Source organism: Scomber scombrus, chromosome 12 (genome assembly GCF_963691925.1).
Source record: "Scomber scombrus chromosome 12, fScoSco1.1, whole genome shotgun sequence".
Classification (NCBI taxonomy): Eukaryota; Metazoa; Chordata; class Actinopteri; order Scombriformes; family Scombridae; genus Scomber; species Scomber scombrus.
This window is the reverse complement of record NC_084981.1, coordinates 17,540,044-17,684,222: the sequence shown is the minus strand read 5'-3', so window position 1 is coordinate 17,684,222 and position 144,179 is coordinate 17,540,044. Positions and strand designations below refer to the sequence as shown.

The 144,179-nt window shown below is 38.0% G+C and overlaps 2 protein-coding genes across 2 annotated transcripts; one reads left to right on the top strand and one right to left on the bottom strand.

Annotated features, from left to right (window-relative positions):
- Nucleotides 1–34,093: 34,093 nt before the first annotated feature.
- On the top strand, nucleotides 34,094–75,551 carry LOC133991497 (VPS10 domain-containing receptor SorCS1-like). Its single transcript, XM_062429929.1, has 27 exons — nucleotides 34,094–34,813; nucleotides 49,090–49,157; nucleotides 49,812–49,911; nucleotides 50,141–50,299; nucleotides 52,465–52,538; nucleotides 55,040–55,104; nucleotides 55,706–55,824; nucleotides 56,165–56,254; nucleotides 57,182–57,361; nucleotides 59,180–59,326; nucleotides 60,855–60,957; nucleotides 61,270–61,346; nucleotides 61,990–62,081; nucleotides 62,220–62,327; nucleotides 63,064–63,181; nucleotides 63,332–63,465; nucleotides 64,486–64,599; nucleotides 64,879–65,050; nucleotides 65,344–65,530; nucleotides 66,338–66,471; nucleotides 66,580–66,703; nucleotides 68,213–68,325; nucleotides 69,231–69,365; nucleotides 72,133–72,232; nucleotides 72,547–72,655; nucleotides 73,690–73,844; nucleotides 75,493–75,551. The coding sequence occupies exons 1-27, from the start codon at nucleotides 34,094–34,096 to the stop codon at nucleotides 75,549–75,551; spliced, it is 3,756 nt and encodes a 1,251-aa protein (XP_062285913.1).
- A 4,982-nt stretch (nucleotides 75,552–80,533) lies between these two features.
- Nucleotides 80,534–125,071, bottom strand: sorcs3b (sortilin related VPS10 domain containing receptor 3b). The gene is made up of 27 exons (XM_062429908.1): nucleotides 124,292–125,071; nucleotides 106,972–107,039; nucleotides 103,458–103,557; nucleotides 103,137–103,295; nucleotides 102,883–102,956; nucleotides 101,991–102,055; nucleotides 101,276–101,394; nucleotides 99,416–99,505; nucleotides 98,970–99,149; nucleotides 98,344–98,490; nucleotides 97,533–97,635; nucleotides 97,043–97,119; nucleotides 96,827–96,918; nucleotides 95,957–96,064; nucleotides 95,554–95,671; nucleotides 95,235–95,368; nucleotides 94,565–94,678; nucleotides 93,783–93,954; nucleotides 89,009–89,195; nucleotides 88,568–88,701; nucleotides 88,066–88,189; nucleotides 87,659–87,771; nucleotides 87,237–87,371; nucleotides 86,602–86,701; nucleotides 85,567–85,672; nucleotides 85,289–85,449; nucleotides 80,534–80,598 (listed from the first exon to the last, which is right to left on the bottom strand). The coding sequence occupies exons 1-27, from the start codon at nucleotides 124,994–124,996 to the stop codon at nucleotides 80,534–80,536; spliced, it is 3,750 nt and encodes a 1,249-aa protein (XP_062285892.1). The 5' UTR covers nucleotides 124,997–125,071.
- Nucleotides 125,072–144,179: the final 19,108 nt, after the last annotated feature.

Sequence of the window (144,179 nt, the reverse complement as noted above, 5' to 3'; positions counted from 1 at the left end):
ATTTTAGTTTCTTAAAGTAGAGCTAATTTGCTGATCTGATTTAAATTGCTTTACTAATTTATTTTATTTTAATAAAATGCTGTTACTGCCTTAGTACATTGTGCAGTAGAGTGAAGAAAGGAAAGAATACAAACAAATATTAGATTGGATTTGGTTGGCAGGAACTCAATATTAGAAGACTCTAAGGATCAGGAGCACGAAAAATACAATCAGGACATATTTTTAACTGAACTCTGCAACTTTCCAACAAGAAATTTTCAGTTCAATCAGAGAATCAAGCTCAGCGGGGCCTTTAGCAGCATGTCCAGTGTTGTTTTTGGGAAGTTGTGAGCAAAACCAGACATTTCATTATTTTTCATGCCTCATTTCCCCCCATAATTCTGGGCTGCAATAACAGTAATTTCAAGACATTATCAGTCATTATTTGTATTATAACTGGATGACATCAAAAGTTCTAAGTGATGGTTTTTGGTTCATTGCTTATTATTATACTTAATGACTACCATTTTAAAGACAGCTTGCAATCCCAAAAACTGATATTTACATTTGATTGACATCTAGCTGCTGTAGTAATTATGACCAGCAGAAGTGATGCAATTCAGATGACGTCTATATTAGGTGACAGATCTCGATAATTGGAGGTGGTGAGTTGGGTGGATGGATAGATAGATAGATAGATGGCAGAAAGTGGACATACAGTAGCTGCAGGGGAACACTGTCACTTCCCATGTCATGTTGCCAACCACAAGTCATGACAGTTTTTTAAAATTTGTAACTACGATTGTGATGCGATGACGACGGAGGCTGCCCAACTTCAAGTAAGTAGTAGCTAACACCACATTTCAAGTTATCATTTTATTTCGTGTGTGTGGAACTTTTACATATTAATGAACATCTGTCGCATGAGTCCACACCTACTGGAAGCCTATCACCGCCTGGTAAATGTGTATTTTGCAGTTTTTACATCTCATGTTGGGTGCAACATTCTCACGCTGCCTGTTTTGCCATTAGTCATGCAGCTCTTCTAGGCTTCCCAAATGTTATCGGACCGAATGGATCAAATTCTGATTGTGAAATGAGTCATTTCACGGAGGTTGTGTGACATTCAAAACAATTTATCCAGTTTGACTGCTGCAACAGTAGATTGCCATTGGCGTAGGCTACTGGCCATCAGGCATACTGGGACAAATCCTGGTGGGCCAGTGGACCGTTGAAAAATATCAGTTTTTACCAGCCCTCCCTGGGTGCCTGTCATTCTGGGTGTGCATGAGAGCATGCTGCATGCCTGCGTCAGACAATCACAGCCAAGCAACCCCTTTTACTCACTGCTAGAATTCCAGCTCTAATCCAAACCATGATATTTCGCAAACCCTAATCAAATGTTTTTGTGTGTCAAAACCTAAACTACAGCATTATCACACCATAAAACGTAATTATTTTTAACAGTGATTTGTAATGGTTTTGGAAAGTTGCCGATAGAGGTGGCATATTAGAAAACATTCCCATGGGTCGTTCTTGAGTGCATGGTACGATCGACCTATTTGGTCATTTAATTATGAGGCCGTGGTGCGAAACAGTCTGTCTCTCTCTCTGGAATCTGCAGAATCTCCCATCTGCTGTTCCAGCTGACATGGGGGAAGACGATTATCTAAATTCAGCCTGCATTCTCAGGTACCACAAATGTCACCACAAAGTACTGCTGGACAAAAAATACAGTCTGCTTTTAACTATTGTTCCTGGGAACCCTGCAGAATGTTATCTCTTTTTTTTTTTTGCAGACTTCTTAAAAATGAGAGAAAGATTTATTGAGACAAGGCTGAACGTACTGGTAAAACTCAGAGCTGAACATTTACATTTTTATGATGATTAATTAGCAGCAAAAAACAACAACTTTGTCTGTACTGGCAGGGTTGCCATAGTAACCAATGCTTGTGTGAGGCAAAATTAGGATTGAAGAGTGAAAGGGTGCCAGATAACGTCCACTTTTGCAGACAAGAGGCTGATGTCTGCAATATGCATGAAAAAGAAAACCAAGTCTAGCACTTTAGTGAAATACAATGAGGAGAAGTTATGCCCTCAAAAGTGAATATAACACCAGTTACTCTGCTCCTTGAATGATTGTTCTGTCTTATAATTGGAGCACAAGGTAAAGGGTCGTTGTATCTCCTCATTAGCCAAAGACATTCTGTATCGAGATTGAAATCACCATTTCCCCTGCAACTATAGACATGTATGAAATATTGGCCATAACCCTTTCAGAGTTTAGCCAGCCCTCCCTAATATACATCTCTGGTAATTATACTTTGGCCACTGAGGGGCCTCTTTTTTTAATAAACTCAGTCACCCTTAAACCTGAGTACAAGCTAAATTGTGTGAAGCTGTTGAGATCAAGAGAGATAACTTCACAGTGACCACTGGGAAGCCTAATTTTTGTTTAATTATGTGTAATTATATTAAAAATGTCAAAATGTTTAAATATTTTGAAGCAATTGCAGTATTTTTCATACCCAAACAGCTGCACATTGTCTGGACCCCCACAACCTTGATGTAATCATGGATCACATTTCATATTTTTCTTCTTCAATGCTCTAAACATTCCCAGAAATCAAATGTTCCTGACGCTGTTGTCTGTGGGGATATTATCAGTCTGCAGATGATAGATGATAGAACTGAGTTGATATAATTTTGCTTGGGCATTTGGACCATTTGTATGGCTGTTCAGAGAACTATGTAAATGCCCAAACTGCTGAACTCCTATGAATGGTTAATTTCCAAACACAGGCAAAGGTTACTGAATACGGAGGGATGTAGGTGCTTCTGCACTACTGAAAACAAGATTTTCTCTACTCTATTCTTGTTTTTCAAGAATATTGTACGTTAAAATGCACATTTGCATTAGGCCCAACTTGCATTTAAAGCTTTTGCAACAACCTGACGAGGAAGGTTGGAGGGAAAAGTTATGTTGTTTCACAAAGTTTTTTTTTTTCTTTCCTACAAAACAATGCTATTGTTTTGACAATTTCACACAGAATATATGTCATCACAACTTGCTAAAAATGGTCCCGCCACACTCCCACAGCAGGGTGGGTGGCAACAACACAGCACACTTTGAACCTCAAACAATTTACATTGTTACAGTTGGAGTGGTGCCTTCACAGCTTTTGGGCGTAGAACTGCATCAGCACACGCACGTAATCATGCATGCATGCACACACACATAGACATACACTGCACTGGTGTGGTAAGAGACAGACTTTGTTTACCTAAGTGGAGGGGTTGGCTGTGGTCCCCACAGTTGTTTTCTTTGGATGGCCTCCATGTTGGATATCTAGTGGTTAGTGTGGGGTTCACTTTAACTGAGGCTGAGGTAGTGGTCTGGCTAACAAATCCTTGGTATGTTGTCACATTCAAATCAAGACTGTGGGAAAATGAAGTGGTGATAAACCGCTCACATTTATGCTAAAAGCTGACATTTACTACAAACATTAAAAAAAAAAAAAAAAAAAAAATCCAAATTCAGCTTTTGGGATTTTATTGAGTGCAATAAAAGAATGCCATTTGTTATGGCATTCATTCAGTGAGGAGGTGGCTGATGATAAAACTTAATCCAACGTAAAATTCACAAAATGAAAACTGTAAAAATGCAAGCTGGAACAGGAACAATCTATTGCTTGGGTGAAAGGGTTTGGGTCACGACCTGCCTTTTCTGTTTTATGGCTGTCTATAACTCACATCACCAGGCACACGTATTATGAAATCCGGTGCTGCCCCAACCCCACATCTAAAGTCAACAAATGCTTGTTGAGAGTAATGTTTCTAGAGGTTGACATTAATAGAAAGCAGCTGTTTGAAGCCTCTGCAGCTGGAGTTGATGGTGCAGCTGCAGACAGGCAGTTAAGCAATGATCTACTATAATGTTATATCTATTAAAAATAATGCACCATATACACCATTCATAAACCATTTATTTTTGATATTATATATTTGTAAATGCTTACAAGGAAAACAAAAAACAAACACATCAGAGCATGCTGCCAAGAAATACCATTCTTATGGATCATGAAGTGTCCTTTATCTGCTATCAGAATACTGACAATAATCTTGTACTCTCCAAAAGCCTCAAAGCCCACAGATCACAAAATTGCACCATACCACATAACTTATTTGCTTTTATCTTAACTCCAGTGTATGCCTGCTTTAATGGAGAAAAAAGGTTTTAAAAAAAGTATACAACTTACAGTGTTGGTGGGTTTCACACTTTTCCTGCAGGAGAATTCCCCTCGTTTTACTTCAAACTCCCACAGTTTCACCAGTTGCTAGATAGCTGTTTACATTATCACTTTGAAGAGGGTCATCTGGTTTTCCCTGAAGAGAGGCAACTGCTGCTTTGCCTCTGATCTCCTAAACTCCCTCGACTCCTCTGTGACAGCGGCTGCCTATTCTCACAGGAAAGCAAGGGAAACTTGTCAGAGGAGGTTTTAGAGACCAAGCTAGCATGCAGATGGGACTGGACTGGACTGAAAAAATGGGTGCGTGGGTACTTTGTCGCTCTTTCTGTAGTTCTGGCTAATTTCCCTAAATCACATGTGATTTAAAGCACTTCCATAATTGGATCTTTTGAAGATAACACTAAAGGTTTTATTAAGCAGAAATGACTCGCTACTTTTGTATCTAACTATGAATGGAGGAAATCTGCAGCAATCTCCTGCCAGTAGCTCTGTGAGGCATATTTTTCCTCTGCATATTGAGCAAGGCTCATGTTCTAAATTTTACTGTCGAGGAGGACATTGCACACAGGGAATGCTTGCCCGCTATCACCTCCTCCCACATACTCTCTTACAGTGAATGAGTAAGATATGATTCTCAGCCTCTTTACAGTGCCACCTGAATACATCAGGCGTCTGAAGAGTGCATGCTATTGCTGTGGAGAATGTAGAAATGATAATTACACACATTAGGTGGCGAGTTGCCATTTTGATTATAGTAACAAATGCACAATTATGATAAATGACATGACAGTGTGGTAGACAGTAAACCTGGCATGTCTATTATAGGTGGATCTGGTTGCAGTTTGTCTTTCACTGACAGCAAGAATCACCAAGAATATGAAATATGTTAATTTCTTATGCAGATTTCAGTTAGTAGAGTGGCCAAGACTGTGTTGTGATATTGCTCACATTTATGATCTTAATAAACATAGTATCCACTTAATGAAAGTCCCAATCTGCTCTGAGGGGGGAAACCAACAGGAAACTGTCCACTGATGATTTTATTTGAGTTGGCAGCAGCTGATGAGATAAATTTAGAGGTTTCTATTTTCCCACCCACTACGCTGTTGTTGTTGTCTTAGCACGGGCTGATAAAACATTCATTTCCTGAGCTTTCTGCAATCATGGAACCACACCCACAGGACGTCCCCAGTAAAAGAGCTCACCCAGGGAGGTCAAAGGTCATGGTCCAATGAAGACAAGTTATTAAAATAAACATTGAGATGGCGAGGCCTCAAAAACTTCCTCCATACTGCCATAACTTTGAGGAGTTATTGCCTTTCTTAAGCCATATACCTGTCAATACACACACACACACGTGCACGCACGCACGCACACACGCACACATGCACACACACACACACACAAACGCACACACACACACAAACGCACACACACACACAAACGCACACACACACACGCACACACACGCACACACACACACACACACACACACACACACACACACACACACACACACACACACACACACACACACACACACTCATAGGACTGAGAAAGTTTATGATATGATTGTCAAACAATATTCCTACACTACACTGCCATCTAGTGAGGACACAGCAAACATAATGACAATAAAAGACGTCCCCTCTCCTCCTGTCACAAACACTTTGGTGCTCTCTCTATCTCTTTCTCTCCATCTCTCTCTCTCTCTCTCTCTCTCTCTCTCTCTCTCTCTCTCTCTGTCTCTCTCTCTTTCTCTCTCTCTTTCTCTCTCTTCATCTTGCTCTCTTGATTGTATTCATTTTTGGACAGGTGGAACCAGCTATCTGGAAAATCAAGAAAATAAGAAGCTTGGGGCAGTGGAGGTAGGGAATGTCACTCTCTGGCTGGTAGCTGTGGAGCCAGAACTTCCTTGCCTCAGATTTGGGCAAAACAAATGTTTGTTTCAGTGAAGAGAACCTGTCAGATACTCTGTACTGTTGACATGCAGATTAGGATGTAACCACAGGTACACATTTCCATGACTGGATTCTATGGGATCAAGACTCTTGAACTGATTTCATAAAAATAAGACAGAAAATTACTTTTAAAAAACTGACCCATAATCACAAGCAATGTTATATATTCAAATACAGCATGAACCAACATATTGTAGTATTTCATGTGTAAATATTGACTCAATATATAAAGGATCTTCTTCAAGCCACATAAAAAAGTAGTGATATGATCACAAAAATTGGCTACAAGAAGACATCACACATCAGATAAGGGAACATGTCAGGTATGTTGACGTAAAAGATATGACAAAAATGACCATATAACCGTGCTGTGGTTTCATCTGACATAGACTAGTGCTTATATAAGTTCCATGAAACCTTGAAATGCATGTATGAAATGAATGAGAACACTCTTCAAGGAGTAATTAAGTAATTACTGGACTAATATTATTTTGCAGTAATAGGTCTAATGTCATTTGCTCAGTGTGATGAGCAAAAAAACAGAGAGCTGGAAGTATTTCTATGAGGTATTCATAACTCATGACAAAATGTAATGTCACAGACTTTTAACAGGCTGTGAGACTAAAGAGTAGTCAAAAGAGTCGTGCAAGAGACTTTTCAGCAAGAATTTTAAAGAGGGAAGCATTTGTACTAGTGATTGCGACTTGTCAGAAGCACTGGCATCAGACCTGAGCAGCACATCTCGAAGTGAAACCAATTACACATACCTCTGAAAGGCTGATATGTGTAGTGCATCAACTTATTAATCTAGCAGTGGGAGGATGATTATCTGATAGTTGAGGGTTTTGACAGAGATAGTGTGGGACAAATGAGGCGCCTCCTGTCAGGGAGAAATGGTGGAGATGAGGGTTCTGCTTCTCTCTTGAGCTTCTTTTATTTCAGCACCAGCAGTCTTTGACTCTGCTGCTGTTACTTAGCATGGAGCCCAACAGTTTGTAAATAAATTAAGGCTTCTCCCTCGGGGCTACATACTACGGCCTTTGTATTCAAGAGTCTTTGCAGCATGCCATTCTTGTGTTGCAGTCTTGTCATTTAAGCAATTGCCAAGATGTGTAATGTTGCTTTGGTCATTTACACCACCGGCTCCTTATACAGCATCTGTACTGAAACACCCAGATAGGATGAAAATGTTAATCGGACTCCCCTCATTGACTGACTGGAGTGCTCTTGGCTCCCTCCACCTCCTAACCAGAGTTCAGTTGCAGCATTGCTTGCCACACAGTGAAAGAAGAATGGCTCTGTTCTAAAAAGCAATGCCCAACTGGAGTTTCACTTAATGCTGGAAGAAGGATACAGTGCTGTCAGACCAAATTCCCAAGTACTTGAAGAGGCTGTCTCAGGCACAAAGCAATTATCTGCTGTTGTGGTTGTGATAGGGCCAACTGGGATGCGCTTTGTCCTTAATTATAGATAGATTTTGTTCTTTATTGATATTATCATAACTGATTCTCAGCCTTCATTGTCTATCATTTCTACTGTATATTATTTTTAATATATAGTAGAAATATATATTTAGAATATATATTTATTATTACATTGTCATATTATTATATTTTATATTATTCCAATATTTGGAAAAACTTTTAACTTATGTAATGGGATTCATTACCTTTGTTCCAGGTAATTTGCTTGACAACAGACAGCATCATTGAATTAATATTTTAATAGTAAAAGACTCACTCTTAAAATGACTCAAGGTAGCCTGATGGTTGTTGCAGATACAGTGTAATTTCATTCTGCAGTACCGTAATAAAGACAAAAATAGCCCCTATTTCATCATACAATTATGCCCTGTCATCTCAGACAATACCAATGAACTTAGACAGTTTCACTCAGGAGGACATGAGGCAATTTCCCTAACTCTACCACTCTCTGAATTGTTGTCTCTGAATTCTGTAAAAAGCTCTTAATTTCATCACCCACTTCACATCAGGAGCTGCCCTCAAACTCTCCTCATTTAAATGGAGACCCTACCTTCGCAATGCTTGCACATACACACACAGAGTCACACAAACACGGTCTCGTACATATATTACCCTCTACACTGCGCCTCAGATTGACAAAGCCAGCTAGTTTGAGGAGCCACAATATCTCCTGAGGTGACTCCGAACCTTAATTACCCCAGGAACAGAGGCATAGATGGATATCTGAGACAGTGTCTCACTGAGTGCTGCACTGCCTAAAAATTACTAATTACTACCTCTGCAAAGAATCAGTAGGGAAGGGGTAAAGAAAGGAAAGCAAACTTCATTATAAAATGAAAAGCATTAAAAGCATATCCCCTTCTGTGATCATCATCTCTTGTCCTGCAGTTCTTCAAACCTGGCTGATGCCCAGACTCACAGAGGCATTAGACTTAGTGGTATCAAACTGAGAGGTATTCAAAGACCTCAAAGCTTCGCCAACAATTACGCCCGTAGACATCATTTCTATCATGTCATTTATGAGTTAAATTGATTCTTCAACCCTGCTAACATAACTTTAGGATTTGGAATGAAGCCTCTATCTCCCTTAAATTCATAGTTATAGATTAAAAACAATAACTGTCTAATGGTGGAAATCCTACATCTGGAGCACTACCAAAATGCAATCAATTGTTCTTTGGCTCAAGGCCTACCTGCCCAGCTAATATCATGTAAATCCATTTGTACATTTGGAGATATCTGGTCGACAGATGAATATAATAACAAAGAGGCAAAGACTTAAGTGTTAGTGAATGTAATAATGAGCATATCTGAGATAAATGTTTAACACATGCTGAGAAACTGTCTACATTTTCTAGGTCAGTGGATGGGCTCTAACATTGGCTTTTAAAATATAATTATTTTCTAGTTATTTCTAGTAGAATAATAGGGGGATGTGTCATTAAAAGTTGCTTTCGCTTACTTTTAATGACTGAGATGATGATGTGGATGATCACTCCTCTGAGAGCTGTAATACTTTGATATGGCATATAAGTTAGCTGTAAAAGTGGTACAAGAACTTTTCTAATGTAAAAGAGTGTTAAAAAAGAAATTTAATGTTGGGATGTGTAAAGCAGATTTTCTCAGAAACTGTGTAATTTGTTACCTTTTTTTAAATTGTCCCCAGAGTGCTCAATACTTTGTTTGATCTTCCTGTTTTTTTTTCAAAGAAACAAAAGTATTTGTGATATGAAATACTACATTCTGTTATTCACATAACATGTCAGGTCATTTTTATTCATATCTGCCAGATCAAAAAAACATTTCAATGAGGTTTCAGTGGATGGAAAAATAATATTTTAGACTTCAGTGTCCTCTCAACACCTAAGCTTTGAATAACTACATATGTGCTTCTTAGAAGAGGTGTAACTGCAGAGGCAATTACTTAAAAATACTAAACTTTGTCTAGTTATTTTCTCTCCAAGATCCTTGGGGAGACTGTTCAGACTATTATTCAACATGTGTGCGTCAGCAGTGTCAACTCATACCTGAATTTGATCCCTAGGTGGCACTTGACTTGATGATCTGTGAATACTTTCAGGTTTTTCACAGTACAGGACAACATAATGTCACTGTAGCAGAACCATTCAGCTCTGGGCTACATTTTGTGAGAGGGGCACAGATATAAATGGCTAATCTAACCTACAGTGTTTTTTTCACAGAAGCATAATTATAGCAACAGTTTTCACTGCTAGGTGTTCAACTAGGACTATTAACCGTTGAGAAAATAAGAAATGTTTTGGAGGTACACGTGACTTTAGTCCCTTTCTGTGGTTCTAATTTAGATTAAGAGTCCATATCAGCTCTGTAAGGCTATACATAGACATGCTGATGCTTTATGATAAATGCCAATTGTCATCATGCTAACATTCTCACAATAACTATTCTGATAAGCTGATAGGAATGTCATCAGTTGCAGATATTTGGTCATAAACCAAAGTAAACTTTGATCTGATGATGGCTCTGGAAGAAAAGTTGGAGGAAGTTATAACAATTCATCCTGAGGGGGGCATGAATGTATGTACCACTTTTTATTGCAGCTCATTCAACAGTTACTGAGACATTTAATTAAAAAACAAAAAATATCGACCTATTGTTATGGTGGCACTAAAGGAAAAATCATGGGATCACCAAAGTGAATAAGATACACCTCCTGGGGACCATGAATATATGTTAAAAATGTTATGGCTTTCCATGAAATACTTCAGTCTGGACAAAAGTGATAGATTAACCAGCATAACAACACTCCCTATGGTGATGCCTCTAGTGTGGATAACAATCATGATTATTTGCATTTTTATTTGAGGATCCTCTATCAAACTGGAGTCTGGTGACATCAGGTTGCAACATTAGATGAGTCATTTTGAGATAAAACAGGGTTCTCCTCTGCTGGGTTTTTATGTTTTGACCAACAAAAGCTGCACTGCAGGAGAGGAGGTGCTGGGCCTTGGTAATCAAATTCAGTCAGACTTGTTTATGGCTGTTGCCCATGCAACTTTAAAGATGAAAGAAGAGAGGGAGTCACATACTTTTGAGGTAGAAAATAGGACCCTCAGTGCAGAATTGAGCAAGCTCAGTTTCCTTACTTCAAACTTCACTTAACTTTGGCCACATTTGACAGTTTAGGTTCCCGGATACAATTAATCTCTGGCAACACAAAGAAATGACACACTCAAGAGGAAATGAGAGAATAGACATAATGATTTTGTCCTTCGTTGAAAGGATTGTTACACCAAGTGTGAAACCCTTCAATATTCTGGAGATTTTCATTATTCACAAGGCAATTGTTGATGCAGCTGAATTTTCCATGACGTAATAGATTGCTTTTTCATACAAGATAAAGAGCTGGACATAAGGTTAAAATGTATTTTGAGGTATGGAGAGAGTCAAAACACAATGTGGACAAATTTATCTGGATGTATTATCAGACAATGCTCAATCATCTTTCAGAAAACTCTCTCTAGCCTCTGGGACATAGGCGACATATTGTGTTTTTGATATAGTTCAAGAAAACAACAGCAAAATCAGATCATTTATATGCCATTGTATCTCAGTATTTCAACATATAATGAAATCCTTTCAATGAAAACTAGGTCAATTTTAATAAGGCCATGTACAAGAATTAAAGGACTTCCTCATCAGGATTTACTTGTTCATGCTATTAGCATATCTTTAATAAGCTAGACTGCTGGCACAGGTGTCACTGGCGTCTTAACAGGCCTCTCTAAAAAGTCGATCAGATAGCTGCAGCTTATTCACAGTGCTGCTGGTAGTGTCTTCACTAAGACCAATAAAGTGAAACATATAATTCCACTTCTCATTTTTGAATTGATTTTGAAAAATATATGCTACGTTATGAACCGTCTTGGACAGACCTCCCGGAAAACTCTGCATCTTCCTTAGCCTTGGTGCAATTTGGTGTATTTATAGGGAATATGTCAATATGTTTTGAGATCTTAACTTATTAGCACGAGTCTTCAATATTTGACCTTCAGTCAAAATGTAAATTTAAAGTTAATAAAGTTAGCACTGATTATATGATTTACACTATGGATTATTTATTCCTTATAATGCCTGGATGCAAACCCAAATGTTCCTCGGGACAATTATAAAGTTGAATTGAAGTGAATTGGTATGATCTTTTCCCAGTGATATTGAGTTGTTTGGCACTGTGGATTATGTTTAATCAACATCTGAAAGCTTGTTTTTACAGACTGGGGTTCATTGTCATTGTGTGCTGCTCTATGTGTTGTGTGTAGTTTACCTGTGTATGGTCGGCCTCATGTTACAAACTCTCTTAAAATGGATCGAACCATACATTTACTTCAGCTTTTGTACACGGTCTCCTACTGCAATCTCCTTTGTTTTCCGACTGGAAAAGGTAAGATGTAAAAACCTGCGAAGATCTTTCCCGATAATTTACAATAATGAATGTAATAGACAGAAATGAAAGCCCTTTTGGCCCATAAAATATAGCCCAGGTACCCTGTGCTCTTGGTTGTCATACTCATTATCACAGGGGAACACGGTTAAATGAAAGAATTAAGGTCATGACTTCAGTATCTTGGTTCTGATTCATGTTGGCCTGCTGTCTTGGGATTTGAGCTGTGGCTCTTTGAAGACCAACTTCAATCATTTTAATGAGTTCATCATATCACTGCTGACTGAGATGTCCCTGATGTCACTGCAGCGTCCAGACTAAATATATTCCATTGTTGTAACCATTGATTTCCCCCCCCTCTGATACATTCATTTTTAATGAGGCGAGTCACCTCCTTGCTCCTCAGAGACAATCCAAAAATTACACACATACAGCTCTATAGGTTAAAGGTGAATAAAATCCCAAAAGAAAAACTGCACTCTTCACAATGTGCCCTAGTATCACCAAAACAATGCACTGCTCTCATGGAGATAATCATCATGTTTTTCCTTTATGTTTACTATTTTCTACAGTTGCAAGCTTGTCCCTCAACAGACATTATTGTGATGTGTATCAAGGTTAATGACAATAAATGACAAATCACTAAACAACAAAAAATATTTATTGATACATGTTTGAGTTATTTTGACAACACAAGTTGACTTAACTTCAAATGAAAAATGTAATGGAAAATGTAACTCTCTTCACAAATGTGCATGTGCAGTATTATTCAACCCCCAGCTTCAGTACTTTGTGGAGCATCCTTTAGCTTTTATAACTTTTAATAATCATTTTTTAAGTGCTGACAAGTTTCTTACTACTCTCGATCGAAATCTTTGCCCATTCTTCACGTGCAATAGCCTCCGGCTCACTGATGTTTGACAGCATCTGTGCTACAACTGCCTTCGTTAATAAATCCCACCAAAGATTTTCAATCTGATTTAAATCTGGTGACTGAGAAGGCCACGGCAGGATCTATTACTCAACAAAGCTTTGGTTGACTTGGAGGTGTGCTTGGGATCATTGTCTTGCTGGAAAGTCCAATGATCACTAAAGTTCAATTTCTCAACAGAAGGCATTACATTTCTCTTCAAAATGGCCTGGTATTTCTGGGAATCCATGATACCAAGTACACAGTCAAGATTGCCAGTCTCTGCCACAGAAAAACAGCCCAACATCATCAATGACCCACCTTTTTCTGGTCATAATCCTGGCCTTTTGCACACCAAACATACCACTGGTCCATATGTCCAAACAGTTTCAGTTTAGTTTCATTAGTCCATAGAACTGTCTCCCAAAACTCTGCCTATCCAGATTTCTCCTGGCATATTCTAGTTGACTTTTGATGTTCCTTGTGGTCAAGAGTGGAATGCGTCTTGGAATCTGGCCATGAATTCCTTGTTCATTCATTTTGCAGTAACACGGGGGGTTTTCTTACTTGTCCTGAGTTGCTAAGGGCCCCTTGATGAAATTTTGGGCTCTCTCCCACAGCCAGGCAGGTTTGCAGCTGTTCCATACGTTTTAAACGTCCTTATAATGCTCCCGATGGTGTCTCTTGGAATGTTACATTTTTGGGAAATCTTTTTATACCCAAGGCCCTTCAGGTACAATGAGATAATCTCCTCTCTCAGCTTTTGTGGAAGCTCCTTTGTCTAACCCATGATTGCAACTCACCTTGAATACCTTTATGGGTGGGGTTTATATATGCATCACATCTGGAGCAAATTAAGGATCATTATAGATTTCCCAAAGGCTTAATTATGTTTCAGCTCCACTTTAGGACATGAAAACTAACAGAAGGCTTTCAAAAACAACAATATTATATAGGGGTTGAATAATTGTGACATGGCTATCTTGACAAAATATACTGTTACACACAAATACTACATCATGCATTTTCTGTGTGGATTTTATGTATCACTTAACTCATAAAGAAGTCATCCAAAGCCAAATCTTGCTCTTTGAAAAAACTTTTAGTGATGAATCTTCACAATCATTGAGGAGTTGAATATTTCTGATTGAAACTGTACATTGTAGAACCAGACTGAAGGCATGAAAACTATGAAATAACACAAACAGAACTATTAGAAAAATGTGTTAAACAAACAAAAATATGTTTCATATTTTATATTCCCTTAAAAGTAGCCATTGTTTGCTTTGATGACAACTTTGCACACTATTGGCAATATCTCATTCAGCTTCATGTGTTAGTAATAATTCAACATGTGGACCCAAATGCAACAAATTGAGACATGTAAGACGTTTAAAAAGCTTTATTGCAAACCTTAGCTCTATTGATATGAATGAAAGATGGTTGCGGGGTGGAAAGGCAGGAGAGCACAAGGGGCTGAATGCAGGCTGAGCAGAGCAGCAGAGAGGGAGTGAACCTATGGCTGAGCAGGCAGGAGTAGAGCTTGAGATGGTGCTTGGAGGGGAGCAGAGCGGTGAGCAGGTAGACAGAGGGCTGGCTAGTGAGCGTGGCTGTAAAGGAGTCTTGGCAGGCATTCAGATGGCTGTTGAATGGAGTGAGCTGGCTGGCAATCGAGGAGGAGTTCTGGAGCACAAGGAGACACACAGACAGACACAGTGAGAATAATTGAAGAGCAATAACACGCTGGAACCACTATGGGTGAAGAAACAATCTGGCAAAGCCTGGAAGACGAGCCTTTTGCACACCGTTTTAACATTAAATAGCTATACTGGATATATATTGCATATATCTGTAATTACATTTTTCCAAGTCAAAGTGAACATTTCAGATATTGACAGTGACATTCTTTCTATCCACAATTGTCATTTCTGATATCAATCTCCCTTATACAAACATCACTTTTGCAATTCATGTGTATTAAGCTTTCAAATTCAGATATCCACAATTACATGTTTGACTAGTCAGAATGGCAATAGAGATATCTGCAATGACATTCTTACCAGCAGAAATTTTATTTCAAGATATCTAAAGCTTTATTTCTCCTCGTCAAAATTCAATTCATGATATCTTTAAATCTTTAAAAGTATGAGTGGCCATTTTGACATTCATATGTATTGCAGATATAAATAATTCAATTATTCCTAGTCAAAATGAACATTTCAGATATCCACTACGTCATTCTTCCTAGGACAATGACATCACTTTTGCCATTTATGTGTAATGGGCTTTCAATTTTGGATATCCACATTTACATTTTTGATATCTAGGATGAACATTCTGGATATCAGCAACATAATTCTTACCAGTAAATACTTCCATTTACTCCCATTCTCCCATTTCAGAATACAACAAGGGAGCTGCCTCTCTTGTGGTATTCCAGATTGTACCTGTTTAGTATCAAATACATCACCATAAAAAAATAAGAAAACTGTTTTGTCTGAACGATTCAAACCAATCATTCTCCTATGAAGATTCTCACGTGATCACATGATCTTGCAATTTTGCGAATCCAGCTGCCTTGCAAGGTAAGACAGTAATTGCCAGTGATAGACAGATGGCTCAGCCAATCACCAGTATTTTTGAAAGTGCCTGCCCCTTTTCAAAAAGTTTCCAAGGATGACCTCCTAGATGGTTCTGTGTAACAAACCATCTGGCGTGATATTTTTTTACCTGTTATTTTTGGTCAGAAGGTGTTAGATTTATTAAATTGTGGTCCTGATGATGACAATTGAGGAAACCAACTTCTCAGATGGTTTTATGTAAAAGACCATCTGGTGTGTTAGGTTAGCTAACATTTGCTAATTAGCACCAAACACAGAGTGCAACTGAGGCTGGTGGGAATATGATTATGTTTGCAGGTATGTTTGGTCAGAAACCAAAGTTGTTAGATTTATTAAATTTTGGACCCAATGATGTTTCTTGAGGAAACTATCTTCAGATGGTTCTGTGTAACAAACCATCTGGTGCGTCAGGTTAGCTAACATTTATTTATTGGCATCAAACACAGAATGCAATTGAGGCTGGTGGTAATATGATATTTTTTATTAATATGATATGAGGTATTTTTGGTCAGAAACCAAAGTGTTAGATTTATTACATTTTGGACCTGATGATGGCGCTTGAGGAAAAGTCAGAGGATAACCAAAGTTATTACAGTTCATGTTGAGAGGGACATAAATGTGTATATTGAAATTTCATGGTAATCCATCGAATAGTTCTCAAGGCATTTAAATGATTACCTCATGGTAGGAATCACCATATGGTGACCATGAATGTATAAAATCTCGCTCACTCTACTCAATCATTTTTGGGATATTTTGGGATACAGTAACAGTCAAAAATGTTAACATGCTTTCTTATTCAAGTGAATAAAAAGGTGTGTCCAAACTACTGATTGGTACTTTATGTTGGGACCAAAGTGGTGGACCAACTCACATTTAAAAAAAAATAAATGCATACATTGTTTGTATTCAATTCAATTCAATTCAATTCAATTCAATTGTATTTATTCCCCCATTTATTTGTCCATGAGCAAGCACTTGGTGACAATGGCAAGGGAAAATTCACATTTAATGGAAGGAATACTTGAGGAGAATCAGGCTCTAGATGGACGGCCATCTACCTTGAGTGGTTGGGTTGAAAGAGAAAGAGGGAGGGGGAGAGAAGAAATAAATACATAGAGAAGCAACAATAAGAACAATTATAACAAAAAAAATATGACTAATAATAATCATACAGTAGCAAGCATGGATGTCAAGCAGGATCACAGCAACACGGGGTCCACAACCACTATCCACAGAAGCATGTGATCTATAACCAGGCTGACAGACCTGTGAGACAAGAAAGCACAAAAACTCCAGGGAAGAAGTCATGTTTGTCACATGCATTAGTGGTACATGAATGCATACAGCTTGAGATGGTGAAGAGCTCAGTGCATCATGGGAAGTCTGTTGGCAGTCTGCCTATAGCAGCATAGCTCTGGGCTGGTCCAAAACAAGCCTAACTAACCAGCCCTAACTATAAACTTGATCAAAAAGGAATGTTTTAAACATAGACAGGGTGTCAACTTGAAGATGATTCCACAGCAAAAGGAGCCTGATTGCTGAGGGCTCTGCCCCTCAATTTAATTTTGGAGACTCATGAACCACAAGTAAACATGGATTTTGGGAGTGCAGTGTTCTAGTGGGGTAATAGGGTAGTATGAACGCTTTTATATATGATGGTGCCTGACCATTAAGGGCTTTGTACGTGAGGAGAAGGATTTTAAATTCTACACTTTACAGGGAGCCAGTGCATTGAACCTAAGATGGGAGAAATAAAACCTTTTTTCCTAGTTTTTGTCAGTACATGTGCCACTGCATTCTGGACCAGCTGCAGAGTCTTTAGAGATTTTTACAATATTATATGGATGAAAAAAGTCCATGAAATCTGTTTATGATGTTGTTGTGAAGGACATACCCTGAACAAAAATAACTCCCAGATTCCTTACAGTGGTGGAGGCCAGGTCAATGCCATCCAGAGTAGATATATCATTAGAAAATGTATTTCTAAGGTGTTTAGGGCAACACATAATAACTTCTGTTTTGTCTGAGTTTAGCAACAGAAAATTTCAGGTCACCCAGGTCTTTATATCTTTAAGGCATGCTTGGAGTTTAGTAAACTGATTGGTTTCATGTGGCTTTACTGATAGTTATGGTGTGGGTAACATCTGATTGTTTCTGAATAATATTACCCAAAGGAAACATATATAAAGTGAATAGTATTGACTCAGGCACTGAACCTTGTGGAACACCATATCTAATGTTTGAGTGCATAGAGGATTCATCGTTAACATAGACAAAGTGTTTGGTGAATCAAGAGTAGACTTTTTAAAAAGAGGTTTAAATACAGCTAGTTTAAAGGACTGTGGTACATAGTCTGTTACTAATGACAGATTGATCATATTTAGTAAAGAAGTGCTAAGAGTAAGACTTATTTAAGCAGCCTTGTTGGAGTGGGGTCTAAAAGACGGGTTGATGATTTCAGTGAAGAAATCAAGTTAGTTCAGGAAGGTCTGTTTGAGAAAATATATATCACGTTTTACAGCTGTTTCTAGGGTCCCCGTGTTTGGACATAAATCTGTGCCTGTTGAGGGCAGGAGGTGATGAATTTAGTATCTAATAGTTACACATTTATCATTAAAGAAGCTCATGAAGTCATCACTACAGAGAGCTATAGGAATACTTGGATCAAAATAGTTATGATCCTTTGTTAACCTGGCCAAAGTGCTGAAAAGGACCCTAAGACTGTTTTATTGATGAGTAATAAGAGGCTCTGGGATTACAGAGGTCCTTCCCATATATTTTAAAACTATCTTGCCAGATTTAGCGAGATTCTTCGACTTTGGTGGAACGCCAAATCCTTTCAACTTTTCACGATATTAGCTTTAATTTGCAGGTTTGGGAATTATACCATGGAGATAACCTCTTTTGTTTTATTATCTTGTTTTTTAAAGGGGCAACAGAGTCGAATGTCCTTCGCAGTGAGCCTGCAGCACCATCAAGAAGATGACCAATCAATTTGGGAGGGACTAAAGTTAGCCTAAGAGTCCTCTGTTGTATTGAGACATAACATTGAATTTAATGCTGATGGAATTGCTTCCTTAAATTCAGCTACAGCGCTATCAGATAGACATCTAGCAAAGACATTTTTGCCCAATAGCTTGTAGTCCAGTAATAGGAATTCAAAAGTTATTTAGTAATGGTCTGACAAAATTTTTGTAGAACAACTATTAAATGTTCAATTTCGATTCCATATCGAATATGTCAGAACAAAGGTTCTGATGGTGTGGTTAAAACAGTGATTGGGTTTATTTACTGTCTTGGAGAAGCCAATTGAGTATAATAAGATAAACACAGTGCTAAGACTATAATTATCAACATCCACATAAATATTAAAGTCACCAACTATAATTACTTTATATGTACTAAGTACTAGGTTTGATAAAAACTCTGAGAATTCAGATAAACATTCAGAATATGGGCCAGGAGGATGGTACACTAGAAAAAATGAACCGTTAAAGTTTTCTAGGTTTGGTGTTAAAGACTAAGAACAATTCTTTCTAATGCGTTTAGGTCTAGGGTTGATTATTAGGCTTGATGGCTGAAACTCCACCTCTTCAGCTTGTGTGTAGAAGAACGTAAGTATTAACATGACTGGGGGAGTGGATTCGTTCAGGCTAACATATTCTTCATGGCAAAGTCAGGTTTCAGCAAGACAAAATAAATCAATATTATAATCTGGTATTCATTTTTTATTAATATGTCTTTAGGTGACAGAGATATGATGTTTACGTGTCCACATTTTGCCCACATATTTTGTACTACTGCATTAGTGGTGGTGATCAGACCAGGTCTTCCCCAGAAAGTCCACCAATTGTCTGTAAAGCTCATGTCGTTTGCTGGACACCCCCTCGAAAGCCAGGGATTAAATGATGACATGTACCTATACATGTCATCACTGGTCAGACTACACAGGGGCCCAGTGAAAATTTTAGTGACCTCGGATTGGCGTAATCAAGAGTCATTTCTGCTTATCTTTAGCCAGCAGTTTAAATTTGATTCTATGTCACCTGCTCTGACTCCAGGAATACATATGGCTATGGCTGCCATACTTCACATTTCTAACCATGGAGCTGGCAATTATCAGTGTCGGTTTCTCAGCAGGTGTGTTGGTGAGTGGGGAGAACCTGTTAAGGAATGTGAACTGGTTGGTGGTGGCTGAGCTTTGACATAGGACTATGCTTCCTTCAGACAGTCACCCAGCCATCAACTTAATGTCTGCATAAATTGACCCCATACATGGTTGTGACCATGTATTATGACAGGCAGGTTTATGATAATGAAACATACCAATCATTATCAAATATGAATGTAATATAGGTTATTATAAAGATGATTCAGATTTATTGATGTTATCCATGCTTATATTGGATCAGACTCATGTAATAAAAGCATATTCACACACAGAGAAGTAAACTCACCTTGAGTTTGTAAAATGATCTTTAAACATAATTGAATTAACCTTGTCTTGTTCTTGTCTGTCATAACTTACAGTGAGTGACAGCTACTGTCACTGATCATTTTAAAAGAATTAATGTCTTACCTGCCTTTGAATGACTTAATCAAAACCTCCATGTGCCTGGAATCTAACAAACAATACATTCTAACTTTATCTCAATGCAATTAAACTATAATTAGGGCTCTAATTTTCAAAAATAATGAAATCAGAAACTCAAGAAGCGTCACTTTAGATTGATTTTTTTTAAATGTCTGGGCAGTATACTCAGCAACACTTTAATCATCAAAAGGGCAACATACTTTGACAGTGCCAATGATTTTGTTTGTGTGCCTTTTTTCTCTTCACAAAAGATCTGTTTGATATCACTGTAGAACAACCCAGACAGCATTTCTTTTTGTTGCTTAAGCACATCCATGTGAAAGTCATATTTTATTTATAACATCTGAAAAGTGTGCCACAGAGAAGAATCTGCTTCCTACGTCAGGCTTCTAAAAAACTGGATGGTGCTCATAAAAGTTTCAGCTCCTTTCAGAATGGAGACTTCAGACATGTTGTCTTTAATTATTTCATTTCATATTGAAAGTTTGAAAACATTCACTGCACATCTAAAAAGGGGAATATTTCTGGGTGCATGCGGAGGATGTCCCCGTCTGGACCTTCCATCTCCATTCATAAATCATAGAAGAAAGGTTGGCAATTCTCCAAGTTTCTCCCTGATTCAATTCAATTCTTGTTTGTGTCAGATGTAAGCTAACTTGTTACATGCTAGCTTTTCAAACCCCTCACACAGAGTGTAAATGTCAAACAAATGCCAGTCTTTTTCACTGCAGGGTCCAATGGCTACTTCAAAGTCACACTCTAAGTGCAACCTTCTTCCACAAAACTTGCTGCTAACAGGTCTCTGAAGGATTTCAGATTAAATTAGAGTCCTTTCAATTATGAAACCAAATGGAATTGGATGCAATATTTGTGAAACTGTTGTTTAGGCTGACACTAATATACCCAATGTTATGTCACACTGGCTCTGTAGAGTTTTAATGTCCACAAATGTATGGTCCATGAGATGTGTAGGAACATAACAACGCTGCAATTCATCATTAGGAAGAGTTTGCCCCAAAATTTGTAGCTTTGATGCCAGCAATATTTCCAATGCTGTCACATCAAAAATGTTCTGAGCAGCCACTGAACTCTGATTGTCTCCCTTGTGAGATGCTTGTACCTCATTTGTGACATGTTTTTTTTTATTTCAGTCACAACTAAGTGTAGGAATGAAGCTGTATAATGATGAGGTCATGCAGTTAAATAAGGTATCAGTGTCATCTGCTTAACACTGAATACTGATGCTTCCATTAATAGAGAGTCTATTGACGTCACAGTGCGACACCTCACACAGATTAATTTGAACATACATAAGGTTTGTGAATACATTTCTGATGGCCTTAGCAACTATCTCTTCTCTCACACCTCTGATAAAATTCATCCGAGGAGTCTGCAAGCCTTTGTGTGTGCTTTTCACAGAGGCAAATCTCAGAGGAGCAGCGGCACGTTGTGCTATGACAGTTGATCTTGGGACGTCGAAGTCTTGCACTCTTCTTTTTTTCTTCATCTTTCTTTTTTTTTCTTCCCTTGGCTACTGAGAATAGGCTGAGTCTTCCCAATTAGCAGATTTCTGAAGAAGTGTTGTGACAGTCAGGGAATACAATTTACAGTTGTTAAAGCTTATCTGAAGTCGCTGTCAGTGTCTAACAAAGATAATATTAAGCTTAATAATAATCCAGAAAACCGTATGAAGTAAAGTGTTGCGATGATTGATTGGACATGTTTTGATCAAAGGTGGTCTAATCCTTACAGCACATCTGTCCAAGCCGCTTAAACACCCCTCCTGAAATTGCTGTCTGCTGCCAGATAATGTAGACCAGTTGCAAATCACACCTGCCTATATTAAGCTGGTGGGGGACCTGCAGAGCTTAGCCAAAAGCAGGAAGAAAATTTACAATAGAGAGAGTGAGAAAAAGAAACAAGAGATTGGTGCAGTTGTTTCCAAGAAGTACTGTGACTCCATTTATTATTACCTAACAGGAGACAATGAACAATGCATGGATGAAAAATTGAATATTGAAATTTCACACATCTCACAAAGTTGTCTTATGGAGTGTCTTCATTAAAACTGTGTTCACTACTTGTAGCAAATATATTTTTTAAATTGCTTTATTATACCAGCAATTTCTCAACGTTTGTCAGAGAAAAAAACATTTTCTTCCACACACACCATGTCTGAATCAAATATGAAAGTGATCTCATCATACCTCCCAGGCCACGCTGTGGGGCAGCTGCTATAACATCTTACCAGTGGCATCGGAAGCAAAAAACTCTAAAGTATTGATTTCTAATGGTGGCTTTAATCTTGAATGACAGCTCTCTGTGAGTGCTATTATGTGAAAGCTGCTCCAATGAACTCCATTGATTAATTTGGGCCTTTGAAGTGGCAGCTGTAGGTCCAGTAAGTATATTTCTTTTAATACTGATACAGAGTCAATATGTGGCCTTTTCCACTATTGTCCTCAGCTTTTTTCTCCATTCAGAGCTCAGCGTGTCTTGGCAATGATGTAGCCAGATAAAACAGGTCTGTCAATGTAACACAGACTGACATGTCCTCAATAGTTACTTCAATTTCTATTTCGTCATGTGCCAAGTCACCTGCATGCTGCTGACTTCCTCTTATAGATTTGTGTTGCCAAAGAATTGTAAATGCGAGCATATATTAGTTAGAGTTTGGCAAAGCATGCTGCAGTGCAGACCAGCTCTTTCTAAGAGCTGGGAGTAGCAGCGAAGGGACTGACCTATATGAAACCAGCTGTGTTGTTTAGACCTTCAAGGCACAAAATTAAAACTTTCATAAGTGAAGATTGACAGCACAGTTTTTGTCTGTGCTTGGGGATTCTTGGGGAAGTGCTGCCAAATGCTGTACCTGCGTCCCTGAGCTGCAATGAAGGGTCAGTGTTGGAGGTGGCCACCTCAGCTCAGTGTAAAATGGCCAGTAAATCACAGGCAATACAAGACAGCGTGTGTGTGTGAGTGTGTGTGAGTGTGTGTATGTGTGTGTGTGTGTGTGTGTGTGTGTGTGTGTGTGTGTGTGTGCACACCAGAATATGTGTTCAATCTTTTACAGTCCATCCATCTACACAATGTATGCAGGATCAGCCAGGAGATTGTGCATTCAAGTATCAGGGCAGTCTTTGTGCACTGGTGAATGTTTATGTTTGCCAACATTTGCATGTGCATGTCTTTGTGCAGGTCACCCTGAAGCTGCTAGACCAGATGTGCAGGAGTCTGGATTGTGTGGAGTGTTGAGTGGCTCCCTCGCTGACTCTGCAGACTTGGAACAATGCACACAGGTCTCTCCAACTAATGAGCTCTCTATATAGAGAGCACATAGAGAGAGCCTCCACTCTGCCTACAGTTTCAATCAGGGCCTCCATATCTGGGGAGCAGAGCTTTTTATGCTTGTGTTGGCACTGGACCAAGGAACTTGATACAAAATGCAAATCAGCATTGAGCACCTGAGGTGGTTTCAGTTTGTTTGTGTCACAAGGTGGAGAGTGACAGGTTTGTTGGATCAGGATGGAGTACACTTAGGAATGCAGAGACAGCACAGTTATTTTTGCTTTAGACTTTCAAATAGATGTGGATTCATGGGTTTTGCTTCTACATGATTTTGTTACAAAGTACTTCCATTTTTGTTTCTGTGACTACAACCAAAAGTATATAAAACATTTTTTAAACAACTTCATAGATAAGTTGTGTGGATGAACATACTGGATCACAAAGACAAAAGTGAATCATCTGTTTTAAAGTTGCATGCTCGTTGTATTGGAAAGTGCTGCTCCCCAATAGGCTGTTAAAACCGTCTCAAACAAATATAGGTTACAGGGGCTTAGAGAGTGACGCAGCACCCCTTGAGGCAAGTGTCCAGACTTCTTACTGAGAAATGACTCTATATTATTCATTTCACCTCTAATGTCTTTGTTGTGCAACAGCGCTTAAAGCGGAATAGGACTTCTCTACCTTAACTCATGAGATGCCTAACTTTCAATTGGAAGCTGCCAAAACAATCAGATAAAGTTCACTCAGTGCATTTAAAAAATCTGAAAATAGATTTTTGTGTCAGCTGGAAATATATGATAAAAATTGCTATGGCAACCCTTTCTCATCATTATTAGATGCACCACAAGGGGAGGGGGATTTTTTTATCACTAACTATCTACCACCAACAGGAGAATGAAACACAGCACATGCTGAAATCTAGTCTTCCAAATACTGAATATGGCTCTAATGAGTCAGGAAATTGTTGGCTTTTAACCTAGGGTAAATATTTTTACCTGCCTTGTGTTTTTAACCTCAGGGGAGACAATACAAAACACCACACCAAATGTTTTTGGACTACTGGATACATTAAGACTCACCTAAGGTTGGTAATGATGAATTTTCTGCACAGCAGGCAGTTTGGAATGCAAATCCACTCTTATGCTACCAATCATAGCCTGGTAGCAATATCATAAAATATTCATTTTCACAGGAACCCTATTCTGTGGTGGTGCAAAATTCTCTGCCTCTGATGGAGAAGTACAAAGATAGACTCACATACCCTACAGTGTTCCTCTGCCATAACGCGTACCTGTCAGGGAAATTACAAAGACTCGTAAGCTTGTGTCAGATTTCAAACGCCTAACCTTTCTGTCTTAGGTTTGTGTTTCTCTGGCAGCGCTAAATATATGAGATGCCCTCTAGTATCTTACAAGCTTGCTGTTTTGATCTATGAGGTTATGATATAAGCTTTGGTTAATAATTGATGTCTGGAAGGATGTCTCTCTCCGACTCCTTCATACGACTCAAAAATGACATTCCTGAAAATAAGAGGGGTCTTCTGCAGGATGAAATATTTCACTTTGTGAATCACTGATGCTCTGTGTGGGAGTTCCCACCCCTCCTGGCTCCCTTGTTATTGTGCAAAGTTCAGTGTTTTTAAGTTTCCTGTGGCCTTTAGACTAGTAAAGGCTTTAGAAAGGCTGCGCTGACCTCATTAGTGGTTACTGGCTAGCACATGAAGCTAGTGATCTGTGTCCAGAAGTTTCTATCTGTATGCTAAACAACATAAATGACCTTCCCCTTTTCTCATATGTGTCTCTCCATGACTAATTAAGTTAGGGGAAAGGGGACTAGAATACAACTGCTTTGTGAGAAGAAACATGAAACACAGTATGTTGCTGCCAAGGGATACTACCAAAGAATGTGTGAGCCAGTTTAAAGAAGTTATCTGACATTTATGGGAATGCACTTCTCCGCTTACTTGCTGGGAATTAGATGAAAAGATCAACACCACTCTTATGTTTGGTCGGTAAATTTGAAGCTACCACCAGCAGCAAGATTGCTTAGCTTAGCATAAAGACTGGAAGCAGGAAGAAACAGCTGGCCTGGCTCTGTCCAGAGATAAAAAAAATGCAACTACCAGCACCTTAAGCCTAGAGTTCTCTAATTAACACAATATATCTCAAATGTTTAACTATTGAGCAAAAAGCGGACACCACACTAGATAGCATATCTATGGGATAGGATGTTCCGTATGTATGAATTCATATTTATAGGAAAAGTTCGATACCATCTGAAGGATGAGAAAATAGGCAAAGTTGCAGAAAATATGGGGAATACTGGTAGTATATGAAACAGATTTGTGATTTTATAGACAGATAGATGAGGATGTCTCAAAAGAAATTGGACTTAATGGGGAAAAAGCTCAACCATTATTTAACATCAAGTGAACCATTGCCATCTGATGAATATGTCAAACTCATAATTGTATTGATTATTGTTCAGTTATCAATAGCACAACAGACTGCAGCTTTTATGACTTTCTCTTATTTGCAAATTGAGGAAACAGTTTGCATGGGGACATTTATAATTTATAATTACAAGTCTGTGCATCATGGTTGTGGTTCTGTAGCTGTGGGTTGATGGAAAGTTGATATGAAGTGAAACTCCCACTGTGCAGAAAATTGTTTTACTCATTCAGCTGAAGGATGTTTTGGTTCATCCGGAATATCTCTTAAAAAAGGCCTCAGAATACTTTCCAAATGTTTATCCAGTTTATTGTAATGCTGAGTTTTCAATAATGCAATAATCTTAAATATGAGAATGTAAAAAAAAAAAGATTAATGATAAAAACCGAGTCCCCACACATGATCGTCATCACATAGCCTTTAATGATGGACTTCTAAAAGTTTTAATTACAAGCTACTTCAGGAGACGTTTTTTGGCAGGCTGTGCAAACATTTCAATATTTCTCTCAGATATTAATATTTACAGACAGGGGATCTTCAACTACAGGTTCAGTTTTTTTTCTCTTTTCCTCTTTTCAGGGATTCAAACACCTGAAGCCATTTCACAGGAATTAAATTTGTTAATCTAATAAAGAGATGAATCACCTTGCCATCATGTCCCAAGGTGTCCATTTTTATAGAGCACAATAAGACATGGGGCAATTTGCAAACTCTTCAATTACTTTTTCCTATTTGGGGCACTGAATAAAATATATATTTGTCAAATGACTTCATGCACTTATTCAGAGAAATCTATCAGCACTAACATATAATCTAGCTCTATTGTATAGGTTCACAAAAAAATTGTACACAAATTGTAACAATTGTAAGAACATTTCATCTCTGAGTATTGATGCATGTCGTATAGAAATAGGATATTAGGATGGGACATAACTCAGAATGATGAAGTGTGTCAACCGCTGGGATATTACAGACTATTTTATTTTAATAACAATTAAGGTTTTGGCTCAGACATCTGTAATAGGTTTATTTGTTTTTTCATATATTATTCACATAAAAGGTATCAACTATTTTAAACAGTGTTTGCAGAAAGCAAATATAATGACATTTAGTTTTTTAATATGGCCATATTATGCTAATATTGTGACATTTTTAATTTATTAGGGACTAGAAAATATTTAATTCACTCAAGAGAAATTTATTCAGGTTTACTTTTAATTATGTTCTCTGCAAACAAAATTCATCTATGCTTCATCCAATAATCCATTATATCATGTTTCTTGCTAGACTTTATCAAGATTTATTCCCCACTGAGCTTTTTTTAAAATATATTTATTTTTATAACATCATGTTGGCAGTCAAACACACAGACACCAACCAACACAACAAATGCGATACAATTTAATTAGTTTGTTTCTATATGATATACAGTAGCTTACCTAAAAATACCCAGAAGCTATAAATGGATCTGAGGGAGTCGGTTGGTAATGCCGGCAGATGTGACTGTTAACACAACTATCAATATCAGCAGCACCGATACTGTGAATAATCAATAACTTTAATATGGAACAATCATTGTTGTGCTATATTTGATCCTGTGCTAATGGCCTGTGCTTATTATAAAAAACCATAGAAATTATTTTATGTTTTAAAACAACAGTCAAGTGCCCATATGAACACTGAAAGAGGTTTTCCTCACTGTAATCATTCCTCCTGTTCACACTGACCTTTAGAAGATGTGCATACAATGTAAGCAATGAAGGACAAAATTCACAGTCCTCATTATGAGCCAAAATGTATTTAAAAAAAGCATATCTGAAGATAACATGAGGCTTCAACTGTCTGAGTTAGTCAAATAAAGTTGTTATCTTCCCCAATTCTTCCACAAGTCTTTTTAGCCCTTAGATGCATGACCTACCGATACCTACACTCTTCCATGAGTGGGGTCAAAAATGACCCCAATAAGAATGAATGCGTTTTATGCTGTAAACTTAAGAAATGTATTTAATTTTGGTTAAAGATGATGATTTTTATTATATTTTGGTCAACAAAAGAATTATTTCATGTTTGACAAGCTCATTTATCACTTTTTTATAACATTTTTATCCCAAAACAGCTTTTAAAAAGGTCAAAAACGGTTAACATCCAAAAAGTATCCCAATTAGATTCAATGCATTTAATGCAATATTATAACACAAGAATGATTTCATGTTTTCCATGCTATCACAACTTCAACATTCATTGTTTGTGTATCCGTCTGTCTGTCTATGCATGTACACACACGCGTCTTCTTTCTTCTCACTGTGAGCAGCTGTTACAAACTACTTGTTTCTGGCTGTGAGCACTGCACACAGGGTCACTGCATTTCCAGCAACTATTGGTGGCTTTGCACACATCTTACACCTCTTTCTCTTCTGTTGGCCCTGTCATAACCCTAACCATCATAGTGAGTCTCTGCTTCTCTACACAACAAATGCAGTAATGTTAGCTATCTTAGTTAGCTAGTGTTAGCTAACTAAAAAGTAATTTGATAATAAGAATAATAATAATAATAATAATAAAAATAGGTGTGATTTATATAGCACCTTTCACATATCCAAGGACACTTTACAATTTGATGATGATAACACAACACTATATCACACAAAAATCATGTATGTGGAAATTAAGTTCATATTTTATAACAGCATATATATTCTGAGGTATAAAAATGATGATAATACTTGTACTAATAATACATGTATGTTGCTGTGAAAAAATAATCTTTAGGGGTGGTGAGACTGCTGACATTAGATGTGTGGATCGACAGTAAATATACCTGACAGTCACAGTTGATAAAAATCAAAGGTTCCTCGGGTTAACCCTTGAAATTCCATAGAAAATGATTGGGGTCATTTTTGACCCCACGTATGGAAGAGTGTGGTACTGATACAAAAAATGCAATTACTTAAAAAATATAACAATTAGATACAAATCCAAATGGCCTCGTGTCAAAGACAACCTATTTGAGGAATACATGGAAGATTAAATGATAAAAATTTAAAATTACAAAGATATTGCAAAAAAACAACCGCTGGGGTCATTTTTGACCCCACTTATGCATCTAAGGGTTAATAAAAACATCTCTTTTCGTGTCTCAACTTAAGTTTTTTTTCCTGTTCAGCTGTGGTGGAAGTATAGTAACAAATAGAGGTTATTTGACAAATATTAAGATATTGACTTATTTTGACTCATTTGGATGGCTGAACCCTCAAATTAGCTTTTAAATACATTTTTGCACAGAAGGAAGCTGGTGGATTTTGTCCCCCATTACTTGTATTGACAGTGAAACATGAAGGTGGTCGATGTGAATAGGAGGATGAAAACATGTGTCAGTGTTCACATGAGGACCTGACTGTTGTTTTAGGACAGAGTTGAACAATTGTGAACCTGTACTCAAATGTACTTTGCTTTTACTTTACTTACTTGGCAAAAAAAGTCATGCAATGATAAACAAGGTAGGGAAGTGTGTCATCTATAAAAATATCACAGGAATACAGTATGTTTATTGGTTGCAAGCTGCTCTAATCTTATTTGTTCGTTACATGACCAGTAAACTTGCTTATACTTGTACTGTAAAGCATTAAAGGTACCTTTTGAAACAAATTTTACATAAAACAACCCAAATGCCCTAAATACATAATTTGATATATTTTACTATTATTCTGCTCATGGTTAAAAAATGTTCATACCTGGCACCCTAGGCAAAATTGAATTTCTTCTGATTTTATAAGCAGGACAGACCTTTAATGAGCTCAGACCTTTCACACTAATTTAATGGGTGAGCTAAGGTCATTGCATTTGGCTTCTTGACAGAAGTGTAGCTTGTGAAACCTTAATTTCTTACAATTTCTTAAAATGATGTGAAGAGTTTGCCCTTTTAAATGTGGATCAATAGGACTTTGCAATAGTATTAAGCGTCTGTTGTTGTTCTGACCTGCTCTGAGGCAAATTGTGAACGCTGAAGATTAAAGGTGCAATCTGTAATATTTAGTGTCATCTAGTGGAACAGACTCAGCAGAAATGTAATATAATATTAATAAATATATTGTTATTAGTCTATAATCACTTGAAAATAAGTATCATGTTTTCATTACTTTAGAATGAGCTCTTTATATCTACATAGTGAGCAGGTTCTCTTCCACAGAGCCAGCCAGGTTGCACCGCCATGTCTGTACAGTTGCCCAGAATGAACAAATCAAACCCTGGAGTTTCGCGGCCAACTCCACCCTTGTTCAGTTGATTGTAATCTGCAACCTCACACTGGATTGGAAGCACTTGTATGGGGAATCCAACCTCACAGATAGTTAAATATGTGCTGAATAAATTATGAATGAAAGGTCAGTGTATTAAAGCAACATAAAAAAAGGAACAACATTAATTGAAGCAGAAACTATATGAAGTATTTCAGTTACTTAGGTCTCTTTATAACATTTTATATCAAAAGTAGCATCATAGTTACCACTTAACAGACAACACAGCAGACTACAAACCTTATATCTATATGAAGGTGTAACAAAAGGATTTGTCATATCAAATGGATACAGTCTGCAGCATTTCACTTGGGTCAGAGTATTTAACCTGCTGCCTGTATTGCATTTCACCGTCTCTCTCAATAATATAATTGAAATGATTATTTGAAAAGGAGATTTTGTCTGTGGAAGCCTCAAAGGTGTGTTCAACACTAAATTGAGCTAAACTATTCCAGGGTCGGATTTAGTGATTTGAGCGCCACAGGCAAACTATGTCTTGTTTTATTTTCACCCTTTCTCTGGCTGGGAATGTTGATATTGGCAGTGGTAGAAGTACTCACATTTTTTTTATCAAGTAAAACTATTAAACCACACAGCAAAAATACTGTACAAGTAAAGACCTTGCATTCAAATTTTTAATTAAAAGTGAAGCATTACAGAGAAGTATTATCAGCACAGTGTACCTACATTTACTTAAGTTGTGTTCAAGGTGGAGTTTTTCATTTTCATATAATGCTGAATAGTTTAATGAATCATCATATTTTATTTGTTATATTTTGTGAGTAAAATCTGAATCTGCAATGTAACCAGTCAAGTAAATGTAGTAGTACAATGTCTTCCTCTGTAGTAAAAGGATACAGTATACATGTTAAGTGCTTTGTTATTTCGGGATACAATGAGTAAAAATTGTATTTTAATATTTAGATATTTCATATCTAAACATCATCATAAATCATAATCATCTCTAGATGTTTGGGGCCCTTTTAGTTGCCTGCCTTGCTGGTAAAGTGTGTCCCTGTACTGTTTAACTCTTTCTAACTCAGCAACACATATATGCATGAAGCCAAATTACACATCTTGCAAAGAAGTTACACACTTCTTTTCCTTTAATTTTTAATTTTTAAGAAAAACAAGAGGATTAGGTGTTTGAATACTGAAAAGAAAGAAGACTTTTCTGTGTCAACATTATGTGGCTTTTGTCATTCACATGTGGCTGCTGCCTCTACTCAATGCTAAGCCACATTGAAGGCAGATGTTAGCTTTTTAGTTGGAGCACAAGGGTGAGACAATGTACTGTGCATGACTAATGTCCTGAGTGTCTTTGGTCCTCTTTTTATTTTACTGTTGTGGGCATCAGAGTAATCAGGGCAGTTGTAAAAGTGAACAGACATCAGAGTGGAAAAGGAGTAATTTCAGACATATTTGGTGCTCTTTTCTTCTTACACTATTTAATTAAAAAAACACAGAACAATCCAACAACATTGAACACCATCTTCTTGTTCCTTTGTGTGCTTTTCACATTGTCTGCTCTCAAGTTTCCATCATAGAAGTATGAGCTCAGGGAGCATAAAACAGTTTGTATTCAGTCTGTGTGACAGGCGGCAAAGCAGCATTCTTGTCTGTCGAAAGACAATGATTCCGCTCAGCTGCCATGTTGTGCACACAAATGTGTTATACTACATCAGTCCTGAGATCTGTCACCTTGCACAGTGAAATGTAAAAAAGTAAAACAAATCCTCAATGGATAATTTATTTTGAATGCACACTTTATGTCCCAATTTCTACTTGTACTTCTCTGTGCCTACTGTTAATAAATAAATAAATAAATAAATAAATAAATAAATACATGAATAAATAAATAAATAAATACATACATATATATATATATATATATATATATATATATATATATATATATATATATATATATATATATATATAAATTATAACATGATTTCTAAACCCTTAGTTTAGTTTGCTGGAAAATCAATTACTGATTTAACACCAAGATAAATTTACAGTAGCCTATCAATAAAATCAAACATAGTATCTTCATCTGGTTTATTAATTGACTACTCATTTAGTCAAAACTGCAGCTATTCTGATAATTGGTTATTCATTACACAAATTTTTGTAAGAAAAAATGCATTCTCTGGTTCAAGATTTTTTTTGCTGTTAACTTCAATATCTTAAGGTTTTTCTATTGTTTTTCAGACAAAGCAAGCCATTTAAAAATGTCACCTTTGTTCCACCTTTGTGAAATTATTTTTATCACAGAAATATTACAAGAAAAGCAAGACAAACAAGGCATACACAAACAGCATGTGCATGACCATCCATGTCTAAACTACAGACAGGTTGGGCAAAAATCCATTATGATCACTCCATAATGTCATTGCAGATGTATCCCAGACAAAGTCACAGCAAGTAATACATGTAAAAAAAATGTTGTATTGGTGCCACACACATGCATTACTTAAAAAGTCTTCTGCATTTTAATAGCTGATGCTTTAGGTTTGCATTACAGTCAAGATTTGAGCTTTTTAGCCAGTGTTCCCCATGATTGAAATTCTCAGTCAGCCATCAATCTGCATTATAGACTGGTTTCCCCTTGTCTGGTGGGGGCTAACTGAAACAGATTGAGACAGCTCTTGCTCACTGCATCACTAATGGCTGCCAATGAAAGACGTCTCTGTGCAGTTGACCCGTGTGTGGAACAGGATCACGTCGCAGCTCAGAGCGATGGGGAGAACACAGCTCAATATAGGGAGTCTCTTCGGCATCAGTCAACAGTCAACAGCATCCTCATCCTATTGACTAAATGTTGCCCAGAAATAGAATCTAATCACAGGGTTTGGACAGGCACTAGTGCCCCTAATGGTTTACCATTAGCTGACTGGAACAAAGCCCAAAGTATAGAGAAATATAACAATATATTCCAGGGTGTCCGCATTGCATGGCAATAATGGGTTCTTGATTATTTAGTGCAGACACCTGCATTCTCTTATATACAACAGGAGAGACCAGAGAGGGTTGAGAGAGAAAATGATTGTATGCTCATCTCTGGTTTGAATCTTTCTCATTATTTTCTGTCAGACAATCCCTTATTAACCTGAGAAAAAGGGCACGGAAATCAGAGGATAACATTTGGGGGATATACATCTCCTCCACTCAGCTACATTGAATGGATAGTGCAGCTTTGGTTAAACAATTTTAAACCCATTTTGCAGCCAACACAACAGAGTCATTACCTGCATGGCATAATTGACAGGGAATGCAGGCAATCCTGTTAATTGATTACCTGGGCCTGCACTAATGGAAAATGTAAAGCCTCATTGTATCTTCCATAAAGCTACTGTCAGGAACATTTCCACAGAAAGACTACCAGAGTCTTCCCCAGGGACCCCAACATGAGAATACCGTTCAGACTGTTTTAATCTGAGTAATTTTCTATAAAATGATGATGCAGTCAAATGTTTCATAGAAGAAGTAAAATCTGGCACACTATTGATCAAAATCAGACTAAAGACCCTAAAGGAAGCAGGTGTGTCTAGAGTTAATACTTTAACTTAATGAAATGCACAAACAGTCGCTATTTTTTTCATCGGGGTTGAGATAAGGATGCGGGGGTTTGGTCCCCTCTCCCCTCTTGTGCAGGATTCAGCCTCCAGCTCCTCCTCTGATGCATCGTTTGCATCAGTACTTGGGAACACTTGTCCGCGTGCTGCTGTTCCTCCCCACAGTGCATTCACGGACTCCACTCGGCCAGGTGATGACAGACAAACGCTCAAGAGTGAAAATGATGTGTTTCTAACAGCTGGCTCGAAGTTGGAATTAACGTAGAATGGAGACGCGCCTCGGTCCCTGCCTTTTTCTAATTTTCTCTGAGTGGATTTGTCTCTTTAGCCTAACTTCCATCCTGGGTGGAACAAAAGCGGAGGTAAGGTGCATTCCCTCGTGCCAGCTGCCGCTCATCAGAGCATTTCCCCGGGAAGTCTTGGCGCTGGATATGACGGATTTTGCCGAGGCACCAGCTGATGAATTTATTGGATTTACTGAGGGGTCACCAGGCACCAAATCCACCACCGGAGAGGACGAAAACCACTACGTTGCGGAATTACCCACGAGTGAAGAAAGTTCGTTCAAAGTACAGCAACCTTTGGGGGGGGAAAACACAAGTTGTCTCCAGGAGGACCCATCAAACGGTCAGCACAAACTTTCCCACCCGAAAGTGTTCCCTCAGAGTGCTTCACCTGCGGCTGCCCCCTCTCCCGGTGACGGTAACTTCACCGAGAATAGCAGCAGCAGTGATGAAAAGAATAACAGCTTTAACGGGGAAAATGGGGCGCAGGTCGATGGGACGGTGAACGAGGATGTGGCCAGTTGGAGACGAACACGAAGTGCAAGGAGCGCAGAGACTTGGTCCGCTTTCAGAGCTGAGGGCGGGGAGGATGCTTCGTTTTCGGACCAGGAGGAGTTTCAGCTGACAAGTTCGACATTTGCTCTCACCGGTGACACGGCTCATAACCAGGCAATGGTGCACTGGTCCGGACAGAACAGTAGCGTAAGTGGTTAATGTGCTCCAGATTTACGCACGGGCATGTTTTGACGCAGTGTGGTCAGTGTTCACTCATGAATCGCGTGTGTCCATTTGGGTGACTGAAAGCATTAGTTTTCACTGAGAATGACCAGACAGACCAGACTTAATAAAGATTAACTGTGAGACGGCTGAGAGGTTGCAGAGTTTGAGGGAATCAGTCTCCATTGGATGTCTTCACCCTCTCTCACTCTCTCTCTCTCTCTCTCTCTCTCTCTCTCTCTCTCTCTCTCTCTCTCTCTCTCTCTCTCTCTCTCTCTCTCTCTCTCTCTCTCTCACACACACACACACACACACACACACACACACACACACACACACACACACACACACACACACACAGTCTATGCTATTGATGCTATTGCTTAGCTGACTTGGAAGGTAGGCTTTCATTTCAAGGGGGAAAAAAGTCAAAATAATAATAATAATAATAATGATAATAGTTTAATGTCCTGCATAGACTTTAAAGAAAATCCTTTCATTCTCTGTCCCATGCACACGTGCACAATTTAATCACTTTTTTCCCCATTTGCTTATATGCACATGTTGTGCATACATTACATCAATAAATGTACAGTGTACAATATGTCACTGGAGCCTAATACCCTTAAACCAGATAAAAGAAAGTGGATGCTGAAAAGGTACAGTACACACTATACGGCACACTACCCTTTAGCCAGTGCCTTATAATGAAAGCACCCAGCTGCTCAATAGACCTTAGGGTTAGGAAAGTCATAGGTAAAAGTAATGATGATGATAATAATAATAACATAATTAACAACACTTATGATAATCATATTATAAATTCACTTATGGCACCTTTCATACAATGAATGTAAAGTGATTTACAATAAATAGAAACATAGTACAGTAGTACAATAAAATACTAAATATAGGCAAAGAGACAGAAAAATAAAACATTACAGCGGAAAGCTGACAGAAATAGATGTGTTTTAATATCTTGCTTAATAATGCTCATATAGGTTGCCACACTAATACCCAGGGAACTGGTATTCCACAGTTTGGAAAACAGTTCATCTCAAATTTTCTTATTTGTCTGCAGTTATGAACACCTAACAAGCCACCTTGGAGGATCCGAGTGAACGTGAAATGCACATAAAACAACAGGGAGTCTGCCATGTAAGCTGGACCTAAGCCATTTAGAGCTCTCTGTTCAACCATATAGGGACTTTGAAATCAGCTCTGAAAGATGCAAGGAGAAAATGATTCATCTACGCTGATATGTTTTTCTTTTGGTCAGAAGTGTGACAGCAGAATTAGAAAGTAGTTGTCCCTAAATAGACTTTTATAGGAACAACAGTGAAATGTGCAAGATGCAATCTAGGCTGCTTGAGAGAAGCATATGACATTAGCTGGCTCAAGAAGGATTGTTTCCTGGAATTATTTCTGAAGTGAATGAGTGATTTTAAACTGTAACTAGAGTCTAACACACTAACAATAGGCTCTATGGAAACTTCTTGATTTGATGTGGTGGACCAGAGGAATTTTTGACAGTGCACTTCTTTTGGCCTCAAACCAAGTGCAGATTCATTACTCATCGATTTATTGACTGTGGTCATGTGACATTTTGTACAATTTTGCTTTACATAAATGTACAACCTAACTGTGTGTCATCGGCACAGCTGTGGCAATCAACATTATGTTGATATGGTATTTGGTTGTTTAACGGATTGGTTGCCAACTATTAAGTTAATTGCCAGCTATTTTGATACTTGGCTTACTGTTTTAAGTCATTTTTTAAGAAGAAAATGTCCAAATTATCTGGCTGTAGCTTCTCAAACGTGAATATTTTCTGGTTGCTTCAGTTCTCTGTAACAGTAAACTGAATATTTTTAGGTTGACATTTGAGTATGTCATCTTGGGCTTTTGGAAACAGTGATTGACATTTTCCCTTTTTCCTGACATTTCACGAATCAAACAACTGATCAATTAATCAAGAAAATAATCAACAGATTAATGAGTGATTATTGTTGATAATGAAAATAATCACTAGTTGCTGCCCTACAAATCTATCTAAATGCAGCATTTTCACAAAAAACATTTTAAAACACATTCCAGCAAGACCAACCCTTTTCACAAGGTGACGTTAACATTTTGAAACAATGCATTGAATGCAGCACTAGATTTAAAAGAACTTAATCTGGAACCATCACAGCACATTTTCGTATATGTATGCTAAATATTAAGCTAGATCTGAGAGATGTCAGTTTAGCTCAGCATAAAGACTGGACGCGATGGGAAATACCTAGCTTGGCTCTGTTTGCAGTTAACATGTGCACAGCAGCACCTCTAGATTTGACTAATTAGCACATTACAACTTTTTTGTTTAATCCATTTACACAGTTAGCTAGTTACATGCTGGAATAATTTCTTGGCTGTCTTTGTTCTTTCCCCTTGCTTGCTTTTTTTATGCTAGGCTAAGCTAATTGCTTTCTGGCCCTAGCTTTATATTTGTTGTACAGAAATGAGAGTGGTATATCGATCTTCTCCTCCCACTCTTGGCAAGAAAGCTAAGAAGCATTTCCCACAATGTTGAGCTACTCCTTTGATAATTCATTTTTAAAGGAAAGAAAAAACACAATATGACACTATAAGAGTGGCTGTATTCCAGGGGCACTACGTAAAGGATAACGTTAGCAACTCAAATAATAAAAAAACGTTAAGTATTATCACATATCTGGGAAAATGTTGTTTATAATTAGTAACAATCAACATGTTTATGTAAATTATATGCATGAACCTATTAGTCAGGCATTTGTCTTACAGATTCAGATAATTATCACCAGGATTTGGCATTATCTTTTTCACAGTTACATGGCAAAATTTAGAGTCCTGCTTTGATAAATTTTCCCCTGATGGCAGAGAGTCTCATCCCACCCACTCACAGTGTAATGTGTGTGTGTTCCCACTTCAGCTACATACCACACCCTGGCAGGCACCTACACCGTCTGTGTAGGTTCCTGCTAGGTCAGCAAGGAAGCTTGCAATGTTTCTCAGCTGCTGTTCTTTTATAAATCTATTTTAAAAAGTAATCTCTTTAGCCAAGTTAAACTTTTCAATCAGTTACAGTTCAGTCATAATGACTGCAAACAGCTTCCATTAACATAAGAAGATTTGAAAGAGGTTTAAGGCAGCGAGTCACACATCAATAGACAACCTTATCTTACAGGCTTATGAGTAGGGAGACAATTTGTAATTGGACAACAAATATAAAAATAAAAAAAAAGACAGAAGAAAGGTTAGGGTCTTGTGAAATGCTTGCAGCAATCTGCATAATTCTGTTTGTGTGCATAAGGGCTGCTGTCAAACCATGTTTTGACAGTGCAGGCAGTTGTCCTCTCATGTTGACTCCATGAAATCAAGCCAAGACTTTTGTTCTTGTAAAGCCTGTGATGATGTGCTTGTTGCAAATTCTGAAATCTCATAATTGGTTTAGTATCAGGCCTACAGGACACCAGCCAATTTGTCTTCCTGTTATTGATTTGTCTAGATATTTAGTTTTCCTGGCAGTCTTTGGTTGCTAAAGCCTAGTTGGTGGATGTTCTTTAATCATTTGTCCAATTATCACAGTTTGAAAACTAAGCTGCGCTGTCATTTCAGTGTTTCAGTCAACATGAAAACCTAGAAAAATGCAAAAGAGTGCTCAATCACTACACCACTGTCACCACACTGATTCATGCGGGTTATCATACAACATGTCCTCTTACTCTAGTTGTACAGTTAAACTGCAGTATTTAATTTACACCTTCGAGACTTAGATTACAACTAAATAAATAATAATAAACATTTAATACTAATACTATTATTTTGAGCTCACTGAGAAGATGTGTTTGAGTATTTGTTTTATTTAGAAAGCCTTGAATGGTTTACCAATGGTAGCATATCTAATTTTTCTTCTTGCCAAAAGGGTGTTATAATCTTTCTCTATTGAGCTTAATGTCCAGCTCCTGGGTTCTCAAAACCTTCCATGTCTGGAACATTTGTTAAGTGTATCCATCTGTGGTGAGGAGGTTCTTCTTCACTTGGGGAAAGACTTCTTCTTTTTCTGTGCTTTGAGCAACCTCGAAAAGCAGCTGCTCAATTCTCGACATGTGTCCTTCATCTCATGGCCCTTGAACATTTGCATCCTGCTCTTGGGTTTTTAAATCCATTTATTGTCTGGTAGAGGGCCTGTTTGGTGCTTGGCTTCTCCTCATCTGCTTCATTGAGCTGTTAGTAGATTGTTTCATCTGCCCTTTGCAAATTGGAGACAGGCCAGGTACAGTCAGTTTCATCTAAATTGTTGGTTGCCTCTCTGACTCACTGACTTATGGTGGATAAATTACTGTATTCTGTTGTATTCTCCAGTTCCACTTTAGGATCCTCATCAAGCATAGAGCATCTCTAAAGTGCCTGTTGTTATGTTTTAGGCTGTATTGGAGACTGATATTCTGTGAAAGCTATGAAAATGGAAACATCTATCCTTTTCTACTAAAATAAATCAGCTCTCTTCAATTATTAATCTCCACTGTCACGTGTAAAGTGCGAGGCTGTCATACTTTGACTATACATACTTGAGAAAATCTCCATTTAAGATAGCACTTGGCACTAGACAAATGTTATGTTGTTATTGCTGTAATTATACAGAGACGTTCACATTTGTGAACGCCAGTGTGATTTGTTTGAGGCAAACAGAGGTAAATGATCCGTTAGAGATCAAACAGAACAACGATTATGAAAATTTAATTCAAGAATTTATCTTGACTCAATATTTGTACACAATTGAAAAGATAACTGTGTACAGTATGTTCCACTGACTCAAGGATGTCAGTAACATTTTTCTTTGTTGATGTTTTAATTTAGTCTATTGCAGCAGCACATGGTACATGGTATGCAAAACTGGTTTTCAACATTATACTGTCAAATTAAATGTACAGAACATTATTTTTGGGGTATGCAAAATAGCGATAGTACAGCAAAAGTAAGGCTTAAAATATACTGAATTTGCATTTTTTTAAAGAACGTCAGTCATTTCTGCTCCCTTTGTGACTTGCAGGTTCTCTTTTCTGCCGGAGATACCGTTGAACAAAAAGTGTGGGAGTCATATTAAGTATGCTATATTTGAAGTTGGTTCTATATTCAACAGCAGTGTGGAAACACACACTTTGAGTGTCAAGTTGGCTTACTCAAAGAAAACTGTAACGTATGTCTTGTGTTAAATATATGTGTAAATAAAAAAAGAGAAAGATATGATTAAATGTATGCATGATAAAATAGGTTTAGACAAAAATAAAGAATACTGTGCAAATTCATGAGGAAAGGTAAAATAAAAACAATTTTCATTTTGGAGGCAAAATCTATGATTTAACTGAAGAAAATGTTACAGAAGTGTTCAGGTCAAAAAAGCAGTAAGGGTTAACCAAGGGAATGAAAAAAGTATGCCTCAGATAATCATTGATAGTTCTGCAATAAATGCAACAACATTTACTGTGTTTTTCATCCATAAAAAATGCACTGCACTTACTGGATACACCAGAGCCAAGCTTGAAACCACATTTATATTGATTGGTCGCTCCGTTTTTCACCACAGTTAATAATTCTCAAACTGAGGATTTTGTCTTGAAGAGATTTCTTAAAAAATTTCATCACTAAAGGCCAATCATTTCCTTCCGTCCAATACAGGATATAAACATAGTACAGTATTTGAATATTTATCTACTGGATACACACAACGTATTTGTTTTGTTAGAATTTCTTATTATACCAGCCTTAGAAGAAAGCAGTATGAAACAATAACTACAGAAAATTCAGGAGATGGAAACTGAAAGTGATCCATAGGTTCAATCAATTAAGCCTTCAACACCTTTATACAGTTTTATCTTGCCTGCATTCCCTGCCTTGATTTCAACTCCTCAGCACATCATCATTAACAAGCCTGTTATGGACACCGTGATGCATGCAGCCTGCTGCATACAGTATGTTGACATGCTCAGACAAGCCTGTGGTTCTGTCAGTGTGGACCTCCACCAGCTCCTTTCTGTGACGGATGTCATGGACAAGCTGTGGAGGATGGAGGGTTTCTGTGGAGCAGGGAGTGAGCATCACATCACACATCCTGCTAAAGAAATATAAATAAATTCATGAAATACACAATGATAGGAATTGTAACACCCTGACTCAACCTAAGACAACATAAGACAAATAATTTATTTTTCTTGAAGAATAACAGGATGTGGCATTGCCTACATTGCATGGATAAACATCAGGGCTGGGTTTTTTCTTTTAAAGCTCAGCACTGCGCAGAAACAACTGGCAGCCTGAGTTCAGCTCTGCCAAGCCACCAAGCCTTCCTGTGGTGAAGTTCTCTAACGCCTTGAAATCCTGCAGAGTGTGTTTTTTTTTTATCAGCAAGCTGTGTTCCCCTCCTGGCTTTGCTTTCTTCTCTACCGAATTCTGTCTAATAGAGCAAAAATCCAATAAAAATCAGGATACATTTTTATTTTAGAATAGGATTAAGTTAATTAGGTTAGAACAATGCATTCATGAGATATCACCTTTTTTTTGTGACTGTCGCAGACATGTCTTTGTGTGTGCACTTCTTTGCTCTTGTGTGTTTGTTATTCAGTTCCACATTTTTGCTCTACGTGTTGCCTCTATTTTCAGTGTGACTCAGTGTTGTTACATGAACAGCTGCAGTAGCTTCAGAATAATTGCAGCAGCAGTTGTTAAGCAGAGTCAGTTTGTTAATTTTTGCGTGAGTTAATGTCGTGTCCGTAAACAAAACAATAACCACTGCATTTCAAACATTTAATGTTCTCAGTTAATTGGTGTTTTTAAATCCAAGCACATAATTTGACATACATGTATTGTACAACTTTTTAACCACAGAGTTTCACAACTGATGGGCAGAAACAGGATGATACACAAACATTAGTGCCAAGCTGAATTTAACCTTACAACCTTACATTAAGAGGGTAGGTTGTTGACCACTGGAACATCAGGACATCATAGCTGTCATTGACAGATGTTGATATTAAACATTAACTTAATTATGCATACAATTAGTATAGTATTAATTAAATGCATTAAAATAAATAAGAATGAATAATTTATTGAAAAAACCATGATGAAATACTTGGTTGGAGATACATCATAATGATTTTGTAACTTTTGTAACTGCCAGACTATCAGTTCTGCTGTCAAAGAAGCTGCCTCTTGTTTTCACAACGTCAGCACTGAACACAACAAAGGTCTAATGGAATTAATACAGCCAAAGTTAAAATATTCAACAGATAAATAGCTGAAAGATTAATCACACAAAACCTATCAACAAAAAATGTGTTCATATATTTTCATGAAGTTTGATCACACATTTGGAAATTTAAGATATTTCGTTTGCACAATACATTTGCCCAAAAATATTTATTGACACTGCATCATAGATTTTGAACGTATTTCAAAACTTTTTACATAATTTCATCTCCACACACTAAACAATGACTCCATGTTGGTTGCATTTGAACAAATAGTTAAAAAGATTTAATTGTTGTTGTAAGAAGAGTAAATTGATTTTGCAGATTAAAAAAAAAAAAGAGAGAGGGAGTTCATGATTAAGCATTAGTTGCAGTGAAGCAATGCGTTACTGCACGTATTGCATGATGGGCTGCAAAACAATGAAGTCTCAACGACTACATCTGGTGATTTTTGAAATTTTTTGGAAGATTTGACGGCTCTAATGCAAACATTTCGAAAACACTACTGACTGGGACCATGAATTATGTCCTCTGAATTTCAGTCAATAATGTGCAGTCAATAATGTGATATACACATTTCAAGCTTTTAGTAATCCCTAGTGGCGGAACATCTCAGGACTGTGCAGCAAATGTGGGACCTAGCATCCAAACACATGCACCCAGTTTGGTCACAGTAGCTCCAATTTTGATTTATGAACATTGATGTAAAACTGAACCTAAAGACACAGGTTTGAAAATGTATAGTTTTGCAACGGATTAATGAATAGACATTTCTTAGTATATCAGTATAGATGATTGTGACTAAGTTTTGGGACCATTGGTTTCTGTCGGAAATAGAGAATTTTTCAAATTTAAATAAAATAAGACCTGTGGAGCAAAGATGCAGGTGACTTGAGGGATTAAAATGATGGGAGAATATTGACCCTAGGCCATACTGTTTTTTAGATAATTGTAGAAATGTAAACTTGATTATTACAATTCCACCTCGAAGTCAATGAGTGTCATTATATGTGCATGACTAGTGGGTGGAATTTACAACCCACCTACCAATTTTGCCGTTTCTAGGTCTTACAGTTTTTGCTGTACAAACACTTTTTGTGTTAATGAAACAAAAACAATAGCTTTGCTGTTTGGACCCCTAAAAAAATAATACAGTCAGTGTCCCAGTGTTCCATCTATGAATCAGGGACCACTGTTTAGCTGCTGTCATCAGTGTTCTTTTTTGGCTGTTGTGCACCACATTTTGTGATTTAGGCTTTCATTTTACAGTGGTTACCTTCATTACTGGCTCACATGAGTTACATGATCTGGCTACTATAAGAGAAGCCTCACATTCAAAACCTTAACTCACTGAAGTTCTCGTTTTGGATTTATAGTGATGCATTTTGGCAAACAGAGGGTTTCAAGCACTATTGAGACTAAGAAGATGTATGGGTGAGAGAAATCCTTCTCCAGCATATTTCTCTGATCAGCTGTTTTACTTTATTTATGTCAGGGGAAATGTAATGTCGAGAGAGCTTTTACTTTGTCAACATGCGACTAATCTTTTACCATTTCACTCAGCACTTCTACATTTCAGACGGAGTGCTTAGGAGTTAAAAGTTGTTTAGAAAAAAACCCATCCTTACAAAGTGGGTACAACTTTTCGGTTGGGCTGAAAAACCTGCCCACTTGCTGTCTAATCTTGCCCACATTGATCAGACCCCCTGCTTGTGCACGCTGAAGCTTCCAGGCTCAGCAGGTTACTGCAGCCTAGCAGCAGAACTAGCCTGGGCTTTCATTTATGGTGTGGAAGCAAATGATGCGAGAGCATAAGCCCAAAGAAGAAGGAAGCCGTTTCAGATGGCTTATCAACCAAGCTGCTGTTTCCACACAGGGCCTTGTCTCAACATGAGGATCCCAATAAAGTCAGACACTTGCTGTTCTGTTCGAAAGGCATGGCTGTAACATGGAGTATCTGCTTGCTGTCCATGTAAGGTGCTGGCGATTTTATGTTCACAGATTGCTGGTATTACACTCTGCCACGGTAACAGAATGTCGCCATCCGTTACATTATAGCTGAGCTTTATGACTTTACATTTCAAGTACTACATGTTTTAAAAACGTACTGAATCACTCTAATACCCTACAAGTACTTGAAAGCAATGACAGAAGATGTTTGAATCTCATATCCCCATCTTCAGAGAAATTATTCACTGTGATTTCACACCCTCCGTGTATATCAGGTTTTATTGGGACACCAATAGTTTATTTTCTGCAAAGTGAAATTGTGAAGTTGCTTTATAATTTATGACTGCAGTGACCTGTTCTCCATGGGAGAGCCAACAGCTCTGACTTCAAACAACCCAGCTTTAGCACAACATCTGGTCTATGAGGAAATGTTGCCTTTGTTATTGAAGTGATATAAATTGATGTGGCAGACAAAAGCCTCTGTACATTACATGTCTCACTGAGGTGGTATTGAAGCACAGGAGGATGTGCTCTCCTGCATGCTTTTGTTGCTCTGGAGTCAGTTGCAGGACAGTGTAATAGAAATAGACAAGTCTTTCTTTATTAAATGTGCTAAATGATGCTGTTTAATGTGGTGATTTTATCAAGTGAAGTTTCATACTTAATACTATACCGGCCCTCGGGGTCTTTGAATTTTCTTGCTAAGCTTGCTTTTTTTTAATCAGGAGTGTTTTTTATTCCTTGAAAGGCATTCACCACCACATTGTTAATACTTCTGTGGCGTTAACATCTTGTAGGCAGATGTTCTCACACATTCTCTCCCCATGAGTTTGTCTCACAGTAGGCATGACATTTAATGACTCACTAATTATTTAATTATTACACCAAATCTTGATCTTCTATGAAAATGTGAAATTCAAATCTTCAGGCTGCTATAATTCATTTTCTTATATTACAAATAGATCACAGGTACTTCAATGGGTTGCGTGTGGTGACAAGCCCTTTACTGTTTTGCTTCATTCTCACCACTCTTGTCAGCATCATTTCCAGATGCGGCAGGCTGCGAAAAATCTCAAGCTGGTGAACACAGTAAAACATTTAGCTGATAAAGAGCCAGTTATTTCCCTCTGGAGTTAGTACAGATCAAAACAGAGCTTAAAGGAAAGTCGGTATTAGACTTAGACTCATCATGTAGACACAAACACAGCTTAGAATGAATGCTGACGTTTCTCATGCTGGTAACATGTTCGCCATATCAACTCTGAAAGGTGATATATTAGTGATGTGTACAGCTGTTGTGAAAGTGGTGAAAAAATCAATTAATGTGGGTTTAAGGAAAATAAGGCATGAATACATTTTTTATCTCAGTTACTCTGTATATCTATGATTTTTAAATGTTTTAATTTAAAACAAAAATAAACACACCTGTTTACAAAGAGTGTCCCCATTACTTTGGATTATCCAGAAACACTGAGAGTGAGGTCAACAACACTGTGCTGTTTTTGCAGAAACAAAGTAGTTTCAGTTGTTAAAGCTGTTTTAGGAAGGACACTGTTGAATTTTTAACAGTACATTTTCAATGCTGTGTGAGCCACAAGCTAGACTCCATTTACCTCCATCACATGGGTAGAAAGCAAATATCTCAGAGTTGCATATAAATAGAACCAAAATTATGGCAAAATACCACCATTGGTAAATGTTGAAATATGATTTGAACATGTGAAACATAAATAAACTATTCCCAAATTCCTGTACTGGGTCAAAGGAGAGCATTTGGCAAAAAGATCAGGGAAACACCTTAGACACATGACCAGCTTTAAATGTGTCATATTTGTCTTTTTTATTAATATTCCAGTCAGTAGCTCCTGTAACAATTGCTTTTATGGAATCATCCATCTGTTTAATTGCAGTGGCTAAATGTGATGACAGTTTTATTGATGAGGCAACTTAATTCCAACAGCTGATAAGGCCGGATCAACGGGTTGGTGAGAGTGGGAATGAATTGCAATGTGTGCTCTGTCTCAGGTTTTCACCCCCCCCCCCCCCCCCCCCCCGCTCCTTTTCTCCCCGCTGCTTTCTTTACACCCGTACCCCACCCAGTCTCCTCTTCATACAACACCTTCATTTCACACCAGTAATCTCTTCAACCTAAGCCCTTTAAGTCACCATTAAGCCTCCATTCATTCTTACATAATGATCGAATTCATCCCAGTCCATTTACCTCCAAGGTTTAAGATTTACAAAGGATTAGAGGTTGAAAAATCAATTTGCTTGCTCTTGGATGTCAAGTAAACCAGATTGGAGATATATATTGGTGCTTCTGCAGCCTAATGGGATATGCACCACATGGTAGCTGACATCAAATATGACACTGTTGTTGAAATTCAAAGGGAAAGATATGCTAATTTAGATGGCATTATTATTTAAATTCAGAGGGTAAGTTTTGCCATTATCTGGTGTATGGTGCAATATTTAAAAGAAGAGCCTTTGTCCAGTCATTTCAAATTGTGATTTAATGGCTCCGGTGACATGTTGAACTTCAAACACCTGTTTCACACAGAAATATCTACAAAGTGAATATTGTATCACTGTATTGATGTGTTAACTGCTGCCATGGAGCTTCACCTGACACGTTCAATGTCCCACAGAAACTTATTCGGCCTGCAATTTGCTGGATTCAAATTACATAATCCTGGATCCTACCCAAGTAAATGCATAAAGTTAATTGCTATACAGAAGGGGAGTATAATTTGTCCTAATTTTCAGCCTGCTGTGGGTTGTTTCATTGTGTATGACAATGTCCATGAGGGCATGACTTTTGGAAGATGTAAAGGCCATTTTACTGGAAGACTATAAATTTCTGCAACCAAGTCTGGACACTCTGCACCACTGTTATAACCGAACTAGTCTCATATAAAGGATTTCATACATTCAGCACAAAGTAATAGCAGAGTCAGAGTTTCATTAGTCAGCTTATTCACAAAGAGTGCAAACAATAAGGAAATAAACTAAAACTGTAAAGTTTAAATTGCATTATGTCAGTGAGGACACACGCCTGCATGTACAAATGGTGCATAGGCTTTAAACAATAGAGACCAAAACTACACATAATAATTAATTTAAGGCAAATGTAAGACCTGCAAGGACAATTATATTCATATTACAGAAAAGATAATATACTGTAAGAACATAAGGAGTCATGTACCAACAAAGTTATTTTATTGATACTGGAATAAACAATTTCAAGAAAGACAATCAAAAGGTAATTAGCCAATATTTAAGGTGGACTACTTGTGGAATGGCATTTTTGTATATTGTATATATTTTATGAATCGTATAAAACAGGGGTTTTCAAAGTCTGAGACTGTGGGCCCTCCCTCAGACAAAGCTTGGAAAAAGCCCCCCCCCCCCCCCCCCCCCCTCCTCCCCCTTCACCTGCTTTGTTTACTTGCTCAGTTTCACTCAATTTCTGGATGCCTATGGGATTATGTTATTTGATCCCATAGACACTCAACAACTGAGTCAAGATAGCCCAATATTGCTGTTTGACTTACTTCAGACTACACCAAATACATAAAAAAGGTCTGTCTGAAGGCATTATTTGTTTCTGACTCTGGGAAAGTGGGAAAAACAGTAAAATGACCCCAAACTACAGAATCTCTGAACTATTCTATTTACACATTTGGCTATTCTGTGTGATCTCCCTTTGATAACTAATGTAATTACTTTTTTTTTTCCATTCCCTGTGCCTCCCCTGAAACTGTTTGGAGCCCTGTCAGGGAAACAGGCCTATCACTTTGAAAACCTTTTGTATGAAACACACATCATACATCAACATCATAAATCAGAGTTACTGTTATTGTATTTTGGGGTGTGGCATCATTGCATTATATCTGTTGGTTTCAGCCAATTAGGCCTTAAAAAAATCCCAGAGGATATAGTTTTTGAATGTGTCATTACAGCCAAATGCTGGAATCAATTGCACGTAAGTCACCTGGAAGTCCCTAACGTGTGCTCAGCGTGTGTCTATCACTGAGGTAATTAGTTTCAAGATGGGCCGAGCTTTTATCTAGCAGAGGTGAGGACTGACTTGTTTGATTTGAGTGAAAGCTTTTAATATGATGCTTCAAGGAATGCTACAAACTGTGTGAGAAGGGTTTTCAAAAGAAATACAAATTTATTGTTTACATGATAGAGTCTTTGCTTTTGACAGAGAATGTTACCCTGAACACTCATAACACTTGATAATTAGAAGATGGGCATGAAAAAGCTGAACAAGATGCCCAGAACGGACTCCCAAGAGAGCTATATGATCTGCAGATTTTATGATTGCACGGTGCAAGCAGGGCATTGCTTGAGCAATTAATTTGTGTAAAGGGTGAAGGGTGATGAAACTGTTTTTGTGTGAAGGACTTTTGAGATATTATACATTACAATGAAAATGCATTGAAATTGTGTGTTTGAAATTGATGTGTAAAAGAAATATGTTTTGCAGTTGTTCCTCATATCATTGTCTCTCTAAGGGAAAACATGTACAAGTTAAATGTAAAACAAAAGGAAAATAGAAGAGTCCACAATAAGCCATTCATTTTTATGTAGAATAATTTACAAGACATCTGGAGATCAACAGCTTGTCGTGTGTATTAAGTAAACCATACACGACTTTTTATGACCCTCTTCAAAAAAACGATGTCCATGATATTTATGAAGCCTGCCTGTCTGTGCCTGGAACAAATGATAATGTTGATTTACTTATTCATTTAGTCATAGCCTACCAGTGGTAGCATTTGCATGACACTCCATTGGGTTTTAAACCCATTGTATACATATGCTTTACATCTGCTTATCCTCTGAGAATATGCACAAGGCTTTACGACAAATGGGGCAGTGGGGTTTTAATAAAGCTGTGTCTGTCAGTTAGTTTAAAGGACATGAGCATGGACGTCTCTGCTCTTTTTTTTCACTATGTGACACTTGTTTTTTTCAAAACTGGCGATGTGCATCTTTGAAGCTAGCAATCTGTTTTTATCTGTTTTGTAGGTGATCCTCATGTTGACAAAATATTATGACTTCAACTCAGGCAGAGTGACGGAGAGTTCTTTATGGAGGTAAGATCTTCTGCTACTCTGTGTGGTAAAACAAATAGTTGCATTGCAACAAGATTACTTGTGATGTGGTGGCATAATTCCCAAAAGATCTTGTAAGCAATATATCATGTTTAAAAAAATCTAGGAATATGTATTTTTTCTTATATAAACCATTTCGTGCCATGTTATGTTTGTGATGTCACCAAGCAAACATGACCAGTGCCTATTTTGTTGACAATGAATGAACTGAGAAAAGCAGTTCAATTTTTAGGAGGGTAATCAGTAATTTTGGAGGCCAGCTCTGAAAGAGTTTCATAAATGCTGCTATTGTAGATTTTTTTTAAGCCCACAAAGGAATAAGTCCTCAGTCCTCCATTAAAGTTATAAAACACCAAAATCACAAACATTAGAATTACAATGTAACCCAAAGCATCAATAATGATAATAATATCTCATCCACTCGCCATACATGCCACACAGGATATTCTTGTTTATTTTGATAATTACAGAAATCTCCATTCATCTAGCAAATTGCTTTATGACTTCTGCTGTTGCAATTTTCCGCCTGCCTGATATGCTTAATGATACTATTAGCATCCCAACTAATAGGTGTTTCTCCATTCTCCTTTACTTGCCATGAAAGCCTGTTTACTTTATCCTATAATTGAATTTTAGGTCAACTGATTATGGGACCACATATGAGAAACTTAATGAGAAAGTTGGGCCAAAAACCATACTGAGCTACTTGTATGTGAGTCCAAACAACAAGAGGAAGGTAAGTTGCCACATGCATAATATGAAAAAGCCTGCTTGTATTGAATATATCTGTCAAATATATCTGTCACTGTATAGCAGAGTTACTTTCATTTTCACTAAGTAGCAGCCCTGCAGGAGTGTGCGTCTGTTGTAAGCAGCTCACTGTACGAGCACGCTTAAACCCTGTGGAGTGGTTGCTGTCAAGGTGGGCTGCTGAATCCCCCGTCTCCTTTCTTTTCTCCTCTCAGATCATGTTACTGACTGACCCAGAGGTGGAGAGCAGTCTGCTCATTAGCCTTGACGAGGGGGCGTCCTATCAGAAGCACAGCTTAGCGTTTGATATCCTCAGCCTGCTTTTTCACCCTGAGCAAGAGGACTGGATCCTGGCTTACAGCCACGACCAAAAGGTAACGCCTTGCTGTCAGACAGCATGAGATAAAAACTGAAAATATGATGATAAAATCTCTGGGTGGGAGTAAAGGTTGTTGTGTGTGGTATTTGCTGCTTGTCATGTACTCGTTAGCTCAGTATGAGTGTTCTGTCCGCCTGTGTGATTATACTATATCAAAAACCTGGTGGATTACAACAAGAGTCTACATAAAATGAACAGGTTGTTGTCATGGTTGAAAGCATTAATTTTGATAATAGTGTTTGGCCTCTATGGTCATCATGAGCATAAACATCTGCCACTTAAGCCTAGGCTACAGTTGCCAAAGCAGATGCAGATGATCACCTGCTCCACTAAACAAGTCATAAGGTCTGGCTGCAGACTCCAAGTTTAAATGGATGTGTCCTAGACAGCACAGGGCAAAGTTAACAAGGGAGACATGCCCAAACAATCCGCAAGTTCACATACACACATACACACACACACACACACACACACACACACACACACACACACACACACACACACACACACACACACACACACACACACACACACACACACACACACACACACACACACACACACACACACACTATCAGATAACAGTGAGTATAAAACTCACGAACACCCTTCATTACTGTGTCTTAGAACCCTACTGTCTGCTTTAGCCAACACTACAGACATCAAACTTGGCCTCCCCTATTGGAAGACTTGATTTCAGAGAGAAAAACAGTCAAGGTCTGAGAAATGAGATAAATGGTGCAGGGAGGAAGATGAAAGCTCAGTTAAAAACCATTGACGGGTAAAAATAAAGACACTCCAGAGAGTGTACGGTCATTGTTTTTTCTTTTATCACTGCTAGAATGAAATTAATCTTAGCGTTGTTTGATTTTCCATTTATTGATTGTCTGTCAGGTCTTTTAAAAGTTGTAAGCTTGTAGATAAGTCAAAATGATGTTGCTAATCCTTGTAAAGCTCAGAGCTTAAGATGTTTGCTGCTCGATCATTACAGTATGGCAAGATGACAGGCCCTCTGAATCCTTGGACAAAAGTCCAATTTTGCTATAAAAAGAGACTAATGGTTTATTGAGGAAAAAAGTTCACAACAACAGTTTAATTATTAATTTTATAATGCCAATTAGGCAAGAATCCTACTAAATTATTGTAAGTGTAAGGCGACACTCAAGAGTACATTTACACCTTCCAGTAAAAAGCATCTTGTATCCAGATTGCATCTACATATGATTAAACCTAATTACATTTACCCCTGGTATTAATATGTGTCTCCAGTGTCCACATTAAGATCTCATTGAGATTTGGTCCCTCAACCAAATGCCACATCCTCCTCTTGTTTGCTTTGGGTCCAATAGAATGAAAAAAAAAAAAAAAAAAAAAAAAGATGGTAGCCATCTGTAAAAAACTGAGCTATTGTATGGACTTGGATTTGCTCTTCGAAGCAGGGCAAGACCGTATCATCTTGACTTCATTCAAGAATGTCTTGAGTATCCATAGCTTTCTTGCTAATAGCTTAGCTTGCTTACTGGCTAATGGCTGCTGCCTCACTGTTTTGGGACATTATGTATTTCCTCCCACATATTTGTTGTATGTGGACTGACAATGCAGTTGCATTTACACTTGTATTCATTGTGATCACAATGCATCCCTGACCACCTCTGGAGGAGGTTTGACTGAACCGATCACAATTTGTCCTCAGTGCGTCTTGGGTGCATTTACCTGTAGCCTACTTTCCTGTGGTCAAGCAACATCAGATTGCAATCTGATGACTCAAAAAGCATTTTAATGTAAGGTGTAAAAGGGGCTCCTCTCTATATTTTAAGGGATCAAAACAGATAATTTATTTATTATTTATTATTTATTACTATTTTCTGTTTTATTTTTTATTAAAAAACCTTACTTTAGAGTATAGTTGTATTCACTCCATTTTTACAGGAACTGATGGATTTTTTCATAACTGATGCATTTACTCATAAAATATGCGCTCAGTAGTGCAATATTCAAAACAACGTCAACATATTGACTCCACAAAATCTACAATCTGACAGCTGCTTGATAAGACAGTTGTGTATAAATCAGTAAATAATTCCCTTGGATATTCTGACTTGGAAAATGTATCTTTCTACTGCAACTCATTTTGGTTAATGCTTCCCTCTCCTTTTTCAGCTCTATGTCTCTGTTGAGTTTGGGAGGAGATGGCAGCTTGTGCATGACAGTGTTGTCCCCAACAGATTCTACTGGTGAGATTTACACTCAGTCATTTGGAGAGAGAAATGCTGCAACATGTTGATATGCTCTGGAAAAACTATGAATAATAGACACGAAACCATTACAATACATTAAAAATATATTAATAAATGTACGTGAATAGATTTTTAGCACTCACAGAACAGTGGTACAGATGGGAGATGCTGTCACTATACATATTTACATACGCCATAAAATGTTGGATGATTTCTTATAACAACTTCTCACAGATTGTGTTTAGAGCTCTGACTCACTGCAGTAACATAACATTCTGATCAGTCAGTAGCTTATTTAAAGTCAACAAACACATTAAATGTTATTGAGTCAGATTTGAGTGTCAGATACATTTGAGACATTTTCATGAAATTTCTTAAATTGGTGACATCTATTATTAAAAGTTGAAGGAAATTAAATGCTATCCAATCTTAAGTAAGTAATCACACATTTGAAAGCCACTGCTGTTATTATTGAAAGCTGAGTTTTGTGGGAGGCAAATCTTGTATTGATCAATAATTTATGTTATTTGTTTTACATAATGCACTAAGCATCTAGTTTACACATACCGATTAATATTTCATCTGTTGAAGGAATTCTGCTCTTGAAATATTGTTGGGATAGATGGGATGGGCTGGGATACAACAGTGTATTATACAGTATCCATCAGTCTTTCATTTACTTTGGATGATATATTCTGTATATTGCACAGAATCACAACTGATGGTGTGATTTAAGTGGGAAAGATAGATTCTTAGTGTCACTTTGAGTGTTTTAGGGATCTTAGCTGTTGGGTGCAAGTACAGGAATGCATGTTTAATTTATAATGTTTTTTTGTTTTTTTTTATAGATGTTGGCTATAAAATCCTCTTCACACACTTTTCCATAGCATTAAAAAAAGCAAAACCTCAGATTAATCAAGGAGGTTGGAGAGACCTACAGTACATATTTGTTTGCAGATATTGCCTTGATCTCGGAAAAATACTGTTACATTAGCAATGTTACAGTACATAAAAAGGGAAATAGGGGATGACTAGGTAGATTTTAGGCAAAAACTAAAAGACTGAGACTGTCTCCTCTTTAATTTATATTCCCAAAGAGATATGTATGTGTATATGACACTCTTCACACTCTCCTCTTGTTGGGGTTTAGGAGTAATGTATAATTGCTTCTCCACTAGTGCCTATTTAATGCATCCTGCATCTTACAAGATGATTACTTAAAAATATGTTAACATCTTGTCTTTTTGCAAATAAGTTGATGAAAACATGCCACAAAAATAAAAAAAAATACACACATACATATACACATATATATGACAAACATGATTTACAAAAACATGTTAACTTCGCTAGGTATAGCGGTATGTGTTAGTTAGGGGAACAGACTGTAACATTGCAGGGGGTTTATTTAAGAGCAAGGGCTGCTGTTCACTGATAGAATTGGATGAAGTATTTGACAGAAAGTCCATTAAAAGAGATGGAGCTGTGAGGCAATTACAGAGTGCTGAGGGAAGCAGGACGGGGGTTTTTTATATTATAGTTCAGACACAGTATGGAAAATGAGAAGAAACCCATCTTCTGTTACAACCGCTGCTATTAATACAGCAAGTGGTCACTCCTGTCAGTCTGTACTTAGCAGCTATTATGAAGAATCTCTGTTAAAAGTAAATGAAATGGCTAAACACACCTTACCCATAAAGTGCAGTTCAGGTCAGATGTCCTTCAGGCCAGTGATTGCTCCTGAGAGAACAGTGAAGATCCTTTATTTCCCATGTTCCCCTACAAAATCAAAAAATCAAGTTCAAAAGTAAACCATACTGCACCTCTTCTAAGAGAAAAACAGAAATTGTTACTGTGAGTTAAATGCATGTATTGTTTAAATATTCTTTATTGGGGAATAGTTGGTTTTCTGCCTGAATGCCTTATCAAGCCACCTGATATGCAATAAAAATAAAAAGGACTGACTAAGTCTGCCATGCGGCAAACTCAGTCTGCATAATCATTGCGTCACCTGGTCAGACATTATTTGAGGTATATTGTGTTACTTTTGTGAAATATAATTTCAAATGTTCCTAATTAACATTGTTATCAGTGTCATGTCAAATTAGTAGATCATATTTCATATTAAATACCTCTTTAACTCTTCAGTCTACTGTAAACAAGGAGCAGGAGGTGTTGTTTTTGTCTTTTAGTTCAACAGTTACACTCAGCAGTTATTTGGCTCTACATTTTTCATAACAGCTGATCTTTTGGGAAATATGTAGAATCTAATGTAAACATCTTTCAAATAAAAAAGTTTTACATAGAAAAAACTGAAGGTCATAGCCGGTCATAAACTGTGTTGGGGCGTCACAAGCACACTTCATTTTAAGTGGGCATAATCGAGAAAGGCTGGGAACCATTTAAGTGTAGGTATATGATATTTTTACTAATGCTAAGATGATCATTTGTATGAGTAGAAATATAATGTTTCACAGATGTTTGTCACGATGTTGCAGGTCCAGACTGGGCTTAGACAAAGAACAAGGAATGATCCACCTTGAGATCAGCGTCAGTGATGGACGTGAGTAATAAAATGATGTTACCTTGGCGACCCAAAGAAAAGTAAATGGTCAGAAGATACCATATTAAATCACATAAATTCAGACCACCTTCTCTCACTCATGTGTTAGGGTATATTATTCAATATTAAAATGAGAACCGACATCACGTCCAATGACCAACCTTTGTTACAACTCGTAAACCATCATTTTCTAAATTGAGTGAGAGATTACAGCTATTTTTCACTCTATGCACCAAAGCGCTCCTCTCCATTTGAACTGGCTGTGTGGAGACTCTTCATACGATTAAGTTAATTCATTTTACAAGGGCCAGGCGATGACTTGGCTCTCTTCTTGGCCACAGTGCAGAGAGGGGGGCACTCTATAAGGCCTTGTGTGTTAATGCCCTGTCCCCAGGGAGATCGCCTCATTTGGCTGATGCTAACACACTGGGACAGCTCTCACTACTTTATCTATTAGTGAGAATAAGGATTGGCCTCTAAATTTTGCCTCTGTAGCCTCTTAATACCATCAGCTTTTGCTAAACCTTGATTGTGCACTACAGAAGGATGTTTGTTTTTCTCTTTGTTGTATTTTTAGCATTCATTTCTTGCTTACCCACAGGGTCACAGTACATAACTTGTAAACTTCAGAATTGCTCTGATGGAAACAAGGGCAAGCCTTTCCCTGGATTTATCATCCCTGATTCTCTGGTGGTTCAAGATGAATATGTTTTCATCCAGGTGGGTTTTTATTGCAAGGTCTGGCTTCATTAAAAGACAATTAAAAGCTGTAAAACCACTGCATCCAATCACATCTTAATGTACAGTCATGTTTTTCATTAACTTAAAGGGGCCATTATCCTGGGAAAGGACGGCATGAAACTGAAATCTCAGTGTTGTGTATTACTTTAACTCCACTCTGCCGTAGTGCCGAACATCCTAATTAGTAGCAAGCCCAGAGTTTTTGATCATGGTTTAAATTATTTGATACATGCTGCTAGCAATCAGCGTGCACAGCGAAGTTTATGAATATTTATCTGAAATGTGATGAACTGCAAATTGCACTTTATTGCTTTCCTAGGTGCCAGTAGGTGGCCAATCTGTCCATTATGTGTCCTATAAAAGAAATGCTTTCTACCCAATGAAGCTTCCCAAGTACACTCTACCAAAGGTAAGATTGCTGGAAAGGATGAAGTGTTTGATCAGCTGGTCACCTGCAGAGGTGCAAGTAGCATAACAAGTGCAACCTTAATTTGACTGTGAACCACTCTATTTATTCCTTCAGGCTATTCTGCAATGTCATAATGACTTAATGTGGGTGATTTTACAAATGATTTAAAGTAGGGTTGTTCCCAGTTACTCATAATGCTTGCTGACAAATCCATTAAATTGTTTGCCTCACATTATTATCCCCCTGAAAATTGATCATTTATGCATAATTATATGTTCAGATCATTTGTTTATTTAAGACTCATGCATAGTTTTTAATCAGTTTTTCCTTCCATCTGTATCAAGAGATATTTACTTAAAATTGGCTCTGGAGTTGCACATTTAGTGTTCCTCAGAACTACAAAGGAACCTTTTTGAAGCAGAAAAGTCCATTTGCATTTGCAAATGGACAGTGTTCTGTGCTGAACTCCATTTAGTAAAAGCACAGCAGGGTGGCTTCGTGATCTGAGAGACTGTGTCATAACAACAGGAGAGATTTAGTGCCCACAGTCTTGTTTCGATAAATCTGTCCATTCATCCGTCCACCCATGTATGCTCAAAAATTTCCTTGAAAAGGACACACATCCTCTACCTCGTCTCACCCTGGATAAGGCATTCAGTAAAATTAAATGAAGCCTGCCTTCATTTTTAGTGCATGGCATGACACGCCTGAGGTCTAATCACTGCTGATCCTGACTGAATAATGTCAAGAAGTGATAAATCAATAGCTTGCTGCACTGGCTCTGTGGCTACTGTCATGCACGCTACTACTAAGAGCTGCCCTTTTTAGTCAACTAAAGGGTTATTGGCTGCAGTTGACTAATTTAAGACTTCAGGCCTTGTTCTCAGCAATCTGCATGTTCTGTACTCATGAATTTCATACATTTAGGACTTGCAGATAATCAGCACGGATGATAGCCAGGTGGTGACAGCAATTCAGGACTGGCACCAGAATGACTCCTACAACCTGTACATGTCTGAGTCCAGAGGGCTGTTCTTCACCCTGATGCTAGAGAACGTTGTGAGCAGTGGAGGACCAGAGGGCAACATCATGATAGACCTCTATGAGGTAGGCAGTGACTGCGCTGTTGGGGTGGTGCTGTCATCTGCTTACATGTTTTCAGGTTATTCAGGCATGCAGAGCTGGACCAAACCAAATCACTGACCTGGTTTCATAACTGCTGCTGTTTACAATGTGTCATTCTCATGAAAGTTACCTACTAAACTAATCAATTTTTGTGCTCCTTGCCCCTTCAAAATGCTATAATTAATTTGTGCAATAATCAATTCAGTTAAACATGCGTATGTATTTTCTATTGCACAAATTGATTTACTTTCAAAACTTAATTCTATATTTGTGTAAACACATTCAGTGTATTCCAACACTTCCAGTACATCAATTTAATTAGTGCAGAAAAGATTACTGTAATTAATCGATTCACAGAAAATCAGTCAGTTACATTTTATTTAATTAAGATATCATTCAAATAATTTTTCAAGCAAAAACAAAAACACCAAACATTTTCTGGTTGAAGCCTCTCAGATGTGAGGATTTTCTGTTTTTTAATCATTAAAGATGTGTTGTCTGACTATCTATCTTCAGGTTTTGAACTGTCGATCAAACAGCAAAGAGAAAACTGAATAGGTTCTAATGGCTGATTTTCATTACTTTCTGACATTGTTTGGACTAAATGATTAATGCAAAATTATTAAATTTGCAACCCTACAGTGAATTAATGTATCTCTTAGCTTTATCCATCAATCTGCATTGATCTGGGCTGTAGACAAATAACACATTCATTCTTCCCATGCAATCTCCTAACTGTATGCATTTTCAGTATGATAGAAAACTGGAAAAAAATAGCAAGAACATGCACACAAAAGGGTTCATTCACCATGTCTATAAAGGAGCACTGTGTCTCATTTACATTTCTGTTTTTTTGGATAGTTTTTGGACAATAAAACAGACTTTGACAAGTAATGTACCAGCAGACAGTCTAAGACTTTCCTCAGAGTTATTCTTGGTTTTCTGCTGTGCTTTCGTTAAGTGTACTCTGCACTTACATGTCTTGGATGTCTTGAGTCACCATAATGGAACAGATGCTGGCATATTGCATCTCATTCTGCCACATCTGAGCGTCTCTCTTACATTCACATTCTGGATGTTTTCATTATCTTTTATTATAAACATTTATTCGTGACATTTTGACCACCAAGAAACACCAAACATTTATTAGGTTCATATAAGCCACTGTCTATACACTAGTTTAGGAAACACTAGTGTCACTTACAGCCCGTGGTCACAAGGCAGGCATAATAGCAGCTTTAATATGTGCTCTGAGCATGTTATATCTGTGTTGACAGATGTGCTATGAGGTTGCAGTGACTGCACATGTATGCCTCGCTTTAAATGATCCTCATGTGCAGCAAGCAGCAAAAGCATCACACACACCTAAGACAGCCATCAGCAGTGGTTACTCTCACTGATCACTGACCTCCACACATATTTCACAAATATTTAGCTGCTATGACTGACCAGTAGAGGATATAAAACAGTCATTCTTCCCTTGACAAGCATTTGTACTCTCTAAATAGAAGAGCAATGTGAACTCAAAGTGATAGCTGCACATGAGTGTCTGCAAACTCCGTGCACATAAACACAAAGAAGAAGAAATATCTCAGGGCTGCACCATATGTTGTTTTCTGCAGAGTCCTACAGATGGTCCAAAATAGTGTTCCCTGTCAGAAAAACTAGCACTTTCAGACATCTCTTCTTCCCCGAACTAGGCCTTCAGCTTTACTTAAGTTTGAATAATTTAAGGTTATTTTTTTCCTCCCTTTTTTGTTATTTTTCCCCCGTACCACTGTTCGTCTCTCATGTTTGCAGGTTGCTGGGATTAAAGGGGTGTTCCTGTCAAATAAAGTTGTTGAGAACCAAGTGAAAACTTATATCACATACAACAAAGGGAGAGACTGGCGTCTTCTTCAGGCTCCAACAACCGATCTCCAGGGAAACAAGGTCTATTGTGAACAGGTAAGTGGGCCACTGACAATGGATACATTTGGTTATTTGGATTTCCATTATCTGCTCAAAAAGCGCTACACTGCGTCACAACATGCACTGGTCAAAGAAAGCAAATAAATCTGTATGGAGCTTTTTAGAGTATCAGATGGGTGGGAGTTAACAGAGCAAGACAGTTCAGAATGTGACAGACTCTGAAAAGACTTATAAACACATAACTAAATAATAAAGATCCCCTCCAGACATGTATTAAGACGTATAAAAATACTCTGCTTTGAATAACAATTTGTGTCCAATCTCTGCAGTCTGCACATACATCATTATGCAGAGTGAAGCTCAAATAATAACTGAAACACATTTTTGAGTGGAAACAGGCTTTAAATTAAATTCAAAACTAATTTACATCAGCTTGGTGGTCTAAACCAGCAATAGGTATATAGCTGCCCGCGGCCAAATCCGGCCCTCCAAGCAAAAATATTCGTCCCTTTGATGAAAGTTTTGACTTTCATAGTTTACAATAAAACTTAACATCATTTTTCACAACTCTATTGTTGTTATTAACCAACCAGAAATTATATTTTAATGTGTAAATTCCAGTTGTTTTAATTCCACAAGTTTTTGTTTGTTGTTTTTGTCTATAGAGACAGACATTAAAAATACATTAAAAAGACAAATACATCAGATTAACAAGAGCCTTGACATTGTTAACACAGTAGTTGGTAAACGCTTCAAGTAAAGGCGTGGACTGCCCGTCCACCTCAAGGTGTAAATCAGTCTTTACAGCTTGAGCACTTGGTGTGGAAGTTAGTATGCACACAGTATCTACCAGAAATGGTGTGTTGATGCCATTTCTTTCTAAGATAACAACATCAGAGCCATAAATGATTCAATATCAGGAAAACTAATAAAGCATGTCTCTTTTCTCAAAGTGCAATGTACTTTGCGTACAAGTAATTTTTTTTAATCCAAATGAGTTTTAAAATAAGCTGTAATGCTGCTAACATTCTCTTACTAATGTGAAAAATCAATCAATTATATTTTGAAAAGAATTAAAAGAAATAAACTTTCTGTCATCAATTCACAACCCCTCTCATATATATCAAGCGCTTTAAAACACTTTCATTTTATTTGGTGAATATATGGTGAATACAAAAATAATAAATGATTAAATCAGTATTTTTCTATTGTTATTTTTATTAGTATTATTGATATTAGTTGTAGTATGTATTTTAATAGTTTAATAAAGATGAACAGATAACAATGTATTGTATAGCATGTTTTATCTTACCTACTGTGATGATAACAGTGCATTGATGCAGTTTTTGTACACAATAATACTTTTTTCTTTTGTGTGTCCAAAATATATAATACATAGCATTTATGTTTTTCATAGTAAACAATTCAATAATAATGAACTAAGTTTTTATCAGGATACAGTCATGGTGTATTCACAGCAGTTATTTCTGTGTCTTATATTGTTTGTGAAACTTTAATTTTCACATTCTTACCTCAGTCAACTAATCTCCTGTGTGTTTCTCAGCCGTACTGCTCACTACATCTGCACCTTCACGTGTCAGAGAATCCGTACACCTCGGGAAACATTGTCAGCAAAGATTCAGCTCCAGGAATTATAATAGCGTCAGGTGAGAAGATTATTTGATTTGCACATCCATACTGCTGTTTACTCTAAACCTTTAATGCTGGTTATCAGAGGGCCCTCAATCATTTCCCTCAACACTCCCATTCCTTCTGTTCTTTAGTTGTGTTCCCAGCACAAATAAAGGAATGGCTTTCTCAGCTGGCAACAGTTTGCAAAATGAAATTAAATGAATCCTGCTTGCACATCTGTTACATGTTGAAAAACTACCACAGCTATACAGATATAACCACTGTCTTTTTATAGTATGTAACATGTTTGAAATAATAGATTGTACTACTTTACCATTTGTATCCAGGTGTCGTTGGACCAGAACTGACCAGTAGTAACGTCAGCATTTTCATCACATCTGATGCTGGAAACACCTGGAAAGAGGTGCAGTATGATAGCTCTAAAAATAGGATTGAATGAATCTACATTTGGTGATGCTGGTATCTGTACTATTACTCGATTCTGAATCAATACTTCTATTACTTTGCATTAAAAAAGCACATCTTCTACAAAGCCTTTTTTTATTGAACAAAATAAAGAAACTCATCTTTTATTTGAACTTTCCTTCAGTAAAATACTGCAAATACAGCAATACAACAACATGAAAAATATGCCTTGAGTCAGTCTTTGTATGAATAAAGAATAAGTAAGCAAGAATCTGACTGAGCATTCAATGCCAGCTTTCAGTTCTCGCTTTTCAGTTCTTGGTGACACAAACACAATTTATTTGTTGCCAAAAAGAATATTGAGGTTTGACACTCAGCTTTGTGCAGCTCTGATCTGTAAAACAAATAAACCAAAGGGAGCACACAGATTTTGCCATCGGCTTAAGACTCAGTAAATCAACGAAGAGAGAAATTCTTGATTGACGCTTTTGTTTGTTCAAACAACTGAGTTTCTTGTGTAAAGAACAGTTGTGGTTTCTACTTCATACTACTAGTATGCATGTTCCTTATATTGTCACCAGTGGATATGTCATGTTGAATTTATCTCTTGTGCAATGAAGTGAAGCTGGTCGTGTCTGCAGGTTTTTCAGGAAGAGTACAGTGTGTTTTTCCTGAATCAAGGAGGATCTCTGGTGGCCATCCGACACACACCTCTGCCAATTAGACATATTTGGTAAGGCTCTCCAAGGATGTGCCTCATCTTTTTGAAACTATACTCAATCTTCAAAATGAGGAGAGGGAATTTTCTTACTGAATTCAATTCTATTTGTGGTTGGTCTGTCTGTGATCCAAGCATTGTTCTCTCCCTCAGGCTGAGTTTCGATGAGGGCAGAAACTGGGACAAATATAGCTTCACCATCTCTCCACTCTATGTTGATGGGGTGCTGGGGGAGCCTGGAGAGGACACCCTCATAATGACGTAAGATATGAAGGAACTATAAAGAGCTGATATGTCTCTAGTGTAGTTAATTACTGGATTGGGTAATTATATATGAGCCTGATGAAGACTTACTGTAGAAGTGTACATATGGTCTTAAATTTAGGTCATATGGTTATATTTTGCTTTTAATAGACTGACACCCATTAAATGGTGACCGACCGGCTAGTTTTTAAATCCTTCACCCTCTACCACACTCAATAATTTGTCACACCAACTGGTTTTCACCCACAAACAGTTATATGTGTAAGAGCAAAACTTTTGCATGCTTTGTGCAAATATTCTTTTTGCTCTCACACATTGTAAATTATTTGCGCAAATCTTTTTCATTTGTTCACAAATGTCATGCACAGCTACAGATCTCTCACAAATCTTTTTTTAACATTCAAATAATTTGATTAAGTATTTACACTTAGGGAAACTTAAATATATTCATACCAAATGTTTTCACACATTCAGTTATGGTGGTACACAGCTAAAATACATATGACCCTAATTAAACCCATTCATATGCAGTGTTGAGTGTATTTTTTAATGGGGTTTTAAAAGTGTTTCATTCACCCAAGATATCTCTCAACCCACAGAGAAACATAGATTAAAGTCAGAAATTGCCCAAAGCAAAGTTATAGGGTTTTCACACAGCAAGTTTTAAAACAATCTTGAATCTGCCCCATATACTGAGTGTTTTTGACCTTCTTTTTCTGACATGTTTGTGCAGGATATTTGGTCATTTCAGTCATAGATCTGAGTGGCAACTGGTCAAGATTGACTTCCGGTCAATCTTTCAACATCGCTGCACATCTGAAGATTATCTGACGTGGCAGTTACATGATGAGGTAAGTAGAAATCCATGCTATTTTAACATGAAAGATTCGCTCATTGATTAAATTCAAGTGAATCTCTTTGACTGAATAACACAATAAAAGCAAGATGGTAAAAAGAAAAAAGGAACATCTAAAATGTTTATGATGCATTATTCATTACAGGGCGAAGTGTGCATCATGGGAATGAAGAGAATCTTCCAAAAACTAAAAGCAAACGTTCGATGTGTCAAGGCCAGAGATCAGTATATTTCCCAGATGTCAGACTCCTGCCTGTGCACAGAGGCAGATTTTGAGTGGTAAGTTTCCCACACTGCAGCTACTCTTTTCACTTCATTAAATCCACTGAAACACTTTATCAATCTCCAGAGGCGGAATCTATGAAGCAAACCTAAGGTATAACAGTGCCCGAAGAGTTATATTTCAGAAATCACACTTTGTTTGTATCTTTTCCATTATCTTTGTGTCAACATAGGATATAAGTTAGTCACTATAATGAAAGAAAATACCATTGTTTTCAATTGTTTTCAATATGTATCAGAATGTGGTAAATGTATGCAATTTCTTTTTTTCACTCTATGATTATATCACTGCAACACAGTTTAAGTGACAGAGGATTACATATAATATTGAATAACTGCCAGCCCCAACACTCAAATACTAATAGTAATAATGATAATAGTATATGACATCAGTACATTGCTGCATTTGTTTCACTTATATCAAGTGCACTTGAATAGATTTGCATAAAGACTAACACTAATGGCTCACTCTACACTCTATTATAAGCTACTTCTGTATGTCTGACAAGCATTCCTTCATGTTAGAACATCATGTACAGTCCTTTACAGACGCTATCACACACTTTCTTTATCCTTCTGATCTAGTGCTAATTGAACAGCAGTGATTAGTATATTTAGCTAGATTAATACCAATGTATTATTAACAGACTGACCAAACTTTCCCTCTCTGGGCCTTTGAAGATGTTTTCCTGATCATGATGAAAGAAATCTGATAGATCCCTTTGACTTTGCCACGGTATAATTACAGTTTGTGTAAACATGGACAATGATTTTTTTCCCTCAGCTTCAGATGTTTGATACATAAAACATCAAATCTCAAGTACTCGGAGCTGCCGTGACATAAAAACTTTTTTTTCTTTTTTTTTGCCGAAACACCTCTGTTCACAGTAGACATTCACTTATTATGCATTATTCTGTTTGAGCTAAGTAATTATATTTGTGATTTTTTAATAAAACATAACTAATCTTTATAACAACCCATGTATCTTTTCTGTACTTGTGTTTGAAATGAAACAGCGACTATGGATTTGAGAGGCAGAGTGATGGGAGCTGCACTCCGGCTTTTTGGTTTGTTCCTTCAGCAATATTGAGAGACTGCATCACGGGGGACAGCTTCCTCAACACGACAGGGTACATAAATTCACTTGTATTGTCAAGAACTAAGGGAGTAGTGGGTTCACAAATGCCCTTAGTTGAACCGCAACCTCAACTTTCTTGAAAATCTCCTGTGTGAAAATAATAACTGATACATACTACCAATGACTGACCAATTTTTTTTATATCATATGCCTTATAAATAATTCCAGACCCCTTTTTTGTACATGAATATGTGTGTATGTGCCTGTGTTTGCTTTTGCATCCATGTAGTGCTCATTTGTTGTCTTTTTGTGCTTTTTTGGTGAATTCCAGATATCGCAGGGCTTTGTTTAACAACTGCACAGAGGGAACTATGTTGCAGTACAGTCCTAAACGACAGAAGTGTCCCAGTCAGGTTCCCAGGGGACTCCAGCTCTTCACATCTGAGGGAACTCTTATAGCAACGCTGGGCAAGAATGTCACCTTCTTGGTCTTTCTGGAAGAGGTGCTGACTTCACTTTAATAAAAAATAATAGTTGTGTGTATTATAGGTTGGTACTTGTATGCTCTTTTTGTTTAGTTTAGTGCATTATTTGGATATTGAGACACTGTCAGAAATGCAGCACAGAGGCTGGAGCACCAGACTATCACTATATAAATATGCAGTGCCATGATTTACCACTTGACCTTGTCTTTGTAGATAATATGGAAAAAGGCACTCTGTTGGGTGTCAGTGAGGACATAGTCAAACAACTGAACGTACAATGTGAGTGACAGTATTTTGTTTTCTTTTTGAAGGGTCTCAGCTCCACGACAAGTGTAACAGTGGACTTTGGTGACGGGACTGCTATATCTTACGTTAACATAAGCTCCATTGATGATGGGGTCAAGCATACCTACAGTAAAGTCGGCATATACCAAGTGTCTGCTACAGCGAGCAACACACTGGGCTTTGACAGAGTGATGCTCTACCTCCACGTCTCCTGTGAGTAACTTAAAAAAAAGTCAGGATGAGTAACAGACCACAGTTAATAGTTGCCGCTGAAGCATAAACAGGATCCAATTATTTTTTAATGTGTTAATTTGAGAAAATTGGCCCTTTTTTCCACTATAATTCAACATAGCTTACTATCAGCATTACTTTAATCACTTGTTAAATACCCCTTTACTATAAGTGTGGATTTAATGTAAACGGCTCATCACTTGCAGTGGCTGACAGCGCAGTTTCCCTGCATCATGATAAGGAGAACTAATTCAGAACTGACTTCATTTTGGTTGATATCATAAAGCAACATTTAAATATAGGCTATAACATTGAACAGTCTTCAAATAGGTCGAAACACTTCATACAAAGTCATACAAAAAAATGGGGCAAACATGCTTGTGACTGTTCTGTAACTTCAATTTGGCTCATTAAAGTTAGACTCCATCCAGTATCTATCCAAACTTTTGAGTATCACTCATACCGCATAGGCATGAAAGACGACTGTTTGTTGTTTCCTCATTGACAGAGAAGAGCAGCAGCGGTCAGTTTGAATTCAGCTCATTATAAGTGATTCCAATGGTGACATTTTCATGGCAGCAAAAAGGATCAAAACAACCACAGACATTTCTCAAACCACTCCTGCCATGTAATCAACTTCTCTACTAAATCCCTATACTCAGTATGTTCCAGTCATCATTGTACCAGAGTATGGTTGAAAACACAGCTTCTGTCAGGGTGCAATATTACATGGAGGCAGTATATTTAGCCAGATGTGGATTTCTATCGTTGTGTGTTTTCTCTTCCCAGGTCAACTTGAACAGATCCAGCTCTCAGCTCCTTCAGTGGTGGTCAAGAACAAAGTGGTCAAACTCACAACAGTGTTACACCCCAGCAATGTGGGAACAGTCACCTACTATTGGTGGTTTGATAACAAAACAGAGGTGAGCTTTATGTTCTTGTTCTCTACCACGCTGTTTATTATCTGAATATAACATGATGGCTCCACAAGTCACATCTCTTTCTCTACTGTCTGTGTCTTTGCCTTTTAGCCTTTGGTGACCCTGGAAGGAGAGATATCCTTCACTTTCTCCAAGGAGGGAAGTCACACTGTCACAGTTCAGGCTTCAGTTGGCAATACTGTCCACCAGGACCAAATGACTGTGGCAGTTTATGGTGAGCCATATTTTTGTTTTTGATTCTCATTTTACTTTTCTAAACATACTCCAACAGCCATGTAATATAACAATAAACTGAAATCTATGGAGTCACTTTTGCATATACAAATATAGAGCAAATTAATACAAGTTTTTAACAATCAACAGAACTCCCAATCAGGTGTTGGTCAGTAGCAGAAACAACTCAGTTGAAAATCTAAATTCACCACCACACACTGAACTGACTTTACTGTGACTGTATTAGGAGTGAACCTGATGCTGCTGGAGCATGTAGGTGAGGGCCTTCAAGCCTAGATATTTGAGATTCATCTTTTTCCAAAAGTTCAGATTTGAGATGAATTGTGTAAATACATTTCACACACATATAGTATTGCATAGGTGATGGTATGGTTCATTTCAACTTTTCATAAAGACTCAAGGACTTCATACATGATCTCACTTGTACTCTGGTCATTTTTCCCCAAGTAATACCAGTATTCTGGAGAATGGATGAAAGTGGATATTATGGATTTGAAGCCATGGAGCAGGAACACTGTGATAGTTAAAATTTATGGGTAGATTTCCTCCCACCACCTGCAAAAGTTTTTAACCTTTGAAGTATTTGACAAAACATATCTCAGGAGTTTGAGCCATATCTCATGGTCTTTATCAGTGGATAGAGGTTGCTCAGTTGTCATGGTGATGGTTTAGTTGTTATCACATGACCTAACTGTGGGATTTGGAGGATGTGAAAATGCCATCCTCAACCAGATGTGGCTGAAAGCACTGTACAGAGTGTATCAAAGGGAATCCATAATTGTATATACACAGATACAAAAACACACATATACACATGCATCATTATTATTATCACTATAGGGCTGTTATGTCAAAATTCAGATACAGTTTTTTGTTTCTGTTTTGAATAGTTTCTAAATATTTCCAAACATGAACATTCATGTAAAAATGCAACATTTTGTACATTTTCTAGGGGCTTTTTTATGTTAATGAAGTAGTTGGCAAAATACTAGATCTCCATTGTATAGAAAGGATGTTTCTAACTGCCAGTAGTGTGAGATCAATATATTTTATCATCTGAACTCCAACTGCCTAAATGTACCTAATAAACAAAGTGAATGTGTAATGATGCATGCACAGACATAAAATATCAAAAACAGATTTAAGAGTTTACAAAGGCAAAACATAAAAACACAATGTCTTTACTACACAAGATGAGCAATAATAATAACATGTCACTCATCATATGTATTTTCTCTAGGTTATAGAAGTTGTGAATTATATGAACATTTCTAAACTCGTTATCAATTTGTATTGGGCAATCATATAACCATGTAAGCCTATCATTTCCATTTCATGTGATGAAAATTACTGATTGCACAGACTCTGTACAGGCGACCTCACAATTAGGGGTAGGCTTATTTGTTAACTGAACTGGATTTTTGTGAAGAGGGCTCCCACATCATGAATAAAAAGAATATTAAGTCTGATTCAAATTTCTGCATTTCAGATTATTTCCGGTCACATGTTTTGGCCTTTTCTTCTAATTTGGATGAGCTGAACCCCGGGGTGTCTGAGTGGAGAGAGGACATCGGGAGAGTGGTGAAGAACTCTGTGGTTCAGGTCAGTTCTACAGCTGCTCGTTCATATTATAAAAACCATAACATAATCAGGAATGAGCTAAATTCCAGAGGACCTCATTCAGATTCTGGCAGTTAACAGCTTTGCTCTAGCCTGGAGTGAAAAATTCAAGTCTCTGTTTAGTGAAGCAATAACATTTCCATTCTTGGTTCTGCTGCATTAGTAATATATGCATGTGGTCTTGTCTCAAGTGTTGCACTCCACTACTTGCAGTGACTTTAATCTCACTCGCTGTATAATTAGTTGTTAACCTCGACACGCTGATGGTACATCACCTGAAGTCATTATTACCAGTACATACTTTCAGCTGAACTTGTCAAAACACTAAAGGGCAGTAAAAGCACTGCCATGGCGGTTGCCATTTGATCTCTGAAGAGTTGAATGCCATTGCCTCAAGAGAACACCAAAACCTCATGTAAAGGGAGCCTAACTGTGGGTAAGTGCATCTGGTTTCCTCTCTCAGACTGTCTGAGGATGTCAAAAACGCAGCATGTTATGTAAAAGACCTGGATACCGAGCTCTATATATATCCTACAGTAGCCTTCAGTATGAAACATTCACTTTGACCTTCTGTCTTGTCAGATATTACCATGGTTTACACCAGGAAACTGACAGGAGACCCCTGGTTATGGCATAAATGCACTAAAAGCCCTGGCCTTTACCAAAGACTGTCAAATTGAACTTGCATGTTTCACGTGATTTGTGCATTATATGTTGACAGTGACTGGTACTTAGGCAAATGATATATGAAGCAGAAAGCCAACACTACTTACTTATTTATACAGTCGACCCCCAAGAATCATATCTCAGGGCCGAAGCGTAGCATATCAACCAAAACAGTGTCAATTAAAAAGCCCTTTAATGAGGTTTTGTTGTTATAATTAAAGGTCACAGGAATCAGTGAAGATCAGCTCCTGGTCACAGTGCTTCCAGGTTTACCAACCACAGCAGAGATTTTCATTGTGCCTGAGAGGACGTCAAGGCAGAGAGCTGTGGATGAAAAGTGGGCACACCTGGATCAGGTACAGCTTTGTCAAAGTCTTATTTTAATGGTCTGTGGCAGATGTTCAGTGCAATGTGGTTTTCTGACATAATTAAAAGTGCACAAAAGTACGCTGAGGAAGTCAAGAGACTCTCTAGAGAAAACATCCCTGGAGAATATGTCATTTACTTTGTAATGCAATACTACTGAGTTTTTTTTTTAAAAGGAGAGCATATTTTATGATTTTTGGACATTTGTCTCAGCAGGAGGTGCATTTTAACGGCACTGTCTCTCTGTTTGTGCACAGCATTTAAAGTATTTATGAGCAGTATTCAAAATAAAGTGAACAGATAAAAGTGGCTACCCCTGTCATTTCAACCCCTACCTAAGCCATACAACTATTACATTACTATACAGATGTATATGGACCAAACCTTGTATTTACATTCTGTAACCCATTTTATTGTTTACTTATGTGTTTAATTTAACTACACAGTCACTTGAGATATGAAAGTTCTACCAGCAGCAAAAATAATCAAACATTTACATTGGAATTTTCCAGTTCTTTTGCATAGTGTTGTACATTTTATATACACTTCCAGGAAGCCATTGGTTTCCATTCATTTCAGCACAACACAGAAATGTATTTTTAGAGACTAAAGCTTGACTTAAAACTTCTTTTGGTGAGGTAATACATCACAATGAGCATAATGTCTGCATTTGTTTTTGTCAAAGTTTGATTATTGTTGCATGGTAATGCAGTTTTAAGAGCAACTTGATTTGGAAAGTCTGCACTCCATCGCCACGCAACAATAAGGTTAACTTTGACAAAAACAAATGCGGACATGATGCTTATTGTGATGGATTACCCAAGTCAACCAAGTTTAAAGTCTTTGCAAATGTATTTTCATACTGCAGTCAAAAGAATGGACAACACTGGCTGCCTGGTAGGTAGGGAAATCACTATAGAATGCCAAGGAAAAGGTCAGCGGTAATGAAGAGTGTACTTCTTTGTTTTTTTGCACTAATTGGGCTAAAACATGCAGAAACTCTGGTGTGGTCCATTAAGAGAAAACAAAAAGAACAAGAAGAATATGTTTTGTGTAGCCTCACTGTTATTAGTCTGCAGGCACAAAAGCTCCATCTCATATAGCTACAAAAGACATCCTCCTCATTTATATTCCTAAAGTATACACTTTCGATTCCCTGTAGAGTCATTCAATTAAAGAGCATGTTCTCATTGTTATTGATTTTACTGTATTCATCACTTTATAATGATTTCATCATGCAATACAAACTTAAATTGTTAATTTCAATTGGTTTTCTTTGCCACCCAGCAAACAACCCCTCCCCCCCATTTGACTCATTGTATCATAGCAGCTCAAATTTGTCGTAATTATATTTTGTGTCTTTATTGCCTAAGTGCTTAATGACTTTACATTCCAACACATTCTCTTAGTATTTCAATCTCTCATGAAGTGTAATGCATAATATCAACACTAGAGGGCAATGTCTTCCCATATAAAAGCACCCAACCAGCATCAGCAGTGAAATAATACACAGCATCTCAGTACATGTTATATATCCACTGTCACCTTTTCAGAAGTTTTGAGTCTTGCATAAACCTTTACATAGTAATAACTTCATAATCATATCAAGTCACAACGCTGCATGCATGCCATTGTTTTCTTACAACAGAATAAGATCCTTGTGTCTTCTATGGTGCACTCACAACTGATCTTTTATCATATTATAAATAGCTATTAAACATGTAAACAAAACATTAAAACAGGATTGTTTTGGAAACCTCGGCTAGACAAGCTAATTTGTTCATCATGAGAGATAGGGTAGCGATGTATCACAAGTAAACATAATTTTGCTGGCTCACAGTCAGTCTTGAACTAACTTAATAGGTATTTAATTACATTGATGCATCATATAATTGGCACCATCGAGGAAGGAGACACACTGGGGCAGGTGGCCTGGATTGGGAATTAAAGAGATGTATTTATCTAAAGCCTGTCTGATTACCTGGCAGAACCACACAGACAATAGGGGTAATAAATCTTCAGTTCACTGTTTTAATCTCCTGTGAATGAGTTGCAGTGTGGATGCATTGAGTAAGTGTGTGCCCAAACACACGTGCATGTGTTGAGTTTATGTGTGGAGCAGCTTATTAAAATGTGTAATAGATTTACTGACCCTGATATGCCACGAGAACAAAAAGTAATTATTCATACTGTGTAGAGCAGTCTAATTTTAACCAGTGGAAAGATTTTAGAAAGAGCGAGATGGAATTAGTGAGGCATGGCTAAGGACTCAAATGGGCTCTGGGAAGGAATTTTGGTCTCTTGTTAAACGACTGCTTCATCTAGGTGTGAAAATCACCGTAACTTCAGGTAAATCAGGGAAAAAAATTAAAACAGCAATTTTATGATATTAGAAAATACTTTGATTTCCAATAGCTCTGCCTCACTGAACTTTTTAATCAGTGCTTTTTGTTGTGATAGAAAGAGCAAAAGATTTAATTTCTTTAAATGTCACAGCCACATCATAAGCAGAGTGCCCTTTTACCTGCTAGGGTTTCCATCGGCATTAACAGCCTGCTTGGTTTTTGCTTTGGGTGCAGCAGGTTTGGGTTTTCCGTGTCATATCAACATTTGCTCCTCTTTAGAGGGGAGAAAAAATTCTGATTCATAATTCAGGCTGTTAGATGAAATGACTGCGGCTGAAATATTGATGACAGTGGAATATTGCTGTGCAGCCGCCGCTAACAGTCTTCTCTGCTCTGTCACTCCTCCTCATAGATTTCTCAGGTTCTGCTAAGTGCTCTGAACCAAGACATCATCCAGTTCACACCCAGACCAGGAGTGCAGGTGAACGTGTACGCCACACGGCTGTCTCCAGGTCAGTCTGCTATCTCTGCCGCACACCTACCTAGAATTTATGGCTGTCCCATCCATTTTTGGAAAAAAGATAGGCTGTGTTTACTTTTTCCAGATTAGAGATGAAGATGAAGAATTGTAAGGTGTTGCTTGACATTTGCTGTCTCAGTCAGCTACACAAGACAGCTGTGATTCTTTATTTTTATATAATAAGATTAAATGTAATTATATGCATACATGTACATATTAATTTCAAACATAAGATAAAAAAAACGTATTTGTTTTCATTTGGCCTGCATGTGCACTCATATTCTTTCTTGTCTTTGTCCTTCAAAGCTCCTCTTGTGGACAGCAGTCACAGTGGCCACAGCAGCACTGCAGTCATCATGCTTGTATCTGTCGTGGTGATGGGCTTGGCTGTCTTTGTAATATATAAATTTAAAAGGTACGGTATACTGGATATATTATATCATAACTGTAGCCTATTGAGCACAGTCAAAGGGAAACTGTTTTTCATACTCATATCATTGCAAATATATATGATGTTGTTTTGTTTGTACGTGTGTTTGCATAACGGCCCTGTTTAGAGTCGGCCCCATTATCTACAAGTAAGCACCTTAGTGAGCTCCTAAAACTTTCTAGAAGTATTCAGACTCCATATATCTCTGAGTTATGGACAGCCACAACACAATAATAGCTCGAGAAATGAGACAATTCCCCTCTGTCTCAATCTGCAGAATATTACAGGGAATGACAGTCTAATCAATTCTCCCAGAGTGCTGAATGGGTGTCAGAGACCTGCAGTTATCAATATTCATCTATCTGACAATGTGAGGGTTGACCTTTTGGAAATGCTAAACACAACCATTCAAGGTGAGGGATACTCTGCAGAATGGCAGGAAAGGTTGAAGAGATAAGTCCTGATACAACATATATTATACAGTGAGGGGCATACAGTAAATAGTATCCTCTACTACAGGTAATCCTCATGCCAATCACACGGAAATGCTGTAGCTCTTCTGTAATTTGCAGAATTTTACTCATCATCAAGTAAAAACATGACTCAACTGTGACATTCAGAATCATAATTACTACAATAAGAAATCAACTCTGAGTTTGAAAATCCGCCTCAAATATCACAGCACCAGCTGCAGCACAAAACCACGAGGGGAGAATATGAAATTAGAAAATGCAAGATGCTAGTTTTAAGCAGAATTGGGGGTGCATCTGAGGGGATGAAAAATTGATTGAAAACTGAGGTGAACAATATGAAATTGAGAGTGCAATGCCCAGCGGAATGCAAAATGCCCTAGTTTCTAGCTTTCAAGCAATCCTCTCCCATACTTAACTGTTAAAAATTGTGTGACACATTATGCTTAGTGAACGCATTAGTGAAACAGACCTGATGGCAGGTCTCCATTAACTTGCCTTTTTTTTCCTTTTCTTTTTTTCTTTTTCTTTCCTCTGCACAACCTGAAGGAAGATCCCAGGCATCAACACATATACGGCGGAGCAGCCTGACAAAGAACAAGAGGTCATCCCAACAGTGACCTCCATAGCCGTCCCAAACCCTGAGGGGGATAAGCTGACCTCGCTGGATCATGTGGATGTACAGTTGGACTCAAGAAGCAGAGGTATTGTTGTGTCTATTTCCTCTTTAAAGCTGCAGGCATTCTTCACATTTTCTTCAGTTTATGTTGGAAGATAAATCTCTGATATTTATCTAGTGTTGTTTCTATCACTCTAATCACCATCAGCATTGAATATGTCGGTTTACAAAACAAGTAACCAAACATTTGATGTGATAAAAACTGCAGAATTACTGAAAGGGTAAGTTCACACATATTATATAAGCAAATATTTACTCATTCACCTCAGTTGGCATTTAGCTGTCCAGATAGTTTTGGATTTATTTATCAAGTTTTTGAAATCTCCAAGTTTACTTCCTCTACCAATCGTGCAATGAAGGAGATTTTTTTTCTTGTATCTTTCATTTCTGAAACCATTTCTTCATTACTCTCAATAATCCACAGAACACACTGTGAACAATTTTCATACAGACGAGGTAGTAGAAAGCTGTTCCAATGTTTGTGGATTATCCAGAGTGAACGAATAGTCACGTCACATCCTGTGATTATTCACAGGATAATAAATGCGTTTCCTGCCTTTGTGTAATCACCTGCCCACCTCCAACAGAATAGTCTGTCACATTTCTCTTGGTTCAACTTTTTGTTTTTTGCTTTTCACAGGAAAGTCAGTAATGCCCTGTTTGTGTGTGTGTAAGTGTACTCATCCCTCTAGCTGACCCACATACTAGGTCAGCTATTCACTTACAAAATAATAAGTTTGGTTAAGACAATTACTTGGAGGAAGCCAAGAAAAAAAATTCTTAGGATAAACTGAATGCCTACAGCATTTCTTGCCTTTCTTCTATTTGGTGTACAATTGAACAGCGGTACATTTAATCTGCATGTTTTACCCAAAGATTTATTTTTACAGTTTTGATGTCTGATATGTAGAGATGTCCTGTAATTCTACGTGGGATGGGTCAAACCAGCAATGTGCCATCAGCTTGTTTTGTACAATATTACACAATCAGACTACAAAATGCTCCGCTTGCATTCACCGCCTACAATTTGTGTCTCTCTGCTCATGTTTATGTACTGATACCTTAAATCTTCAGCTCAGAAACCACACTGTACTTAAGTACCACAAGGGATAAGTTAGAAAATGTGTTACGTAAAGTGGGTGAACCGACTCTTTTGAAAAGAAAGTTGTCACAAAAGTCATGACAGTATATTAAAAACAGAATTGCTAAAGAGGCACAGAGGTCATACGTTGAAGCTCACTGACGGGAGGAAAACTTTATATTCACTCATTGTGAAGTGCCCATGCTCTCCCCTCCCCATATTACTTCATGAGTTGTCAAGATAGTTATTATTATGTGCTGTATATTTATGTATTTGCCAACCTGAGTTTGTCATAGCGACGTATTAGTATTCTCAGGTAAGTGAGGCACAATCGAGTGCGAGCTAAAGTGATGAGAATGTCTAGGTGAATTATTTGACCCAATAAAATAATTTGTGCATCAGGAAAGTAGCGGAGTGGTGAAAGCATTTTCATCAAGAAATATCTATGAAGTTCCAGTTGATTTACTTCCACCCGTAGCTAAACAATCGACCCATCCAAGATAAATGTGTTTGCCTGCAAAAAATACACCCCTATGCAAATAGCTACATAAAATTCCTCCTCTGTCTTTTTTCCTTTCTTCTCCCTTGCCAGGCTACCTGCCATCTCACACAGACATCAAGCTCTCTGATGAAGCGCCCCATGTGTTTTAATGTTGAGAGTCTATGACCGACTCGAAAGCAATACATCTTCTTTGGCAGTTACTTCCAGCAAGCTATGAAACCACGGTCACAATGAATGGTCTCGAGTGTTTTGCTACCCATGCATGGATGGACCAGTTCACACTGTGCTGCCTAATCCCTCTGAGGAGACTGTACAGATTTATACTTGCTTCTTGAAAAGGGACACTTTTTGACTGAAAATACTTGTATTTTTGCAAGGACATTGATCTTTTTATGTAAATAATGTACATCCATAATGGAAAAGTAAAAGTTATTTGTCTTGGCTGGTTACAGCTGCGTCTGCTCAAATATGAAAATATCAAACAGCAGAACAGAAGCGATGTATAATAATATCTCCAAATATGCTCATATTTCTGTTCTTCAGGCTTGTGTTTGTGAAGTTTCCTTTGTTTAACTGTGTGGAAACAGCTTATCTGAGTAAGACAGTGAGGGAACCAGATTCATTAAGCTCTGTACAATCAGTAAATCTTATCACGAGATTCTCATCAAATGAAAGCTTGCAATATCCAGGAGATGAAGGATGGCTCCGAATCCCAGATCAGTGTATTCCATCAAGCCTGTCTCTTTGTCGCTCAAAATGTTATATATGTCACAACAAAATAAGCGCAGAAGATCAAAGTGCTGGATACACTGGATAGGTATATGAGCATCTTGTTTGTGCTGAGCAATCCCTCTTATGTAGGGGACTCAAATAAGTTGTTTTTAGTGGCACCGGAATGATTAATGTTAAACCTACTCTAAAACAGATTATACACAAATCTTCTGTCTCATGTAAATTATGCATTTGGATTATTGTTGGAGCAACAATCTTATATTTGATTGTTTTCAGTTTGATTGTTGCCAGGAGCATTCCTTGTACATTCTGGTTTCTATAAAGAGAACAAAATGTAAATTTTCTGAATAATTCCTGTGTAAACGACAGTGCAGCAAACACTTGCTGTAATGCAGTAAAAAGTGCTACAGTGCCACATCCATATTTTAAACAATTACTCATTAGTTCAAGATTTATTAGCTATTCTTTTGACGCAGATACTAGATTTACCAACACAGTAAGACTCCTTGACACAGTTACACATTTGTTTTGTTGCTTTTCTTTGAACTGATTTCACTGTGAAGGTTGTGCCGCCTCGTTTAAGGATCTTTAACAACACTGAAACTATAACTGATTTCAATGGAAACATGTTCTTTATTCAGGTTGTTTTAAATGTACTGTTTTATTTATTCTGGACTGTTTATCTACCACAATGAGAGCATCGTCAACACAGGGCATTTCCTCAGTTTACAGTGATGCAGAGGAGCCTGCAGTCTGTTCTAGGTTTGCCCCCAAGGACAAAAGGCTGTGAATTTGTTCATCTCCTTAGCTGCGAGGGACACAGAGATAGAGAAGATGTATCTCCTGTCAACAAGGCTCAGCCTACGCGCACAGCTTTGGTCAGCTGCTGTCTCTTTGGTATAAGTACTGAAGTTCTTCTTCATCAAACTTTTCTTTTTAAGTGTTGTCAGCATCATATGTCAGTGAGACAAATTGACTAGAGGCTTCTCCACACTTCCTCCCTGCAATCCTCCGAAGCATAAATAACTCGTCATCAGATGCTCGCTCTCTCTGCACCGATTTATTTTAGTTTTATTTTATGCTTGTTATTTATTTAACAGATTTTTGTTAAGCCCCAATAATCAACCTGTGAATACAGTTGTGAACATATTTGCATGATGTTATTTTTCCTCTTTCAAGATACTGAAAATCTGTCTTAATTAGGAAAAAATGAAGTATTAGAAGATGTTTCTCAGAGGCTAGGCAACTCATTCATTACAAGTGATGTGATTATTCAGTGGGTTGTTAGTATGTTTTTCATCTGATCTTGCAGAAGTAACCATGGTTGCAGAATAAAACAGAAACACAAAAATAAACAGCAACATTTTGCTGTCTTCATTTTATTGAAATCCATGTGGTTGACTGCAGCTGTTATGTGTGTCTGACCTTTGATTTAGTCAATCACTGGACTCCATGAAGGGCAAAACTATGACTTCACTTCAGCTGGCTGTGAGAAACTGGTAGTTTTGATCGACACATGCTTTCACTTTGTCAAATTTGTTGTTTTTTCTGCTTTGTCACTAACGAGTGTTGCTTAGCATGCCAAAGTTTCAGTGCACCCATTTGCATGATACAATGGGGCCAAGCGGGAGGACAATGAAAAGCACCAAGTAGCATGGAGTGATTCTAATGGGCTGGTTTCTTGACTCTCCCACTGTGCAACAAATTAATTATCCCCTCTCCAGGAAATCAACACACACACACACACACAATCAGGGAAGATTTTCCCCGACTGAGTAGCACCTTGAATGAAAAATGTCCCACAACAACATCCCACAGCAATATTGTGTTAGCCACAGTGTGAAATTGATGAGCATGTTTCCTTTCATTGAGTGCTACATTACAGTGTCTGCCTGCAACGAATCATCCATTAGTGATTGTCACCGTTCAATTTGATTGTGCAATGCGGAACATCCCAGGGCAGTTAGAGAAAGGCCTTGGTGTTAATTTAGACTGAGAGCAGGAGCGAGAATAAGACTCTCGGGGCGTTAATAGCTGTTGGAGTGATGAAGATTGGTGTGTGATATGAAGCTGTTGAAGTGGCAAACAAAATGCAAAATAGAGGAACAAGGGCCTTGTTGCTGCGGCTTTGTGTGTGAAGAGTTATTTCAGCCAATCAGCCACACAGTGCTGTCCTCCAACCTAACCGTCTCTTTGCCATTTTAATGTGCAACACCTTTTTTTGCTGTCTGAGGACAGAGAAGAAGCAATACTCAGGTTAGTAGTTCTTTTACAAAATCATCTGTTTCTCATCGTTCGACTACAGCCTCAGTAATTGTTCCCATTAAATAGAAACCACCTGTAATTGGCAACCTGAGTGATAGAGTGATAGAGGTAAAGTGAAGCTCAGTCTGAGTGTCAGATGGGAATCTTCACATGTGTGTTATCACACTTCTACCCATTAAATTCTACTTCAGAGCCTTTGAGGGATCATTAAAAGAGGTATGCAGAGACTGATACACTGGCTGCTACAAGGCACCTGTGTTTTAGATAAGACAACGGCTACATTGTAAAAGCAAAGCTTCATGAACCCATTTTTTTTAGGTTTATGTCATGACAATGCAGACATTTCTCATTCACTGACAGCCATTGCTGACAACCAAACAAACTGTCTCAGCAACCTTTTGCTTTGAGAAAAAAAATGAGTGTAAACCTGTTATAATCTTGTCTAATCATATTCCATTACTACACATACTGTAGGTGCACACATAATAGAAAAACATGATTCCATATAAAAATACATTTATTTAGTACAATTTCAAAAGAGACAATTTGTTCACAGTAAGAAATATGATCCAAAACAAGACGATTTTATATCATTGACAAAAATGAGCAATATTATAGACCATGCACAACTTTTGGCAATTGCACAACTAGACTATTAGACAAGGTGTTTAATAATTAGTTTAATGTGTAAACTTTGAAATCACCATGATATATACAGTACTTGCTCACCCTAATGTAAGTCTTAAGTCTTTTATCACAGTTAATTAGGGCATGCTACTGTTGAAAACAAACTTGATTTAGAAGAAAAAAAAAAAAAGAAAAAAAAAAAGGACATACAGCTTATTGTGGGACTGAAGGTCATGGAAACATACTACTGCCTGTTCAGTGGGTTTCTTTACAAGGATGAAGCTACTGTATAGATATACATTCCTTCTTATTCTATGTACAAGTTTTCAGTATTTCCACTTCTAAGGCCAGACTTTCATGTCCATAGAGCTTCAAACCACATTCTGCTGTGTACCATCATCTGAGAAACAGTTGTTGAAAGCACCATGTTATCTTACAGAGCAAAACCAATAATTACATATTTCAATCTTTTAAGCATTCACAACAGTCAGATTTAGAAATTATTATATATTCAGTACATTTAAAACTCAAAGGCCTCTAGTTATAGGGCGGTAAATACTGATGTTAATGCAGAGCGTGAAGTGGTTTATTTAACAAATCCCATCTCCCTTGTCATGATGAAATGATAATTAAGCCTATGATTACTTTTTACTTATATTTCTGTTTTATGGACAGACATATAAGCAACATGTGTTCTGTCTTAGCAGCCAACTATTCGTTATTTGAGTTGCACAGAAGAGAAAGACAATTACAAAAACTAAATAAATAGGTTACACTTGACAAACTTCATGATTAAATTTCTGCAAAGATTATGCTGAACGGGAGACATTATAAGTGCTGTCACATTTTTATTACGTTAAATTAGTGTATCATTTCAAACCCTCTACAATATCATCCTCGTGGGCCTAAATATTAGTAAGTCATGATAATGGTCGATAATGTCAGGTTTGTCATTAAATATTGAATTTAAAGTGACTTTACCAAATTTTATCAAAAACTATACAGTATGTATGCAGTAAAACCTATGTGTATTATATATTTTACTTACAAATGCATAAATGGTATTGATGGTGACTCACATTGTATGTATTACAGCTGTGTTTTATTAAAGCTACTCACTCTGTGCTTCCTATCTTGACATTATCCAAATAAATAAGATACTGTATGTCACAGGCAGTAAAGCATCCATCCAAATTGCACAATGTCAGCTGAGCATTGCTAACATAACTGGACATATTGTGAGCAGAAAATGCTGCAGAGCACCGCAGTTATCATCTGATTGTGGTATTTCACCGCATTCAAAATAGAGGCCCTCAAGTCTGGCTTAATAGATTAATTATTGTATTGTAAAGTAGATACTTAATCTATCTATGTGAGTTAAAAAACATGACTTTGAACAATAGCAGCTAACAGCATGACATAAAGAAAAACAATGCCAACAAAGCAAACTATTTCAGCACGATTGAAACACAACAATCTGTACTTACTCAGTAACAGAGTTCATGTCTTAGACATTAGTACAGTTTGGGAATTCCCTTGTTACAATTCTTTCCATATTTCTTCCAATTCCTCCTGAAAACATGCAAACAAATAATAAAACAGACTAAATATAAGGACAGTCAAATGCTTTGACATCATGCACATCACAAGATGTTTGTTTTGCTTTAAGGATTTGATAATAAAATGTTTAATTTGAGTCTGTGATGTTATCCCCTTTGCAAATATGGCTTTGAGTGTAAAGCTGTGATAGTTGGGTTTTATTTACATGACAGCAATTTTGCAAAGTAATAAATCGTTGTAACATAAACCAAACAATTCAAAGTTCAATCTTCTTCTTTAATCTTTCTACTTTCTACACAGCCTATCCAGGAAGGGGTGTGCTGCTGATGGAGGGGTGATAAGATTTCATTCAGATTGTGCAGATACTGGTCTATCCAAAGGTGGAACTTGTATCTCTCACCTATGCCCTAAGTAGTTTAAAGTCAGTGATCGGTATGAAGCCAATTTCACGTTTGACCACATAACTAATAAGATGGCAGTACATTCATCAAGGTAAAGATCTGGCAGTCAGTTCAGATGTGCCAAAGAAAACGTGATCAATGTGATTGAACTTGCTTTTACATGGAGCATATTTTAAGACTAGAATAGTTCTGCTAGGAGAAGTAGCAAAATCACAATTGTTAAGATAAGGTTTAAAAGTAAAGATAGAGTCAGTGATTCTAATCCAATATACTTCTTGTCAAATTCAGCAACTATCATCTCACAGTGTACTAGCTGTCCATTCTCTGAGTGGACTAAAACAAAAATCATTGTCCACACACAGCCCTAGCTTTCTAAATGAGCATGTAAACACAGTGGCTCGGGACAAGCCACACCACACTATTCTGGCCAATCAGCAGCAGGGGGCATTCATGCTCTTGCACAGGACAGGGGGAAGCCATCAGCCATGGCCAGTTCATATAGAAAGTGTTTCTCATGGAACAAATACGCTTCCATTTTATTAAACATATTAATCCACACTGAATCCAAGACAATCTCACAGAGACTGCTATGCTTTGAGTCTGTTTCTGTGGTGCTTAGTGAAGTGTAATCTGAGCAGGCAGCTGTTTAAATCACACAAATATCCCACTGTATATGTGCGGAACTTATTAACCAAATTAATAAATCAATAAGTACAAAAACTGTTGATTTCTTCCTGTGGAGCTGACATACAAACTACTGTATTTTGGCTCAATACATTTCTGCTATCAGTCAGCCTGGTGAAGGCAGTTTGTCCAGCCGCTGTCCTCTTAACTCAGAGGAGCTGCAGCTGAAAGACGGCTGCTTCTGTGGACAGAGACGCTGATTGTAGATCGAGAGGTGGAGAGTGTGGATGCACTGTTGTGCTCACATGAAACCAATTTTTCCTCCCGCTCATGATAAAGTGTGAGAGAAACAGAAGTGACTTCACAGCTGATGCATCACTCTAAATTTTGCCACATCTCTCTTTTGGTTGTTGTCTTGCCAGTCCGCATCCATGAATTTGGGAGGCGGAGCTTCTGATGGAGCATGATGGGAGGGGTGTATTTGTTTGGGTGTTTAGTTCAAATATCAACAATCTTTCTCAAGAATGACTGACTCCACCTTTAGGATCTGAAAGATTAAATCTGTTAAGATGTCTCAGGAGCTTCAGAAGCTCATCTATCACACTATGCCAGCCCAGACTGGCTCACAGAGCTGATCAGGGGGAAGGGAAGAGAACTGCCCTCTGTATACTTGGCTGACATTACACTATCCTTAATTAAAAGAAAAAGTTAACTTCTTCCTCACAGAAGCAAGAGACTGATTCATGCTTTTCAGGGAACTGTGGTTATGTAAATAAAACCATTTTTTCCTAGCATTAATTTTGTGTCTGAGGTTGGGAAATACTGACTTGATTGCTAGACCTATTCTGAAAACCTCCTGTCATGTGCAACCCACCATGCAGGACAGTCCTGAATGTTACTTTTATTAATTAATTAATTACAATTTCAACTGAATTGCAAATTTCTACAGTAGTTATTATGAAACATGAGCCCATGTGAGCCATCATGTTAACCACTCAGAACCAATTAGCAGCGACATAAATTAAATTAATACTGATCTGTCAAATCTCATTTTAAATGTTCAAAATCTTCATTTTAATGTTTATGAATTCTGATTTTACTTCCTAAGTTTGGCAATGTTGTTAGAACTATCAATGACCATCACGTTTTTCCTCTTCTTGTGAAGCCATTTGGGATAAAATGAGAACACATAAAATCCCTGAACTCAGACATTAATTCAATTCAAACCAGCTAATGTTTTTCCCTTGGTAAGGTGTATGTTTCAGATTGGCTGGAGCAAGACTTACCGTAAAGGCAATTAAATATTCTGGGAGGGATATTCTGCTCATACTATTCATTATTTAAATACAATGAGATCTACACGTCACATTATTCATAGTGAAATTGTAACAAATAAATCACAAGTCATACCTTCCATATTGTATAACTCTGCACATAACCAAATGAAAGCAATATTCAAAATTCAAAATGGATGAATGATTAATCCTGTGGTGAGCTGGAGAGTAACCTGCAATAGTGAGGTCATTTGAAAGCAGATGATAGATCTAGACCTTACTGGATACTTGGATGTAAAATGGATTGGGAATAGCCAAAGTGCTGAGTGACCAGAAAAAAAGCTTGCAACCCACATGTCTGTGTCAGGAGCACTGCAACTCTACTTTTGTCAAACAGTCCACACTGTCAGCGGGGATTGAATAGTGCTCATCTGAACGACGTCACAGTGGATGCCAGCTACAGCAATCAAAAAGTTAACTTGTCATTGTGTTACGTGGTTACCGTGCAGGCACTGCAGTTGTGCAATTTGCACCTCAGATGTGTGCTGCACTTCAGTGTGAAACTAGCATCAGTCAATGAAAAGCTTCTACATGTTTTTTATTGTAATCAAATCACTGGCATCACTACACCAAATACAGTTAAAATATATTCAAAACAGATGCTCAGTGACATGTTTTTTATGGCAATAAAAAGTTAATCAGTATCAGTCATCCTTTAAATCATAATGTGACTGAGTTGTACACGGATATTAATATTCTGTATTTAATTTAGTTTTGGCATAAACATTTGCATCACAGCTGTCATGTACGGTGGCCGACAAGGGCCAAACGCACTGCAACGGCCAAACGCGTCTCCGTTAAGGAAAACAGCTTCAAGTACAGAAACGATTCAAATGTACAAACTCAAACACAAGTCTAAACGAGGTGCAAAAAGAGAAACGTGTTGCAAATGAAAAAACGCGCTGCAAAAAACAAAGACAAATGCAGCATCACCAAACGCGCTGCAAATAGAGAAACGATGCAGAGCACTAAACGATTCAAACCAAGAAACCTTCTTCAAAAGCAAAACGCTTCATAGCCGGTCACTGCTCCAAACCTGCAGGGGGCGCTCGGGATGCAGAGAGACAGAACAGCTGACTGAACAGCTCACTGAACGGTGTTTCAGCAGGACGGTAATGTGATTTTTATTTGATTATATTTGTATGTTATGTTTATATCACTGTACAACGCACATTACGTGACGTTTTTTTTTTTATTGTAGTTTACATCAGACTCTACAAGGCTGCACATTTGCATGTAGATTAGCCTGCTTAATAAAATGATTAGAGATTGATATAAGCACCCGCTTTAATAGTACATTAAAAAAGCCCTCTTATCACAGTCTTCCATACCTAAACCCTGTCCTTTCCTTTTGCAGATGTACTGTCCATTCTGTGGATCTGCGCTTGCAGCTTTCCCTGCCTTTTGCTGTGCATGTGGCAAAAATCTAACTTTTTTAAAGCATGTCAATGAGGAGACACCTGCCACTCGTGCACAAGTTGATGTTGCACAACCTAGCACCAGTGCAGGTAAACAGATTAGTGATTTTGTAACATAAATGATTAGAAGGGGGCTTGAAAGGTTCAGATTGTGTTCTTGTATATACAAAATCACTTCTCTCTGTCACTATCCAGGTTCAATAACTGGCATTTAAGGTGTACTAAAATGTCCTGCAGAAAGTAATTTTTTATTATACTTTTTATTATAACGGGTGCTTATATCAATCTCTAATCATTTTATTAAGCAGGCTAATCTACATGCAAATGTGCAGCCTTGTAGAGTCTGATGTAAACTACAATAAAAAAAACGTCACGTAATGTGCGTTGTACAGTGATATAAACATAACATACAAATATAATCAAATAAAAATCACATTACGTCCTGCTGAAACACCGTTCAGTCAGCTGTTCAGTCAGCTGTTCAGTCAGCTGTTCTGTCTCTCTGCATCCCGAGCGCCCCCCTGCAGGTTTGGAGCAGTGACCGGCTATGAAGCGTTTTGCTTTTGAAGAAAGTTTCTTGGTTTGAATCGTTTAGTGCTCTGCATCGTTTCTCTATTTGCAGCGCGTTTGATGATGCTGCATTTGTCTTTGTTTTTTGCAGCGCGTTTTTTCATTTGCAACACATTTCTCTTTTTGCACCTCGTTTAGACTTGTGTTTGAGTTTGTACATTTGAATCGTTTCTGTACTTGAAGCTGTTTTCCTTAACGGAGACGCGTTTGGCCGTTGCAGTGCGTTTGGCCCTTGTCGGCCACCGTAGTCATGCAGTCTTTTTTCAAAATCCTGAAAATACATCCACTTAAAATACTGTATTTACTGTGTAACATAGTAAATTATAGTAAAATAGTAATTATGTTTCTGACATACCTCTGCTCCTGGCCTCCAGCTCCTTTTCCATGAGTTCTTTCTGAGAGGGAAACTCACTGAGCTTGACTTTAGATATGTTGTCATTCTGGCCGACTGTACTGATCACTTCCGGGTCCTTCTCATGACTGTCCTCAGTCTGGGCATGGATCCAAGGGATTTTCCTTTTGACAAGAAAATAGCAGAGCAACTATGTAAGGTTTTCACCAGCGACAAACATTAACAGTTTCTAATGTGTAGGCAAATCAAGAAAATGTACTTTCGTATTCCGGTGATCACACCTTTTGAACTTGTAGATGAAAAATGCAGCTAAACCAACAAACACCACACTGAGCAGCATCAGCATGGCTGAACCACTGTGGATGGAGTTTGTATCCACAAGTGGTGCTGAAAAACAAAATGCACCAAATGAATGTCACATTTTGACATTACATAAAATAACAGAGACAAATGCTCCTTTTTTCTAAGCTGTGTTTTATTTCAAGGAGATCATTACCCTATGTCATGTAACAATTGCAGATTGAAGAGCTGCTCTCTGCATGTTATCCCTGCAGGATATTAAAAAGAACCTTTAGGAGGTCCACTGATTCTCCCTTAGTTCTGTCATGCAGGTTCCCTTATGCATAGTCATAGCTTTTTAAATGCTGAGATGCAATATTCAAAGTATTTCTCCTTGCCTATCTTTCTCTCCTTCAGAAAGAAGCCTATGAAGTCTTTGACCTTTCTGGATCATTTTAAAGGCAACCCAGACCTTTGTATGCAGACACAAATGAAGACAGATCCGTTGGTGGATGAAAAGGGTAAAGCCACGCAGGGTTGATCGACACGTTTTTGCGATATGCTAATGACACAGTGACCCTGCCGATTTCCTCAGTGCATACCAAATGCCTTCTTTGTCAATCATGTCATTGATCTGCTAATTTCACACAGCAACAACTACTGTCTAACCACCTCCGGTGCAAAACGGATGCACTGTGAAAGATATTTAAATCCTGTGATATACTGTATGATATAAATCTCACACTGGAAATCTGTCGTCCTTGTTTGCTTTGTTTTTTCAAGGTCTGGGCAAGACTCAATGTCAAATCATCCCAAGAAAGACACGTGGCTTATCTTTTGCACATCAGCAAGCACAAGCAGCAGAACAAACGTACTGTGGATGTTAAGACATACTATACTAACAAGGCATAAATTTAGCCTGAGCCCTGTTTGAAAGATTTGTTTTTTGTTGTTTTTTATGCACCTGCAAAGTTTTTCAAATCCAACAATTGCATTGTTCCAAATGAGCAGAAATAATTGGTTACAAACAAACTTACCCAGAGTTTGCTGAGTGATGTACACAATAATGCGAATATCAGCTTTCAGCTCAAACTGGATAAGGCCTTGGTTCAGAGCAGTGACAAAAATATCTGATATCTGTTTGAGGTATTTAACAAAAACACACAAAAATAAACAGAGAACATTATGAGACATTATGCTAAAATAAACAAAAATAAACATATCTAAGGCTAAAAGTTTGAGTGATATTTTGGGAAATACACTTTTTTACTCTCTTGACAAGGGTTTGATATGTCATGTCTGCCTGACGCAATTAGTTTATTTTGGCATGATGAGTGAGAGGTGGATGTGAACAACTAGTTTATCTCTGTGGCAAAAATAATAATAAATAAATAAGTAAAAATCTATAAATAAACATTTTTAATTTGACTAATTAACACTTCATAATGTGTTGATAATTTGATAGTTTCCAAAATGTTGCACTATTCTTTTAATTAACTTTCAGTTTGCTGGCTTCTTTGCATAGAAGCTACTGTAGTATAAAAGATACATAGAGAACATCACTTAATCACAAAAGAATTCATACTGTATAATTTTTCATACCTAATCATATATCATATATCATTTTATGTTTCATATCAGTGAAAGTGAAACATGGTTTCATGGTTCTTACGGTGTCCAGTGCCTCCTCACGCTGTCTCCTGTGCTCACTTGACGTATGCTCATCAGGCAGGATAAAGAGCTCAGCTGTGGTTGGAAGTCCGGGGTACAGAGACACAAGCAGCTGATCTTCAGGAACTCCAGAAACCTGCAGCCACAAGAAGATACAACAAGTAGGAATAAATCCACCAATAAACAATAACAATGACAAATATTTTTTCATCAGGTTCTGTTTAAATTCACACTGGACAACTGTGTCTGGTTACCGTCATCATGGATAAACTAAAAATGGGCAAATTTCTCACATGGGCCATAAAACATCATGACTGCTGTATCAATACTGCACACAGGTATAAAAGAGTAATGACCCTGGAAGCCACTGGTGGCTGGTGTTGGCTCCTGGAGAGATCTCACAGCAATAGGGATGTGATGTACCTGTGACAGCGCTGTCCGCACCACACGGCCTATGTCCTCCCTCCACTCTGGGATGTCAGGATTGTGCTCGTCAAGAGCTGGTGAGAACGACAGCAGCAGCGACCTGAAGAACTCTGGAGAAAAAAAAGGTGAAGTGATGTCTGTTAGAATATGAATGCTACTTCTAGTTTCCTTTTTGATTTATCCCATGTTCAGTTTTGTCTTTTTTCATTTGGCAACATACGCCTTAAAGTTAATTGCTCCTCAAGATTTCATGTTCAGTTACCGTGACATTTTATTCATTAGATAAGTCCACGTTCACAAAGACGTACCGCCGCTTGCAGCATGGACCAAGATACCATATTGCATATTCATGTAACATGCATCACACTAATTAAACTGCTTTGAAGACTGTCCTGCCCACTCACCTTTAACAGTTATAACTTTTGAATCCTGCATCACGGTGTTCCCAGAAGCAACTTGGACCGTGACCTGCTTTTTTCCCTCTCTCTGAAACGTGTATGAGATGCTTCCTTCCAAGGTAATAATGGGCTGGATTTCAGAAGTAAAAACACAGACAATTACACAGAAAAACCTGCATCATCTCAGTGGAATATAGAATACTATGTGCGTGTAGCCCTTGACATACTGTATAATGAGGCGGTGCTGCAGTGAACATAATCAGCATGATAAATAAATATGACCAGCCATCCTACTAGCTACATTCTCTGGAAAGACGTAGGTCACGTGGAGTCACATTTTACATGATTTGTGTGAAAAGCGCTGTAGATTTAAACATTGAAATTGTAAACAACACAAGGACATCAAGAACAGAGTGGGAGAATGGAAAATATTGCAATAAACAGGATAAAATGTGTTTGTGGAACGATAGTGAGGGAAGGAGGAGGAGGAGGAGGAGAGGCTTCTCACCTCGGAGCTGTTGTCAAACCACCAGAAGAAGGTCAATGTTCTGGTGTGGCTTGGCCAAACCACCGCAGTCAGATTAGCCTCCTTCCCCCTGATGGTTACAATAGGAGCGGAGAGATATACACGCTCCACTGGACCTGAGGCGGGAACACATACACCAGCACACATCCATCCATACATGCATGCACATGTGGTGCATACAAATAAATGCACACACACAAAAAACACACCTAAATTCGGCAAACACTGAATAATATTGTAATCACAGCTGATGTACATTTAGCTCCAGGTGTATGCGTTTGAATTTTCCAAAGCTAAAATGCATAAAAGTAACACAACCATGACTGAAATGAAATTCAGCAGAGTGCGGATGTGACTATCCATGAAAGAGGATGTTATATGCACTGCCACAGGAATGAGTAATGATGTTTCTTATTCACGTACTGGTGATGTGTAAAAACAGCGTGCTGCTGTCAGATCCCTGGCTGTTTTCAGCGGAAGCTGTCACTCGGTAAATCCCAGTCGTTCTGTAGATGTGCTTGATGCCATCATCAGTCCTGCTCAGGTTAGAGTATGTGATCTTGATGCCGTCCCCAAAGTCTAGCTGGATACTGGTCTTCAGCGAATCTCCCTGTGGACAGACGGTAAGACGTGGCATCTGTCACATCGGCTTAGGTCCGGATACATCTATCAGACCACATACGAGTGAAGTAAGCACAGTCCACTATTAAAGTGCTTGAACCTTAGATGTCCTATGAGCTGTGTCACAAATACTTGGTAGGTGAGTATGAATCAAGGGAGACAGAAACTCAACAGAGAAAAGAACAGGAGAAGTAAACAGAGAACTACAGAGGCAAGAGAGGTCATGAAAGTTTTTAGTCTGGCACTGTCTTGCCAATGATAAGATCACCAAAAATGGAGAAACATGTTCCCATTATTAAAGTGATTTTCACCCATCTTACTTTTCTTTCTACTCCACCCCTGGATATATCTTGCCATGCAGAACAGTTCTGGTCTTATTTACCCGGCTGTGAGATATCTGTTCTTGGAGATTCCTGCTGCTACAGTCACACAATAGGTCAAGGGAATATCAATTGTGCTGCTCAAAGCATTGAAAAATTACATTTTAAAAAATCTACAGGAACTTCTCTTTCCCAAGGCAGTGTCCCAGTTATTTTGGATAATCCACAGAACACCCTGTCAACAGTGTTTATAAAAACTATTTCTTTAGTAGAAAGAAATTGCAGTAAAAACTGCTCACAGTTAAGTATGTGATTATTAACAGTAACAAAGACACACTTTGTTTAATTCTCCACAAAAATCATATTTGCCAACTTAGTACTTGGGTGGAGGCAGAAATCTCAGGGATATATCAGGACCTAGGCAAATAAACATTTAAATTATGTAAATACAAGATACCACTAAAGATAAGTGGGAAAATATATTTTAGGCATTTATAGGGGTGGCAATATTGGTGAGTCTACCACTTTGATCCAAACTGAAATATCTAAACTAACAGATGGATAACCATGACATTTTACACACGTGTTCATGGCTCAGAGACAATTTATCTAGATGACCTAATGATCCCCTTACACCACAATGATATTGGCCCTTTTATTTTTTTGTAAAATATCTCAACAAATATTTAAGTGATTGTCATGACATTTGGTACAGATATTCATGCCCCCCAAGGAAAGGAATCTTAATGACTTTGGTGACATCCTGTCTATCTGATATCCAATATAGTGCCACTCCTCTAATCAAATATCACCACATCTGCTTGATGAATTGGTACACAATTCTGAACAGATATTAATTGTTCCCAGTGGATGAATCCGCCTCACTCCAGTGACTTCCTGACTCTTCCTATGGTACTACTATCAGGTTGACATTTGTGATTTTGAGTCAAATATCTTGACAACTTGTGTATAATGCAATTATATAAAATAGTTTTACATAATCAAATAAAAACATTAGGTTCAATTCTATATACAACACATTACAGAAAAAATGTTTTCAAGCAAGTATGCAACATCACTAAGACTCTCTTGTCTGTGCCTGTAAACAGTGAACTAATATCATTTTATGTTATGGCCAAAGTTTACTCAGATCTCATGAGTATGAGGACATAAAAAAACATATTTTATGCTGTATTCAAGTGCATGCAGAAGTTGTATACACCACCCTGTGTACATAGGCATCTACTGTGTACAGTGAATGGACAGTTAATTCAAGGTTTGGTCCAAAATATGTCTATTATATTATTTTATATTTGCTCATCTACATAACCTTACAGATCATCAAGTAACATTTTCTACCAGTGGCCATCAAACTGTATAACTCCTCCCCCTTCTGCAGGAAGGACAGCTGAAACATCAGTTATTGTTATTCTATTAGGCTCTGGTTCTAGCATTTACTCCTTATACACTTCACATTTGTTACTCTGTGGTTTTAATTTTTATGTAGTTATCATTTTTTAGCAAGCTCTGGCACTAGAATTTTCCTTCAGGATTAATAAAGTTATATCTTATCTTGTCTTACATCAAGTCAATGCTTCATCTTCCGCAGGAATTGGGCTTATTTTGTCTTACTAAAGCATACACTGATGGAAGCCCTGCCTCTGATTTTTTTTTAAAGTTAAGTTGGGTGTGGAGGTCCTCACTCCAAGCAAAACATCACCAGGGCCATGTAGTGTCTCGGTGCATTTTAGAAACACTTTAAGCCAAGCCTCACAACCATACAAAATAGCAGAAAGGGAGGCAAACTTCAAACACTTTGAAGTGAACTTTTTTTCACACTGAATAGGGCATCATAATTTGCACCTAAGAAAATCATTAGTCTGTTTAATTGTTTTGCTTTCATCTCAGTATGTAGTTTCAATGAGACCAGGACATTTGCATCAGAGGTAAATATAATACCAACATAAGTGTACCAATTACAATGCCTAACTGTAAATAATCCAAGGTCCGTTTGGTGTTGATCTTTGGCAGAGTCCATAATTACCATAAACTTTGTTTTCTACTCATTTACAACCATGTCACATTTGCTACAAAATGTTTCAAGCTATTCAAATGTTTCAATTAATGTAATTTTTTGCTGTTGCCATGATGTCATCCATTAGTTTTCACACATGAAGTCAACTTAGGAATCCATTTCATCTACATCCTTGTTTAAGTGTTGTTATTAGTATTATAGTAATTAATATTTAGTAGAATTAGTAGCAGCACAAAGAAGAAACGTTAAAACCTTGTTGCGTACATCTTGTGGACTGGAGAAGGCTTGTTCTGATATTGTATGTTAAGCATAACAATACTGAAGCTAATGCCTTTTAAAATTACAAACGTGGTTTAGATGCAATATGCATTTTTTCTTTTTTCATATAATAATCTATGAGCAGCACAAGTGTCTAAACTTGTTCAATGCAACCTCTCTGGGGCTGGGTCTCTGCTTGTTATCCAGAGGGTTTGTACTAGAACACAAGTCTATTATTTAAAAGGTAATCATATACCTTTGCCAAACTGTTAATCACACGTATGCCAGGATAGTTATTACAGTCCGAAGAGACACATTTTTACAATAATAATATTATCAAGCAGAGTTCCAGCACAGCGGATGGCTCAGCAGCTTGACCTTCTGGACCAAAATAAAGCCCCTTTCACACATACACTTCAACCCTGAAGTTTTCAAGTTCAAGTTATGTAACAAATGTCCAAATCATTTGGACCAGACATTAAACAGACTTTACCCAGCAAGGTCTAGTACAATGTCCATGTAATGTCTGATTGAGCTCATGTATGAATACAGCACAGCACATTATTTTTTGGAGAATTCACAGCGAACGAGTGAGATGGGTTTATCTGCAGGCAGTGACAGACTGGTAATCTGGCAGACCAGGTGAATGCCAGGAAGAAAAGGGCCGGCCAAAATGGTTTGGCCGGCCCTTTTCAATGTACACACACCTTTCCCATAAGCTACGCTTTCATTGCGGTGAATTGACAACCGGTCCACTGAAGACGAAAAGTTTAGCCTATAGCAGCTTAAAAAAAGAACACAATGAATCGGGGCACCAAGCGAAGGGGTAGGGCAGAAAAAAAAACTAAAGAAAGCTCTGCTGGTGGAGGGCACCAATATAACGGACCTATTTTCGAAACATGCCTAAGCAACATTAGCAGCAGCAGCCGCTGTGTTGAGAAATCTGAACTTGTGGCATAGCAGGGTGACTAGATAGTCCTGAATTTTGAGCAGTCGTCCTGAATCCTGTCCTGTTTGTCAAAAAAATTAACTGTAAGCATGCACACGCTAGTGTTATCTTGTCTTATCATTGTCTTGTAGTCTCATACATAGTGACAAAATAATTACCTTTGCGAGACAAATGTGAAGGACACTGAACTTTCTGTGCCATTACTTGCTGTAAAAACCAGACCAGCTGACCAACACACACTGCAGCACTTAAACAACTTCAAGGTAAAGAAAATAACTTGGTGTTCAGTCTGTCTCACCTCAGAGAGGCTGCTCTCCACTACTGGGAAAGTAATGTTAATAACATAGTAGAGAACTCTGCTTTGTACTCATTTTGTTATTTCTCACATGGGCAGGAGACCATAAGATGCTTTCGAATTAATTAATTAATTGTTGCAGTTAATAAAAAGGCTGCAGACCATTATACTGCTTCAACAAGAGATGAAAATAGTGCACCATTTTCTATTCCTTCCATCGAGAACTGCTTTTGAATCGAGAATTGTTTTGAATAGAGAATCGATTCGGACACTCAAGAATCAGAATCAAATCAATTTGTGAAATTCCCAAAAGATTCGCACTTCTACCCTTCACCTAAACCAATCGGAGGAATTTCCAGTAGGTGGGAACGCATCTGATTCAGACAGTCTCCTGTTGTGTGCTACATCTGTGAAAGGGCAATTAAAGAAAATGTCTGGACCTGATTCCCCGGACAATGTCTGGAGTTAATATGAAAAAACAGCTTGGGATGTTGACAATGGTAAGCATACTGTGAACATATTAGCATGCTGAGACTAGCATTTAGCCCAGTGTGAGTGCAGTCACACAGAGCATCTAGCATGGCTGTAGACTCATGTTTTAAATGTAATTTAGTTGGACCTACCCTTTAAAACAATTATCAATACCACAATATTCAGCTACATGTAACACTACAGCAACATGTAACACTACAGCAACAGTTTGAGGTGATATGACTTACATCATCCAGGTAGACCATGAATGTAACATTGCTTCCAACAGTCGCGCTGAGCTCTCCTTGACTGGTGGACAACCGGAGGCCTCTGGGTGGTCTGGGACGACACACCTGCCTTCTGGGTGAGTACACATTCTTCCCTCCCTCCTTACAGTTATTGGACAAAACCTTTCGATACCTTGGAAGCATAAAGTTTCAAAAATAGGTGAGAAAGTATCATGTCCCAGTTCCATTTTAGCTATACAGTATGCACTATGGTATATTGTTTTTGGAGATGTGTACTTCAGTGTTTTATACTAAGACGGAATTACATATGATCTGTGTTAATGCACATCAAATCAAACTGTAATGTTGCAATGCCACTGTCAAGAGAAAGCTAAATATTGTTCCAGAGATGTGATCATTTTTAAAGGTGTGTCTCTGGAGCTGTTTCATCACCATCCACAATTTGTGCTGATTTTTGTCAAGCTGTGAGTAGCTCATCATTTATGCAATTCATTGAGGGACAATAATCACCAGCACACTGATATGCATACTGGCATAAGTATACCCAATGATGTCACATTTTGAGTGTGAATGTGCGGCAGAGACAAAACCAGCCCAACATGATTATGTGTTATGGATTTGGGACATAGTTCAGGTTACTTTTTCAGCCCTACTCAAGGCCATTTTCTGAACCATGAGGGAATAAACTATTATTTTCTGTTTGTGTCATAGACGACAAGACACAAAAAGCTGGAATGGAATAATATTGTTCTGTGATGGATTGAACATTTGAGACCACTTACCCTGTGCTGTTAAGAAAGCTTTGGCTGTTGCTGCAGCTTTTAGCTGCACCGTTTGGATTAAACCAAAAAGCAGGGGAGCACTTCCCATCCGCCTGGCGTTCCCATCCATAATCACTGCCAAAAAACACGGCACTTCATAAAATGATAAACACTGCTACTCAAATCATCTAGCTTCCCCACTTTTGTAGTGGGGAAAATGCTTCGCAGTTTGAGTTCCATGGCATATATTAAGACCATAACTAGAGACATGATTGTCAGACAAGCAGGATCAAACAGAATTTTAGACAGATGGATAAAAGATATTTAAAATTCATTTAGCGATTCATTATTAATTGAATTCTAATAAGTCACTTGACATGCAAATTACAGTACTATGATGAAAAGTTCCCATCTACAATTTCCAAACTATAATTAGATTTGATGAATACAGTCATATTGGTTATCCAGTAAATATGTAATGTATGGTGGATATTAAGGCATAAATTCTGGATACTGATACTTCTGTTTTTGATTACAAATGTCTACAAGCAGGCATAATTAAGTACAATTGAATTAGATGTTCAAAGGAGAGTGGCTGTTTGGTAAACATATAATGAAGGAAATTAAGTATCACTGAGGATAAAAGCACATTATAGTCCCTGTAGGGAAAGCTGAGAAAAGAAGTCATTACCATTCAAAATCATAGGCTGTGCAGAGGCATGGCTCGGAGGAATAGAGCCTCGAATAGTCTTGGGCCAGCATGCAACGGTTGCCTGGCCTGCGCTTCATATAGATCTGCTTCTCGCCCATCACACACAGCTCTCCCTATCAAAGAAAGAACAACAATGATGTTGTTTTTCACAAGATTGAAAGACACCCTGCAAAGAAACAAAAGAGTGACAGAAAGACAGATTCTTGTTCATGCATTATACGAGAGTACTGTGTTTACAGTGACAGTGGGCGTCACTTGAAGTTGACAATAAATCAATAATGTTTAATATTGCTGATACCTTGTTTAGCAAGTGCCACGTCTGATAATCTCCATCCATGCATCTCCTACTAAAGAGGCCCTTGTAGTCGATCTTAATCAGCTGCCACTCTGACCGATGGCTGAAGTGTCCAAAGAAACTGAAGGACAATTCAAAATGCAAAATTCAGATCTATCTGTCTTGAGATGCAGATATACAGGTTTCTGATACGATATTGTTACAACAGCACATGCATAATCTGAATGCCATTCATGCTCACTGACAAGATAACATTCTCTATGATTTAAAGTTGGAGCTAGTTTTAATCACTGGGGAAAATCAAGTGGACCTTTATTTGTGTACATCAACAGAAGAGCTAATTGTCCCAGCCTTATATTTGTTTTATTCCTTTATTCCCTGGATTGCACTTTGTGTCTCTGCTTACGTGATAATATGATTGTCAGATTCTGGCTCCATTAAAACTCCATCCACATATAGAGGTGCCAAGGAGAAACTGTGGCGGTCCCATTTTTTTCCTTCATCAAGACTGATCCTGCATTTAAAAGAACAATGCAACTGTCAATCCAAAAACATCTGTCTGCCCATCTATCTATCCATGCTGATCTATCTGGGCAGATGATATACTATATTTTGTATGCATATAACATTAAACATCACAAGCACACAAGTTAAGCGATGGAAAAACAAAGTAAGAAATATGATAAACGATTTCAGGTCATTTAGCTTTCTCCACAGTTGAAAAATGGATTCTCTCAAATGTGAAAAATTATCTGCACAACAGGCTGAACATTGGAACAAATGTTCCTCGGTCCAGGTAAATTTTTTGAAGGTGACAAAACAACAGAAAATAGATTTGGTGGGTTTCAAATCACCTTTGTCAGAGCTTAATCACTTTTGACAGGGTTGTAGTGTGCAGGGACATCAAAGTAGATAGTGTTACAAAGCTCCCACAATATGAGGGACTTATGAGGGCATGCTCAGTCTCATATTTCCACCCGGCTCTACTTCTGATTTACATAAAAGCACTCAAACCATCATATCCAACCAAGAGTACAAAGCTGTAACAGACTCTCTTCTGTTGGAAATGATTCTGTCAGTTCTGAAGCTGCACTGCCGATACAATAATCATGCAAACTTGGCCCATCAGCATTTCAAAACATTAAATGTAATCATATGCTGCATCAAACCCGAAAAAAAGGAAATTATATGCATGTAATTTCCCACTACACCTGCAACACCTCCACTATCTATACCTCCAGTACAGTAATTATGATGTCAACTAACAGACACCTACCACAAGTGTCGAATCGGTGTTGCTGCGTGCAACACTGCCAGCAAAGCCCCTCCATTGTCAAGAAACCAAATGTTGTGTTCTTCATCAAAAATCTGCAGTTGGTGTACACAGAAAAAACAACAACATTTCTTCCACTAGTGACAGAACACTTTCAATATGAATGTATCATCTGTTTAAGGTAAACAAGTGCTGTTTATAGACCCAGATGGGTCTCACCTGTCTCCAGCTATTTCCTGCATCAGATGTTATAAACATTCCAAGGTTGGTGGAGGACAGCTCTGTTCCAATATTCCCTGAGTACAAAAACATGAATAATTTCACCCACTGTGTATTTACATAGCAAAGGCTTGGCTAACTGTGGAGCCATGCCACATCTAAATGCACAATCACCTGATCAAACTGTTAAGGGTTATTTTGTGAATCTGTGTATGTCCTTACATTCTCCACCAGAGGACAGATTTGTTGCTTACTGCAACCTAATCATCAAACCTTAAATATGAGTTTGAGGGGTTGAATTTTCAGTATCAGATTTCAATGACAGAAAGAGGGCACTGTGTGATTAGTTGTGTGTGTTTTTGAGGTTGCACTGCTGCAATGCATTTACCTGAGAATAAGAGATACTTCATTTGATGAAAAAATAGCAAAGTCTAACCACCTCTGTTAGATCTAATGTAATTTACAATGCATGTCCTTCATGTTACTCTACCTGTAGCCACAATGATTCCTGGTACAGACTTTTTGCTTGTGATTGGTCCAGATGTATAGGGATTCTCTGACATCTCCAGATGAAGATGCAGTGAACAAAATGGCTGTCAACAAAAATGGATTCCAATATAGCACAGGTTGAGGCAATGCGTATCAGACAGATCTTAACAAAAGCAATTATAATTGGCTCTGCCATGAAACTTCCCATTGAAAGAAAAGTGCTAACATTTTCACAGACCATTTATAAAACAAAGACTTTGTTCCTCCCATCTCCTCTGCTAGGAAAGAAAAGAAAATGCCTGAGAGGACACAGAGGGCATTTGAATTGTTTCATTCTAAAGCAAACAAGGCATGTAATTAAAATTCCCCAAGATGCACTGATAAAACTGGCAAAATTGATTCAAATCATTTTCACTCATCTCTCCAACTAAAGCGCACTGAAAAACATCAATAACGCTTTTCAAACAGCTGAGGTTGGAGAGGGGTCAGAAAGAGACAAGAACATAGTGGTCATTTGTGTGGCATGGTGAACGATCGTAACTAGCTATTAACTAAACAATATACATTACCTCAAACACTCTCTAAAGAACATAATGACTGGAGTAAATGCATCTCCTGTTCCATTCAGGAAGCTAAAACAGCAAACTAGTGCTAAATCTGGCACCTGGCAAATGTGGCTCTAAATCAAAGAATATCCAAAGCACGGCTGATGACGTTGAAACATTTGATGAATGATATATACAGTATGTCATAAGCTTCATTTCCCTTGAATAAGAGCATTTACTCATTCCTGCCCAAAGACTCAAGCTTACCAGAATGCAGTGAATGTTATTTCCAACCACATCTGTGGCGGGACCTGGCAGTAGCGCCCAAGTTTGTCCCTTGTTGTATGTGATAAACGTCTTAATGTGATGGTCCACCAGTTTGTTGGCTAGATACATGCCGTGTATCCCCTCAACCTGTAAAGTAAAACAGAAAGAAGCCTATAATTTAATGCACTGTTAAAGTTATGTGCAATATACATGTGCGTTTTATAAAATGCATTGATATCTAAGGTACTTTCCGGATGTAACAATCATGATGCTTTTATTTGCAGTTAATTGACAAAGTGAATCTACAACTTTTATGAGAACCAATTTATTGTTTAAGTCACCTCTGAAGTAAAAACATTTGTCTTCAGCAGCTACTTACATGTTTTTAAGATTAATATCTTTTGATTTTGGACTTTTGGTCAGACATTTCAAGCATTTTATTACTGGAGAAAATAATCTTCTGATTATGATCAATATTGAGAACAATCTTTAGTTGCAGTCTTACTTTGATTATAATCACAGCCCAGTGAACTGACAGATGTTTTCTACTACCATGTCTTACAACTGGCAAGGGGAATTAGTGTCGCAGTGACAGCAGCAGCCCACAACCAAGACTAACTACGCACCTTATAAAAGTCAACCAGTAGGTTACCGGCGGGTCCTCTGCTGGTTCTCAGATTCTCTAATGAAAGGGTAAAGTAGACCCCGGGGGAATCTGAGATATACAGACTGTAAGTGTTGTTCTGATTCCACTCCTGGACAGCAGCAAATACCTGCTTCTCATCTGTACTGATAATATGCATGTCCTAAAGGAAAGTTTGGGTAAGAGGAAGTGAGACAGACAGAAAGAGAGAATGGGAGAGAATGACTGGTGCAAAGCAAACAAAAGCAATTTAAAAGACAGGCCAAGAATTTGATAAAGTGTGACATTTCTCGACAAAAGAACGCTGGTGTAAAACTTAGATCCTACAAAAAAGGGAACAAAAGCATTTCCGAGCAAACACAATAATCCTGTTGCTTTATGAGAATAGATCTTTCATTTTTTGACACTCATTGTGTCTTTGGTGCTTACCTTTGGTAGACAATATTTGGGTAATTTCATTCGCTTGAAGGATTCTCTCATGTATGACACAAAGTAGCTGGCTCGTCCCGTCTTAGTTACCTTGACAATGAAATCAAAGACGCTTTGTCACTTTCTAAGGAGACCACATACACAGTGCATCACTATATCTTACATCTCATTTATACTATTTTTAGTAATGTTTAGTATTTTAGGATTGTGACTCTCTTAACATTTTTGATTGATGCCATGAGTATGATATTTTACTACATAGAGACGACTATGTAGACTGTCTGCAAAATGTGTGAAAAAAATCAAATGGTTTGAAGGTTTTTACAAGACATAGTGTACAGTATGTAAGAGAATTAGCCAGCATCCTAAATGTGACTCTATGATGGAATTATGACATCTCCTGAAGGAGGTATATTCATTCACAATGCATAAATGACGCTGAATAAAACTCTTGTAATTTTACTCAGCTTTCCACAGTGTCGAATGAGGACTGAAATTACAAGCACAACAGAAATTATTATCATCATCTCAATTAGTCTAAAGCTAAGAGGCACTGAAAATTGTGTTGGCTTTATCTACAGTGCGTCTTGAAGATCTTAATGCACTACCACTTACCCATCCACTTATAGGCAGAGCAACACTACTTGATTGCTTATTTTCTAATCAACTAGAATGATGGTGTTTGTCCCCCAACACACTACATTAGGGCTCTAATGGAATAATCTATCGAAAATCAATGAGCTGCATTTTCCCAGGCCACATTTTTGAGGATGTTGCACTTGGCTGTTCCTTCTCTCCCATGAGGCTTTGGAGGTGTTGAAGACTGCTTATTTCATTGTAGCCCAATCGATAACCTCATTACTCTTTGTCAAGTTAAATCCAACTGCCCCAAGCAATGAAAGTCAGAAGAAAGTCATCTGTGCCACCACAGCTCCTCGCAGACACTCTGTGTCCAGTTATTTTCACCAGCATCTTCCTCGGTGTCTGCCTCATCCTTGACGGTCAATCTCATCTCAGCTAAATGCAATTTGTGCATTTTATTGAATCACCATTTCTGAATCACGCTGTGATATATTTTTTCTCCACACATTTTCATTCTTACATCGCAGCCATTTCAATCAAGTCTGTGGATTAAGTGTGTTGAAAGTGAAACTGGGTCGCCGCTAAAGTATTGCTGCTGCAACATCATATCATATCAAAAGATTAAATCTGTATGTCTGGATAAATAAATTAAAAATAAACAGCAAACATTTAGGAGTATTTATTCAAAACGAAAGAGTGCAGAATGATTTACTACAAACATTCAGCCCCAGAAAAACTACTGTCACTCTATTTTTCTTTTGCTGAAATGCATCAAGGCTGACCAACTGAAAATGACTTAGCTGTGGACGGAAATCAATGACAGTGGAGGGCATTTGAAAATTTAATTTCTAATAATGACCCTGACTGCTGCTGTCTAATTGGAGTCAAAGTCAGAGTGAATAGTAATCAGGACACCAACCTGTCTATTCACAGTTCCTGTGTGCTCTCAGCTAGCAAACACATTTTTCAGGCACGGAGAATGTCTGTGCGGAAACTCAAAGACTGAGTGTGCCTTGACATGAACAAGACAAAACATAATCAAAACACACATCGGGGAAGTGGGGAACAGGTGTGCTGGGGAAAACCATTATGTGGGTTTTGATGGAAAAGCATGAATTGGATGCAGGATGAACAGAACCGAAAGAAAAAACAAAATCCAAAAAATAAGAAAATCAAAATTCTATGCGACAGTACACTTTGTATGAAAAGATGAACTAGTCTAAATTAATATTGCTTTACAAAACCTGAGAAAAACAGGTCATCTATAACTATGCAAACCTGTGTGAAAACATATTCATCCTGCACAACCAGTGAGTTGGTGTCTACATGTCCAGGAAAGAGGTACTGTCTGTTGGCTTCTGTGCATCGCTGGGCTCTGCACTTGACGTACTGGGCGCCTGGAAAGAAGAAAAAAGGAAATCAATCAGAAGTAAATTACATCCATTTACCTTGAAGCAGTGCTTGTATGCACTGGAGCTGTTATACAGTATGCATGTGCTAAATATACTTCAAGTTTACAGTCCTGAAACAACTTGAAAGTTGAGTAACTGTATTACTAATTAAGTTAAATACAGACCAGTGATATTACACAGTCTGCCTTTTTGCAATCCAAATTAGTTGAGATTCAAGACTAAAAAGTCTGGTTGCTGTTGCAGTGGGTCAAACCACAAAAAAATGTTGAGACAAGAAGAGCATGTATGCTAATTCAGATACAGATTTACCACAGGAGGAAGATGAGTATTTCCTCCAAATATACCATGCTGTTTAGAAGGGTTTGTCTATAAGCCACAGGGGATAGATTAAGGAGAAGAAACATCGATCAACTTGCTAAACTCTCTGTTTTTGTCAGGAGACACCTATTCTGCTATTCTAGACTTCAGGGACCAATCTGACCAGCAGAACAGGTCTCATCTTCCCGGTGACCTCGCTCTAAATGAGAGGTAAGGGGTCCTGTGGGTCTTGCTACTGCCGCAGATAGGAGTGTAGCACTCACGGCCTTTTGCGATGCGCGTTTCTATGTGGACCACATCTGATTCTCTGTCCAGCCCCATTACCGCCCTTGAAAGAGTGGGAGGAGGAAAAGATAGAGAGGAGCAGAAAGAAGTAGAAAAGTGAGGAATGAGGGCGAGAGAGTAAAAATGAGAACGAGAAGAGGAGATTGGAAGGCCAGGTTGAGTATCACAGCTGTAAATGGACAGTCATGTTTTATGAAACAACATGTTTTTATCTCCTGTGGATCAGTCAGTGTAGAATTTGTGAAACCAGTGGCAATTAATCTCAATTCACAAAAGCATCAACAGAGAAAACAACAAAGTGGAGGTGTTGCAAAACATCAGCTATTCCATTAAATATATACTGCAGCAAATTTGTGTTGTTATGAAATTGTAGGTGGCTGAAATACCATTTTGAGAAATAGCTATTTTTCAAGAGCACAAATAATGCATTGTTTCGGGTGCCACTATGCCTGCTGCGCTATTCTTATTTATCAAAACGTCTTGCTGTTCATGCATGTAGAGAGGATGTCCTCCAACCAATGTCCTTTCTTTCCCTGCTAAAAAACACACTCTGGTTTGATACATACCATGACAAACAGGGATAAACGGGCTCACATCAATATTCAACGCCTTGTGCCCGAGCAGTTGAGATTACTAAATGACAGCGACAACAAAAACAGCATGTCATATTTGTGCTATAGAAAAAGAAGCAGGTCTACGTGACATGGATTTAATCAGTTTTATGCTTGACTGCAATCAGGGAGATTTGTTTTTGACAAGAGGTCACTGGATCCTTCTGACAGCATAGGGTCATGAACACTATCATTATGCAAATTACAATCAATCACTGTGCTAAACAGTTTTTAAAAAATAGGATCCCCATAATCATACCAGTAGAATCGGCCTGGCATCACATTGTCATGAACAAGCTGCCACTTCTTCCCAAAGTCCATTGAACTGTACAGCTGCAAGACAAAATTAGGCTGATCTTCATCTCACACACGGTTTTAGGAGAAAGTCAGTGTTAATGAGCTGCACAGCTATCATCACATCCTCATCAGAATCCAATAAATACTACATTTAAAAACAGCTAAATGAACAGGTTAAACACCTAAAAGTTCATTGTTGATTTACTCAGAATCTACCTTGCTGTCATGACTGTAAGCGAGTATCCAGTTCTCCTGTGCAGGGTGGAAGAGCAGACTCAGGATGTTGAAGTTAATGAGATGCTTCTCAAAGCTTGCCCCTTCATCTGAACTGATGAGAACAGCGCTCTCTACCTCTGGGTCGCTAAGCATCATTATCTAAAGTACAGAGGGCCACACGAGGGATATGGCATTAGAGAGAGGGAGAGAGACACAGATACTGCCATTTCACGGCAATTTAAAAAAACACTATAATTTGATGTCAGGACTAAGCTTGAAGGAGATCAGACAGAGAGATAAAAGCAACAGGAGAATGCTGACCTTCTGTTTGTTGGTAGGGCAGACATACAGGTAACTTAAAACTGTCCTTGAACCCACTTTGTCATTGAGCTTAGTGTAGGTGCTTCCATAATCAGTGGATCTAGACAAAAAACGAAAAACATGTTACATGAAAAAAATTAGAATATTATGATTTATGAGACCTGCCTGAAACAAATTTTAAAGCCCTGTGCCAGTGCTTTGGCATGTGTTAGCCTATTAACTGCAAATCAATTATTCTTTACATCACTGCATCTCTAAAGCATACCATGCGATTTTAGATTGATTTTCTACCACTGATGCTGCATTTGCTTTAAATTCATAGCCAGGTTTGGACAGAACATTAACCCACAGAGACTAGCTTTAGACTAATGCATTATTTTGGTTCTCGTTTAAAGCACTTAGTTGCAATCCTGCAAGAAATGTGCTGTACCTAAAATAACACAATGCAAACTCACATCTGGAAGAGTTTACTCTCTTTCAACCAGCACATTTCGGCACAGGGTGTTGGCTGAATAAACAGCAGAAGCTTTCAGTAGTCACTTAGAGTTACAGAGAATGTGTTTTTTAAAAACTGTGCTAATCAAACAGAATGATTTAATTCATTACTGTTAAAGAAACCTTGTGGTGGTTTTGATCATAAGTGAGCAATGTTTGTATCTTGTGCTCTACTAGCACGAGGAGGCACACGTACAAGCACACGTGTGGCAAGATATAAATTACTACCTACTGCAGAAGACGGTGATGGAAATGTGTCGTGCATGCAAACTGTAAAACACATAGAAGAACAAGATGAAGAAGAGAAATAATATGCATGGAAGGGCGATGTCAGCTGGTGAAGGTGAAGCAGTAGTCAAAGCAAGATAGAAGCACATTTATCTCAAAGATTGCCAATGTCTATCAAATGAAAGGGACGCTATTTGATGAATCTTACATCACTGATCAAGAATTGGTGGGAATGATCCACAAAGAAACGTAGCAGTGTGACAGCAAAAGACAGGAAATACTACTACTACTAAAGTATACATGGATGTTAACAATGCAGGAAAACATTTTCAAAATGTTTTGCAAATGTTTTATGAGAAAGTTAATATATTCGGCATGTTAGACCTTGAAGATACACACAATGCATTTTGGTGAGAAACAGTGACACTTTGTATAGCTTTGGCATATAGTACCATCAAAAATGTGTAATATATTAAAGGCTTTAAAAAAATGTCCTTATAAAAGTCCTTATAAAAAGTGTTGAAGACATTTTGACAAGAAAATATGGACATCAAGAGAATCATAATGCAAGTCTGGTAGCTTCCTGAATAAAAAAGGGTGAGATGGTCATTAGGCAGTTTTCCCACAAACAACAATAATGTAGCTTTAACAAACAGTAATACAGTCCAAGCCTTTACTTTATACTACTTGTCAAGCAAGTTTGAAGTATTTGTAGGATGATTACATGTCATGCTGACATGTAATAAAAGCAGTGGCTGCCTACATAGTATGTAATCAATTTATGATCTTCAGATACACTTTGGAAAATGGTCAGCAGTAATGAAAGACACATCCAGCATGGACATAGTGCTTGAGTAGACCAATGAACACATTGTAAGCTTATATAAGGTTTTATCCCTAATTCATGCTGGTAGAAGCTTTAACACTGAAGACAGTGACTGAGGAATATAAAGTCATCCTTTTCAATGCAGTGATGAAATACCCCTTTCATACATTTTTTATCTTTAATTAGTGCTAGAATGTCTTTTTTTCTCAAACTGATTTAGATATTTAATTTCATCCTCTGGTTTTCAGTTGTCTTTTCAGCAATGACAAGCTTAAATGTGTCATCATGTTGCTATAGTACAACAAATTAACATTACAAAGGTGACTTATACAGGTTTAAGGTGAAATAATTTATTAAAAAGCAGACCAAGAGGAAAATTAATTACTCTAATTAATTAAATGGCCTGTTTTTAAATATAATAAGACATTTAGATCTTGCAACATGCAGTACTAAATGACAGCAGGAATAATCATGTGTAAAGACACTGGCACTTCACAAAATTGCCTGTCCCTTACAAGTCCATGCATCCTATGACATTGTAGATGTGTTTGTCATGATCATTTTCACATTTCTCCTCGCCACAAACATCCAATCCACGCTCTCAGTTCTACCTGAGTGCCTCCAAATGTAATTTTACTGCATAATTGGATAGATACCCAGTGTCTGCTATCATTGTCTGTACATTAATCTGAATGGTTCCAGTTACCATTGACATTGTTTTCAAAGACTTTCCCCTAAACACATTTGTATTTGTGCTAAGTACTCCTTTCAGTTTGGCATATCAGTCTTTGATTGTGGCTGTGGAAGAAAGCCTCTTAAAAGGTGTTTTTACATTGTAAAGTTCTTTTGAACAGAAGGCAAGCCATCTAAAGCACAAAGGGACTTGATGTGCATTAAGATAGCTTCTGCAAGTCACCCATTGATCTGCACAATGCTTTTTGCCACCAACAGTGGCTCGGAGCTGTAGTCATAAATCATTTATTGTGTTATCACAGGAATCATTTACTCCTGTTTCTTTTCATAACATTCAAAGCTCTGCTTTTCTAATACCCATACTAAGAGCCTTCATGCACCCCCTGAGGTACACTCTAATTTACTCGTGGTGCTATTGTTAAGCAGACACCTTGATGATGGAAGACCTCCTGTACACAATATGGGATTTCAAAATGTGTCAAGTCGGGTGTAAATCTTAGCAGCCCCTCTGGTGAAACAGATATTAATTTCAAACTCTATGCTTGGCAGACTGATGGTCTCTTTTTCACGTGTATTTCAAAATGAAATGAGTTCTCTGCAGGCTATGTGAGAGGTGAGAAAAAAGGCTTATCAAAGGCCGGATTGGGCTCTATGTTATAATCCTTAATGAATTCCATTCTTATTTATGGCCTGACAGAGCCCTGTAACTCACCTCTCAACACATACTGAATGGAATTACTACAGCTATACAGTAGCAATTGCATGTCAATTGCCTCTGAAACAAAAGGTTACGGCTGAAAATCAATCAAAAACTCCATCAAAAAAGTTTCTACGTCAGAGGAAAAGAACCACAGATTTAAACAAGGAACCCCTCAGATAACCCTTACAGTTTATCTTTCAAAAAAAGAAAAAAGGTTTATTTGCTGATGATGGACAGTTAACAGGTTGGACCTTTTCTAAAAGGTTGCTACAGTCTTAGATGTGTTATTTATGGGACTGCGGGAAGTAAAGAGGAGCACGCTTCATTGTGAACTACTTCAGATTGTTTTATTAAAACATGCTTCATATTGGCTTCCAGAGTAACTTGATTGTTCATATCCTAGCAAGGGAGAGCACCATAAATCATACTTAGAGTATACTGCAGCCTCTATGAATATATTAATCTTATTGTTTTTAGGGCTGTGGCTTTGCATTTTTATAAAATCCTTGCAGTGATGCCATAACCTTTCTATTTAGGTGGAAAAGTAACAATAATTAAAACAAGAAACTTACCTCCAGAGAGAACTCTCAGTAACAGCCCCAAGGTTGAAGTCATACAGCTTAGTCAAGATCAGGATCACCTACAACATAACACCGACAGACATATTTAATTACATGGAAAGGACTGCACTAAAAAGCCCTTGCGTAAGTGCCTCACCAACATACATCACCTGTCTACAACATAAACTGTATAAAAATAATGGATATAGCCACCATGATGTCACCCATTGGTTTGTGGATTCCTGTTTTGAAGCTTCATGTTTGGCATTTTGAACATTTCCATCTTATTTTTTTGGAGCTAGGAGTGATGAGAAGTGACCACATTTGGATAAACACGCGGAGTTAGGGAGGAGCTCCCCAGAGTCCAACTGCAGCACCTCATAAACCACATTGATAGCAACTTGTCAATCACAAGGAAGCAACACCCTGAAGTGCTTTATTGTCAAATAAAGCTAGCTAACCAAGTAACGGACCAATTGTGAGTCGAAAGTCAAAGTCCAAGTCAAAGTTATTGCTAATTGCTAGCTCTCAGCAGCATTGAGTTGTTAGCTAAACAGATTGTTATAAGAGCAAGTAGCTGTTAATCAAGTATAAAGTAAACATACAAGAGCTCGTTTTCACATCTAAATCCAATTTCATAATATCTCAAGTCAAATCCAGCATGCCAGGTACTTGAAAAAGTGAAGCACAGGCAAATGAACACAACAGCAATGTTAGCCACACATAGTTATTAAAGGTCGAGGGGAGTTCTGCTGAAGGCAACACTTGCTTTATCAACAAACGCAGCTCCTCATTAACAGTTAGCAAGGCCCTTCAACCTCTCAACCTCTGTGTGTGTGTGTGCGTGTGTGTGTGTGTGTGTGTGTGTGTGTGTGTGTGTGTGTGTGTGTGTGTGTGTGTGTGTGTGTGTGTGTGTGTGTGTGTGTGTGTGTGTGTGTGTGTGCGTGTGTATGTTTGTGTGACAGAGAGTGAGATAGAGAGGGAGATCTCTTGTCTTGTATACAATTTATGACATTCATAAATAGGTGTGTTTCTCTCTCGTGATTCTGATTGTAATTGCCTGTCAATATAGGCCACAATTTTATTTATTCAATTTTATTTATGATTTCTACATAAAAAATATTGCTTAATGTAGTATATTAGACATTCAAAATACCAAAGACAGTTCTTAAATATTCAGTTAGGGCAAACATTTAAAAACATAATTTTATGTGATATAAATGTATAATCATAAGATTATCTTCATAATTGAAAGCATGTTGACACTTTGTTTTTTTGGTTCAGTTTAGAGGCAAAGTTGTCTTTCCCTCATTACTTTGAATAAAAAAAACAGTGTTGGTGTATCGGTAGAAAAATACAAGCATTATAAATACAACATAAACCTCTTTCACCATAGGTTTCAATTACAACAAGTTTGAAACTGGACCCAAAGACGGCTGCCATATGGTTCTATCCCAGGATGGCAAGTCACTATGACATGTTGCATCTAGTGTTTTATATCGTCGGGAATGTTATCCCAATGACAAGAGATTCTCATGTTGTCACGAGATGTCAGTCGGCTGGTGGCAAGATCTGAAAAAATCCATGTGGGCTGTCAAGATTTGTGTCTGTATCTCATGTGGAATGATACCTACATGACAGCAAAACCTGAACATAATTGTTCAGTGAACAATGAAAAGTGATGCAGTGCAGTAGCTTCACCACATTACACCCCCCCACCCCCACCTTTTTTCTTTTTTTTTAGCTTTTAGCATCAAAATTGTAAAGTACTTCTAGTTGCAAAAGCACCAACAAATGTTTATCTAAAATGCTGATGAAAGATGAAGTGTTATGTAATGTATTTAACTCACTGGAAGCTGTCCAGTTCCAGTTTGGGCTAAATGCTTTTGCATGTTCTCCAAGGATGGTTGGACAATGTTTTTCTGGGGAAACAAAAATGTGGCCCATAAAAGCCTGCCAAAGCACGGAGGGCAGAATGAAATGGTGTGCAAACACATTATTGTCACTCCAATGGCATTATAAATGACTTCCCATGGGGATGCTCATAACTCAGGATAGAAAGGGGTTAGGGTGGAGAGTTTGGGGCAGGGCATGGAGGAAGGGAAAGGGAATAACAATCAAGGAGCAGAAACATGGCATATTATGATTTTTTTAAAAACCCTGAAAGATGGGTCAAAAGCTCAATTACAGTGAGTTTAAACACATTAACCTTATGGGACCCACAGAACGAGTCATTAAACTGAGAAAAGCCACACAAGACTAGATGGAAAAAAGACATGCCTCTAAGTCTCCTTTGAAAATGTTAAAAACCCAATTGACCCACAATTTAGCCATCAAATGGCCACTGTGCATGGGTAGGACTATCTGCATTACAGGTTAATTAACCAATCACACAGAGAGATAAGCATTTGCATAACTAAATGCACCATGTCTGCAAGGTCCAACGCTTGAGTCTGAATCAATTTGGTGTACAGACTTAGTTAAATGGCTGTGATGTTAGGCCTAATTGCCTGCTTTGAAAAATAGATAGGAGAGAAAAACTCTACCAAACTGTTGATCGTTTGTCTCCTCAGTTCTTTTTAGCTAAAAACAATGAATCTGTGTCACAGGAAGTCATGAATACTACAAGGTAAATTGAATCTGAGTTGATTTTATCAGTGTCACTCCCAACCAAAGGGATTCAAATATCCAGCACAGCAAATTAATTGAGTGAACAGTGAATAAATGTTCACAGTTTTATGGGTTTCAATCACTTGCGCCATTTTGCACATAGATCCAATTTAATGAAACACTCACAAATTTACTTTAAGATGCAAAACAACCTCTACAAATAGCCCCAAACAACAAAATGTGATGACTAAATGCCTCTCAGCACCCAAGCTATAATTGCCATTAGGAGCTTGGTCTTTTCTGTTGTCAACGTGTTTGTGCTGTTGGCTCATTAACAAAAGCTAACCCATTGAAATGGGTCAGTGAAGATCTACCTAAGGGACCAACAGACTAGTGAGGCAGATGACTGTTTGGATGATTTGTCCCTAAGTGGATACATCAAGAGTACATCATTGGAGACTATGTGTTCCCACGTCTTCAACATTATTGATAGGCTGTGCATCTGTGGCTCAAGTCAATAGGGAGGAACTACTATACATGCAAATGCTGAGACCAGCGGGGAGAATGCATGACTCGCACCACAAGAACCCCACAAATGAAGCTGCACTAACGCACAATTCTAAGACTTTATGGTGCAGCCTTGCATTTATGTAAATACAGGGCACAAACAAACACAAAATGGCTTCCAGAATTATTTTGAGCCTTCTAGGTAAATACAATTTTCCATGCATATCATCGCTCACTTGCATACATGAAATTAAGTAAGGACCCTGGAAGGCCGAAAGCGGTGGATATATTCATGTTTATGTTTTATTGATGCGAGCAAAGAGAGTTTGCCCCGGGAAAGTCAACCAATCATTTTTCAGATTGGCTCTCACACTCTGAGGAGTTGGGTTTAGTCATCCTAGCATTCTATTCTTGTCGCCCTCTTTCCTTTCTTTGCTTCCTTTTTTTTCATTCCTTCTTTGCTTTTGCTCTTTTTTTTAATCCTTTCATCCTCTGTCTTCCTGTCTCTCTCTCTCTCATCAGGCTCTCCAGGTACTCTCTCTCGTTTTTTTCCCTTCTTTTTCTTTTTCTTTTGCATCCAGCGATTTTATGAGGAACCCACGCATAGAGAATATAAAAAACAAAAACATTTCAGGCATTTCATAGTCAGGTGCTGTTGGACCATGCAAAGATTTTGACTCTTTCAGATGGTTTAATAAACAGCCTCCATGGAAACTGACATGTTACAGCCATAATGTCATTGTGATATACTTTATCAGCTCTATGCAAATGCCTCATCCATGCTGAGACCTACACACTCCACTTCCACAAGCATTCAAGCATGGAGCCTATACATGTACTGTACATTCACAGACACGGACTGTTGGGCAAAGTCAAATCTTCAGAATTCCTTCTCAATCTGTTTTTTAAAGAGAAATGCAGACATTTTGAAAGTACTACACTGGGACATAAGAGGCATCTTAGCACCACTTTGGTAGGCAGAAGATTGTCTAAGCTCGCAATTTAGCTATGGCTCCACTCTGCGTACTGTACTGCAATATTGCTGTTAATAAAATGAGTGTGTTGATGCAAATCAACACACTTTCATTAAAATGGAACCTGTTGCTTTTACACCCCCCAGTACAGCAGCATCAAGACAGCACCCCTTCAATATTATTTCTGTCTAATTGGGTAGACAGGGAGAAAAAACAACCTTTACTCTGAACAGCACATCTCCAGAATATTGTTTCTTTTCTGCTCAGGAGTAACACATCACGGGAAGTAAAGAAAAATCTTTAGAAATGTAAGAAATACAGCCACTTTCATGTAGAGTTGGCACTGTTTCTGAACCTCACCGGAGGGGACAACTGAAGGATCTAAATTAATTTCCAAGGGACCCCGAAGCTGCTAACAGTGAATGATGTAAGGTTCTTGGTAAGAACACGGCTAACAGCTCTTTCTCAGAAAGGATTGACACATATTTCTAGTTTATTTACCTTTACTGTCCTCTGAAAAGTTCACCACTAAAATGAGACACATTTACATTCTCATGAATACTCATAAGCTATTGTACTGTAGGGTAAACACATCCATACAGAGAGCCAACTGTTTGGAATAACCTTTGTCTATTTACCTCCTCTGATTCTCACCAGAAAATCAAAATGTCTGAGAAAACACTGAAATGTGTCGACACTTATTAAAAGATTTTCTTAAAAAGCTTTTCTAAGCTGATTTTAACCAAAATATGCCATGTCAGCTGTCTGGAGGTCAATTTTTGTGACCTTGTCAGATTTAATAAACAGAATAAATGTGGGTTTTGAATCCTTCAAGTGAATGATTTAAACATAATCCGACAAGCCTTGAGCACAGATGTTCTTTTATGTGCCTGTGCTGTGTGTATATACAAGATGTATGTGTACAGTGTACATTTTAGGAGTACTTTTGTGTTTTTTTGTGTGCTATTATACAACTAAATGGTCAAGTTAAACTTAGTTTGAAGATGGTTGCAGTGTGAATTGCTTCCCACTTGGCAAAGCAAAGATGAAGGGAGTGGTAAGTGCCATGCCACTGTCAGTAGAGGCTGAGTCATTTTGGGGTGATGCAGGTCTGTATGAGGTAAGAAGAATGACTAGATTCAGAGAGGGGAAGAAGGACGACTGTAATTCTGTGTGTTTGAGATTTGAAGGCGAATTGCAGGAAAGAGTGTACCCTGATTATGTGTGTTACAGAGTGAGGCGATATGAGAGAGCTCCTCTCAGATATTTTCTGGCCAGGAATATGGACATGTTGCTGCAATACATAGAGGAGTTAGAACATGTGGGAGCTGTGGGAATGACAATTGCAATGTGGAGATGTGTAAAGTTGAGAAAGTGCAAGCAAAGTGCCTGCACTGCAAGAGAAATCACAATGTGAGGAAGAAGATTTTTTGCATTCATTGCCATGGTCATTCATTGCGCTGCTGAAATACAGGGGAAGTTGGAAAGAATAAAGATGGTGCTGGACACTGCCAGGAAAGACGTTCAATGTTATAGACATATCTGAAGAAGATAAGTTGTTACTCTGCAGGAAGGATTTACATCAACTCAGGAAATTGGGTCTAGGAAAATGGAAAATGTTGTAAATGGGATCGTTTTGGATGGACACTGTAAATAGTTTTCACTATGAATTTGTTACATTTCAGCAGATGGCAGTAATGCAACATTTATGAATGCCAACCACTGTAAATTGTTCAGTTTTACAGTTCAGTTCACCACTGGTGATCATGTGAGGCCCTGGGTTTAGTTGGATATCACTGGCCAACAGCAGGGTTGTCATCAGGTAGAGAATCTCTCAATATGGTCAACTTTTTCTCTTTCTCCACTTGTCCTGACTGTCAGAGTAGCTGGGCTATAATTTAGAAGAGCAGTGTAAGTTGCATGTTGGCTTCATGTATTGAGAATAGTACAATACTGAAGATCTCGGTTATTGGGTTGATTTGCAATAGGACGAGAACAGCAAGAATAGTGCAAACACATAACTTAAACATTCTTTGAGCAACATTACAAGTGATCTACCATTGCAATGTCTTGCTTTTGTGTAGATGTTTCAAACACGAACTGGATTTTAGTAGAAAGGTGAGCTTGGCAAATATGGTTTGGGTATGCTCCAGCAGCACATGCCTGACTGCTGGTATGCACCACCATCTTGCTGATGGCACAACATTGTATATTTCATGTGTAATTGTTGTAGCTCTATATAAAATGGACAAAACAACTGATGAACCTAAATATCCTAAATTTTCTACAGAATAAAAACATTTAGGAGCACTGGCAGCGAGACAGGCTCGCCTCTAAACCATAAAATTATAATTTTTGAGAGCAAAATAAGTCTCAAGAGGACCAGGTGAGGGTGATGCCCAGCTTTTACATACCTTTTCATTATTGGTCATAGTGTAAAAACTCACTCTCAGCTGTTACTGGTTTAAATAAAAAGCAGAAGTGATTTGGAAGAGGAAACAGGGTGAAAAATTAAGAACACAGCGTCAGACACGAAAAGCTGGAAAAGGACAATGAGAAAAGCAAGCTGGGACTCCATTGTTCACATCACTACTCTGCATTTCAGTGGCCTGTTCATGCAGATGCAATCCTGAGGACATAAAATAAAACCTGTTTCATTTGTTGTTAAACTCATTACAATCTCAACTTCATTAAATGAGGAAAGACAGATGCCAAGGGCAAGACGTTGCAGTAATTTGACAAACACTGTGTTTTTTTAAAGTCAACCAGCTAATTAATGTCCTAGATCTCCTACTCACATTTCAGAACATTTCAGGCCTGTTGTAGCACTGCACCTTTTAATTTTCATTTGTTGTGCTATAAGGAAAAGAAAATACCTGCCAACTGCCAAGCACAGGAAACAAGATTGTTTTGAGTCCTTTTTGAAACCATTTAGAAAAACACATTCAAAATATAGACTACCAGTATAGATGTAGAGAGAAATCTGTATATCAAAATCATTTACATACTGTAGCTGAAAAGTGTCATAATACATCCAACATTGTAGACATATTTTGCAACTTCTTTTTTCCCCCTGTAAGACTATGGATAAATATATTCGTGCATCAATTAGAAATTATTTGGTGCAAACACCTGCAGAGAAAAGAAACACAGTATTGGTTGCAAATTTGCATACATTTCTTTAAGGCTTGAGAGAAGCGAGGGTAAAACCAAGATGCACTGCAAGTGGGTGGAGGGCTAAAAACACAACATCCTGATTGTGGCTCTGTGAGGCCATCTCTAAAGTAGAGCACTTAGCAGGAAAGACAAATGTCTTTCAAGAGAAATGGCGCGGTCGAAGAGAGGCCTTACTCTGTCCTCATCTTATCTGTGGAACAAATTGATTGTTTGTTCTTTTGCAGGTGAAAACATACTCCAGGGATCCAGCTTTCATCAAGTAAACCCCAGTGAAATGTCCCTTTTGCATTAGTCTGCTGTCTGTATGTTTGCTTATCCTTGCGACTCCTGAGCTTTGGTCATATAGCCCTGATGCTTTTTAGCTTGAGAGGCTTCAGCAATCAATTCAGTCCATAATGGGGGGAAATTAATGAAATGGGCCGAATGTAATAGGGTTTCACTTCAGATACAGCTCTATTGTGAAGAGATTTTGTTGGGCATAGAATGTCTCTCTGCTGCTAGCAACAAAGTACAATAAACTGTGTTGTTTACCATTAGTGGGATCAAACATCGTGATTGGTCTACTTCATTTCTTTAAAGAAAGCTTGGGGCCAATAGTCAGAGAAATATGTTTAATGGACCGTGTATTGAAACATACACACAGCTCAGTCCATATTTTTTTTGTGTCTTGATGTCTCAGCACATGTGGTTTGCACAAAAGGTGAAAAACAAGTGTAGCAGCATACAAGGACAAATTTGATGGCAATTTCAGAAGTCATTTAAATGTTTCGACACATTTGACAAAGTTTTAGTCACATCCCATACAATTTAAAATTAATTTTATGCATTGTAAGCAGTGTAGAGAGCCAAAAATACAGCATTAGTATTCTACCCATAAAGGTTTCTTGTTCTGTGGCTCTCTCGTTTGCTCATATTTAGCGTTCAGTGGTTGAAGGTATAGTAGCATGACTGCATTTATTCATTCTTGTTCCAGTTGTAATGTCAGTGTGTAATTCTGTTATTCACTAAGCCATTGTCTACAGCAGACATTGGAAATTTACCAGGATGAAATTTTTATACTATAAAATCTTGGAAAAATTAACAGGCTTTGTTTTTGGTTTGTTTGACACGTTTTAAAAGTAGTTAGCATTTTGGATAACTTTAAGCAATATAATACCATTCAGACATTTCTTCCACTTCACTTCTGTTCCTTCACAGTTTTGGCTCCTAATGGCTCAGCTTCTGCCCGGGGGGCTGTGAGCCGGAGCCAAAGGCGGTAGTGAGTCCAAATTGAGATTTTGGAAGAGGAAAGTCCTCCACCTAAAATGACCCCCTTGCAGCCAAATGTTCTGTGAGAATCAGATCATGAGTTAAACGTGCTCCACTTATTTGCATTTTTCATAATGTGTAGAGGAGGAAATTGGCTACTCTTACAAATTTAGTTAACATCGGTTTTGATGAACTACTCTAAGTATATGGAAGTGTATAATATCAGAAAATACCTAGAAATGACACGTTAATAATAGGCTACATATTGGTTCAGGCAGTTATGTTTTAAAGGAAAAATAAAAACTTTTAGGATTATGTTTGGTGGGAAGATTTAGCTTCATTTTTTTTCCCAGGGAACAATAAGTATGATGTTCTTGTAACAAACTGAAGTCATACAGAGGTGGTCAAAGTGTTGCCACAGTGGGCAATTTTCAACCTAACTGGGCCCATTAATATTTATGTGGCAGGTAAAAAATGTTTTACTACTTTTTGTACTATCTAGATGGTTATGGATACAGTTTAGTGAACTGGCTCCTTTTCCTCTCCAGGTATTATGATTTTGAGTGACAGGGAACTGAGTTCAGGCTTGACATTCTCTCTTGACAGAGTGACTGATAACTGATAGAACCAAATGTAATTTCAGTTCATATAAGTTGAGACTTTTTTCGATTTTTCGAATCATTAATAAGTTACAAAATCATAGTAGTGTGATAAAACCCTGCATACATGTGATAACTTTATACATTTGAATGTAACATGTTAATGTAGACAGAGTGTAGTTTTTTTTTTCATTTCTTTACCTGTGCTTTTGGGTTTGCAAAGTCATACTAATAAAACAGAGGCTCAAAGATGCATCCAAATGAATTATTTAATTTTCATCCAATATTTGTACTGTATTTATCCATAAGGCAAAACAGGGGCCAAAATCGGCCCCACTACGATTTCAACATTTAATCATCAACAGTCTGGATTATTTTTGACCGGTAAGGCATGTCGGCCTTTGGAATCAATGCAATGGAATCTATGCAATCAATGTGCATACTCTCTGCTAATGGCTGAATAATTACGTGTTCACAACATCACATATTATTTTTGAATTGATAAAATACCAGTGCATAATTGACTCCTACATGTAGTGTTGCATTATGGGTTGTTTGTAGCTTTAATGTTGCTAGGAAGTGTCTTAAAGTGTGTTTATAGTGATTATGTTGGAGTCAGTCATCCCTAAAAGTGTTTTGTTAGTCCAGTTTAACCTGCAGGAGTTTCTGAAGGTTTGTGTAACGTGTGTTTCTGCCACAAACTAAATAAATTCATCATGACGAGTGAAAATTAGTTCAAAGTGTCTTCTGACATCTCTACTGCAGAAATGGAATATGTCAAGTTTCCTAATATAACTGTCACAGATGATAAGGAGCTCAAAAAGACAAACGGGTAGTCTTACAAATGCAAACTGTTGGAGAAAATAACTTCACTGCTTTCAAGAACCTGAAATGGAGGGTGTGACAGTATCTAACTATACTATGATGTCAGTTATATTCAAAAAGTAACATTAACGTTATTTTTCCAAAAACAGTTGTTGGATAAGGGGTGGGTCATCTTACAATCAGGGTCACCCTATTTTCAGGCCAATACGGTACTAGCACTATGCGGTACCACATTAAGAAAAAGGCTGGCATCTCTGAGGATGGCAGTCACAGCCAAAGATCTCGTTGCAGAAAGCCGGGGGAAGAAAGGTGTGTTGCAGGTCAGTCTGAGGGCCATCACTCAGTTGATGTACCGAATGATTGAGACTGATATGTTGTCAATAGGTGTGTTGGAGGGCAAGGAATTGAAAGAGCTAGTTCTGTACCTTAAGCCTGAGTGCGTTATGCCATTGAGAGCAACTGTAACTACATGCATTGAAAATACATTGAGGAGGAGAAGGATGAGCTAAAAGTCAAGCTAGCAGTGCAGACAAGCTAACTCTGACTACCGACTGCTGGACAGCTATCACAAATGAAAGCTACATCACAACTTCTCTTAAAAGTGAACCAGTTAGTATTGACATTTAAGTCTACAAGACTTATTTTTCATAAAGTAGCAGTTAACACCTTTATGATCATGAGGGAAGTTGTCTCCCAGTTTGAATTTGAATTGTATGAATTCGAAGCACAATAGTTTCAATAAAATACAATTTTAAAAAAATTAAATAAACGTAAAAAGAAAATATATATATATTTCTTCTTTTTTTTTTACATTACTCTCAGTTAATCGATCAATGAATACAACTGAGAATTTAAAGATAAAATGTTCTGTTTTGTCCTGGAAAAACACAGATGTATTGAATTTGTGACATGTATATCGTAAGACAAGAAAAAGCAGCCAATTCACTTAATTGAGAGGCTTGAAAAATGACTTTCACAATAAAGTGATTATCAAAGTTGTTGCCAATTCATTATCTAATTGTTGTAGCTCTACTGCAAGGTTGTACAATGTACATGTAAGAAAACCAATGAAATGCTGTCTGTGAACATTTTGTGACCAGATATGTTAATTAACAACATTTCTTAATTTTGATAATAGAAAACATAATCCAGGCATCATTAAGTTTCCTTCAAAACATGTTTGCTGTTGCAAATTAGTACTATGAATTTTATTTCTGCAAGACTGGGTTAATAATGTGAGTCACGTCAGGTCAATATTGACTTTTTGATTATGATATAAGGCTTATTTTAATACATTATGCTACTCAGTGATTTTCTAGACAGATACCCTTTAACCTGAATTGTGTATGTGACATTTTGAGCCATTAAATTAAATTTAAGGGTGCTTAATTATGACATTATATGTGACCTGCCACTTTTCAATCCTATCAATTTCAGTGACCAGTAAATCCCTATTTGTCACACAAAGTTTAATTTCATTTTTTTTGGTTGCAGTGGGTCAAAAATGATTCCAGAGCATCTCCAGGTCAGAAAGAGACATGTTTGGGAAACTGGAGGTGACAGAAGCACACCATACCAAATACATCATCCAATAAGATGAAATTTCAATTACCTGTATGTGGAAAACTGAGCCACTGAACAAAATAGCCACAATATACAGCAAAGAAATATAGAAATGATAAGATAGAAAAGCATGAAAGCAAGAATTAAATCTTACTAGACCTTTAGATAGTCTATAAAATGGGAACAGTAGTAAAGCAAGAAAACAGATTGATGTTAACTCCAATGTTTATTTGTTAAAGTAATTTATAGTCTCATAGCATTCTTACTATTTGCTCCAATATAATTAGCTCATGCAAATGATATGTGGTGTCTGTCAGGTCTTACCTCCTCAACGATTTTGATTAATATTTTGTCATAATTTCTAAATAAATGCCATAATTTTAATCCATATTTATTTGCTCAATTGATTTTGACTATAACTCAACTTTTTTTTTTTGTTCAAAGCAAAAGCAACCAGTCATTTTAAAGGATTTGTTCCAGGAAAGCCATTGAATGAGTATTCTATTTTCTAAATGTGTCATTTTGTGTTTGGAAGTTTTCCATCATCTCCACTGATTGCACCCCCCGTGTGTGCGTGTGCGTGTGTGTGTTTGTGTGTGTGTGTGTGTGTGTGTGTGTGTGTGTGTGTGTGTGTGTGTGTGTGTGTGTGTGTACGTACGTGTGTTCTGCTTTATGTCAGATCCTTTGTATATCACTAGATAGGAAAAACCATTTCCACTGCAACTAATACATTCCTGTCACTGTAAACTGCCAAGTCAAGCCATTATTTAACTGCCACCTGAGCAGTCCCAGTCATCTTTAAACATGATAATTTACGCTGCTTCAAGGCCCAGTGAGTCTCAACACATAATGTTAACAAACCAGGGTCACTTGGTTTGCCTAATTTTAGAGGTAATGAAACTAAAGACAACAAAATCAGCCATGACATTTACACATAACAACTTATTTCATTCAGAAGCACACTTTGTCTCCATGATAATTAATAAAGTCATCTCCCAATTTGAATTTGAATTGTATTATGTTCCCAATCAGAAAATGCATAAATTTGTTTTCATAACCTAATCACAGCTATAGTATGTGTCTACCACACTGCGACAGTTATTAAACTAATTAATCACATGCAAACCTGTCAAATATAAGTCTGCACCCGCTTTGTCACTTTGATTAAAATTGAAACATAAAAGTGGGCATATGCATGTGTGTGTGTTAAACAAAGAGAGGCTGAGATACACAGGAAGGCAAAAAGAAATCAAACAATGACAGTGTGCTTGAACATACAACTAAAGGCAGGCCTTTATTTGCTACTTAAAATGCACTTTGTGAGGCAAAACTACAGTCTAAGTGGTGAGGAAGTGCTGAGAGCCCATGTTGATGCGATGCATTATGGTCCCTGAGCACAAATGATTCATGAAAAAAAAGAGACAAATGTATGTCATTTGAGGAGTAAAAACTGGGATTTAACTGAATTATTACTACAGAGAGGGTGAAACTTGTATCCTGTGTGCCATAAAATAAAATTGAATCCAAAAAAACCCCCAAAAATAACAATGGAGAGTGCTTCCTTTTTCTCAGCGAAGGTTTAAAAATTGCCCATCCAGGCTCCCGAACAATTGCTTTTGCTGTAGTACCAGCAGTCTACCTCTTACATACCACATAGGATTGCTGCAATTTCTATCAGCATCTCACAATCACATCAGTGGACAGTGCAACCCTAAAGGCTTGAGACCGGCTGGATTAATGAACAGACTTATGGTGCTGACACCCTGAGGGATTAGCAGGTAGAGGACGAAAATGTCTGATGAAAAAGAAATGATCTTGATTTGTTTTTTCCACCCATTGGCTACTACGTTAACATCCATATTTAGTAAGACATCTGAAACATAAATATCCAAACTGAGCCTCGGTTGTGTCAGATAGTGTTTTAATGCTAACATACAGTACACAAAAAATCTGGAAGGGTTTTGTGTATACTAGAAATTTCCAGCTGCTGAGGAGCTGCAAAATATTTTAATACAAAGTACCACAGGAGGCAAACAATTTGTACTGAAATGTTAAAACATGGACCACTTTTGATTTTCATCAAATGTTGTCTGCATGGATCAAAAACCCCTTCAGCTAGAGACCAGGGGACCAGAGGATGACGAAAAGTGCATGAATAAAAGATTCTACAAGGTCACATATCAGCCTTTTTTTTTATTAAATCAAACTATAACTACAATACAAGGAGAAATACAACGACAAATCCCTCTGTTGTACCTGTACACCTCAACAGTGGCAGACTTTTAATGCACTTTCCATCATCCTGTAACACCCACAAACTCTGGTCAAATGCCTCTGTGAACTGGGAACCCATTCCATTTGATTTTATGGATCAAGGAGTTTCTATGCAACCAGCTCTGGCATGTTAAATGGAATGGCTGTCTATCTAATGAACCGGTTTTAAACACAGGTGTCCTCTAGGGCCGTGCCATTTCCTCTTTTTTTATTATCTATTTATACCAATGAGATTATGTGCAACAATAGTCACCTCATTCTGATTAAGTATGCTGGCAACGCAGCCCGGGAGGCCTCTGTGATTCCCAGTTGCTGCAAAAAAGACGATGTGACGGAGGTGACAGATTGATTTGACTCTCGCCACCTCCAAGACGAAACGTAACATAAAAAATAAAAAAAAGATTTTACTCCACGATCATAGAAAACAGCTGGCCCCATCGGTGCCCCCCGGAGCCAGATTAAAGATAACCAGACCCTTTTCTCAAGGTGTTTAGGCATTATTTACACCAACATACAATATTATTTCAGCAGCAGAAACTCAGGGGATGTTAGGTCAATAAGGACATTCATTAGTTGTCCTCCGCTTCAACACAGTGTCCTAGTTTGGTCAGCTTTCTCTTAGGAGAAAAACACACTTGCAAAAATGGTCAATGAGGAGCCTCAAATCATTTGGCTGCCAATAACTCCCTGATCACCAGTCAACTGGCTTGCACACTAAGACTTTTGCCTTCAGGGGTATGGGAGGGGGCCCCTGCATCCCTTGAGTGTAGGATGTGCTGCCTGTGCTGTTTAAAAAGATTACCCACATAGTCATATCACAGCTTGAACACCCATGTGAGCCAAACGACTGAAATATTGATTTGCCATAGAAGACATCCAAAGCAAAGTGTAGGTAACATTTTTTAATGAGTTTAATGACTATATTTGCCCCTATTTGTGGCACACATCATCATAAATCATGAATCTTTATATTTTTAACCCCATTCACATTCAGGACAGATTTAAGAAGCAAGAAACATGCACAGTCAATCAATACTAAATGTAGTAAAGAAGCATGAATTTAAAAGGGAATTCATGCAGTGTATGTTTTATTCCCGTGGTCGAGTCCAATCAATGTTCGCTCTCTTAAAGTCACAGACCAGAGAGCTATGACTCCAGGCTTTGATGTCTCAGACAATCACAGAAATCGAATAATAGTTGGGAGGCTGATTTCTGAACAGATGTGGTGCTTTACACAATGAAATTCTTGATCAAATCTGAACTTGGGAGATCCTCCCTGGCGCTTTCACCATCACCTTCCACATCTCTCTCATTTCACTCCCTGTGGGATTTTACATCTTGGTCAGATCATAGACAAAATCTTGAAGAGAATATTTGATAGAACTACCCTCGACCACAAGAATGAAGTAATTTTCCTTCAAATGTCCCTTTTAGATTGGATTTATTATCAGTCATTTACATCTAATAAAAAATCTGATATAGCCTGAGCTCTAACATCTAGTCATAAAATGCTATCAATTTTCACTCTGCAGTTTCAGCTGTACTTTTGGCACCACAGAAAGGGTTCAGACTGTATAAATCTCAAATGTTGACTGGCCACAGTGACAAGCCCATCAGTGATGATCCAGTGAACAGTGTCCTACAGTACAAAAGACCATCTTTGGTGAGGAAATCCCAACCCAACAACATATTTGAAGCTTAACCAAAAAATCACATTTTATGAGGTGCATTTCTGGTTTATTCCTGGAGCAATGTCTACAATGATGTATCAACATGACCAAAGACCGGGATGCCCTGGGATACAGAGCTGTTTCATTGATATCATATCTTAATATTATCTGATTTTTTGCATTTAGTCCCTGCTATACAATTAAGTGTTTAATTTGAACTGCTGTGGAAGGGATTCGTTTTTGTGCTACAATTACATATAGTACTTGACACACACACACACACACACACACACACACACACACACACACACACACACACATACATATATACACATATGTGTGTGTTTGGTAAATCTGCTGTAATTTTTATATTTATATTTGTCTTTGTGATGTAAATTATATGATATTTGTTTCTGTGTAAGTGCTGTATATGTATTTTATGTTTGTATAAAATAAAAAATAAAAATAACACTGGGATGCCTCTAACCCTATGACATTAATTACAATGAATAAACTGTAACAGATGAGAAATGCACTTGGAATGATATAAACATTCAGCAAAAATATATCTGCATTTTTAGATAATATATGACTATTTTCACTGTTCCGGGGACCCAAACATCTAGAGATATGGTCCCAGATTAAGTTGCTACTACACACCCTTGTACACAGCAAACTGATGTGATCATACCTGAAGTAAAAAGGCAGATAGGCTCTTTTCTTTTGTACTAGGCTGTTTCTGGTTTTGAGATCACTATGCCTGATAAGTGCTGCAGATTTAAATACGTTTGCATGCTGTACATGTAAAGTCAAAGATAAAATCTCCATGGCTTTGTTTCAGTGAGGGTAAAATGTTGTGCAGTGACAAAGGGCACACGCATGTGTGAGCAGCCCTGGTGTGTGTGTGCAGTAATAGCGTGTGTGTGTGTGTGTGTGTGTGTGTGTGTGTGTGTGTGTGTGTGTGTGTGTGTGTGTGTGTGTGTGTGTGTGTGTGTGTGTGTGTGTGCGTGCGTGTGTGCGCGCGCGTGTGTGTGTGCATGCGTACATGGTGGTGTTGGGGTGATCTGGGTGGTTACTGCTATGTCTTATCATCAATTTAAGTTTGCGTATTCCCATCAATCTACTCTGAAGTGCAAAGCTTGGGACCATTTCTTGAAAAAACACATTGCAATGCTGTATTCGTCCAGGCAATTAGACAACTACCAACTAGGTGTGAGTCAAATGTCAATGACAAAGGCATGGCTCATTTGCCAAAAGGTCAGGCTGTGTCTCATCAGCGTCACATCAAGAGCCAGGTTGGACACAGTCCCTTTTAATTGTAGCTATGCACCTTCCTGAGAGACATTACTTGATTATTGCTGCCAAAATACCTGCGCTTTCCCATACCTCAGTGTCACCATAAATTTACCTGCGGGGTTAAATGTTAATTTAAAGTTCAGATTACACACAGTTTGTTGAAATAAATTATTATACTGTAGTTTGAAAAGCGAGAGGGAATCCTCTCGTTTCCAAGAGTACAACCATGTCCATCAGGCGTCCACAACAACAGGCGCGCAATGCGCACACAGTTATGACCTCTCTATAGACAATAACAGGACATGTAATGATTAATAGAAAAATAGAAAAATGCATTGTCCAATTCAAGGGTGTTAGACTGACAGAACTGTTAGTATAATTCATTTGCTTGAGCGAAATTCCCTCCTACGCGCCAAGACAGGTGTGCGTAAAATTGTGGCCAATACATGTAAATATATTAAATATATTAAGATTATGCATTTTAGACTTAAAATAGTCATTTGCATTATAATCAGTGTGTGGGCCATTTTTGTGTTCTCGACAACCTTTATTATATGATGAAATGGGTTTTGGCAAAACTGAAACTCACGCTGCTGTTGTGTCCGGACCAATGCACCATCGCCTGGTTGTGTGCCGAGTCTCCAGACAGAGCAAAAGTAGAAGTGTCCAGGTGCGGCTCACTTTGCCTCGGGTTAGACCCTTTGACTTCCTCCCCAGTCCGCCGGTACTCGGCTCTGGAGTTGGAAACACCTTGGACAGTCTCCACAAACCTTGCTCTTGGCTGCGCGTCTCCATGTGTACTCCTATCCACATTTTCAGTGAATGTTGAACCCACACTCCGCTTTGCTCTCTTTCTTGTGTCAGGAAATGTGTTCTCTAACATTATAATCGCTATAAGTCGCCTCTGGTTATCCTTGGAAATGTTATCATACTTTTTACTAGGTATTTTGGGATAGTTTGGTACCGTTGTGATGCCGATATGTGCCTCATTTCCAAGTCCACCCTGTATTTCATTCCCCACTTGGTTGCCATTGTTCGGATTTAAAGCACCAACGCCGACTGATTTCGTCTCAAAATCGCTTAAAACTTTTGCGTTATTGTCGACTTTGAATGAGAGTTCGCCCTCCGTTGATTCTCGGGTTGCGCGTGCCTCCAGTGGTGTTATCTCCAGGCGATAAAATCTGTTGTCTGTTGTAAGAGAACTTATTTCCGCTTGAGCCACAAACTTCGGGTGAAAGGGGTACAGCAACACGAAAGCCAAAAGGGAAAAACTAAAAAATGACCACAGTCCCATTGTGTTCTTCCTAACTGATAGTCTATCAGCAGGGAGAAAAAGATAGTGTGGCGGAGCAATTCAACTTCTAAAATATTCAGGGTATCATCTGTACGAGCAAGAAGCCATTCAGCAGACCCGCTCACGTCCAGGAATTTGTTAAAGTGAGGGACCAGTTGGGGAGGCGCTGCGCATCAGGCAAACGCGCCGACGGAGAGTGACTGCAGGAGCAGTAAGAGCTCATTGTTCATGAGGATGTTTGGAGGAAAAATGGATTTAAACATGCCGAAATCAAACATAACAATTTGAATTTATTCCTCGATTTAATTTTCGTGTGGGACGATAGAGTTTGTATTCAGTAACACATTCGTCTATTTGTGTAAACCCATAAAAGTTATCCAAAACATTACTTGATTAACTGGGAGCAGATGACAGCAAAAGTAATTTGTGCTTTGCTCTGCTCACGCTGTGGTTACATTTTTTCCCTCTGATACGACAGAAGAAAAAAAAATAATTTTCTTGCATCAATCAACATCGTATTCACCTGTCAACTGCGTGCGCATGTGCGTTAGGGTACATTTTGGGAATTCAGATGGACTTCCTGATAAAGCTCCAGACTGATACTGATATCTTTCTGATGTGCAGAGCTGCAGCATTTGCCACCTGTATTTCTGGTGACACTGTGAGACTTTTTTAATTAAATCACTAATACACCACGCCTCAGGATTTCTACTGCACAAAAGCCCTAGAAAAGAAGCGATTGAAGTCATATCTAAGATATGTTTTGTGGTGTCACATAGCTTCCAACAAGTCTGTTTTAATCTTAGCACCTTCGCATTTTATACTATTCATTTGTTTTAGAGTGTGGATTTGAAAAATGGCGCCTTCTCCAAATCAATATGCTATTTGAAAGGTATTAGTTTCAATTAGTGGAGCCAAATAAATCCTGAAAGGCAATTCCTACTTCCTGCTGACAGAGCTCTCTCTGTGTTGTTGCAGAAACTGTCCGTTAGTCTTGTTAAAAAAAAAGGATTTTTTAAAAATTAATTGTTTTAACTTCAAGAAATTATTATGATGCCTGGTGATAAGCAGCTAAAACACAAGTTAGATACATTTGTATCAGCTGCCAGCCAGCCGCCCAAGGCAGAACCATGGAGAGAGGGATTTCCATCTCCTTCAAGGGCGACTAGCATAACTTGGAATAAGAACAGGATAAGGAATATAACCAGAAATGTCCTTGTTATGTGGGAGCAGATATAACATATATTCTAGGATAACATGAGTGCAATTACTCCTCGCCATCAAGGTTAAACCAATCCAGGACCTGAAGATATCAGTGCAAACTTCCACACTTGCATGAACATGTCAAACAGTGACTGTTAGTTGTGAGATGAACTGTAAAAGCAAAGAAAGGAATATTGTCTCAGCACTTAGAGCCCAAGACAAATTTCCCTTCGGGGATAATAAAGTATATATCTATCTATCTATTTACTCTGCTGACAGCTCTCCTGTCTTCTTCTGAATCTTCATTTGTTGTGAACACAGGTTTTGAAAACAGGTAAAACCATATCACATGCATTTTTAGAATACACATTAAAGACTACATCTTGTTACTGTTCTGTGGATGACCTCTCAACCACAAAATCATGCATCTACTGAGCTGTAAAACATAGTGTAGAGGGGGCATGGGGAAATTCACCATCCTTGAAAGCTGCACAGCAAGAAGCAAGCACAAAACAATCCAATGGAAGGACTGACATTGACATGAGTTCATTGCTGAGAACAGCACCTGCTGATCTCACACTCATCCACAATGAAAACAACAATCCAAAAGGTAGCCAGTGCCATCCTTCTCAGTGGGCTCACTTCTTGGTCACCATTTTTGGCACGGCTGTACAAACAAATTGAGATTCATACAAGTGAGGGCTCTGGGCAGCAGGTGTTACTGTTGCAACTCCGCCGCATGCCAGACAGCTCACTCTCTCTACAGGCCATTCCCGCCAGAACGCCTCTACAATGAGGGGGTAATTGGACTGATCACACTCTGTTTACCCATTATGCTGCTAAAATGAAGTGGGTTGCTCCCAAACACACTCTGACAGGCTGTGGAGGGAGGAGGAGCTTCCTCCATCAATGAGACATCTTTTAATCTGTGCTAACCTTGGGCTGAGAATGCATTGTGAAGATTTTGGTGTGTTTGTGTCTCTCCCTCTGTGAGTATATGTGTCTGTGAAAGAGAAAGAAAAAGAAAGAGGTGTTTATGTGTGAAAAAATATCTGGGGGGATAGTTTTAATGTGTCTGTGTGTGTTGGCGCGTGCATGTGTGTGCATGTCTGTGTCCTACATCCTGGGTGTGCTTAAACTATGACAAGGAATATTGCATATCTTCCTGGGTGGAGAACATCTCAGATTCTGCATAAATCTGAGCCACAGCAAAAGAGAATAAGAAAAAAAGAGAGATGAGAGTATGAGACTGAAAACTGTGTACATCGGTGTAGCTCATTCAATTTTATGTGCTCTCCTCCCCAGTGTAGATCATTAGCAAGATTATCAGATGTAATCATCTCATTCTGGTGGCGCATAACTCAGACGGTCCCTGCAAACGGCAGTACCCTCTCTCCTGTTTCTACTGACTGAAGACAGGGAGCAAACTCTAAAGCTTTCAGGACAAAATCCCATTTGTGCATCCACTGTCTGCATCCCCAGCTTGTTAGTTCCAACACTTCAGTGATCCCGGTGGAGCAGACGCACAGGCAGTAGCAGGAACCATAATGGCCATCACCCAGACAGCTAACACTCGCATGCGGGAGATGAACAGCAAGGTGCACTCCCCGCTCAGCTATACCCATGCCATTAAAAAGAGAAACTTTCTTTTATTGCAGATGGCAAAACACTTATTTTGTACTCATTCATCGTCTAGATGAAAGAAAGGCGTTTTAAAATCACAGTGGGAGGAGTAGTTTAGGACAGTTTGCCACTGCAATAAACTGGCCCTGTCACTGAAAATACAAGTCTCCTCATTGGCGAATCAGTGTATTACTATAATCTCTTTGATGTCTTTGTTCTCCAGCCTTTTCCTGCACATGATGAACAGAGGGACGAGCCTGTCAAGATATCAATACAATTTACTTGATCTCCCACAGCTGCAGCTCATCTTTCCAATAGCTGTAATGCAGCACTTTGCAGAAGATTCTCAGATGTGCTGGGTCAATTAGAGTTTGTGTTCTTTCATCTATATTCTTTAAAATGTTAAATCGTTGGATGTAATATTCAACATTCTGGATTTTTTCCAGTTTCTTACAAGTTGGATCTGTAGTTTGGCCATTGTATCACTGCTCACCTAAGTAAAGGCTGAGATCTGGGAAGGCAGCACATCACTACAATAAAGGCAGATGGAACAAAAAGTTGGATGATCATACAGCTGTTAAACCAACAGTGCCAGCTAATCTAACAGTGTAGCTATTATACAAATGTTTTGGAGGTGAAACAAAGGGAGCACATCTAAAATACAGTAATCCCTCATTACAACCTTGTGATCTAGAAATTATTTTTTTGAATTGTAAATTGCAACAGCAAATACATTTTAAGAAAGAAATGTGATACCACCTGAATTACATTTTGTTTAAACAATATGAGAAGATGACATCAAGATCACAAAATGTTGATTCCAAATATATTTTCATTCAAAAAGTTTCAACTTCTCTCTAGAAATACCAAGTCTTTTTTTTTTCAGGGAATCATTATGGTCTCAATCACTAAATTCAGACCTTCTAATAAGTGTGCTGGTGGTCATTTTAGAAATTATTGCTACATTATTATGATTTGAAGACCTTAAGTAGGCTTTAATGTCTGCTGTGTGGGTGTTGATTTACTGCTGTGATTGACAGTTTGCTCACCTGTTCCTCTACAGTTTTGGGATTATCATTGCAAAATTTCAGCAAGTTTAATGTTACTTGATTATGATACATGCCCTGTTAGCACAGCTCTGCAAAAGTAGCTAACATTAGCCCCAGTGTGCACGCTAGTTTTAGAAAACTAGCATTCACTTCAGTCTGAAGTGGCAGATTGTATTTCCATTTCCAAGACACAGCATTTGAACTGTATTAACATTTAACTGAAACCACAATCTTTTGCTAACTAAAGTGCTTTTGCTGCCTAATTATCACCACACATGAAGTGAACCCCAATTCCAGTGCTTTGTACACCCACCAGTCACCTCCTATGACACACATAAGGTTGCCAGGAAACATGATCCGGGCAGCAATTACATTTATAGAGGAAACGTTCCCAGATCTCAGCAATTAACTTAGTGAGTACAATTTTGATATCACCAATAGCATTAATGGCGGAAACTACTCAAATGAGATCCAAGTTGTGAAAAATACCCCAAAATATCCTTAAACTCAGGATGGTGCTGTGCCTTTACAGGGTTGTTGGCTTGTTTCTAATGTATATAGTATTCTGCATGTTCTGTCAGTCCTACTCCCAAATGCAAGTTGGATGAAAGGCACACTCAAAATGTACAAACCTAGTTGTGAATGTGTGTGAATGTCAACCATGTGATGGACTGACAACTTTCCCAGGCTGGTTGGATTCCTGTCTTGTGTCAAACTTATGATTGGAAAGGCAGCCGTCTTCCAAAACCCTGAGCAGGGTTAAGTAAAAATTAATGAATGAATTATTTCTTCTATTTAAGCACTTCTGAGAGAATATGTATATGAATTGAATCCCTTTTTACTCAAATGTATCACCACACTCTGGCCAGTAATTATGACCAACAGATATAATAACACAATTATGAAGCCGGTCTGTTAATTTCTAATGAACACGTTTGTTTATTGCCACTGGAGAGCAAACACCATCTGCTATCAAACAGAAATTCTTTGACCCACTTTGAAAACACCAGATCAGTCTCTTAAAGGGGAAAGACAAGCAATTTCAGGCAGTTTGACTTGTATAAATGAACATTTCATCTCTTTCGAACCTTAGCCTAATTGTTAGCACAATGCCGCTCACTTTTTTCCCCTACAGGAGACATTCATGCTGAAGACACTTTGGTGCACATTTCACCCACTGAAAAGAACTTATAGTTAATGTCTCTCATTGTCAGGCAGACAAAGGATTTGAGAATCAGTTCAAATCTTTAAAGCCATACTTACTGTATAATGAAGCTATCCATACACTGTGGAGCTATACTTATGCATAATTGCATTACATTATGTTGAAGAGTGAAATTAAGAGGGGATTGGTGAGGAGAAACAAGGTGGCTATGCTAATTTGGTGCCAGTTCCTAAAGTAGAAGAATTACTTTTCTGACCAATTTTTACAATGCAGTGCCGGTGTAGCTAATTTAATTTTAATACAAATCTCATTTCTTAATGTGCATTAAGGCAAACATTCCCTGAATCTGCAAAGTGACCACTGTTTTCAGTTATGTGCTGGATATCAGCAAGTCATCATTATACAGCATGGACAAAATCTTGATTCTCAGGTTTCTGCTGTAGCTTTAGGACAATTCATGTTCACAAATACTGCTTAGTATGTCAGACCATATTGTGGGAGTAATATATGCATACATAGTTTTTTTTTCTTTTAAAAACAGAGTGTATTCTTATTTGAGTTAGTTCCAGTAGCACTGGATGGCAAACAACAACAGAAAAAAAGATTAGATTAAAAAAGAGGTAAAAACCAGCATGACAGAGTTCATCCAAATCCCTTCTCTCCTTGTTAGCTATGATGCCGGGGCAGACTTATAGCAGTGTAACATGGCAAATTAAAAGGCACAAGTACGTGTTTGGAATGAAAACTGATATCTATATAAAAAATAAAGAAGCTCCCCCTGTCTTCCCCTCCCCAACATCATAAACAAGTAATGGTTGTATCAGTTTACTGTTGTGTTATATTTTATGCTGACAAGAGTGAAGCCAGAGGAAAGAAACGTCTTCCCCATTATAGATTTTGTCCCACATTTACACATCGACTGTTTGGGCTAACTTTGGTGGGGTTCCTTTAGGCTTTCCACACAGACTGAAATGAAAGTCAATACTGCTTAAAACCCCCTGCAACTTTCCTGAGATTTTTTAAATGAGCACTTTAGAACACAGCAAAAGGTGGGGTGGTCTCTACTCCCTCACCTTTTGGGGTCTATTGCCAGACAGTTGCTTACCTCCAACAGCCCCTTTCCTTCCACCACACATGCCCACACACACAAACACGCATCTCCTTTTTTGTCTCCATCTCATTCTTGGTCTCTCTGTCTTCCTTTCAAGTATATCCCCACCCCCCTCTACCCCACCCCATCTCTCTGCCTATGTGTCTCCACTTGCGCTTCTTCGCTTTTTTCCCATCTCGCCCCTTTTGAAGTCTGAGACAGCTCAAAATCCAACGTGGTTCTTTTTGGACAGCCGAGGGGAAATGGCTCAGAAAGAGGGGCTCAAGTTCGATTACAGCTGTTAATCAAAAATCTACACTACCCAGAATTGCGTGATGTGAGAAATGATTTTGGTTTCGATCTGTCAAAGCCACTATATGTTACATGTGCAGACCTATATGAAGATATATTTTACATTTTACATACAATCACACTCTGGGCAGAATTAGAAAAATGGAAACTTGCTAGGACTATAGAAAACACACAACCGTGAAGATATGCAAGAGTGGACAAATGAAACTGAAAACAGTGTAAATACACCCCCACAAGTATCCGAAGCTCAGGCTACTATATCTTCTCTGGTTCAGTGCAACTCATTCACCACACAGACATAATATGATTCTGCAAACCCTGGATTATGGTCTATGGCAATGTTATTGAACATTCACTCCCAGCAGCTTTTAAAGCCACTGTGTGTAGAATTTTAATGGGATTATAACATCTTCCAAATCATCCTGATGGCATGTTGTTGTTTCTAAATAAATGAAAAGAACCAGGGGAGCAATGCTGTCTATCACATTTTCTTTATTCGGCACTACCACTGGGAGGTGTCAGAGTTCAAACTTTATACACAGAGGTGTGAAAGGATAATTTGAGGCTTTTTACATTATATGAATTGTCAGTGTTGGAAAAAAAAATTCTCATTGGCTATAACTAATTGAAATTGAAATTGAAATAACTTACTTAAATTACTTACTGACTTTACTTTTCATTACTGTCCTCTACACCCACACATCACATCTTTAACCTTTAAGTACAGAAAATTAGACATTGTACAGCTGTTTCTTTTATGTACAGACAGTAAACAGCTATTTTAAAGTGAGCTGCAGTTACTGAATACAGCTTTCAAGAACCTGAAAATGCATGATGAGGATCCTTTTTTTTTTTCTTTTTTTTTAAACATTGCTCTGTTAAATCAAATTAGCTTCAAGCTATCAGTGCTGTATCAGTGCTGTTCTGCAGTGTTATCATAATCAGTAGAAATGAGAACTAATTTGAAATAAACTGGCATTATCCCTCAACTTTGACTGACTGAAACTTCTTGGTGAAGAAGCTTCAACACTTTTCAGCACCAAGCTATCAATTCAGGATCAATAATTCATCAGGATGTTAATATGACACAAGCTGTTTACATGCTTCTAACACCCTAAAATACAAATAGCACAAATATGCTACTAATAAACTCATTTAAAAAGTAATGAAGTTGTTTGGTGTGTGTGTGTGTGTGTGTGTGTGTGTGTGTGTGTGTGTGCGTGCGTGCGTGCGTGCGTGCGTGCGTGCGTGCGTGCGTGCGTGCGTGCGTGCTTGTGATTATTTTTTCTTCTCATTTTACTGTCATGGGAATGAACACTTTTTCAAGTTTCAAGGTGTCAGTATTCATCCACTAGCCACTGCCTTTACTTGTTGCATCTGCATCATTATCCCATCTGGCATGGTGGGATAGACTGATGGCAATGAATTGCATGCCATGAGACACACTTAATAGTCAGAGTTGGGTTTTTTTTTTTTACTTTTCATTTGGAATATGAAGCTGTCACATTTACAGGCTTCGCTGTAAATCTAATAATAAACTATGAGAATGATGTATTAAACTTTTTCATTTCTCACAGCAATTCTCAAAGTAAAAACGTACAGTAGAAGACCAGAGCAGACAGCTAATTATAAAGCCATGGTCAATTTAGACCAGAATATAGAGACAAATGAAATGTGAAGAAGGATGTGAGAGACCAGGGGACTACAACAGATAAAAGGATGGAGTGAGATAAGCTACCACTTGATATGAAACTGTACAGATAATAACACTGAATCAGTACTTAAAAGTTAGTATTATAGCATGTTATGTGAACATGTTGACAATATGTTATTAGTAAGATAATTAATAGATATATTTCTTACCTGTATGAATGTAAAGCATCATTAAATATCCAATCAGTATTTTTCTACACAAACTATGTTGCCAAGTATGAAGACACCTCTGTTTATATACTTTTTAAAGCTACATTTAAGTCATATAATTACATTTTAGACAGTAGTGCTTATGACTTTGTGACAACAGCTTGAGGAAAGCCCTTTTTCTGTTCCAACATGACAATGCCTGCATCCACAAAGCCAGGTCCTTAAAGAAATGGCTTCCTGAAGTGTGGTGTAGAAGGACTGTTGAACTGGCCTTGTGCAGAACCCTGACCTCAACTACAGCCACTACAGCTGTTGGATGAACTGGAACGCTGACTGCGAGCCAGAGCTTAATGCTCAACATCACTGGCCATCCTCACTAATGCTCTGTGTGGCTGAATGGGATAAAATCCCTGCAGCCGGGTTCTGTGTTCCCAGAAGGCTGGAGGCTGTTATGGCAGCATATTAATGCCCATGGTTTTGGTACGAAATATTCAGCAATTTAATATACGTGATATTCAGGTGTATACTTTGTTTTAGCCGTGTAGTGTAAATTCACACAGTCAACTCCATGGTAATTATTCATTTATGACTAGCATCAAATCCAAATAGAGGACTAATTATTACTCATGGATGTAGTTCTCTTGGATAATGTCCAATTTTGTAGACAAAAAATGTAACCTTTGAAGCTTTTAAGGCTTCACCAGAACTGATTGCAGCCTCGGAAACCCCCTCCCCCCACACCTTTACCAACAGAATTGTGAGGGCTGCATCTAACAATTTCTGTAACCTTCCAAAACCAACAATCTGACATTTAAACTCACTTCATGCAGCGATTGGCCAGGTAGGTAGGTAGGTAAGAAAGTAAGCAAGGTTCAATCTTTTCTCTTTTTTTCATTTTCTACACAACAATTTCTTTCACTTTTTAATGAGTACAACCAGGAGAGACTGTCTGGCAATAAACACCATTATACCAATATTTAAACATCTTTTTGAGTGTAGCTGTTCAATAACAGCTATAAACACTTTTGCCTTCTGAGGTGGTCGAACAACACGGTGCACAAATTTGATCTTTTCCAGTATAACCCAGCCCTTTCTATCATAAAATCCATTGCAAGACAATCAGTTGTGAAATGGTGCATTCAGGCTGTCCTCATCAACTTGTAAAGTCAAGAAATATCATGTGACCACATCATGTATTTGTGTTCAGCTGGTGGTCTATCACTACTAAATATATCACAAAACTGCATAGATATAAACAATGATATATTCATAAAGTCCAAAATTGGTCTGCTTGTTAATCTCAGGTCATTATAGATCAATTAAAGTTATACCGACTTGTATGCCAACATAATGTGTCAGTTGTCCAACACGTGTCACACTGGAAGCTCAGGTATCATGCAATTAACTGGCTAACCACAAGTATTTACCATTCAAGGTCAAATTTAGGTGATAAAGTTTTGACTTTATGACTTGCCCGAATGCACCATTAGTTTTGTCTCTGTGAGGTTACACTGTGTCATTTAGAGAGGAGCTACAGGTTCAGTATGGCCTTCACTTCCTTCGAAGGTCACAGCTTTGTGGGCCACATCCTTTAATGGATGCAGGTGTCTGAACTGGGATACAGCAAGACGCTTTTTACAGCAGTTGTTAATATAAAATTGGAAGAAAATATATCTTAAAGTATTTTTGAACCTTTGAAACCCATCCAAAGCCTCAAATAAAACCACAGATTAAAGAGACTCTAAAACATGAGAAGAAATGAAATATGTATGCCTTCCATCTGTAGTCCAAGTTGCATCACTCTGTTAAGGTACACTCAACATATATAGCCTTTTAGTCTTTATCAAAAGGTTTAAACATTTACTTTGAGTGAAAAAATTCTAACACAATGACTTCAGTGATGTATCTGACTTGATGATTTACCAATAATTCATAAAACTAACAAGCATTTCTAATGAACTGAATAAATATACATGCATACATTTTATACTCATGATGCAAGTCCATTTCCTACATTTAATTAATGTATAAGTGACAAATCCCCACTTAATATTCTGATGAGGCACCTTGTTTTTCCATGCAGCTGCACTAGACTTTGTCTCTTGACTCTCTGCTTCTCTACTGCTTATCTTTTTTATTCAATTTTTTGGACTGTATTCTTTAGGATGTAATATATGTATTAAAGAAAACCTAAAACTGCCCCAATTAATATATTAAAATGGATCAATTGCTGATGTCTAATGTGAAAGGTGTGCCTCATAATGACAAGCCATAAAGAATTCTTATTGTATCTCCAGCATCATCTGCAGTTCACCTCAGATCTACAGAGCATTTCAGCATCTTCAACTCCTTCATTTGGTATTACAGTTTTGGTTCAGTCACATCACTTTCATTAGCATTTTTAGGTGAAGCAGGCAGCTGTTTTTATTAAAAAACTTCAATAAACCCACTGTACACCTCCTGCCCACCACCAAACAACAAACAGACAGAGTTAGCTACTAGCTGGCGAAGAAAGTGAAGCTTTAGATGCTGAAGAAATAGAGATTTTCCTCAAGGACTAGAGAGCTAAAAAAAAAGAGAGAGAGAGAGAGAGAGAGAGAGACAGAGAGAGAGAGAGAGAGAGAGAGAGAGAGAGAGAGAGAGAGAGAGAGAGAGAGAGAGAGAGAGCGCGAGAGAGAGAGAGAGAGAGAGTGAATATGGGAGTTACTTTTGCAAGGTGGCCAGAAACATAACTCCACATGAATGCTAATGTTGCTCTGTGTCTCCTGGATATGTAAATAGGTACTTTGTCATATCAACTTTATAATATGTGAATGCTGTGTTTACGGCTTGTTGTGATGCCTTAAAGTGACCACAGAAAAACACATTATTGCAATCTGAAGAACTTCGACAACCAATCCAGAAAATCCAGGAAAGCCTGGTGCAAAGTACCAAAACCTTAAGACTGACATTTTCCAGAATAGGAAAACCTTAATATATTTAGTTGCAGTCTGTTAATTGTTGTGTTAAAAGGCTGGTCCATTTCAGAATGGAATCAGTTTCCAGCACTAGTACCAGTCATTTTTATTGTGTTTTATACCTTTAAATAATTAATATTTTACACCCTTATTAGATACCATACATTTCTAAAACAATCATGACTAAAACACTCTTTGCCTGCAGTACATTTGCCTGAAGCATATAAGACGACTTCATTAGGGACCTATTTGGATGCACAATTTAAAAAAAAAAAAAATTTCATGAATAAATGAAGGATCACATTTAATTTGGTGTTTTACCAAAGTACCGGCATTGCCATTGCAAGCTAGTGGAGCAAAAAGGAATCCTAGAGCAGAGCTTTTCAGGCTGAGGATACAAACATGGTATAAAAGTCTTGTGGGCATTCATAATTTCCAAAGTTTAAACTGCCTCCTGTTGGGCTGGAGGCTGAGTCTTATCAGGGATGACACGACTTTTACTCTCTGGATACCCCGACTGCTCACTGTTGTTAACTCTAATGCTTTACATTTTCATTCCACACTGAGAGGAAAACTCGCAAGTTAAGCTGCACAATGGTTACAGAGCAAGGATACTGGCAAAGAGGGTATATGTTCGTACCTATTACACAACCACTCATTGTCACAGCAGATTTGATGGAGGTGCTGTGATGGAATTGAGCAATGTGAGAGGGCAACGTAAGGCTGCAGAGCTTCACGCTGCGTTCTACCTCACAGGTGGGATAGAGGCTTAACACTTTCCTGTGAGACTAAATGAAAGGATCTTCCCCCTGTGTCCCGGCTCTTCTGTGTTCCTCGCCATCTCTGTTGGGTGGCTTTCACCACAATGAGATGGAAATGTGACACAGTTAGGTGGGACTCATGCCTGGGCCTATACAGAGGAGTGGAAGTGTGTGTGACATATTTCCAGCGACTCCTAGCTGCTCCCAGAACAGCTGCTGAGGACTGTTATGACAGCTTTCCACTGAGAGCACAGGAATCCATCTTCTCTCCACGACACTTCTATTCCAGTTCAGTCACTCTCATTTTTCCTTTTTCCAGTTTTTGCGATGCTGTCATTCAAGCAGCTTCAAGATTGGGTTTTTTTTTTCGAGGCTGAAAAAGTAGCGGAAAGCATTACTTTTTTGAAAAACACTTGGCAGGTGTAATTACTCAGTTCTGTGAAAACTTCATACAGTATCAGGAAACAGAGCTCCTGAATGCTCTCACTACTTGCTGACAGATATTAGAAAGACACCCTTTGATCAGGCATCATCTCTACCTATCCTTTCATGTAACTGTTGACAGCTTTATCAAATCAGAGGTAATGCCTTTGGACAAATCTGGGATCAGGAGACAAGAAGAACAAAACAGAGCTCTTGTGTTTCCTTGTTTCTTTTTAGTTCATGCCATGGTGCAGTATTTAATTTGATATTGGTAAAAATCAAATATTTTGTACTTTCTGTGAACTCCGCAGAAAAGCAGACATGTGAGCAGTTCAGCTCCAAATGGTCCACTTACACTGAATTATCTCAAAACGGGCACCTGTTAAACTGGCTTTGCTTTGCAATACCAGCAAGAGACCAGGAGGAGACATGATTTCTGAGCACCAGCTTATGCATAAAGCTCTGCTGCAAGAAACAAAACCTAAAAGTAAAAATTAAAATCCTCCTCCCAGAAAAAAAGAGCCTAGAAAACAATAGAATAGGATTTTGTCTATGTTTGCTTTGAGTCATACTGAGGGCACAATGCAAATTTTTATTTCTTTTAATAATCTCTCTGAAACAGATGACATTCATGTTCCACTGATATTGTCTTGCTTGGGGTAAAAAGGCTGAAATATTCATTGAATGTGGCATATATATGAGTGCAGATGAGTGAGCTAAACAGTCAACCACGGGGTAGTTGAGCAGGCGAGCTAGAGTGATAATAGACTAGTGGGGATTTGTTTTCAATCAACGGAAGAAACTGCAAAAGAATTTGAATCTGACAATTCATGTGGCAACCAGTAGTACACACACAAAAAAATGATAACGTGCAGTGGTGAGGAATTTGGCACATTCATTAAATACAGATGCCAAGAGCTCCTGTGATATATTTACAAGTTTCCAGCTAGAGTATCTGCTTTGGACATTAACCTGTAGGTCTGGAAATGTTTGTGCAATGTGCTGATTTCTGCAGGAACCCTAACCCTAACCCTCTGGTGCTGGTGGATAACAAAAGATAAAGGTTACACTTGAGAGAAATTCCTGCCTTACACTGAATTAAAATGTGGTTTTAGGTGACCTTGCAGTCAGGTGAGCATAAGGCAATACTTAGGCGGTTCATTCTAAATACTGTCGAGCAGGGGCAGATCAAACTCTGCCTAAAGCCTTTCTAAGCTCCAAACTCTCAAATCACCACTTCTCAACCAACAGACCACAGTGCGTGGCCTTCCTGGCTCTCCTTAGTTCATGTGTATGTATTTCTGTCACTTTGTTCTGAGCCTTTATGCCTCACACCATTAGCAAGCCACCTCTCTCTCCCCCTTTCTTTCTGTCTCTCTATCCCCCTCTGTTTCCTGCACACGCCAGCAGGATTTAGATACCCTATGTATTATGGATGGGAAAAATAAACAGAATGCGCCAGCCATTTATATGACACACTTGTGAGATCACAGGACAGGAGCGATTAGAATGGTCAAATAAAGCTTCAGCGGGAGACGTGGGGGAAAAAAAGGAAAACTGAGATAGAGCAGGTCTTATAAATCTGCTTCATTTTTCGTGATGCTTTCCTCTGCATGTCGTCTCGTAACCAATTACATTAAGCCACCACTCCCACTCTTGCTGGGAGTCTATTAAAGTGGGCCTTAATCTAATAGAGGACTTATGTATGTGTTGTTGTGATAATTATTCCTCTCATTGAGGGTGATAGCACCTTCATCAACCACAGCCCGGCTCCAGAGGACCTGCCTATGCACAAGTAAATTAAAACAGCTGCATACACAACGTTGTCTTGCACTGCAGCGTTACGCTTATGAGTATAATCACTCCCAAGGTTAGTAAGGGGCACTTTTCTATTAAATGGTACCTAACTTTATGGCTCATGTTGTACGTCTATAAAGGAATCCACTGAACACGGAACCTAAATGATCTTAAAGGCTAAACTCAATATATTGAATGTTATACATATTGTATATGTTAGGTGTAATGATAATAGCACATGTGTATGTTATGAAGGTCAGTGGTATAAGTTCATATCTGTATCAGTAGAAATCACTTTAATTACAGCCTTACCTGTGTGTTTTGTCAGATTAGGATAAAGAATATGAACATTTTTTATCTTCTACTCATGCAGTCATCACTCACTGGCTTTGTGTGGATGTAATATTTTCATTAAAGGCAATGAACACCTTTTTCACAGTCAGGCCCTTACTATGAACAATGGGTTTCTACTTTACATGAACACATAGTTTTTCAAGGTTTTAAGTATTCAATGCAACAATATGAATGTGGCTCTACTGGCGTGATGCAGTGGAACATATCTGTGCAAGTTTCACTGTCTCTGAGCAGTGACTGTCCCTGAGCTCACAACCCCCCTGGCAGAGCCTGATGTACACGATATTTGATGAACACAAACATTAAAACACACATTAAAAAGAAACATTTTTCAAACTAAATCAGAAGGAGAAGGAGGCAGTAGAGGTTGATGGAGTTAAACATTTTGAGGTGGACAGTAATAGGAGAACGGGCAGAGCTCAAAGTTGTTGTCAGACTGAATGAACAGCAAATGTTAGGTAGGTAGGTTATAAACATGACTATAAACTGTGACTATAAACAGACTTTTATGACTGCACAAAACTACATGAGGGTCCTTTTTTGGTTATTTCACATGACCGATTTCTGTATTTTTGTTTGTTTGTTTTACAAGTATTTTTCTGCACCATTAAGGATTCAGCAACATTTGAATAAAAATGAGATGACAGTTGTGGCCACTGTCAGTAAAATCTGATCAAATCACATCCACACAGGTCTGATGTAGCAGCTCAGATGAGCTTTTGTGTATCTTTGATAAATAACAGCTACGGGTGAATATTTAATATTATTGAAAAATACATAAGATTTAAAACCAGCAGCAGGAGGAGGTTTTCAAGGACTTTATTATTCATGTTGTCCTTTAAAAGGTGTTTGTCCAGCATACATTATAAAAAAGATAATAGTTTAAATATAGTTGTCCTAAATAAAAACAAACTCAGGTCATTAGTCAAGTCAATTTTATTTATATAGCTCAATATAACAAATCTTAAATTTGTCTCAAGGGGCTTTAAATTCGGCACAACATATGACACTCTATCTTTATGAGCCTCTATCCTTACACCTGCAGCTCAGATAAAGAGAAACTTCCCAAAACATGAAAAAAGTATTTTGTGTTTTTTCCACAATCAGACAGAGATTCAAACTCAGGATAATCTATTGTTTGGAGACAAAATGTACACCAACAGACTTATACTTTTTCACCCTTATTCACTACCAGTGTTGAGGAGACTTAAACTACATGTAGTTGAATTACATAGCTTAACTACAATTTGCTGTAACTTGCTGGTAGTTAAACTACATTCATATTTTGTGCTGCGTCAAGTATTTCAACTACTTTTTGGGTCATTTTTTGTAGTTTAACTACTCAATTTACAAACTACAATTTTGGCCAATAACATGAAATATTTTTTTATTAAAAAAAAGACCTATATAATATACATTTTATTTTACTATTATTGTGTTCCATAACCCTTTTTGAAAAAAGGCATGAATCATGTCATGACATGCCATCATTGTTGTTCAAGACACACCGATCTAACATATATGTCTACCTCTTTTTGTTGTTTTTGTTGACTGATTTACATTTCTGATTTACAAGTGGGTATTGGGGTAGGATTTTCATTTTCTCTTTATATTACCCAACATGTCTATAGATTACCCAACATGTCTATGGTGAACCTACAGTATGTTGACCAAAAATGTATTTTTTTTGTATTTAACGCTGAGTTAAATGAGTATGAGTATAAGTAGTTTTTAGCTGTAGTTTTACAAACTACTGCCAGTCTGAACTACATGTAGTTTTACAAGCTACGCTTGCAAAGTAGCTTTCCCAACACTGTTCACTACTGCTTATTTGGGGAGTTTGTGCAGCCTACTGGTGCCTATTACACTGTGGTGGGCAGCAGATGTAATGAGACTTCAACACCTCTGAATCTCAGCTGTTCACCTGTGGCCTTTATACACACACACACACACACACACACACACACACACACACACACACACACACACACACACACACACACACATTCACACTGCAAGTTGTGTGAATGTTTTCTAGAAACAATTTGTAGCGACACAAAGCCACCTTTCATATATTGCTCAAAAGTTCATAATATCAAAGGGCACTGGCTGATGATAAGATATCCAGGATATTCGAAGACCTGGGGAGAAAATTACACACATCCCAACAGCAATATCTTGGTCAAAATGAAAGTGATCATTGTGTAACTTGGGTGAAAATAAAGCTATGAATACATCACTGTGTTAATGTGCATTCTGTCTGATTGTCCAAGAGGATCCAAATCTTGTGGTTTGGACATTATTGATATGGATATGGAAAGACATATATGAACGTCGAATAAGGCTACAATGCAGTAGATCAGACATGCTTAAGACAAAACAGCAATCAGTAAGATGCCACTGCTGTAGGCAGTCCTAATCTCTGTAAATGTCTGCTGCTTTTCTGTATCTCAGTAGACTCCTCATCTAGTATCACAGGCTGTGTTGTCTCTTTTTTCAGAAATGAAAACTCAACTGTGGCTTTATCCTAGAGTATCAGATAGCTAGCTATAGACAGAGTGTGATAAACTAACCTAAAAATAAAATGTGCCAGTATTGTATTTTTAACTTTTATTTCACCTGTTTTGTATTTCTTGTTTTGTCTTCCTTACTTTTGGGATTAAAACAAACGGGGTACTTCACCACTGTTATACGGAGGATTACAAAGAAAGCAGACAATTTTTCATTTTCTTTCATTGCATGGCATTTTATGACCCCCACCCCACCCCCCCAAAGTCGACGAGGATCAGGATCAGGGTCCACGACACTGCAAAACATTGTTCTCTTTGGCACAGGCACTCAGCCCATTTTTACAACCACCATCTGCAGTGTTTCCTGTCAGCTGTGTGACAAATAACACTCAGGGGTCCTCAAATGCACCAACTTCCCGAAGTTGGATAAAGATAAATTCAAGTTCTCATTTATGCATAATTCATTATCATTATTCTTTCTCTCCTGTCAGTTGGCAATGTGTTTGAGTTCAAGGGCAAAGATGAAATGATAGTACAAAGGGGTTGGATAACTCACAATGGTAAAATGGCATTATATCTCTTCCTTAATGTTTAATCAACGCTGTCACTGAGCCTTGTGTGGGCTCAGTCAGACTACTCAATTTCAATGACTACTCTGTGTGTGTGTGTGTGTGTGTGTGTGTGTGTGTGTGTGTGTGTGTGTGTGTGTGTGTGTGTGTGTGTGTGTGTGTGTGTGTGTGTGTGTGTGTGTGTGTGTGTGTGTGTGTGTGTGTGTGTGTGTGTTTGTGTCAGTGTGCATGATTGTATATGTGGCCAGCTTAGAAGCTAACATTCTTTCTAAAATGTCCTAGAAACTTTCTCTGCCGTCAGTGTATTTTTGGTGCAGAATGAGAGCTGAAAATCACCAATTAAAATGTCAATGCTAAAACCAGCAGTCAGGACAATGACAGACTTTCATCGCACTGATGCAATGTGTTCCACATACATATTTCATAATTGCTTTACCAGCTAAATTAATGAATTCTCTCCTTTCATCCAGAGTAGCTGTGCCAAACCTGGTCATCTCATTCACATGCCCAGATGATTTGAAGAAGAAATGGACCAATGACAATTTTAATTAAATATAACTAGCTAAAAATACTATGTGCTCTTTTTATGAACAGCTGGCCACTGTCAGTGACTTCTAATAGGTGTAAAAACACAAGACAAACCTTTTAGAAATGTTGTTTGGAGTAACTTATTATATAGTCCTTTAAAAAAAAAAGGAGAAGCTCACATAGTTAAAAAATATTTTTAAAAAGTTATTCAAGGGGAAAATGGTCAGACAGTAATGCTATACCCAGATGTAGCTAAATAACTCATGGTTTTTGGACTCTTTGTGTTTTTGTTCTTTTGGCTTCCTGATTTGTACTTCTGTTGTCAAGTCTTTTTGGTCATATTATTTGTTATATCTTTAAAAGACCACTTGAGAAATGATCGCAGAACTGAACATTGACTCTTGTTGGAACTAAGTACCCTCTGAACTATAACACTAGTTATATATGTGGTGTCTTTTAGTTCAATTTATGTTGTTCTGCTTGATAGACATTTTTGTTTTTGTCAACAGCAATATATGCTGAAGTGTATTTTTCTGTGTGCTTGTTGTGCACTTATTTTAGTTGTGTTGTGTTTAGTTTGTGCATGGTTATATTGTGTTTTCTGTTGTTTTTTTCTGTTCATTCTGTGTTTCCCCTCAATGTTCCTGTGCTCCACATCTGCCCTGTATCAGCCTTGTTAGCCCTGCCCTGCTCCCTGAGTTTACCTCAGCCTATCAGCTCCTTGCCTGTTCATCACCTGTTCCCCATTCCCTCATTAATTCTGTTTGTGTTTTAATCCTGGTTTTCAGCCAGTCATGTTGGATCATTTGTTCAGTTTTGTGCTGTTCCGTTTAGTCTGCCTGCCTGCACTTCTGTGTCCTGTTCCTTGTTGGTTAATAAATGTATACTTCAGTGCCTGCCATGACCTGCATTTGGATCCACCTGCTCATGACACCATCATCTCTAGTTGGAGAAAACAGCATCAATTCAATGTCGTGTT

Bases quoted from the DNA above. Each gene is read 5' to 3' on its own strand.
- LOC133991497 (XM_062429929.1), top strand. From the start codon at position 34,094: ATGGAGACGCGCCTCGGTCCCTGCCTTTTTCTAATTTTCTCTGAGTGG. The intron at 34,814-49,089 runs GTAAGTGGTTAA...TCTGTTTTGTAG, and splicing joins GGTCCGGACAGAACAGTAGC to GTGATCCTCATGTTGACAAA. The intron at 63,182-63,331 runs GTAAGTAGAAAT...TATTCATTACAG, and splicing joins CGTGGCAGTTACATGATGAG to GGCGAAGTGTGCATCATGGG.
- sorcs3b (XM_062429908.1), bottom strand. From the start codon at position 124,996: ATGGGACTGTGGTCATTTTTTAGTTTTTCCCTTTTGGCTTTCGTGTTG. The intron at 103,296-103,457 runs GTCAGCATTCTC...TCTGTACTTTAG, and splicing joins GCCCTACCAACAAACAGAAG to ATAATGATGCTTAGCGACCC. The intron at 87,772-88,065 runs GTGAGTGGGCAG...TTTTTTCTCCAG, and splicing joins AAAAGTTATAACTGTTAAAG to AGTTCTTCAGGTCGCTGCTG.